General features: G+C 33.5%; 1 protein-coding gene, 1 long non-coding RNA gene and 1 pseudogene across 2 annotated transcripts; all 3 read left to right on the forward strand.

Annotated features, from left to right (window-relative positions):
• Positions 1–23,000: 23,000 nt before the first annotated feature.
• On the forward strand, positions 23,001–65,681 carry LOC149567248 (short-chain dehydrogenase/reductase 1-like; annotated as a pseudogene).
• Positions 65,682–102,014: 36,333 nt separating this feature from the next.
• LOC149567249 (uncharacterized) lies at positions 102,015–104,639 on the forward strand. The gene is made up of 2 exons (XR_016361625.1): positions 102,015–102,086; positions 104,210–104,639. It is a non-coding gene; the product is annotated as an uncharacterized LOC149567249 (long non-coding RNA).
• A 35,070-nt stretch (positions 104,640–139,709) lies between these two features.
• LOC149567250 (uncharacterized) lies at positions 139,710–141,268 on the forward strand. Its single transcript, XM_089820422.1, has one exon. It carries the CDS (start codon positions 139,923–139,925, stop codon positions 141,015–141,017), a length of 1,095 nt encoding a protein of 364 aa, XP_089676548.1. The 5' UTR covers positions 139,710–139,922; the 3' UTR covers positions 141,018–141,268.
• The last annotated feature ends 2,911 nt before the right edge of the window (positions 141,269–144,179 follow it).

Genomic DNA, 144,179 nt, shown 5'->3' on the forward strand with positions numbered 1-144,179 from the left:
GATAGGAGATGAAACTATAGCTAGCTATTCAATTAATTAAGATGAAACTATATCAAGATTGTTAACCCATGCATGGACTAATTTTATTTCTCTTTGCACATTGGGTGGTATAGATGCCATATATGTAACTTATGCTCAATTGTATTACCTTCACATATCTATATGAGTGGGCAAAGAAAATGACATCATTTGCATAGGAATCAAATTCCATGTGCATTGTCTTTAACTTATTAAAAATATTCTCATTAGAATTTTGTGACAAGTCACTGAGAGAAGCTTCATCAATTCTAGCATCTGCATAAAAGAGATCATGTTCTACTTTGCACTTCAATGATTTGTACACATGATCCCTATTTACAATAAAGTTATAACAGGTGCCACATTTATGCCTTCTATGAACAATAATTATTGGAAACTTCTCAATTGTATATGGAAAAAAATTGAACACTTCTTCTATATACTTGGGAAAAGATATAGTGTGTCCCTTATACTTGTAGTGATCACCAGTTGTATGTATAACTTGGAGTATAGGGTTAACACATGAAATCAACATCTATTCAACCTAGGTCAAATTTTGAAGCTCTTCTAGTTGAGACCCAATATTCATAACATTTATAGAAGAAAACCTATGAATACCCCTCTCTTGTCAACACCTATTGCATATAGGACCTTTAGAAGTGTGATTTAATTTTGTTACAAGATATGATTCTTGACACACATGACACATATCCAGAGTCTTCAAACTATCTATTTGATGCCTAAACTACATCTGAAATCTCCTACATTTAGTCTCAAGAATACCATTTGGGTTTGGCATATTTTCCATAGTTCCTTCAATATCAATTTCAACTCCACAATAGTTGCATGTTGTGGTGTTTTAGAAACTCGTTGTATTAAGATATAATTTTCATTAAAAAAAATCCAATTGAATATTTACATTAGATGATTGGTTGTACCTTTCAGTTGGTTGGGAATCATCTACATGATGTTCACGTCTTTCTTGATTTGAAGAAGACAAAGTTCTTGAATATTTTGACCTTGTCTATTTTTTTCTTCATTTCTGCCATTTGCATGTTGAATTTATAGTTCTTCCATATTTTTTGCAACCCTTCTTCTAGCATGCCTTTCTCTATTAACTTCATTCTGTCTTGTCCTTTGTTCTTGTCTCAAACTTTATTTCATATGTTCTTGTTGACATCTACGATAGTCTCTTTGATATTGTGTCATGAACCTTATTGATGTATGTACAAATATATTATAAATAAATAAATAAATAAATATATAAATATATGTATATAACATATAATATATTTTAATACATGATATATTTAAAAATTTCAAATAACTAATTACAAAAAATAGATAGAAGTAATAAATTATATATATTAACAGATTTATGTAAATACTAATTATATAATCAATAATATAAATAATCTAATATAAATTATGATATCATATATAAACTGAACACATATCCTTATCAAAACAAAATATAAATTATTATAACAAAAAAAGTGAGTTTAAAACTAATATTGAATAAATATTCAATTACTAAACATTCTTAACTAAGTGACCAACAATTGCATCTATGAGTCATATAACAAGAGCAAGGACATATATAAATGGGTTGTTTTTGTACTCAAGTAACTATTGAATGGGGAAAAGCAAGAAACCCGGGCTTTGATATGATGTGATAAAACCAAGATTAAAAATAAGAACAAAGGAATATTTCAGCATTTAAAATTTGGACAATTAAACTTCATATATGGGAAAGCTATAAATATTAATAAGATAGAAAAAAGGATATAAAGAAATAATCTTATATAAAGAGTATAAAAAGTTAGAACATATTTTCTTGTTAAAGAAATTTATGGAACCCTTCTTACAAAAGGTAAGACTTCTAAGATTTGCAATGACATATTTATTTTTTATTTTTAATAATAATATTCATTTTAGTTATTACATTTATTTTTAATGAATTATGAATTTTATTAAAATTATAAAATTAATTTATAACATTAAATTAAATTAAAGTAATTTAAATACTTTTTATTTAAATTTAATATATAGTTACATATATATAAAGATTATAAAAGAAATGAATTTAGCATGGACAATTAAGATTACGATTATATACATAGATATTCAAAAGTATCTATTGATTTTTTCATGTCTACAACTATATTGGTAATACAAGAGTATTAACATACATGTCTAGTCTCTAATCTCTTTCTATAGTCTTCGGAGTTGATAGATGGTGTTGTATAGGGAGAGGCAAAGTAAATCCAAAGAGCGTACTAGTGTCAAGCGCCCTATGACAAGTAAATCTATGCTCTCTCTAAGATTGAGTTTAGGAGAAAAATAAGAGATTACAACATAAATATGTCACTCACTTAATGTATTACAAACTTGGGTAGATTGTTTCTTCCTTTGAGCAACAATAATTTTACCATTTGTTTTAGGGTTGATGGTTAATAGAGGAATGAATATTTAAAACATTAGTATGTATTTTGAGAAAATTGGTATTTCTAATTATGATTGTGATAGTAATTTAGGGTTCTCTTAGTATTAAACAAATGTAATCTAAACCTAAATTAAGAATTTTAGAGAAAATCAAGTAAGAACCTATTAGGGGTCATTACAAGTGGTATCAGAGCATGATGTTTCCGTCCTATAGGGTAAGAGACAAAAAATGAATCTATTGCAATGAAGTAAAATGAATTTATAAATATTTTTATAATGTGTATACTTCATGTATAGTTTGTGTCTTCACGCATCAATGTGTATTCATCGTGTTTTCCTACATCAATATGTATATACTTTGTGTCTTCATACATCAATGTATATACTCTATGTCTTCATGCATTAATGTATTTGATCTTTGTTTACTTTGTGCGATCACATATTCATGCACATATTTTCAAGTGCATAATCTATTTTGTGTTAGCTAGAATAATTGAATATCTAGATAGAGAATTATCATGTCAAGTTCAGTTACCAATATGCCATCATAAATAAAAATATATTATTGCTTAAGGAAAAACAAATTTGGGAGGGATGGACTATCATGAACTATCAAGATGTTTGCATGGATGCATTATAAATATCTATAACATATAATAAATTTTAATACATGATATATTTCAATTCTTCAAATAAATAATTATGAAAAAATAGATAATAGTTATTGGAATTCTAATAGGGAAAGTGAGATACTGAGAGGGGAGTTGAATCTGGATCTATACAAATTATTTCACTTCAATCATGAAACATATTTGATATCACCATATAAACCCTCATTTGAACATTAATCAACATAACCATTCATATCAACATAATATATTCAGATCTACCTTCTAACTACATGAATGTAAACTCATAAACATATGACACATTAACACAGATTTGGTAACGTAGAAACCCTCTAAGATGAAGGTAAAATGGTGGTGGGGATGACACCCACAAAATCTTTACTACTATAGCTATAAAGTGTGCCTGTTAAGGCTACAATGTTTCATCACTTCTGATGATCTACCCTGTGAGGGCTCTACCCTGTTAAAGGCTAAAAGAACCACTAGGTTTTACTTTGGTTAAAGGATTTTTACATCACATCTAAGTGAGAAATCAATCAAAAAATTTATAAATTCCTACTAAAGCTACCCAATTAAGAGATTTAAACCTTGAAACAACTGCTAGAATGGTCAGTCCTCGATCCTTTAGTTAGCACTTCGATGCTTGATATAAGATCTGCTCTATGCAATGTAATATCACCTTACTATGATTTATCTTCTCTATCTATGCTTGAAATTGTTTAGTGGAATGCTCAGTCTCTTATTCTCATACCACTCTGATTCATCTCCAAAACTTTGCATGCAACCAAAATATTCATCCATACACTCACAAACGTGAACTAGGTCATAAACCCTCCTTAAATAGCTATTTAGGTGAATCATCTAGATCCAAATCAACAATCTAGATTCATTTCTTTTGACATTTAGTCCTTGCAATTTTCTGAATGGTGGATTTCCTTACATAGGGATTAATTGTAAGAATTTTCCTTAGGGAAAAATTCACCCAAGAACTAAGAACCCAAACACAAGCACAACTGCAGACTAGAAAGGAGTATGATCAAAATAACAATGTATTCAATTCAATATGCATTAAGAATACACTAGGAGTGCTTGTATATAAAGTCCTTTGAGATGCATCTAGAATACCTAAGAATCAACATCATGATAAGTTATACAACTAGGCATATGTCCACCAGATATGAGTTATCCTCCATTAAGCATGGAAGTAAGTGTGATGATGAGAGGATAAGCCTACAATGGTGTAACATGCAAATCAGTGTTGTAGACACCATGTGCTGAAATAGAGTTGCGTACTTCTGTGTTGTCAACATGACAACTCAAAAAGGTACACAAACTCCTAAGTGTCTCACAAAATAAAATAATAAAATAATGCAATATAATAAAATAATGCATTGATCTAAGTAAACTTAAGTAAATATAAATAGTAAATACATATTTACACCAACACCCCCACTTAAGTGCAACTTAGGGGAATGTCCTTAAGCTTATGAAAACTAGGATGAAATGGATGATGGGTCCTAACTACTAGGCCATGTTAGGTACCCATGTACATAATGAAATGCAATCTCTCATAAAGCAAAGAAAGAGGGAAAACCTCATGGGAAACACCCCCCCCCCCCCCCACCGCCCAAAAAAAAAAAGAGAGATGAAAAGAAAGATGCATGGATGGATGGAGTAATCAAGACCCCCCCATTATGACATACATCAAGTATATATAAAAGTGAAGATGTAGAAGAACAAGACCTCATAAGAGGAAAAACTCCCCCTCACCCATAAGAAAGAAGAGGAAGAGAGACAAGGTAGTCCCCCCCCCCCCCCCAAAATGAAGAATGTCGACCAATGATTGTTGTTCCAAGGAAGAAGCTAGTCCATAAGTACATAATGATGTTACTCCCCTTTGGAAGAAACAAAGGCAAAGGTACAATCCTGAAGATGTATGGTGGCCCTAAAACCTACTCAAGTATCCCTGTGCTGGTACTAATGGTCGACCCTTCCATTTTTTTTGAAAAGAATGAATGTAGATCTGGCAAGGATGTTTGTTGAACCTATCCCATGGAACCACCTATCTCCTCAACTAATAAAGAAACCTCCAACAACTATTGTTCATAAGGATCCATGATCATGCTAACCTGTGAAGATCGATCATGTAGAGAATGGACATGAGGGTCAGAGTAAGCCCTCACAACAACTGTAGAAGGACCATCTTCATCAAAGAGAAGATGTAAATCATCAAGGCTATGTCCCAAATCTCTGGTGTGTGACTCCATGAACAAACTTGCAATTTCTGCCATGTAGTTATCAACTGAAGTTGGAGCTAGAAGACAACATGTACCATGTTGTGTTGTACCTTTCACTGTGGCAATATAAGCATGTGGACTATACTGATGATGTGACCGCTCACTACAACTATAGATAGAACCCCATGTGTCTAAATCTGTTGAAGCACTATCACTAGTGTCACTATCAGTTTCCACAATGTATGATGTGTGAAGAAGATTAGAGGATAAGTTGGGTGAACTTTCCTCAAAGTGAACATCCTTCTCCAAAAAAATTCTCATGTGTCTCTAGATCCATAAGTCTATAAGACTTCACATTGTCTTCATAACCAATGAAAGTACAAGGCTGAGGTGATGGTGCATTGCATTCCTTGGAAGATAGGTTTGCCCATGTTGGACAACTAAAGACTATGAGGTGACACACAACTAGTTTTCTACCACACAATGCCTCAAAAGGAGTCTTACCGGCTAAGACATTATGAGGAGACCTGTTAAGTATGTGAGTAGCACTACTAATGGCTTCAACTTCAAGTGTAGGATCAAGAAACTTGGCTTTAATCATGCAACTTTCCATGGTCTTAAGATTTCTAATCCTCAGTGCTGTAACATCTGTCTTGTGTAGATTGAATGCTGGTGCATTATGAAGATCAATCCCCTCAAGTTTGCAAAAGTCTTTGAGTCTTCTATCCATATATTTTTCCTCATTGTCCATCCATAGAACCTTGATGGCTTTCCTTGATTTGTCTTAAACATGAGACTTTAAGGCTTGAAGCTATAAACCACTTCATTCTTGTGATGAAGGAAGTAGACCCATGTGAAGTGTGAAAAATCATCAACAAAGGTAAGGATGTAGTGGCCTTGGCTAACTGAAGTCACTGCAAAATATCTTGCTAAAACCACGTGAACCAATTGAAGAATAACTAGTGCTCTAGAAGACTTCTCTTTATCATACTTCTCCTTGAGATGCATATGCATTGAACATGATGAACACTCACCCTTAGAAAAGTTGATGTTAGGTAGACCTTTGACCATGTGTGTTGAGCAATGTTTTTGAAGATTGTGGAAGTCAAGATGACCAAACCACTCATGCCACAATGTGGTTTGTGAATGTGAGTGAGTCAACAAGGCTTGAGAAGGAGACTTAGGCACAAAGTGGGAGAAGGAATAATGACACAGGCAAGGGATGAATAACTAGGGCCAAGGGCTCACCCAGCTATCCAAACCACCTTGCAAGAGTTAACACAACAAAAGCAAACACAAGTGGATAGAAAAAAAAGGAGGAAGAAGAGTGAAACAATTTTATTGATTCATTAAAATATCTTCATACATGCCCAGCTATAAGGGGTTAGGACCAATTGCAAATAAATTCACATTCAAAGATCCAAATGCAAATTTGAACTTTCAGTTCTGCTCTGCTCTCTTTGAATTTTTCCTTCTAAAAACTTACTTAGCTCTAAGCCTAAACTCTCTATTTATACTTGCCAAAATGGCTTATAGAACATTCTAGAACATTACATAAGAGGAAGGCTGACCCAACAACGGTCTAGACTCATCCCAAGAAAAGATCTTACCATAAATGTCACGAATGAAATAAATCCTGCAAGTTGGCTCGCAAAATCAAGTCCAAATATTGACACTCGGCATACACTGGGTAACTTGACACATGAAGAATCACTCGACATCCACTGGGTAACTCGACACATGAAGAATCACTCGGCATCCATTGGGTAACTCGACACATGAAGAATCACTTGGCATCCACTGGGTAACTCGGCACATGAAGAATCACTCGGCATCCACTGGGTAACTCGGCACATGAAGGAATGCTACAGTAACTTGACACATGAAGGAATTGCTACAGTAACTCGGCACATGAAGGAATTGCTATAGTAACTTGACACATGAAGAAAATAGGGTTACAGGTGAACAAAATGAGCACTATAACAAGGCAACCCAAGATGCTCCTACATCAGACAACCGAGGTTGAAAGAAATGATTCTCCTGAATCACTGAGATGTCCCAACCTGAGTTGAATCCAACTCAAATTGAGAAATCCATGAAGCATATTCAATAGGTCTATTCTTCCACTTCACAAAATATTCATAGTAATCTTTTCCTCTTGTACTCTTGCCAACTCTCTGATCCAATATTTGTTCAACTTCCTCAATCTGTTTCTTAGGATAATCATTTGGTATAACAACTTGATCCTCTGACTCATGATACTTATACAAATTAGCAATATTAAATATAGGAGATATATCCATGTCATCAGGTAACTCAACTTCATAAGCATTACCACTATCAAACTTCTTCAGAATCATCACCTCATTACCAACTTGAAAATCATGGTGTCTTCTAGACTGATCAGCATTCTCCTTATACTTTTGATTGCTTTGTTCCAACCTCAACTTCACTTCTTTACGCAAGGACTCCATAAAATCAGCAAATTCTTCTCCTGCAACGCTTTTCTTTTCTTCACCAACAACATCTCTCAAATCTAATAAACCTCTAGGATGCATTTTGGTAACAATCTCAAAAGGTGTCTTCCCTGTACTCCTATTCACAGAATTATTATATGAAAATTCAGCTTGTGTCAATACCATCTCCCAATTACTTGGCTTATTCCCAACTAAACATCTCAGCAAATTACCCAAGCTTCTATTCACAACCTCTATCTGTCCATCTGTTTGTGGACAGAATGTAGAACTAAACTTCAATTCAGTACCCATCTTCTTTCACAAAGTCTTTTAGAAATAACCAACAAACTTATTGTCTCTATCCGAAATAATGCTTCTTGGTAATCCATGCAATCTCACAATCTCTTTAAAGAAAAGTTCAGCAACATGCTCAGCATCTGATGTCTTCTTACATGGTATAAAATGAGCCATCTTAAAAAATTTGTCCACTACAACAAATATAGGATCATACCCCTTCACTATTTTAGGCAATCCAAGAACAAAATCCATACTGATATCAGTCCAAGGTTTCTTAGGAACAGTAATAGGTGTATACAAACTAGTATTTTGACTCACTACCTTTGCAACTTGACAAAATCCACAACTCTTTACAAATTTATGAACATCCTTATACATTTGTGGCCAATAATACTTCTCTTTTAGCAAACTCAATGTCTTATCAATTCCAAAATGTCCAACTAATCCACCACTATGCTTTTCCTTAATCAAATTCAACCTCATAGGACTTCTAGAAATAGACAACTGAATACCTTTGAACAACATACCTTATTGAATGAAATACTCATCATACTTACTTATGTGATCTATCAGATTTGGTGCTCTACACTCTCTTCACGCCTTAGAAAAATTAGGATCAGCATCATATAACTCTTTCATCTCATCAAAACCAAGAACTTCAACCTTCATTTCAGTCAACAAAGAATGTCTTCTACTCAATGCATCAGCAATTTTGTTAGTAACTCCACTCTTATGCCTGATCAAAAATGTAAAACTCTGAAAATACTCAACCCACTTCATATGTCTTTGATTCAATTTATGTTGACTTCTCAAGTATTGTAAAGCTTTATGATCAGTATACAACACAAACTCCTTAGGCATCAAATAATGTCTCCACTTCTTCAATGCTTGAACAATAGCATAAAACTCTTGATCATACACAAAATATTTCCTTTTAGCATCATTCAACTGTTCACTAAAGAAAGCAACAGGCTTACCTTCTTGACTTAATAAAGCTCCTATTGCATTACCACTTGCATCACATTCAACTTGAAATACTTTGTTGAAATTAGGTAAAGCCAATACAAGTAATTCAACAACCTTTTGTTTGAAAGTCTCAAAACTCTTATCAGCTCCATGTGTCCACTTGAATTCCTTTTTATCTCCCCTCAATGTTTCAGTCATAGCATTACAAACAACACTGAAATTCTTTATAAACTTTCTGTAAAAACTAGCCAAACCATGAAATGATCTTACCTCGCCCACATTCTTAGGTGTAGGCCATTCCAAAATTGCTTTAACCTTCTTAGGATCCATCCTCAATCCATAAGCTGAAATCATAAATCCCAAATACACAATCTCCTCTTGCATAAAAGAACACTTTTTCAGATTAATCAGCAACTTTTCCTCTTTCAACCTCTGCAATACTTGTCTAATATGCTCAAGATGTTCTTCATTAGTCTTGCTGAATATCAAAATATCATCCAAATAAATAATCACAAACTTACCCAAGAATCTTTTCAGAACTTCATTCATCAACCTCATGAAAGTACTAGGTGCATTAGTCAAACCAAAAGGCATAACCAACCATTCATACAAACCATCTTTTGTCTTGAAAGAAGTCTTCCATTCATCACCTTCTCTGATTCTGATATGATGATAGCCACTCTTCAAATCAATCTTGGTAAAATACTTTGCTCCACTCAAACAATCCATTATGTCATCCATCCTTGGCATAAGAAACCTATATTTCACTGTTATCTTGTTAAGGGCTTTGGAATCAATACACATTCTCCATTCTCCATTCTTTTTAGGTGCTAATACAATAGGTACAACACATGGACTCAAGCTTTCTTTGATCAAACCTTTCTACAACAACTCATGCACTTGTCTATTAAGTTCTTCATTCTCTACAGGTGTCAATCTATATGGTGCTTTGTTTGGAAAACTAGCTCTAGGAATCAGATCCGTACAATGAATTATAGTTCTTATTGGAGGTAAACCATTAGGAATATCATCGGCAATTATTTCTTTATAGTCATTCAACAACTCTGCAATTTCTCTTGGCACTTGGTCAATACTACCATCTGTCACTTGGTCACCACTGACTGGCACTCAGTTAACATTGTTTTCTGGCACTCGGTCTCCATTGAGAAAACTCAATTTTCTTGGAATTATAGCAAAAAAAAACTTGATTCTTCTTCACTTCCTTTTCAAATTTTTTCCCCATTAACCATGCAAATTTTTATAGCAGTACAATTAACCTCATCTGAAACTTCAATCAAAGGAAACAATATTTTTTTCTTCCCATTTACCCAAAGAGTATATTGATTCAATCTTCCATCATGTACAACATATCTATCATATTGCCAAGGTCTACTCAAAAAAATATGACAACAATCCATGGGCATAATATCACACAAAACTTCATCAAAGTAATGTCCAATTTTGAACTTCACAAGGCATTGCTCACTTACCAATATCTTATGATCATATTTGATCCATGAAACATGATAGGGTTTGGGATGTTTCAGCCTCTACAATTGCAACTTTTTAACTAGCTCTTTTGATGCCAAATTTGTAGAACTTCCACTGTCAATGATCACTTTGCAGCATTTTCCAGCGATCTTACATCTTGTCTTGAAAAGATTTCTCCTTAAAATAGGTTCCTCATCACCTCCCTTATTACATAAGGTTCTTCTCACCATCAAATTTTTTCCAACCTCAGGTCCACTTGGTGAACCCTCATCATCTTCTTGAATCACAACATTTCTGTTACCTTTTCTACTTTCAGAGGATCTACATTCAAAAGATCTATGTCCCTCTTTACCACATCTAAAACAATTACCATGAAATCTACCTCTAGAATAAGAATTGCCTCTTCCTTGGTAAGAATTATTGCCTCCTCGGTAAGAATTACCACTTTTCCATTTAGTCTTTCCTTTGTCATCATTCTTCCATTTAGATTTGCCTTTATCCTGCATAGAACTATTAGATCTGCCACTTTCTCCATAATATCTACCTCTACCTCTCTGTCTTTGTTCATGCTTCTTTGTCAAGATATCCTTAGCCTTCAAGACATACTGGTATGCTTCTTCTACACTTTCCAACTTCACAAAACTTATTTCATTTTGTATTCCAGATCTCAATCCATTAATGTACCTTGAAATTTTCTCAACATCATCATCCACATGTCTAGATCTAATGTCCAGTCTATAGAATTCCTCAGTATACTCTTTCACAGTCATGTCTTTTTGCTTCAAATATCGCATCTTTCTCAACAAGCTAACTTGGTAATCAACAAGAAGGAATTTTTTCTTTACCTTATTCACCATCTTTGGCCAAGTTATGATATTCTCCTTTCCTCTCCTTTGTCTATCAGTTTGCAACTGCTCCCACCATAGTGATGCATGACCCTTTAGCCTAGTGACTACAATCTTCACCTTTCTATTATCAGGAGTGTTTTCATACTCAAAGAACTTCTCCATATCAAAGATCCAATCTAGAAAAACATTGGTATCCAATTTTCCATCATAAGGAACAACTTCTACAACATGCTTTGAATTTTCTCTAGACAATACTCTCAACAATCTTTCGTCATCTTGATCTTCTTCAAGTTCTGGATTATGGTTTGGTGCTACTGCTTCATCATGACTTACATCATCAAGATGTGCTCCTCTCCTCTGGGCTATCTCCACAACATCTAATTTGGCTACAATTTGTCTTAACAGATCCAATATAGCATTATCAACATTATTTCCTCTATCATGAACCATCTTTACAAATTAGGTTCCTACAAGATCGTAACCCTCTGCAAGTTATAGGTCAAATCCGTCGATCTTCCACCCTACAACCAAATCCAAATTAGGGTTCTACATGATCCAATCTCCACAAGGATGAACCTCAGCTTTGATACCAATTGACACAGGCAAGGGATGAATAACTAGGGCCAAGGGCTCACCCAGCTATCCAAACCACCCTTCAAGAGTTAACACAACAGAAGCAAACACAAGTGGATAGAAACCAAAGGAGGAAGAAGAGTGAAACACTTTTATTGATTCATCAAAATATCTTCATACATGCCCAACTGTAAGGCCTTCTAGGTTATGGCCAATTACAAATACATTCACATTCAAAGATCCAACAACAAATTTTCACTTTCAGTTCTACTCTCTATTCTGCTCTCTCCAAATTTTTCCTTCTAAAAACTTACTTAGCTCTAACCCTAAACTCTCTATTTATACTTGCCAAAATGGCTTACAGAACATTCTAGAACATTACATAAGAGGAAGGCTGACCCAACAATGGTCTGGACTCATCCCAAGAAATGATCTTAACATAAATGTCGCGAATGAAATAAATCCTGCAAGTTGGTTCACAAAATCACGTCCAAATATTGACACTCAGCATACACTAGGTAACTTGGCACATGAAGAATCACTCGACATCCACTGGGTAACTTGACACATGAAGGAATGCTATAGTAACTTGACACATGAAGGAATCACTACAATAACTCGGTACATAAAGAAATTGCTACAGTAACTCAAAACATGAAGAAAAAAGGGTTATGGGTGAACAAAATGAGTAGGATAACAAGGCAACCCAAGATGCTCCTGCATCAAATAAAGCCTCTTGTCATGATTGAATTTCCTTGCTACAACTAATGAATCATCTCCAAGATTATGTACCATCACTGAATCTAGAAGGAACTCAACTTTGTGACCATCTCCAGGGTGAGTGATTTGGTAAACTAAGAGGAGATTGGAGCTAAGGTTTGAAACATAGAGAACATCTTTCATTTTCCATTTCCACATGTCCTTTCTCTTTAACTTCAATTTTGGTATCTACTCCCATGAAGATGTGTGGTACTTGTGACTACTTCAATGAAGAAAAGTCATCATTTAAAGAACCTATGTGGTAGGAGGCACCTAAGTCAAGTATCCATTTCTTAGAAGAACTTAAGTTTTCTATAAGTGCTTTCCCTTTTCCCTTTGAAGAGGTTGGAGTTGAATCCTTAGAAGTACTTAGCACTTGAATTTTGTTCTTCTTGAGTAGGTTTTCCAACTCATCGATTCTTTTAGCCTTGCAATGATGCTCATCATGATTTTTCTTTTTGCAATATGCACAAAAATTTATTCTTCTTTTCATTACTTCCCTTCTTTTTAAAAGAAGAATTGCCTTGCTGTGAGGAGGATTGGTGTGTCTCAAATTGTGATTTCTGCTTCCACTACTTCTTTTTGTTGTTGCTAGAACTTTTCCCTTCTTGACTTGATTGATGCTCATCACTAGCCACCAAGGCTTTGGTCTTTGATGTCATGAGAAGTCCTAAATCCATCAAGTGAGATTGTTCAACAATCAATATCTCTTAAAATGCATCAAATGAAGGCTTTTGGTAAGTAGTCCCCATGGTTAACTTGTGAATATTGAAACTCGAAACAAAGGAAGCATAATCTAAAGGTGGCTTCTTCAGGATGTGGTGAATCAACTTGTCATCCTTCATGGGATTTCCACAATCTTTAAGTAGTACACTATACTCATTGGCTTTGTTGATGTAATCTTGAATTGTGTCAAAGTTCTTTGGATCCAAGAGAAGTAGATCATCCTCAATCTGAAATCCCTTTTCCTCATCCACCTTACCATACAATGATACAAGTTTATCCCAGGTTGGTTTGGATTCTATACAACTGAAAATGTGAAAGAAGAGATCTCTATGTACACAACTCCTAATAATTCCTAAAGCTTGTTGGTCTTGTTTTTTCCAACCAATGAGTTCTTTAGCATCAGTGAGTTTAGGTATTGTACCACCAACATAAAGACTGCAATCTTTTTCTATTAATCACTTCCATGCAATATCTTTTCAAGTAGAATAATTAATTGAAGTTAGAAATGGACATTTAGGTGAACCCATGATGTAGAAAATGAAAAGAGCACACAAAGAGACACAAGACACAGTACACACCACCCCTTTTCACTCAATCAAAAGACCCCCCCACCAAAAAGAAAGATGCTTTTGACACTTTATAAGTAGTGCGTGTACAATAGGCCACTTGTCAAAATGAACAAAATGGACTTCTAATTTTTCTTTTTACAACTGCCTTTTAAGGTCCAAATCTGTCACTAAGCACTATACCTCAGATGTATAATGATTTTGAAAAGTAATCAAAGCATTACAATATAGAAAAAGTCCTAATTCTAAAAGTGATATTTTTGTCCACACAACCCTTGAATCTAACTATAAATATGGAAAGTAGATGAAAAATAATGCACTTTAAAAAAAAATGGAACCTATTTTCATGTCCAGATGAGCCTGTACGAAGCATTTGAAGTTGGAAAATGTAGGATTAAATAGGTACAATTGCAAAAAAATGCAATTTCTAAAAAATCCTTTCAAGAAAACTAGAAAATAACACGACCACTAGAGAGTTCAGGAAATTCTACCCAATTTTTTTAAAAATTGTACTTGAGTTGGAGTTTGAATGTCCAAGTTATGGGCTCACAAAGTCAGGTTGCCAAATTAAAAAGCAATTTGAAGAGGGGTCTGGTAGGAAAACTACTAGCTTAGCTTTAATGGTCAAATGGATTTCATAGTAGTTATAAAGTCCTTGGTTTTGACAGTTAGATGACTGTCAAATTTAACCTAGCAAAATGATGATGTCAGTGAAAAAATCTACCTAAGTGACATGGTAGTTAACTGGATGTACAAATGTGACACATGTCACCATATGGATGCTAGCATGTTATGGTATGAAGATGACATGGCAGGCTGAGTCATGTGATGATTTGTACAACCTACTAGCACTGGCTATGTAGCTGAGTGACCTGGTACGTGGCTGGGTCGGTAGACAACTAGACAACCTACTGAAATGTTAAGATAAGACATGGCATATGTGTGATGAGACTCTGAGCTAGCATGGCCTTTTGTGGAGGATTGGGCTACCATGTGTCTTATTTAGGCTATCTGATGTGGCTCTATGCAATGAGTCCACTGCAGTGACAACTGTTATTGGTTTATGTCTTCGCGGGTGTCAGAAAGACAGTCGATGCCAGAAAATATCATTCACAACATCAAGAATATTGATGTCCATATTGGAGGGTGAGAAGAGGTTAGAGAATTGAATACAACTTGATAAGATTTTTAAAATTTTAGGGGGTTTGTGGGCAGGTATGGGATTGACTGTTGCTAGAAACTGTATTATATATCCCACATTCATGGGGTGGGTGCAGTCTATATTTTTTAAAAATGCCAAATCATAGATATTAAAAACAAGAATGGTCACTGGGATGTTTGGCAATGCTAGATGGTCTTGCTCACTAGATTGTTTGTTCTTTGGTCACTAGAATATGTTGGGGTGATGTCGAGGGAAATTTGTGGTATGACCTACCAAATTAGTATAGTTCGATGCCAAAAATAAAATAGAATATTCCAAAGGAATATATGTTGCAGGGCTTGGGCAAAAACCAATTTCAAAAAAAAGCTATCCAAAAAAATGCAGAGAATTAAAATAATCTAGATATGAATATAAAATTGTAGAACTAAAATATCATACCTGTGTTGCAAATCGAGGCCTCCAGCTGCCAATTTGCAATTTTTTTGCCTCATGATAAAGTTTAGCTCAACATAGGAAAATTTATAGTCTATCTTCATCGAATCAGCATTTTGGACGCAATGGTGAGGTCAAATCTGGCTCTAGATGCTCTCAATTTTTTTAGTACTTCAGATTTAGGCCGAGGTGATGAAGCAACAATGGTCTTAGACGACTATGTGAAGAGAAAATCTCCAAGCTCTGATATTATGTAAGAATTTTCCTTAGGGAAAAATTCACCCAAGAACTAAGAACTCAAACACAAGCACGACTGTAGACTAGAAAGGAGTATGATCAGAATAAAAATGTATTTAATTCAATATGCATTAAGAGTACACTAGGAGTGCCTGTATATAAAGGCCTCAAAGATACATTTAGAATGCCTAAGAATCAACATCATGATAAGTCATATAACTAGGCACATGTCCACCAGATATTGGTTATCCTTCATTAAGCATGAAAGTAAGTGCGATGATGAGAGGATAGGCCTACAATGGTGTAACATACAAATCAATGTTGTAGACACCATGTGCTGAAATAGAGTTGCATACTTTTGTGTTGTCAACATGAAAACTCAAAAAGGTACACAAACTCCTAAGAGTCTCACAAAATAAAATAAAATAATAAAATAATGCATTAACCTAAGTAAAATTAAGTGTAAATAGTAAATATGTATTTGCACCAACATTAATGATCTTCTATTTGATGTGTAATCACCTCCTTGATTATCTCTTCAATCTTTAAAACATGCTCCTAACTCGATAAAAAATAGTTAACATTGGATTTAGTGCCATTCCAGACAAATATATAAAATTGTGTTACTTGACACTTACACCATATTGATGCTTGACATAAATTATTTCATCATAGGGCCTTAATCGTGCTCGACATGAATTGAATTACTTGACCTCTGTTTCACTCAACATCAATTATTGTCCCTAATAAACTTGACAATCAATAGAATACTCAACAACCATTAGCTTTCTTGATAGTAACTATTTCTTGACAGATGACTTGGAATATGTACAAGTCTTCAATACTTATTTCTACCTATATAGGATGACTCGGTCATAGTGATGACCAAATAACCCTACCTTGTGGTGTAAGAGCACCCTGACCATCTCCTTGGGATTTTGAGTCAGTATTAGTATGTTTTTGAGTTATGTTAGATTAGGGTAATAGTTATTTCAATTCTTGTGTTACATGTTCAATTAAGGTCATGTTGACCAAAGTAATGTTTTAAATCAATATGGGTTAAAGCAAGTCAAAATATGGAAAATGCCATGTAAGGCCATAGATGGAGTGTTAAAAGTTCATAATAAGCTTTTGGACCTATTTAGGGTACCAAGAAAGCATATAAGAGCATGAAATGTAAAAAAAACATAAAAAGTTGCAATGTTATCAAAAATTTTACTGACAACATTTTGCGACATGGAAAATTATGAAAAATGGAAGGTCATCCATCTTGGATGAGCCTTTGGGGATGTGAAAGGTTTTCCATTACTTAAGAAATGTAATCTCATGAAGAAAAACATGGAGAAGAGATGTGGAGAAGAGAAAGGAAGGGTATGGTATATGGTTTTTGAATAAGAAATCAATATTTTGTTTGTGAAATCTACTGGTATACTAGTACTTAAATACAATCTTAATATCTTCTCATTTAATTTGTGGGTGTGGTGATTCTCAAGTATCCTATGTGGTGGAATTAATCTTAGAACTAATTCTTATGTGCCTAATATCATTAATTTGTTACCAAGATCTTATTACTTTGTATTTTGATAATAAATACTGCATAGTTTCAGATAGCAGTGAATATATTGTCGCATGTTTCATTATGTGAAGTCAAGGAAGTTGCAAAGGTTTCCATTATTATTTTGTATTTGGGTTTTCATTATTATTTTGTATTGCCATTTTTTGGGTCCACACCATAACCCTATTATATAGCATGGAGTTGGTTGAAAATCAACATGTTAACTACTATTGCAAGAAAAAATAGTGAATCAACATTCTGGAAAAATGCGACAAAGGTTTTTCTGGAGTTTGAATGGTGCTTGAAAGTTTGTAATCTCTCATGGGATGATAGAGGATCTATTTGAAGTTTTGGAAGTAAAGATGAAGGAGAGTTGAGGCTAGTTTCTTAAAATAGCCATGAAACCCTCACTAAAGCTAGGGTTTAAAGGATCTATTATCTCCTCAAGAACTAGGAGTTCAAAAGTCAAAAATTTGAAAGATATTAGTAAGGTAATGATGAATTAAAATTCATTTTGTGGTGTTATTTGGGAGTTTAGTGAGTTTTTAGTTTGAGGGAGTGTTTTAGGCCTATTAGCCTAGATTAGGGCCTACAAGTTGAATTCCATAATGAACAATTAAAACACTAAGATTTTGGAATTTAATCAATCTTAGTATTGGGTGTCTAAATCTGCCTTTATTTTTGGTAGATTTTTGAAAGATTGAGTTTTCTTTCTTTAAACTCAAAGATAAGGCTACAAGGAAAAACCCTCATTAAGTCAATTTTCTAAGATTGGTGTATGGAACCCACTAAAGGGTATCAAACCTTATGAATGTTGAAAATCACTTTATTGGTAGTGAGTTGAGCCTTTGGAAGTAATTTGGGGTATGGTGTTGTGAAAGATCCTAGAGGATGTAAGGTAGTGGAGGTGTTGTGTGGTGTGAGAGATAGTTGTTCAGGATATTGTGGAGATTGGGGTAGAGATATTTGGAAGAGGTGAGTGTGGCATGAGGAAAAGGCCAACCACCTAGTCTCTAGCCTTGGAAGACTCTTGAGGGACTTATTGCAATATGTTGGTAGGCTTGGAAGAAGCCTAATGATGAGAGTTTGGCATTAAGAATAAGATTAACACCTCCTTCTTACATCATATTTGGTATTAGAGAAGGATTGCATCTTATTGAAGAGCATAGTTGTGCTAGTTGCATAAGTGTGATTGATTTTTTCTTGGGTATAAAGATAATTTGTAATTGTTGTTGGGGATTAAACCAGGGTAGAGAAGTTGTGACAGTTTGTAGTTGAAGCGGGAATTGTTTTTCTATTTGAGAAACATGTCATGCCCATAATTTAGGGCAAAACACAACTACAATTTTTTTTTAAAGGTAATATTTAGGACATAACATAGGGAACCGAGTATTGTTATACCAAGTTAGACACACAAATGGATTTGATAACATTACAATACATTTTCTAAGAGGGTGGTGGGGGCAAAATTTTCTTGATGAAAGTCCACATTCTAGGTTAAGGGTCATTGAATAGGATGGTGAGTCCTTAAGCTTCTATTGGTTTATTTCCTAATTACATTATTTGTGTAATTAAATTAGTTATGAATTTTTTGCTTCCACTAGGGATTTCTTTTCATGTAATTAGATTTAAGTTCATTTGTGTGACCATTGAGCAGATTCATATAAATAATAAATTACTTCACCTACTTAGAAATCTCTAAAAGTCCATGTATTCACATGCATATTTTGATGTATGATCAATGAGGAATTTCTATTAGTTGATGTGCTTACATTTGCATGGTTAAAACACTCTAGGTACTATTACAATCAAGGTATACAGGGGTTGAGTCTGGATTGGGTGAATACCCTTAGAAGAATTAACTGCATTTAAAATTGCAACACAGTTTATCACTTTGAAAATAGGTTTGTGTATCCAACTCAAGGTGAACAATGAAAACTATTCAATATATGTTTATATTTAATGTAAACTTTAATAACATTCTTTATACATTTTGTATGTTAACTCCATATAATGATATTGCACAAGATGTAAAGTATTATATGTTAATAACATACATCATTTGATTATGTCATTTAGACTAGGTAAAAATAACATTTAATATATACTTTTAATCTTATTTATTTATTATTTATTTACTATATATAACATTATGGAATAATATATTTATTATAAAAATCTTATGATAACAACACTGATATATTTCTAGTGTAAATATCCTTAATGCCAAATAACCAACTTTATTATTAAAACAAGAAACTAAAACAACTTACTCTAGCAAATATAATACTAAATACTACCCTTTATTTTTTCCAAAGGTTTGATCTCCACAATATATTTGTATCATGTACTTACTAGCTAACCTAACTTTCCTAACTAATTCATATACACCACATTATTATAATAATAATAGCAATTACCTATTTCAACAAAGTATACTAAATCCTAAAACCATATCATTATTTGGCTAACTTTATTACTCTTTATAGACTATCACATATTAATAACATTCACCTTCTAACTAATATATTGCTAATCACTAATTAAAAATACACACTTAACCTACCTTCTAACTCTATCACATGCCACACACACACACACACACACACACACACACACACACACACACACAATATATATATATATATATATATATATATATATATATAAAACACTAAAAAAAATACTTCTCTTAAAAAACCTTAAATCTAACTTATTTTAAGACCAATCCTTACTTTTCTTATGTTCCTCTAAGCCCCACGTCACTCAGATTAATCCTCACATATTCAACTGTCATGATTTGTACTTAACTAACAATATTATTTATTTTTACAATTTTTCCTAACTACCCTCTTTACTCTCCTAACTACTCTTTTCCCATCCCAAGTGTTTTATCCCAACCTTCTTCTAAGCACATGAGTTGGGTGTTTGGGAATGTAGGCACAATTTTGGGCAGACCTAGGAGGCATTTTGGGGAGGCAAAATAAGTGGGAATGATGGAAGAGATGGGTTGTCCCTTGTCCTTTGGCACCCCTTCCATGTGTTGGGTTTATGTGCCCCAAGGAGGTGGACATCATACTAGAAAAGAGGGCCTTTTTTTGTTAGTATAAACCTTATGCAAATTGTGAAGTACCTAAGGGAGACCAGTTCACCTGATCCTATGACATTGGGTCATCATAGTTGCATATTTTATTTGGGTGAGAGGTATATGGGTTTAAATGCAATATTTTGGAGGTTTTATATATCATTTTGTTTGTTTTTTTAGGAATTGAATATGGATTATATGTAAGTGAGAATAGGTCCATGTGAAAGGACAATGTTAGGGTCAATTATGAGGTAGCCTCATGATGCATAAAAATGAAAACTTCCTTAATCTTATTGCTCACTAATAGGAAGATACTTAGGAGTATTCTTTGGATTATTTTATTTTTTTGTATTAGCTGTGACTTATTTTTTCCCATCCTCATTTAAAATCTAGAGAGTTGAAATGTGCATCTACAACTTGTTTTCTTATGAAACTTATACTATGCTTTCCCTTTGAAATATCTTCTCCTTTCACTATAATGTTTGAATCTTTTGATTCTATTTCTAACATTTCAATGTAATTATCTAGGTCAACAAATCTATCTTGAATTCATTAGAATAGTATATTTAACACATAAAATGCATGGGACAAAATCAAGAACAATGAAACTAATGGATGAGTCTTTTCTATGATATTTCTTATTGATGAATGCAAAATAGAAATCCTTCATGATCAATCTTGTAAAAAAACCTTTTTTTTCTTGTATTGCTTCTTGCTTCAAAGGAATACATGCAAAGAAGAAATATACTCTAATTAAGTTTTAATAGAGATAACCATTGCAATGAATCTCTTTTATATTTCATATGTGTCTACTATGACAAGTTGATCCTTCCTTTTCAATGCAACTAGATGCATAAAAATAAATATTATAATGCAAATAGTTATGAGAATATCCCAATTACTTTTTTTCTTCCATGAACCATTATTCATAGTGATATACATAAAATGGAGAGCTTCTATTTGCAACACAATACACAAAACAATAAATGAAAACCTTGTCCATACAAATACCATGTTCAATGACATGGAGGAAGATTCCTCCTTTCAAATACATCACACAATACAACTATGTAGATTTTGACTTTGAAATACAATACTCAAGACATGGAGGAGGATTTCATCTTTCTAATTGCATTACATAATGACATATCCCTTCCTTTCTACTATGAAATCATTGATTGCAACCACATGAATAAGACAGAGAGAGATTCTCCAATACTTGTACAATGCAAAATGACAAATTTTAAGAAACATCTTCAAGATGATCATTTTGGGCCTTTTCTATTTCTCTCTTGAACACCAGATCTATAAATACATCACAACAAAGAAACAAGGACTATGGGTACTCTCCTCCCCACCATAGGCCTCCAAAGAGATCATCCATGAGTTGGGGGAAACAGGGCTCAAAATGAGTATCACTTACAATCCTACAAATGCATAATAATCACATTATTATACTTGAACAATTTCATCCCAATGGTATTTCAAAATGGTTCACCATTGGAACCATGAACATAGGGTGAAGGTTTGCTTTTCAAATAAGAGACTTGCCATATCAACCAATATCTACAATAACAATTTTCATGTCTTTTTGGGGCTTTCACAAATCTAAAAATTCCATGCCCTTTCAAGGCTTTCACAATCATCCTCCAAACACACTACCATTAGCTATAGCTTCCTTGGAGTCCATAATACATAAAATTCCTTTCCACACCATACTTCCTTTATCACCCCTGTTGGCGCTAAAAATTGCATGGCAAATTTTGAGCACCATTGAGAAATTTGAGCCCTATAAACGCTTTTTGATGCGTATGTACCTGGTTGTCAGTATGAGGCCTAAAAGGTGTTCAATGCTTCTAACACCTTCCATTCAGCCCATCTACCTATTCTGTGAAGTTAAATCATCAATCCGAGTCATTTGGCGAAGTCTTGTTTTGAGCTAGTGTCAAATCTGCATTTTCACATAAGTGTCAAACAATGACAAGAGGCCTTGTTTGCATCTGAATATCTTGCACCCAGAAGTGTTTTGTGATTCACCACTTTGGGAGTGTCTAGAGTCTATACCCGAGAACCTATGTTTTAGATTTCAAGTCGTTTCAAGTTCGTTTAACTAGGTTTTGAATCCCTCAAAGTTGGTTAGTTACTATTTTTATGATTGATGCACTTTGCACTTAATTCTGGGAGGCCATGTTTGACGTGCTATAACTTTGACCTAGTTGACCAAAATCTTGAATTTCTTTTTGTGTTGCATTGTACACGTCAGAGACTTATTAAGTTTCAAGTTTCAGCTCGTGACGAATCCGTTTGATATGTTTCCAAATGCGATTCCAAACAAAATTTCTAAAGTTTTACTGGTGTCAACATTTACAGATTTATCAGTACCCCTGTTCATGACGTTATAACTTGAAATTCGTGATTGGAAAGATCAAATGGTTTGTTCCCTTGTATTGTCGACTAAAAATACTACAAGTGTGCCAATTTTTAGAACTTGACGAATCCATATGCACGCTTTTCCAAAATGGAGGCACAGGATTTCGCCACGTGGCGAGATCTGACGGTCCGCGCATCCTCGCAATATGGAGTTGTAGGGATTAAAGTAATGAGGGAAGCGCATTCTCAACACGTGGCAATGGGGCCTTATGATGCTGACATGGCATCTGTGAACAGTGGTCGGCCAATCAGAGGCTGCCACGTGGCAGAAAAGTTGGTCAAACTCTGTTGACTCGAATTGGAAGGCAAGGGCAATTGAAGAATAAAAAATAATAATATTTTATTATTATTTTTATAACGGATGCACGTTAGATTTAAAAAATTTGCAAAAGGGGACATTTTATTCTAAAGTTTTAACTTTAGATAAATTTAAAATTTTCAAATTTTAAATTTAAAAAGGAATGGAGACCTGATAGTTATAACAGAGGGGCATTTTTTGAAATAAGATTCTAGGGGTTTTCTATAAGCTAAACATGGACTCCAATATACCACCAGAATCAGGAAAAGACGAACTATTTGATTTTGGAGTCAATTTTTGCACAAGTAGTATCTGGTTCAAGCTACAGGAGGTTTTCTATCAGGAACTTGAATTGCAACCGTTTTCAGACCAGGAAGTTCAGTTGTGTTATTTGGCAAGTTAATAGCTTGATTATGCGTAAAAGACAAGGAGAATTGAGATGGGGACATTTCTGAGTCAGTTAGATGAAGTTTTATCAGCATTTTGATGCAAATCATATATTTAGCAAATCAGGGATTTCATCATTCAGCTGGGGATATTTTGCAAATCAGTTACAATGTAATGATGAAACAGAAAATCAGATGGGATGAAAGAAGAAAGAGGTTACTCACTTGCATAGGATTGAATTTCAAGTGGACACTTGTCATCTTCAGAACAGATCCGAGAATTCTTTCTCTTCTATATCTTTCTTTCTTGCTTCCATTTGAAGGGTTCCGGTTTCTGGGAAGAAGAAGTTCATTGCTGTGATACCATTAGGGATTCCAATTTTTGCACTGTGAGACCATTAGTTCCAGTATTTTGACATGTTTCCATGACTGTGACACCATTTTTTTCTTCAGCAGAACTCTCATGTGAACAACATTGTAGAGATAATATAGATAGTTCTGAGATATTAGGTTGTTTCGTGTTTTAATTTTATGCATCTGAATGTATAGTTTCAAGGAAATGAATACATATGAGCAACAATTTCACTAGTTTTGTTCTGGTTCTTGTCTCCTGTCTCAGCAATCTGTAATTCTTAAGTGGTTTTGGAATAAAGATTTGAGACCCATTTGCATCCCTTTCAGGTTGTATGTTTGATGTATTTTTCTGTTGGACCAAAGGGCCAAGTAAATGCTCGATATGTTTAAACAAGGTTACTGGTTGTTTGAGAAGGATATTTCATGATAATGAGACCTGAATGAGCACTGATGTCTGAATCACAAGGTGGTTGGATAGATCTGATGTCTTGGTATATGAGATACGTCTTGATGTCACAGATGTATGTTTTGAATTCAAGGAATTGCCCAATGGATTAGGCACTGATCAATTATAGGATCACTGGTTATACTGTTGCATATTTGAGGTTTTGTTGAATCAACATCTTTAATCAAATGAATTTCCCTTTCATGTTGAAGAGCTATAAACCGAATGCCTTCACTCAGCTTATGAATTTCATTGTTTTGCATCTAGCTACTGCAGATATATGTTATTTCATAAGTTATTAGGAGAAATAAGGGTTTCTATCTGCTTTGTATTAGATTTAGTGTATGCTTTATAACTGGTACCATATAAGGAATCTATAGGTTCACCTGCCTAGGTTTTGTAGAGCCTGAAGTGCAGAAGGAGTATAGCCTTATAGTTGGCCTGGTGTTTGAATGGATGCGTTGATAATGGGAGTTAGCTGCCCCTAGATGCATTTTGTTCTCATCAGGGTAATTGGAAATGGGTAACATTTTCAAACACCAACAACCCCCAAAGCAAGATATGAGTGATTATGACATACAATGGAGCCCATACTCCAAGGTTCTCAAGTAAATTTTCAAGCCCAACTAACCCCTTCACCCAATACTTCTCTTCCCTTCCCAAAGGGTGAGTGAAGTCTTCACACTAGAACAACACTCATAATAAAATGGATAAATAAGATAAGATCAAATGAAACAACACATTTCATCTCAACACAACAATATCACAATCTTCCCACAACATGAATCACCATTCAAACATTTACATGAATACTACATCACAATACAACACCATGCAATTTACATGCAATATGAATCTGAAACTCCTTCATGCTCATGAATGAAACACCATTAAGAAAGTTTGAAGAAATATCCTACATGGGCAACAAGAAATGAACCTTGAATCCTTTTGCAAAAAATGGATATGAAAGGTTGTAGAAGAGCTCCCTCCAAGCTTCCAAACTATAAGAGTCTCTAAAGTTGGAGAGTGGGTAGACAACCCACTAATTTCCCACAAGCCCTCTAAAAAGCCTCAAACTTCTCACTCAGCTAAAAATGACCCAACAAGAAGCCTCCCTTTCTTACATCCTTGCCCCTTTCTAAAATTGTAATCTTGACCAAGTGGGAGAAACATGTGAACTCTTCAATTTCAAAATTCTAAGAAAGTGACTTGTTTGGAGGGTTTCCAAGGTCATGTAGGTCTACTTAAGGTTAAATTAGATCCCCAACCCATATTGCTATCATGAGAGCACTTATTTTTTACCAAAGTAACCCCCCAAGACCACTTTTTGATTCCTAAAGGTTATTGGGAAGTTGAAATTCGAATTTCCTTTGATGGAGACTTCTTCTAACATTCTATCATGAGGGGTTAACCTAGATATTACACTGAGTAAGGCTTAGGTTAGGTTACTCTTTCCCAAAACCCTAAATAACAATTCATCTCCACATGGAATACACAAGTGTCAAGTGACACACAAAAACAACACATTACATTTATATTAACTTGTCTCTAATCATACATGAATGTAAACTATTACACACATACAATTCACATTTACAAAACAAAATACATTACGATGAGGTTTGAATGTTTTCCACCTAGGGTAAACTTTAAGAAAGATGCCTCCAAAAAAAGATATAAACTATTGGCGAATCTTTCATTATTTTGAAAAAAAATTTATTTCTGTTGCGAATCTCTCAATTTTTTATTCTAAATGTGATTTATATTGGTGATTATTTTGAATCATAATTTTTTTGTATAAAATATTGATGAATTTCAATAATAATAGGAAGTTCATTAATCACCATGGAATATTATAAATCAAAATTGAACATTTTTTTACCTTCTCGAATATTATGAGGATCGTTACATATACTTTAAATTAATAGTGAAGACTAAGTATTGGTGATATATCCCTAAAGTAACTAATAATTATGATAGTTATTGGTCAATTCAAATCAATTTCTCCACTAATATATTATATTTAGGTGACTCAAATCTAATCATGTAATGAATATTGTGGAAAATATTTGAGTTTAAATTTTTCAATAAAATAAATTATTGAGTGATTTTAAATATTCTAGAACTAAAATTTTATAAAACTATGGAAATTTAGGTTGTATCAAATCTTAAATTATTAGCCAAAATACTAGCCAAAAAAATCTAAAATTAGCCAATTTACGAATATTAGTTGCTAAAAAATACCTTGTTTCCATTGATTCGACCTTGGCTATATCATGTTCACATGGGCTTGAGCCTTGGTTCCTTGTTAAATCCCATGTTTAAATTCTTGCACACTAATCTCAAGCATCAGCAGTCCAAGAAAATCATGTAAGTAACATGTAAATATGTGCAGTAAATCATTATCACATTCAACATTAGGGTTTAATACTTCATCATTTCCAATCAACCTATTTTTTTTTTCTCATCATTTTCACATAAAATATGCAAAACATTAAAATATCAAATTTTTATTATCAACATGAACTTTACTTAACATGATCAAATTAATATTTTGAATTACTTCATAATCTATTTTCTATCATAGTGACAAAATACTGAATCCATGACTATTGAGCCCCTAGACATGTGAATTAGGTCCTAGTGCATATCACAATCTATCCTTTAACTCTAATTTCCACTTAAACAGTACAATTTCAAATTACAAGCATTTCTACAAATTTAGTTTATATTAAAGCAATTGCAAAATACTAGAATATGAATGAAATCATTAAATATACCATTTAGGTCCAATATGCAAACACAATTGCAAATAATCAAAATGCAAATATTAAAATGACATAACCTTATAGTCTCAAAAATGTATCTAAACATTGAATTATAAATATGCAAATAAGTCATCTATGCTAGGGCAGATCAGGTGAGTCCTCACAAAACACCAAGGATGATACCATAGGGGGAAGACATATGGAAGGCATGGGTATGTTGCAGAGATACCTTGAGAAGAAAAAGGAAAGACAAAAAGAGCAAGAGAAGACAAAGAGAAGATGAGGAAAGAATGTTAGAGGAGATTCAAAATTTGAAGGAGGTGCTAGAAAAAGAATGAAGAAAGAGGAAGGAGAATAGAGATATTGCTAAGTTAGCAGATAGAGGATGAAGCTAAGAAAAAATTTAACAGTACACATGTTAAACATATTGTGGAGGAACCTGTTAAGACAGAGAATCAGGCAGATGGAAAAGAAATGGTCATCGAGTTAGACCAAAGGACAAAGCCAAAGAGAGAACAAGTGTCCAAAACAAAGGTGACAATGGTGAAGGGGAAATACAAGGGGAGTTGGAACATAATGTGGTAGTAAATTCCCTATAGCATGAAGGAAACATGGAGTAGATAGTCAACACTATGACTAAAAAATGTTGATGACAACAGTAAAGGTGAAATCCAGTTAAAGATTGGATCAGTGAAAGAGGTAGAGAAGACATCAATGCATGTAGAAAATAGGGGCATAACTCTTTCAGGGAATACATTTGTTTTTGTTATTGGCAAGCAAGATTGGAATCAGATAGGAGGCAATCAAAGGAATAAAGTTGTGAAAATAGCAAGGTTAAAGTTGTTGATGAAGCCATCATTTTTGACAAATGACATGTTGAATAGTTAGAGTATTGTAATTTTCACCAAGGCAAGGAAAACCTTGGGTGAAGATGAAAATGATTGGTTCATGTGGAGCCAAGATATCTCAGATAAAATAGCCACTAAATATTGGCACAATACTGATCATTCCTATAGTCAAAAATAATGTTGAAGAAATAAAGATCACAGTCTTGCAACAATGTGAAGATGCAAAAGAAAAAGGGCAATGCATGGACAAAGTTTCAAGAACTTCAACAAGGAAGCATCATCATCATTAGACAAAGTCCCTATAACAAACTCAAGGGAATTAAGTTTTTTCAACAAGGGGAGTATGGTGCAAGAGCACCCTGACCATCTCCTTGGAACTTTGAGTCATAATTAGTATATTTTTAAGTCATGTTAAATTAGGGTAATAGTTATTTCAATTCTTGTGTTAGGTGTTTAATTAAGTTCATGTTGACCAAAGTTATGTTTTAAATCAATGTGGGTCAAAGTGAGTCAAAATGTGGAAAATGCCATGTAAGGCCATAGAAGGAGTGTTAAAAGGTCATAATAAGATTTTGGACCTATTTAGGGTACCAAGAAAGTATGCAAGAGCATGAAATGCAAAATGTATACAAAGTATAAAAAGTTGCTATGTTGTCAAACATATTGTTGACATCATTTTGCAACATGAGAAATTGTGGAAGATGGAAGGTCATCCATCTTGGATGAGCCTTTGGGGAAGTGAAAGGTTTTCCATTATTTAAGAAATGTAATCTCATGAAGAAAACATAGAGAGGAGATGTGGAGAAGAGAAAGGAAGGGTATGGTATATGGTTTTTGAACAAGAAATTAGTATTTTATTTCTGAAATTTGCTAGTATATTGGTACTTAAAAATAGTCTTCTCATTTACTTCATGGGTGTGGTGATTATCAAGTCTCCTATACAGTGGAATGAATCTTAGAACTAATTCTGATGTGCCTAATATCATTAAGTTGTTACCAAGATATTATTACTCTATATTTTGATAGTAAATACTTCATAGTTTTAGATTATAGTGAACATGTTGTTGCATGTTTCATTGTGCAAAGTCAAGAAAGTTGTAAAGGTTTTCATCATTATTTTGTGTTTCCATTTTGTTTTTCTACACCATAACCCTATTCTATACCATGGAGTTGGCTGAGAATCAACATGTTAACTATTATTGCAAGCAAAAATTGTGAATTGACATTCTAGAAAAATGTGACAAAGGTTTGTCTGGAGTTTTCATGGGTGCTTGAAAGTTTGTATTCACTCATGGGATGATGGAGGATCTATTTGAAGTGTTGGCACTCGAGATGAAGGAGAGTTGAGGCTAGTTTCTTAAAATAGCCATGAAATCCTCACTAAAGCTAGGGTTTAAAGGATTTACTATCTCCGCAACAACTAGGAGTTCAAAAGTCAGAAGTTTGAAAGCTCCTAGTAAGGTAATGATGAATTCAAGTTTATTTGGTATTGTTATTTGAGAGTTTAGTGAGTTTGTAGTTTGATGGAGTATTTTAGGCCTATTAGCCTAGATTAGGGCCTGCAAGGTGAATGCCCTAATGAATAGTTGAAACACTAAGATTTTGCAATTTAGTCAATCTTAGTATTGGGTGTCTAAATTTGACTATAGTTTTGGTAGATGTTTGAAAGATTGAGTTTGCTTTCTTTAAACCAAAAGATAGGGCTACAAGGAAAAACACTCATTAAGTTAGTTTGCTAAGATTGGTGTATGGAGCCCACTAAAGGGTATAGAACCTTATGAATGTTTGAAAATCACTTTATTGATAGTGAGTTGAGCCTTTGGAAGTAATTTGGAGTATGGTGTTGTGAAAGATCCTAGAGGGTGTATGCTAGTGGAGGTGTTGTGTGGTGTGAGAGATAGTTGTTTGGGTTATTGTGGAGATTAGGGTAGAGATATTTGGAAGAGGTGAATGTGGCATGAGGAAAAGGCAAACCACCTAGTTTTTAGCCTTGGAAGTGTCCTGAGGGATTGATTGTAATACATTGGTAGGCTTGGAAGAAGCCTAGTGATGAGAGTTTGGAATTAAATACATGATTAACACCTTCATCCTTGCATCACCTTGTGAATGACTAAGTGTTTGACACTAATAATAACATGAATTAGGGACCAAAAATATCCCCCTTTGACATTAGTGGAAAAAAAACTTAGTTATGATAAAAGATTGTTCATTACAAAAATGAAACAGAAGTACTCCCCCTTAGAATATAATCCATACCTTAACTCAATCTACGCTATATATGATCTCACTCTGCACTTGGTATATACATGTTCAAAAATCCAAAACTTCAATATTGTGAAAACTTAAAAATTTATAAACTCTCCCTGATTATTCTTGTGCATTATTGGTGGTATCTTAAATCATGATCATTATCCACCCGTCCTATTTCTATCACTCAGAGCTGCTTGGGTGGAGAATTAAAACTAGACTTATCTAAAAGTGTTTTTTGAATTTGCAAATTTTTGCTTAATGTTGTGTTCTAATTAATCCTTATGAATTCAATGACATTAATCTCTATTTCCAATTTTTTTGCAAGATCCAACATACTATCAACAAATGATAAATTTGGATCTACTTGGACTAAATCCTTTGTATTCTTCAAATGCATCTAGATAACCTTAAGATGAGGTGTCATCTTGGCTTGAATTGAAATCAATTTGGATCTACTTCTACTGTACTTGCCAGTCAATTTTGTAAGTCTTGCCTATTAAAAATTGACCATGGATGAGTGCACAACACTAGAAATATCATATGTAGTTAGAACATTGGCACTATACTACAAATCAAATTCTAACTTATCCATTCTTTCTCTGATGTCCTTAGTTTATGTAGAGCTATCACACAACTTTTTAAACATTATATGTACATTATTTGAAATTTGTTCCAAATTAATTACAAGTTTTGATAGCTCAACCCGTCTTACAAAAATTTCTTCCACTACATGAACCTTTTCTCAAATTTCTTTTCTATCCTTTGCATCAACTTTTTATTTTCATCAATGTCTAGGTCATTTATCTTCTCTACAATCTAAACTAATTGAGCTATTATTGGATCTTTCTCATTAAGGTTTTCCACATCAAAAGTTTCTAGGAAAATATCCTTAATCTCATGTAACACATGTTTTTTTGTATTGTTCTCTTTTCATCTCTTCTTTCCTTGTCTTCCTTGCATATATATCTTGAATTTTTTTCATTTTCTCATATGTTAAGTTATTTGTATCCCAACTAAGAATCACAATAACCTCATCAAATGTAACTAGCTTCCCAGGTGACTTCACCTTCTTTTTTTGAATCATCTTCCTTTTAGAATCAAGGGTACTAGAGCTCAAAAATGTAATTGCAAAATTTGAGTTTTGAGCTCTAGGATCAATCTTTGAATTATTTCTTGTGTGACGTCAGAAACCTTTGACTCTTCTACTGATTGTTGCTCCTTGGGTGAATTGAGTTCAACAATGGAACTTGACTGAACTACCTCCTTTGTTCCTTCAATATGAGGTCTTGATACTTTTGACCTATCATTTCTAGTAGTATACTGCTCTACTTGTACATTATGACTCTCTTCCTTCTTGTTTTTATCTTGGTTTCCCTTGCTGGGAAGACCTATTTCATCAAGTTCTTGTGCATCTCCATTCATTTTATGATAGACTTTGCTACTTAGTAATATCAACATTATCTTTTGCCTCTCTTGACATTTGTATACTAGAATCAATAATAACTATGGATGTATCGATTATACTAATTGTTACCTATTGAGATTGTTGTTACACAAAAAACTTAGGATATTCTTTGATCTGCACAATTACTAGATTGGTGTTCATCAATGCTTCTTTTATTGAGTTAGGAGCTTGCTCCTTTTCTTTCTCAGTTAAGCTAGTTTTCTTTGACTCTTTTTCAGTAGAGTTCACATTTGACACTAAATTTTCTAGGTTCTCATTCTCTATGGTGACTACATCTAATTTCTTCTTACTTTCTTGTGCCATTTGATGTATGATCTCCACTAATTTCTTGACATCATCATAGATATCTTCTTTATTATCCAACTCTATTTATCCAACATCCTTCTCTTCCTTCTCTTTCTCCTCCTCATCAATAGGCATAAGACTAAAAATTTTCTTCCATGTCATCTTGATCTCCTGTACAACTTCTTGATTTATATTTTTCAAAACCATATAGGCTGTTCGTTTTGGCACATTTTTTTAGCAGAATCCTTTAATGCTATTGACATATGTTGTTTTCCTAAATTAGACATCACTTCAGTTGATTTAGCTTCCTTCATCTTTCTCTTTGTTATTAATGTCAATTTCCATTTAGCATCAACCTTATTATATAATTCTTTAGGTAATCCCTAGCCTAGTTCAATTGGAGTATACTTGAAGTTCACCATTATGCCAATAATAACCTGTTCTACCTTTTCTTTATCATTCTTGTCCAAGGTTTCTTATTTTAAGTAACTAAATCCTTACAACACTACTGAACTTCTCAAAATTTCACATACCTTATCAATATCTTGAGGCTCTTTTAGTGGAATAATTTGGAATTTACTCATGTCATCAAACTTGGTTTGTTCTACCTCATCCTCATCATCATTAGGCTTTACTATCAATTCTCTTTTTGGCTTCTTCTTCTGTTGGCTCTTCTTGGCCCCTATTGTATCATATGCCCTCTTCTTAAGAATTTTTCCTTTGATGGGCCTTGTTATTTTCATGACTCCTTTCTTTAATGGCTCAAAAGTTATAGGGCTAGCTACCTTGGATCTTTGTCTAGTGATCCTTTATGGTGTGGTTATTGGCTTGGCAACTATCTTCTTCAAACTTTCCTTCAACTTTGATTCAACCACAACAATCTCTTTGCCTTTAATTTCCTCGGGCTCAAGAACTACTAGTTCTTTACCTTTACATTCTTTTCCTTCTTCATCATCACCTTCATCTCCTTCTTCACTCCTAAGTTCTTCTTCTTTACCCTCTGCTATCTATAGTGGTGCATCATCAAGTTTACCTTCCAAGTCTTGAATCATTTTCTTCCTTTTCCTATCCATTTTAGGAACCTTTTTTTGCATCATCATTTTAATATTTGTTGTCTCATATGTGCCAAAAGGTTTGGAATTCTTGTCAATCTCCTTGGCCAACAATAGTGTGTTGACTACTAATACTTCATTAATATTTAGCTCATACTGAAGAGGTCTTAGCCATGCAACTCTAGGATTTACAACTTGAACATAAGTATAATCAAGGTCAACAAGAAAATATACATGATTATAATGTTGATCAAAATTTGACTTAGGGATTCTAAATCTTTTCTTCACCTTCTATTTGAAGTTCTCAAAATACTCATCCATAATTTTTTCAAAATTATCACCAATCTGATTGATACAATCATTGATTTTCTTGGTAACTAGACTCTTTTATCCCATACTACATCTCCTATAGTGGGGAACAATTTTTTTACACACAATGAGAGAACTAATATTACATAAGGTATTCTTTGCTTTCCTTATTTCTCCTAGGTTCTCTACCAATTGGATAAGCTATAGCTCAACCCGATCATAACTATGATCTTTCTTTACATATTTTTAACCCATATCAACAACTACACATGGCACACTGGGTAGTCAACTTGACCAATAAAGCTTGTGTGCAATAATTCAAATAGAAAAATTGATCACATGATCTTCAATGATGTTGATTAAAATGCCTCTACTATTCCATTTCACATTCATGTTTTTCTCAATTACATCCCTTCCTTGACATCAAATAGTCTTTACCCTATCTAGAATAGGGTATCTATCCAGATGATGAATGATTGACTTTATTGTCCTAATTAGTCTATTCTCTAGCCAAAATTTCATGTTGTGTATGTGACTCAACATAATGTTTATCCATTCTACCTTAAGTACCTTTGGAAACTCTAGGGAAAGAGTTAGCCCGTTCTCAGCCACAACTTTGTGCTCATCTCTCAATCTTTCATTATCACAATGCTTGACATATAGACTCCTCATCTCAAAATCAACAATCTCTCCAATCTTGTACATACAACATGACCTAACATCATGAACCATGATTACCCTTGGTGGAATCACTGATAATATCCCCGAAGAATATCCAGTCAATAGGATATCTAGGTATGCCTTAAACTGTGGTGGAGGACATGCCTCATTTTGAATAATTTATGCATTTCTATCCTTTAATGCTTCCTTCTTCTTGTTAGCAAAAATAGATGATACCATCTTTACAATCTAAGGTATAAAATCGAACAACTTCACAACTCAGTTCAAATACAACTGTGTGTAACTTACTTATGAAGTTGACAACACACACTTGAATCTTTAGAATCTTCACATAAATTCACTCTGTAATCACATAAATAATTGGCTTTGGAAATTCTCAAAAACCTTATGAGTTGAAATGAGCTTCAAAATCTACTATATAGGTTCAAATGATCAAATTGGATCTTAATAAATGCTCCATATATTTATTAGATGCATAACAACTATCTTGACTTACTCAAAAAAACTTCACATACACACACACACACACACACACACACACACACACACACACACACACACACACACACACACACACACACACACACACACACACACACACACACACACACACACACACACACACACACACACACACACACACACACACACACACACACACACACACACACACACACACACACACACACACACACACACACACACACACACACACACCCTTTAACTTTACTCAATCATTATCATGAATTAGTTTATATTGATATTCAAAACTAGCACTTGATCTCTACCGAAATTTCAACTCTGCACCAAAAGTCTTTTTTCTTTTCAAACTTTAGATTTTCCCTTGTGCATCTTTTATCATGCAATTTTGGAATTACATGCATATAGTATTAGGAACTAATATATGATCTATCAATTTAAAACATAGTTGCATACATACCTTATCATTTAGTTTGAGGTGGGGGAATCACCTAATCCATTAGATTTAGTGATTACAACTTCACCATTTGCACTATTTCCTCCATTTGACTTCTTCCTCCATGTTTGATTCATTTCATTCTTCTTTAGGAGTGAACTTTGTCTTTATATTGTTCACTTCAACATTGGATGCTAATGCTTGGTTCATACAATCCCTCCTTAGATGATTGACCTTCTAACAATTGAAACATAATGGTCCAAAATTTGTCTAGTTTCTAGATCTTCCTCTCAGATGTATCCTAGCATAGTGTTCTACAATGTCTCCATATTTTCCATAGAATTGATAATATACCCAAGTATTTTAATCTTAATTTATGGTATTATCTTTCTTAGGTTCTTTTCCTTGAATTTTACGTGTCCAATTGTTCTTTTCTTTAGATCTGCAATCTTGTGCCTTATGACCATACTTATGACACATATAACAATAACCTTCAAATATAGAAGTAGTAGGTGTCTTATTTCCTTTTGACCTATACTCATTTTCTTGATGATCTTGTTTGTTTCAAGTGGAATAATAACCATTGAATTTGGGTATAGGGTTTTACTTACCAACCTTGCTCCTGCAAACATTTTTTGTATGGCCCAATTTTCCACAATGATAGCATGTAGGTTTCTTGTTCTTTGGTTTTCCATTACATTCCTTTGTTCTCCTTGCTTCGATGATTCTCCTTGCTCAACACATTATAGGAACTCAACATAGCCTAGTCCAGATGTGTCATGAGGTGTCCTTGGTGCAGTCATTTGTTCATTAAGACATCTCATACCCTCTTTAGGTTTGTTCAACATTTCAACAAATTCCTTTTCAAATTTCAATTCATTTACCAATCTATCATTCCCAATTTTTAGATATGTGATCTACAACTCATTTCTTATAATCTCATGTTTTGCACTTAACAACTGATTGATCATGTCAAATTGGTTATGGGGCAGCTTTTGTACCTCATTGATCCGTTCATTAATTCTTGTAACCAACTAGCTTTTGTCTTCATTTGCCATTTCTTTTTCTTCTTCAACCTTTGCTTCATCTTCCTCAATCTTTTTCTTTTATTTGATCACTTCACATAGCCTTACTTCTTGTATCTCATGTTCTCTTTTCAATGCTTTGACTTCTTCATTTAGACTATTGTTTCTCTCCAACAAATATGCTATTGTCGCATCATATTCACTAGAACTTCCTTCATCAAATAGTTCTTCAACAATGTCTTCTTTGTATTAGGCATAATTTTTTTGAATTTCCATCTCCTTCCTTCTCTTCAAGGGTTTCTTTAATGTCTACTTTGCAACCTTGACTTGTGCATATGCAAGATGAACACCAATGTTATGATTTTCAACGATCTTTCCCAATTTACATCCTTCCATCTTCAAGATCTTTAACTCTCAACTGCTTAGATTTCTACCAAGAGTAAGGCTCTAATACCAATTTTTGAAAATCTAATAGGAAAAGTGAGATACTAAGAGGGGGGAGGGGTGTGAATCAAGATCTATAAAAATATTTCACTTTAAACATAAAACATATTTGATATCACCACATAAACCCTCATTTGAATATTAATCTCATATCAATTTAACTATTCAGATCAACATAATATAAGATCTACCTTCTAATTGCATGAATATAAACTCATCAACACATAACACATTAAAATATAGATTTGCTAATGTAGAAACCTTCCTAGGTGAAGGTAAAACTATGGTAGGGATGACACCCACAAAATCTTCATTACTTCAGTGATAAAGTGTATCTATTAAGGCTACAATGTTTGATCACTTTTGATGATCTACCCTATCAAAGGCTAAAATAACTTCTAGGTTCTACCTTGGTTAAAGGATTATTACATTTCAACTAGGTGAGTACTGTATTAGGAGATTTAAAAAGGTTTGTTAAAGCTACTCTGTTAAGAGATTTAAACTCTCAAACACCTATTAGAGTGTTCAGTACCTAATGTTAGAATGATTTAGGATAATTGAGAGGCTTCAATACTGATGTTAGAATGATTTAGAATAACAACTCACTTTACAAATACATATCACAATGTAGCTTATATGTTGATCCACTAACTAATATTCATTATCATCTCTACCTCTAATCTTCTTGGCAACCCTTCAGGCAATCCCACTTCACCTCTTCATAACTCTTCTTAGCCTCTCACTCAATTTCACCAAACAATAACTTAAACAAATGAATCCAACCTTTTTAGGTTACCCTAATTCCTCATTAAATAGGCATCTTTGATATTTTTCTACTTAAACATCATCATAGATCTTAGGGTTTGGTTAGATTCATTGACTCCTTCCATCATTTTTTTTCTCCTTCTCCCATTCTAGACACTTCTTAAAATTCTCTTTAAATCCATGCCTAGGAGAACACAAACATGGTTTATCATGCATCAAATGCTCTAGGTGATCCATTTTTATCTTCAACATGTTTTACCTATTCCAAGAATTCAATTGTGTTAGCTAGAAATCAATATTTCCTCACAAACTATCAAATGCTAACACTTAGTCATCATTGGATAACTTGGTCAATACTAACTATTATGTTTGATGCACTTTGTGATACCCATCCATTAGTGATGCTCGGTTGACACTGTATTCTTTTAAGCTTATACTATCACTTAGTCAACACTAGCATCACTCAAATTCTTTTACAAGTTCCTTAATCTTCTACTTTTTTATTTGGTCAAGCCTATGAATTTGGTCTTCCTTTGTTCATTCATTCTAGGCTTTAATATAACTATCTTCTTCACTTAGTGCTATGATTAAAAAATCACATTATCTTGTCAAAGTCTAACTAATCAAGTATCCATTGTAGTTTCACATAACTCAACCTTTCCTCTAGGTCTTCTTGTTATCTTCTCTTTTCAAATCCTCTTCATCAATCATGTAGATATAAACTCTGCTTAGGTAATAATCATCTCACCAGTAAGGTTTGACGTTAACAAAAACATAACAATTTTTTCAATTGTAACTTCTAACAATATCCCTCTTTGGCATTAATGGAAACAGCTAAAATCTATCTTTTTAAGTTACCATACAATCCAAAAAGTAAATTGTATCAACTCCATCTCTACTCAGTACAAAATCTTCACTAATATCCTTAGTTGCATTATGAATCTCATCTAGTACCAACTATCTCCCTAATTTCATCTTTTTCATTTCATTCTGATTCTCATCTTATACTTCATTCTAATTCACATCTTATGCTACTTTGATATGAAACACCATCTAGTGGAAACACCTCTAGATATCAATTGTAAGAACAACTATCAACAACTCTCTCTTACATATTAGAACACAAACTTCATGCACTTGTCTTAGATAGATATCTTTTTGCATGAAAATATCCCTCATGATTATTGCTCATGGTAATTGACCCTATATTCTCTCCTCTTTTATCTTCAATGATAACTGTATATCATCTCCTCTTTATGTCTCAAAATGGTAACTTACATTCTCTCCCTCTTTGAGAACAATGCCAAAGACACTTCATCTTTCTCATACATCTTCACCATGTAGATATCTTCATATCAATGCTCTAAATTAGATTCACCATCAATCATTTGGCTTCATGATTGATGAAACATCTTGTGCTTCTCTCTTCACTACTTTAGGAAGCTCCTAAAGTATGACTTTTGGCATCAACCTATAAGATATTCTAATAAACACATTTGATGCAAAGCACCATCTTAGCTTAAGTAGCCTCAACTAGGGGAATCACCCCTAGCTTACCTCTTAGATACTAATGTACATCCATAGGTAAATCCTTAGTGAAAATATCAACTATCTACTCCTTAGTATTCACATACTCCAATCTAACTTCTTTGTCTTGAACTAGCTCCCTGAAGTAATGATACTTGATAGAAATATGCTTGGTCTTTGTATGCATCACAAGGTTCTTTGATATATTTATAAAACTTGTGTTATCATAGTAGATAAAAATGGACCAGCGATCTCTTCCTTAATCCCTTTCAACAATTGCTTGATCCACATTTTGTTAGAACAATTAACTGCTACAACTACATATTCAACTTTTGCTATTGATTATAAAATGGGGTTTTGCTTCTATCTTGAAACCAATATCTTTCCTAGAAAGAAAGCTCCACCACTTGTACTCTTTTTGTCATAGAAATTTCCTTCCCAATAGACATCTATGTACACTTTTAGTTCAAAATTTTCAATCTTCTTGTAATATAGTCCATAATCCTTTGTTCCTTTTAGATATCTCAATATATTTTTTTCCATCATGTGATTCTTCTTAGGATTTTTTGAAAACATTGAAATAATCCCAACTACTAATGTAATATTTGGTTTGCTATGAAAAACATATTGTAGCTTCCCAATCATTGATCTATACAAGGGCTGATTCACATAAGTAGAATCATCATTTTTTTGAGAGCTTATGTCCAGTAGCTATTGGTGTATTGAATAGTTTTGAGTCTTCCATCCCAAAGGTTTTTAGTATCTCTTTGATATATTTAGATTAAGTAATATAGATACCTTTCTTCATCTGATATACTTGCAAATCAACAAAGAATTTGATTTACCCAAACATAGATATCTCAAATTTCTTCTACATCTCATTAGAAAATTATTTGCACAATGTATCTTGTCCTCCTAATATGATATCAACCAAAAATATTTCAGCTAAAAGTATCCCTTTTCCACCTTTAGTCTTCAAGTACATATTACTATTGTCATTAGTCCTTGTAAAACCAATCTTTACCAAATAGTTGTGCAACCTTTCATACCATACTCTAGTGGCTTGTTTCAGCCCATATAATGCTTTTTGTATACCATGTTCCTCTTGCTAGGATCAACAAATCCTTTAGGTTTTTGAATGTAAACTATTGGTCTTAGAATGATGTTGACATTCGAGTGTCAACAAACTTAACCAATTCCACCATATATGCTGAGTATACTATGTATGCTGAGTGAGTTATAGTAGTTGTTGAGTCAGAATCTTAATAGGTGTCAAGTCATAGTTCATGCAGAGCAAGACAGAGCATAGTATGTGTTGAGTGATTTAGGAATATTCATGTGTTGAGAAACATAGAGTGTAATAGGTGCTGAGCAATCCAAAAATGTAACATGTTGTCGAGCAATACAAGAACTTTCATGTGTTGAGCACCAGTAATATAATATGTGCCGAGTAACACATAATTAACATAATAGTTTGTGCCTTCACAAACTAAGATGTAAAACCATTTTTGCATGACTCACTAAGGGATAAGTAGATAAGATCAAGCCTTTACATTTACCTATGATATCAACATCCAACCAATTAGAAAATTGGAGACATCATGCAACCAATAGGTGAAATCCAAGGATTTGAGTGGGAATTTTAAGTTTGTGATTACATTGAAAACCCTAAGTCCAAAATATCTTTATAAGGAGCCTTGGACAACATAACGTCGAGGTTGTTGAAGTTATCAAGTTGCCAAGAGAATTTTGTAGAATAGAGCAATCAACAGGAGTTACAAGGACTTAGTGAAAAGAGCAACAATTACATATCTAGTTGATCATAATAGAACAAGGGGAAACATACAGAGATCAAATAAGGCAAGGATAAAAATAAAAAGAGAAAATCTAGAACCTGAACCCAACAATTGAATATTGCACTCTATCAAGTCAAATGTTCTAATACTTTCTTTCCATTGTATTACATGATGAAAATCCTATGTTGATAGGTTAGCTTAACGACTAGGTGATGAAAATCTAACTGAATTAGGTGGGTTTAACAACCTATTGGAAATCCTTTAACAGGGTGACACTTCTTGTACAGTGTTTGTAAATCCTCTAACCAAGTCACTACTAACATAGTGTAAAGCCTTTAATAGGGCAGGCCTTTAACAGGGCAGACCATCAGAAGTGGTTGAACATATTGCTACAGTAATTTTTGTGGGTGTCATCCCCACCCCAGTTTTACCTTCTTATTCCTGAAGGGTTTTTGGGTTGCCAAATCTCTTGTGTCATGTGTTGACGCACGCTTTCATTTCATGTTTGCTTATATGTTTACATGTATGTACTTTACTTTTAGTTATGTGTTAATGAGGGTTTAAAAGGATAAAAACTAGTTACTTCTAATTCACCCCCCCTCAAAAGTACTCTTCCCATTTGAATATTCCAAAAAATGGTATCAGAGCTATTGGTTCTCACAAGGAAGAAGCCTGACAACTTAGATAAAAGGTCTAAAGATGGAAGTCTTCGAACTTGGGAAGATTATTGACAATCAAGTGATTGATGTGCATCTTGCTCTACACAAGGTAGAGGAAGCCAAAGAGGAACTGAGAAAATCCTTGAAAAGAAGAAAGGACATAGCCATAGCTAAGAATGACAAAAATTACAAGGAGATTGACACCACACAAGTGTTTTCCAATGAAGATTCCAAGGAATTTGATGTAGCAATAGCAGAATTGATGGAGCAGAACAAAGCTTAAGTAGAAAAGATAAGATCTCTTAAAATGGAACATGAATCATAAGCCATGATGTTGTGTGAAATAATTGAACAAAAGAAGAGAGCAATTGAGGACAGAGCCATGCTTGAGAATGACAAAAGAAACCTTGCAAATAGACTTGAGGAGAAGTCCATAGAATTCACAAAGATCTCCAACATGCAATTGGATACACTTAGTCAAATGATGAATGCTCATCATGAGCTAAGCATGAAGGACATTGAGATCTCTACCCTAAAAATGCAGAATGAACAATTGCAAAATGAGTTGAAAAGAGAAAAAGAGATAACAGAGAGCTTCAACAAGTCAAGTGAAGCCATCAAGCACTTTGAGCAGTTGTTGAAATCACCAAGATCAAGCAATGACACTTCAAGACTAGGATTCACCAGTACTAAAGAAGGTGAAACATCAAAAAGTGTTGAGAAAAGGAGTGAAAAAAGTAAGAACTATAAACCCACTTATCATTTTGTAATAAAAAGGGGCACACTACTAATGTTTGTAGGAGTAGAAAGACCAATCAACAGAATACATCCAAAAACACAGGTTATTGTCACAAGTGTAGCATGCAAGGAAACTGAACACAAGACTATAGAACCAAGACCATGAGGACATCAAGATTTGATGGTCACTACTACAACTACAAAAAGTATGGACATAGAGCTTTTGAGTGTAGATCAAAGCCTATGTGGACACCTAATCAGCCTACAAGGAGAAACAACTATGCACACCACTACAATTGGGATTACAATACCAGGCAAAGTTGTCACTATTGTTAGGAATATGGTCATGTTCCTCAGAACTACATAAGAGCACACTTCAAGGGAAATTATAGTAGGTGGTTAAACCAAACCACATGTTTTAGTTGCTTGAAGATAGGACATGTGACTAGGTATTGCCCAAAAAATGCCAAGGCACCTAAGTCAGAAGTCAACAAGGGTAAAGAGAAAGTTGATGTGGAACACATCAGGGCAGAAATGAAAAAGACATGGCAAAATAGAGATGGATCAAGTACATCCAATAAAGAGATCACTTCACCCAAAAGATCAAGTGATCACACTTCATCCAATTAAGCACAAGAAAGTTACATGGGGCTGATATATATAAAGATGTATCATACATTAGCCCAAAAAAACAAAGAAGTGCTGCCGAGAAGAAATCTGCATGAGAAAAGATGTCAAGTTAATTTTTTTTTTGAAATTTTTTTAGAAGATGCCGAGCTACCTTGGATGCTGAGTGAAACTCCAGTATATGCCAAGCTGGAAAGTCTAGTTGATGCCTTATGAGATATGTTAGTGGCTGCCGAGTAAATAGAAAACAATGGATGCCGAGTGTACATCTGTAAGCACTATGCAATAAATGCTAGGTTTTGAGCCTAATAAAGTTTAAAATCACTCATTTTCAAGCCATTCAAACACAGAGCAAAAAAAAGAAGGGAAAAGAGGTGATCAAATAGTGATTTAGCAGTGATTTGCATCGATCTCAACAACAATTCAACCCAAACTCTTCGATTCAAAGGTATTTCATCAAGTGTTGAGTTATGCAATATTTGAAGGTTTATTTAAATATTAAACCCTAGTTCAATCAAGATGGCATTTGGGTCTGAAACCACAAAGGGAAAGGATAGTCATGATGTCCAACTTGTTAGTAAGGAGGTTAAGCAACCAAAATTTAAACCCATTCCTAAGGTTGCGTATAAAAATGACTCAGTTGGTGCTTTGTCAGTGATTCTAGACAAAGTAGTAATGGTCCAAGACATTAGGAAATGTTATAACTATAAGATTAGAGCCATAGGTGACCTAGAAATTTTCAATGCCTTTGAAAAGCTCTGTGACAAAGGTATATTAAAGGATGAGTTCTCAGTAGTCGAGAAGAAGGGTTTAACTAATGCTCTAGTTTTCCCCATTATATTTAAGACTGAATGGATTTGTATAGTGTTGAGTTGAATTCATGATGGATCATTTTGGTTAGAAATAGGGCCAGTGAAGATCACAAAGAAAAATATTCATAGGGTTACTAGATTCCCAACCCTAGATCAACCTAAGACCTTGAGAAGTGACAAAAGGTAGACCATAGAGAAAAACATTGGTGCCAAATGGAACAATAGGGGAATGATCACTGACACCATTACTAAACCCCTACTTGATTTTTCCCATTGTATTTAAGACTAAATGGATTCATATAGTGTTGAGTTGAATTCATGATGGATCATTTTGGTTAGAAATAGGGCCAGTGAAGATCACAAAGAAAATTTTTCATAGGGTTACTAGATTCCCAACCCTAGATCGGCCTAAGACCTTGAGAAGTGACAAAAGGTAGACCATAGAGAAAAAAAAATGGTGCCAAATGGAACAGTAGGGGAATGACCATTGACACCATCACTAAATCCCTACTTGATTTTGCTGTCAGAGTCATATCTCACAAATTATATCAATCAAGTAGATTGAACAGCGTGCTATGTATAGCAGTAGATGTTGCATAAAAACTTGTGAAGAAGGACCACACTTATGATCTAGCAGAGCTCATGCTACACCAAATCAATGAAAATTTGGGAGCCATAAGGACATCTAAAGGAGCTCAATGAAAATTTGGATTAGTGTTGGTTTGCATATTTCTCTATGTTATGAAAGAATTTCCATCAGTTGGAAAGGTAAAATGGGATCCTAACAAGACAATTGTCACAGAAGTCAATGAGTTTATTGAGCAAATGGGAGACGAATTTGATGCTTAGATGACAAGCTACTTTGAGCACTTCAAGAAGTCCATGAAACAAAGGAATACTAGTATCACTGGTTGAGCAACATGTAAATGACATTTGTTTCTTGGTTGACATAAGTTACATCTACATCCAAGTTGTGGTACCTAGAGTAAGATGGCTTAAGCCACTTGGATATGGACTTGATGTAGACCAAGCTTTAGCTAGAATCACTTCTTTTCTTTTAGAGGAAATAGACAAGGCTGCAAAACCCTTTGGAACTTACGATATTGTCAAATCCAAGGTGGTAACAGATGTAAAGAGAGCCTTTGTAGTGAAAAAGAACGATAAAATGATAATAAAGCTCAAGAAAAGATTTGGAGCTGATATAGAAGTAGCAGGCACTACAAAAGAAGAAGAAGTAGATGAAGATGAAGAAAAGAGTGAACAAGAAGAAGAAAAACCAAGACAAGGGCCATTGGAATTAACATAGGGCCTAGGAGAGGACAAAGAAGAAGGTGCTAAGGGAGAAGAAGTTGAGGAAGCACCCACTAAAGCTAAAGCCACCAAAAGGAAAGCCAAAACTCATCCTGCATCCCAGCCCAAGGAAAAGAAGGGGACAAAGCCCATTGCAGTCAAAAAAAAGAAACCTACTACAAGGGCTACCACCAGGGGTACAACTCAAAGGGCAAAAGATGAAGGAAAAGAGAAGAAGAAAGCCACAAAGTAGACTGGTGAAGAACCAAGGAAGAGAAGAAAATATGTTGCCCAGTCAGACTCAGATGAAGAAAGAATAGAGTTATATGACAACAACTAGTTTAGAGTGGTAAGTCATCCCTCCAAGTCTGCCATTGACAAGATATGTGTAAATATTAGAAAAGAAAACTTGAATGGTTTAAAGACTATAGACTTTAATAAGCTCAATAAAGAAGAGCAAAATAAAATAGAGGAATCAATGTATGCAATGATGGCCGAATATAAACACACACCTCTAGAGTTAGATAGTACAATGCCCAAGGAGCTATACAAGATAGTTGAAGATAAGTGACATTTTTGTTTACAAATGGAAAAGGAGATAAGAGAATCAACCCTAGCTAGAGTGCTTCTAGACTTGACTAAAGGTCAAATTGCTAAGGCAAATGAAAGTCATAATAGAAAATTTTCTCCTAAAAATAGAGCATTTTGTATCCTCCAAAATAAGATAGAGGATGTTGTAAATAAATCCACAAAATTGTGGAAGTCAATATACAAGAAAATTGATGATGTATTTGATGAGGAATATAAGGCAAAGGCTAGCTCAAAGAGAAAAGAAACAAAAGAGACAACATAGAAAGTGGAAGAGAAGAAAGGTGAGGAAGGAAGAGTAGAAGAGGAAGTAAATAAGGAGAAAGAAGAAGAGAATACAGCTAAAGGAAAGGAAAAGGCATTAGATGAACATGAAGAACAAAGTGTGCAAGACACACAAATGCCACCTCCTAGCCCTTCTCATGCCACCATCATACCTGTAGAGATCATAAAAATAAAGGATGTTATTGACACTTCATGTCAAAACATCAATCCTTTAATTGTAGAGGATCTCTCAAAGATCCTTCACCAATCTACTCTACAGGCATAGTTGTGTACAAGCCCTATATTGGTGAGTGTAGATGAACTACGAAGAGCAATACTAGCCCCACAAAAGGAAAAGGTGAAGCCAAAAGATACACCTTTCACATACACAACTACTAGAACTAAGGTTCTGATGCTTCCACAACCACCTCCACCAAATGCAACAAGTGATGCACTTCAAATGTCGAGTGCAACAATAGAGGAAGATATAGGAAAATAAGAACAATCAATAGGTTCACCCCCAACAATTGTCAGTGATAGAAAGGAAATCAAAAGAAAATAAGGAAGAAACAAGAGACAAGGAGCAAGCTGCAATATAAACATTGGTTGAATTACCAAAAAATGGTACTCCCACTTAGACTCTTTAGAAGATGAGCACTGATATGATATCAATACAAGCTCAACACTAGGCTCAAGCTCTAGAAAGGTAGCCAGGATACTTCACTATGGAGATCTTGAGCTTGATGAAGAGATCATCATTCCCTCCTATGAATCCAACACCCTCACCATAGAAAAGATAAATGAAATACAAGGTACATTGGATAGGAGAAAGAGACAAGAAGTATTGAGAAGAGAATACAAGTATAGGAAAGTATTGAACAAGATAAAGGATATCTTCATGCATGCCTTCAAATTGCAGTCACAAGATGAAATAAGGCCTATAATAGAACAACTATCAGATATAGTTGATTAGGTGACTAATGCAGACCATGATACAAATGTAAAATTAATGGAATGGTTATAAAGAAAATTCCAGGGCAAAGTAAATGAGAAAATATCAAATGATATAGCATTAGCACAAGTTGAGTTGGCTAAGAAACAAGAAAGAGTGAAAATTGTACTTGGGAACACTTTCTCATTGTACAACAAACTGTGTGATTTTTTTAACTTCACACAAGAGACTAGCCAAAGAATAATAAGCTTGGAAAGAAATCTCAAGATTTCTAGCATGCAACTTCCAAAAAATTCAGCCCAGAGTGAGAAGCATTTTGCACAGATGCTTCACACACAAAGAGAATTAGTTGTATTAACAATAGAGGAGGCAAACACAAAGGAAAAATTGATGCAAATCCAGTCCTCCATAACTTCACACTTAGAGGTCCTCCACAAGGAGCAATCATATGTAGAAATAGTCCTAAAGAAAGATCCAATCTTTCTACCCTAGATGGACATGTACACCTTGTTGCAGAGACTGCCATCCAGCACAAGTCACTGGACATTGCATTGGAGAATTGGGATGCAGCTTTGAAGATACTTCTAGAGGTAAATAGTACATTTTTGGCTAAGTATGGTATTACTCCTTAGAACCCTTTGACATCAGTGTCAAAAAGGGGGAGATATATACATTAGGGGGAGATATGTATATATGGGGAGATATATGGAGATATATGAAGATATATGGAGATTTCCAAATTTTGATAATTTTGATTACATTGTTTCATTCATTTTGAGAATAAAGAGAAAAGTCTGTAGATAACCAAAAAGGGGGGGACAAGAAATAAAAAAAAGTGAGGGGGAGATGCAAAAATTATGACAAGCATGTGGAAAATAGATCTAAAATAGGGAATAAGAACAAGACAAAGGATAGAGAGAATTAGGCACATCAACACAAAATTTCAATTTCAAGAATGGACTAGACATAATCAACTCAGGGGGAGTCATAAAGCATATTGTTGCTCACAAAATTTTGAACAATTTTTGAAATTTTGCATGTATGCTGAGCAATAATAAAGAATGTACTCAATCATATCAGTTCATTAATGCATAGTTAAGTGTTTTTGACACTCATGTCAAAGGGGAAGATTGTTGGTCTTAGAATGATCTTGATATTCGAGTGCCAACACACTTAACCAATTCCACCATATATTTTGAGTACACTATGTATGTTGAGTGAGTTATAGTAGTTGCCGAGTTAGAATCTTAACAGGTACTGAGTCACAATTCATGCCGAGCAAGACAAAGTGTAGTATGTGCTAAGTGATTTAGGAATATTCATGTGCCAAGCAACACAGAGTGTAATAGGTGCTGAGCAATCCAAAAATGTAATATGTGCTGAGCAACATAGGAACATTCATGTGCTGAGCACTAGTAATATAATATGTGTCGAGTAACACAAAATCAACATAATAGTTTGTGCCTTCACAAACTAAGATGTAAAACGATTTTTGCATGACTCATGAAGGGATAAGTAGATAAGATCAAGCCTTTGCATTTACCTATGATATTAACATGCAACCAATCAAAAAATTGGAGACAACATAAAACCAATAGGTGAAATCCAAGGATTTGAGCAGGCATTTTAAGTTCGTGATTACATTGCAAACCCTAAGTCCACAATGTCTTTATAAGGAGACTTTGAAACCATAATGTCAAGGTTGTTGAAGTTATCAAGTTGCCAAGAGATTTTTGCAGAATAGAGCAATCAGCAGGATTGTCAAGGACTTAGTGAAAAGAGTAACAATTACATATCTAGTTGATCAGAATAGAATAGAGGGACACATACAAAGATCAGATCAAGCAAGGATCAAAATAGGAAGAGTAGATCTAGTACCTGAACCTAACAATTAAAGATTTCACTCTATCAGGTCAAATGTTCTAATACTTTCTTTCCATTGTATTAGATGATGAAAATCCTGTGTTGATAGGTTAGCTTAACAGCTGGGTGGGAAAACCTTTGGGTGAGTTTAACAACCTATTGTAAATCCTTTAATAGGGTGACACTTCTTGTAAAGTGTTTATAAATCCTCTAACCAAGTCACTATTGACACAGTGTAAAGCCTTTAACAAGGTAGATCATCAGAAGTGGTTGAACATATTGCTGCAGTAATTTTTGTGGGTGTCATCCCCACCCTAGTTTTACCTTCTTATTCCTGGAGGGTTTCTAGGTTACCAAATGTCTTGTGTCATGTGTTGATACATGCTTTCATTTCATGTTTGTTTATATGTTTGCATGCATGTACTTTGCTTTTAGTTATGTGTTAATGAGGGTTTAAAAGGATAAAAACTAGTTACTTCTGATTCACCCCCCCTCTCAGAAGTACTCTTCCCATTTGAATATTTCAACATAAACTTCTTCTTCCAGTATTCCATTCATAAATGACATCCATTTAATACACTTTAAATCCTTTCTAAGGATAATGTTGGAGTTTTTCAACTATTAAGCAAAAAAATACTTAATACCAAGATAATGAAACTCACAAAATCTAAGGATTAGCTACTTCCCATTGACAATCTATATGCACTTGTTATCTAGATCCAACTTCAACAAAACCAAGTATAATTTTCTACTCTTTCGGATCTGTAGAACCAAGGTGGGTACACCTAAGGGATGGAAGATTCTTAGAATAACACCATACACAGATTTAGTTCATTCCATGATGCTCTGCAATAACACACATCCCTTAAAAGTAGATATGGTCACCATTCTTCTTAGGTTTACACATAATTCTAGCCACAATGGCTAACTGCAACTCAAAAGTTAACTATAAACAAGTGTTGACCAGCATTAATAACTCTTTGAATAGTAAAACAAAATTGATTTCAAATTTAACAAAATCAATTTCAAATTTAAGCTTTATGCTTACTTATGATCTTTCCATGTACAGACTGAAATAATCAGATTAGTGCCTTATATATTGGAATTTAGAGTCTATTCAATTCATAGATCTGACTGATTGCATTAAAATCAATGTTAAAACTCATCCTTATAAACATCCATCTCACTACTATGGAAATCTTGTTAGCTTCACTAAAACATTTATTTTATCCTTTGAATTAACAAAAGTAGTGAATTGACATACAACTTGATTTAATTGCATTCAATTGAATAAGCCTTGCTCATACAATCTCAAGATAACCGGATAATGAAAATGGAGACAAGATTCAGTTAGGAAAGATGTGGGGACAATTCATCTTTGTATTAATTCCATTTTGAAATAATTGTATATAATTGAATAAAAGACTGAGAATGACTCAAGACAAAACATCTAAATCCTGTCAAGTTGATGTATTCTCATAAAATTGCAGAGAAAATGTATCACAAAGTATACATCAAGTAAAGCTAGACCAAATAGACTTAGTAAAAAATTAGAAAAATAATAATTTGGACCCCGTTTTTCTAGCCCTAGAATCTCACTTATATAATGTGAGATGCAATAGGCTTTAGGCATAGAGAACTAACAACTATCCTTTTTGACAAAAGATATTTACATTTTATAGCTGTCACAAAAAGACAAAATTGTGTGTAACAGAAAAAATTTACATCAAAGTACTCTTTTGGTGGACCTCATTTTCTATTATATCTTCAAAGAATACAAATTCCATGATTGGTTCTTTTGCTATTCTAATTCCTTAGAATATGTGGCTATCAAGCTTGCTAATGACATCTCCTATTCTAATACTTTCAAGTTAACCTCAACTTAAGGATTTCCATTGTCTTCATCTTGAATTGTAGGGTAACAATTATCCTTGGATTCTCATCTACCTCACATCTTCTTCCATCTATTAAAATGACATAAGTTCTTCTTTCTATTTATTGAAAACAATGTCATTAGGCCAATTAAAATTCAAGATTTCTTGCTGCATTTTTATTACAGAATTTCCAATCTTTTCTATTTCAACAAAATTTTTTCTAATAACATTGAAGAATAATTGTACTTTGGCAAATTCTTCATCGGTCATTTTCCATAGTACATGTCCCTTTTCATTTATCACATTGTTCATCATGTGGTGCAACAACTCATCTAGTTCCTTTCCCCATTCTTCTTTTTCTTTTATTTTTTCAACCTTTTTAAGGGTACTGGGAAAAAGATCAAACTTCTCTGCTATATACTTGGAAAGACATATTGCTATTCTCTTCTAAACAAAAACTCATTTCTCATCAAAGTCTTTCAAATTACTAAGTATATCAAAATTTTTCTCTATTTGATGACATGATACTTTGATGATAGAAATTTACATAATAGTAATATCATCATTTCTTTCATTTCATTTCTACACAATGGGCTTCAATTTGTCTTCATCTTTCTTTATTTCATCCCATATATCTAGGATTTTTTCCAACTGATCATAAAAAGCTGGCCAATCAATTTTATCTACTAAGTACAAAATTGTTTGCTTGAGCTTCTCCTCATATTAATTATTTAGCTCAGCATGCATTTCCTACAATTTATTCTTTTCCTCTTCAAATTCCTCCACATTGTAGAACTCAAGACTCTGTGGGGTATCTGGTAACTCAATAATGGGGGTGGATTTAAATGGCTCAACTAGGAGGCAAGGATATGCAATTCTTGGCCTACTAGATTCTCTCATTTTCCTTTTTGTAAGTTGTTTGTCCATTTAAGATACTTTATTTTCCAATAATTGTATCCTCTTCCCTCTTTCCTAATATGACGTAAGTATTTCTTCAAGCTTGGCATTGAGTTCTAAGAATCTACTCTTTTGTTTCCCAGCTACCACATCCCCAAAATTTAACATCTCTTGAGCCATTCTTGTGACCTGCTGACTATCTACTTCATTAGCTCTGTATACTATTAGAGCACCAATATGTTCAGCAATTTAAATTTCTTGCACCATGGTCTTATTTCTTTTTTCAATAGACTATATGACCAAGGCTTGGTGATCATTATTGAATTTTATTCCCCTGTGTGCTTGTAATATTTCTTCTTCTGTTTTGTACTGCACATCTTTTTCCTTTCTGATGAAGTGAAAAATCATAGCATTAGCTATGTCCCACTTTGGCAAAACAAAGACTCCTAACTATCTAACTATTTTTCTTCTAGCCTCAAGTGTTAGTTGGGAAAAATCCTCCAAAAATTTGGCCTTCACCTCTTCTTCAATTTAAGAGTCTGATTTTCTTGGTTGCTCTGCCTTTAATATTGTTTTACATTTTTCTCAAAATTTCCTATATTTTTCCTCCACAAAAATTGTGCAAAGGCCCTAGATTTGAAAAAATATTCATCATCTATGAACTTTTGAGAAGCTTGAGCAATGATAGGATCTATCTCCTTACCTTTGTAATTAGCAATAGTAAGGTCAAAAGATGACATAGGAGGCTCTTCAGGCACTACACTCTCTATGTCAATTGTGGTAACAAAAATATATACTTCCCCACCCATTTTTCTTAGTTATTCTCTTAGGGATGCTTCATCTTCTATCCTAAGTGGGGTTTGAGATGGTGAGTATTCTTCTGCATGAGAAGAGGATCCCTATTCTAATTTTTGTCTCTTGGGTGCACTGGTGTCAGATGGACTCTCTGGTCTTGGACTTTTGTAGGGAGGATTGCCCTCCTCTATAATGTATACTTGCTTGGGGCAAGTATCAATTTGCTATTTATCCTTATCTCCACCTTTGCTACTTTATCAGGATATGTTTTGGCTAAGATGTTCTTTTTTTCATTCATAGTTTACATTATCACGGTAAAATTATTCATCAATGTATTCATTTTGGCCCCCAGTACTTCTTATCTTTCAACGGGTTATAATCAGGATCAAAAGTTCTAAAATTTTATTGAAAACTATCCACTTTTCTTTTCTAACTTCTTGCTCATGTAGTGAAAAAATATTTGTAATAACATCTTCCAGGAAGTACACCTTTTGTGTAATAACCTTAGCTTTGGTTCTTTCCCTTAAGAGATCATAGAATCCCTCTGAATCAATGTGTCTTGCATGGGATTGGGCCATGTGATATCTATCCAAAAATAAACTTAAATTCCTCCATCCTTTCTTAACAAAAAAAAAATCATGTGCCATAGTAACAACACGGAAGAATGTGCCTTTACCTTTGCCTTTCATACCCCTTTCCTCAATTGTTCCAATCTTCCATAGCAATTATGCAATTCCCATCTTCAAAGGCACATGGAAAGGCAAAACATGAAGTTTTCCCAAGAAACCAAAGACCCTAATCACAGTAGAAACATTATATGGGATTATGCCTCCCCAATTATCACTAACCAAAAGTCCCTTGGCATGGTCCTTGGGTCTAATTAGTTCTAGTAGAGGCTTTGCGATCCTTGGACTATCCCCTGTCAAGAGCAATCTGAGCCTTGATGAAAAGTATCTGTCAAATTTGATATAGCTAGCATCCCTGACTTCCCAAGTCATGTCAGCACTCCATAATTGAATAGGGAGCTTCTCTCCATCCGTTTCTACTTCTAGCTTCATTTCCTTAGAGAAGAAGGTAACTCCCTTGTAAAGACATATGTGCATCATCAAGGAATACCAACAAGAAGGCCTATTTACCTTACCCTGAGATATTCCAAATAAACCATTATGTATTTCCTCAGATAGAAAAGTAAAAAAATCAAGAATTGTGCTCATTCAAAAATGAAAAGTATGAGCCATAATGAGAACAATAGAGCCTTGGATAGAATCCTACTCATCCATCTCAAATATTTTGCAAAGAGTAAAATATAGGGCTTGGGCTCTAGGATTAAAATATTTTTTTGGCAATGGCTTTGGTGTGCTTGGTGTAACCAGGGGTAGCGATCCAATCTTAACAATATGTTGCTGTAGTGGCCCCACTCTCAAATATACCCTCTGTGCATTGTATCTTGCCTAAAGATCATCCATGTCAATTGTCACATGGGCTGCATGGTTAGGGTTGAGTTTAAACACCTCACTGATCAATGCAGGTGAAACTCTGAAAAGGTTGTCTCCAACATGATTCTTTGCAATCCTAGTGATGTGATCATATTTCTTAGCCATATTAGACAATAGATATCTGCCAAAGAAAACCTTAGGAACCACCAATTTACCGATATCAAACTCTCAAACATTACTCAAAGGGGTGTCTTGGTTGTGTTTGGAAAACCATTTTTTAAACAACTCTAAACCTCCTACAGAAACTTGAGCATCACTCACCCAATTGGTTTTATCATAAAAACCCTCATTTGCAACCAACCTAGGGCTTTTTGGGATAATCTCTCTACCTTTTGTTAATTCATTTATAAACAAAGGGAATTTTTCAAGGAAATCATCATGAAAAGACCTTTTAAGATAATCAGTGAAACCAGAGAATTCCTTTTGTGGAGGCATTTTAAAATTTCAACTTTACATAGTTATAATTCCTTATTTTTCAAAAGTCACAAACCACTTACCTGCTGAGTTATGCTTCCTTTTCTCTATAAACTTTTCTATAATTCACTAAAAACTTTTCAGAATTTCATGCCTTAGCTCTAGAAACCCTTACGCTCTAAGAATTTTTGCAATTATGTAGTTCAATAATGGAAAATTCTATAAATTATATCAGAATATTAAGGTCATACGAAGGAATTTTGAGCAATATTAATGTTCATTAGCCATTAATTTCATGTTGTACTTTAGTTTTGAATTTCATCCATCGATCTCACAGCATCAGACAACTTTATTAAAAACACAAAATTGCTTTAAAGCTTTTATTATCCTGGCCATGTGTCAAGCAGGTGCTTCCCTGCTTTACTTAAAGTTTGAGCATTTTGACAATGTGGGTAAGTGCTACACATCGATCTTCTAAAGAACGACGATCATGAAATTTCACTGCATTTTGCAAATAAACCTTTTAAAATTGTGGCCCAACTGGCATACTCGTCTCCATGCTGGCAAGCACTAAGTTATTCAGCCAATTAAATAACTCTATTTTAACATCTTTTCCAATTTGGCAGGAGTCAACAGTTTTTGTCATACTGGTCCCACCTTGCCACAGGGTAGATTGGCACTTGCTCACTTTATTTAAATATCAAGCACTTCCTCAAAGTGGTAAAGTGCCATCCGTTGATCTCATTAAGATCAATGGTGGACAAATTTGCATCTTTTGAGCAATATGAAACACTAGTTATGACATCATCATGGAAAGATGTCATGGAGGTGCTTACGTGCGTTATTTAAAAATTCTATATCTTTAGATAGCAGGAAAGTGCCATCCATTGATCTAACAAAGATCAACGGTGGAAAAAGAGTTACATCTGGTAGTGTTGAGTCAAACACTTCAGTCAATGGATGCATGACACTTGTCATAATAGTATCTAACACTTGTCAATAGTAGTAATACCTTTTAGATACTGGTGCACTGATATCACCATGTGCCACATGTCAACAAGGTGCTTGCCTACTTTATTTAAAAACCTTTCACTTTCATCTTGCGGTTAAGCACCAATCGTCAATCTCACTGAGATCAATGGTGTAAAAGAAGCATTTTTGAGAATTGCATGTGACATTTCTTCTATCATCATCTTAGACAGGTGTCACCACAATACTTCCTCACTTTAATTAATGCTCATGCAACTTTTTCAAGTGGTAAAGCACCCACTGTTGATCGTATCAAGATCAATAGTGCAACGATACTAAAAGAAAAACAACCCACAAAAAAGAGCAACCAATGAGATTGTAGGAATTTGGAATGTGTACTACCAAGTACTGACAACTTTTGAAAAGCATCTGATGAACTCCAAATTTATAGCTCAATGAAGACCTACTATCAACAGGTGCTACATGGCACAAGGACGCTTGCCCATTTTGTTTAAAAACTATGCAACTTTATCTTGTAGGTAAGCACCAATCATCAATCTTATTGAGATTGATGGTTGACCAAAATTACTGATCTAAGTTTAGATTTTTCATTTAATGCTTAGGAGACATGACCATGGTTAAGACAAGCTTGGAAATTTAAAAGGTTTAATTCACAGAAAATAAAATAAAGTAATCTTTTTAAAAATGAAACTTAAGGTAAGCCCATCCCACGCTAATGTAATTTGGAAATTTCATTTAATTACCCTTTTGAAAGCTAGGGCACACTATGAGGTTTATTATTATTTTTGAAGTAGGGTTTTGACAGAGAAAAACCAAATTTTGAAATATGACCCTAGGTTTTACTCTATGAGGTATAACATATGACAAAGGGTGAAAAACCAAGATAATAGAGAATATGCAAGTAGAATTCTAACTCCTTCCAATCTTGCAAGTAGGGAAAATATTTCTTCATAGTCAATGCCTTCTTCTTGTGCATATCCTTTGCATACTAGTCTAGCTTTGTTCCTTGTGACTTCTCCTTTCTCATTCAACTTGTTCCTGAATACCCACTGGGTTCTAATAAATTTCTCATCCTTTGGCCTAGGTATTAATGAACAGGTTTTGTTCTTCTCTATTTGTTTAATCTTTTCATTCATTGCTTGAATCCAATCTTCATTATCCAAAACATCCTTTACTGATTTAGGCTCAAACTCACATAGTAAACATGTGTCACTTCTTAGTCCTTTTCTTGTCATAACTCTAGAGTTTTTATTGTCAATAATTTGATTAGGTGCATGATATATTCTCACATATTTTTGCTAATGAAGGATCTTTTCTTCTTTCTTCTACTTTGGGTTCATCTTGCAAATTTAATTTAGGGAGCACTTCATGTATCTCTTCTTATTCTTTTAGCTAATCAATAATAGATTCCTGATGCTCAAAAACCTTTTCTTGTATCTTGACATCATTTTTTTGACATTTGACTTCCATAGTCTATTGCTCGAAAGCCTACTGCTATATCTCGACATTCATAGGTTGCTGCTGCTATGTAACTTTGTTCTCTTCCTTAGGTAAGGTGCAAGTCTCACCTTCATTGACACATAAAAATGTGTTGTAATATTTAGGTTCCTTCTTGCATTCAACTTTATTCTTTTCTACATATTTATCAACTCACACATTTGCACTTTCCACACCTTTGTTAGTGTTAGAATTCAAACACTTATAAGCTTTCCTTTTAGTGGAATATCTTAGGAATATGCCTACATCACTTTTAGCATCAAAATTTCCTTTCCTATTGTTATTTAGTATATAACATTTACTTCCAAAGACTTTAAAGTATTTCACATTAGGTGCATACCCATACCATAATTTAGAGGGTGTAAGATTTGTAGATTTCTTGACTTGCATTTGGTTCAAAGTATAGATTGTTGTACTTACAACTTATCTCTAGTATTTGTGTGATACATTATTCTCCATCATCAATGTTCTAGCAAAATCCATGATTGATCTATTCCTTCTTTCTACTATTCCATTTTGTGGAGGGGTCCTAAGTGCTAACATCTATTTTTTGATTCCCCTATCATTGTAGAATATGTTGAATTCATTAGAGATAAAATCACCTCCTTTGTAAGATCTCAAGAACTTCATACTTTTGCCCATTTCCTTTTAACCTCTTGCCAAATACCACTTAAATAATTGAAAAATATCAAAATTTTCTTTTAGAAACATCAAAAGCATCTTTCTAGAGTAGTCATCAACAAATAGAATGAAAAATTTATCACTACATTAGCTTTGCACTCCAATAGGTCCACAAAGGTTAGTATGAACTAATTTCAAAATATCATTAGATGAGTAGGTCTTTCTCTTGAAACTAGACTTTGTCATTTTACCCAATTGAAATTGCTTCAACATAACATTATTAGTTTTCCTCTGTCTTGGTAATCCTCTTACTCTTTTCATCTTACTAATGCTTACCAAAATATGAAAGTTCACATGACATAACCTCTTATGCCATAACCATATATCATCAAATTTTGAAAACAAGCATGTCTCATTAGATAAATCTAGATAGAACAAATTCCCTCTTATCTATTATCTACTTCCAATAAGTTCACCGGTAGCATCAAATATATTGGCCTTCTTGTGATGGAATTCAACTTAGTATCCTAAATTATTCAACTATGCAACACTTAAAAAATAATAGTTAAGTCCTTTGACCCAGTAAACATTTTCAAATATGATCTTATCAGCCAATCTTATTGATCCTTTATCTTTCACAATACATAGTGCATCATTACCAAAATTAACACAACTTCCATTATAGTGTTCTATGGTTCCAAACTTACTTTTATTACCAATCACGTGATGTGAACAACCACTATCAATTATCCATCTACCACTTTTACTCACATATGAAATTAATGCAGTTTTTTCATCTTCCTCAAAAAAATCTTTCATAGTAACATAGACAACTTATTCATCATGATCATTAGACTTATTTTTATTTTCTTCTTCAACAATATAACAAGATTTCTTACCTTTGTCTTTGTACTCCTTGTTTCTTCTACTGTCTCTATCATCTCTTCTGCTTTTATACTTACTTTTCCTTATTTCATCCTTGTCTTCTCTCATATGACATCTTGGAGCAATATTACCAACTTTGTTACATGAAAAATATATTATAGGAAGTTTACCTTTGAGTTTTCCTTTGCCTCTTGGTAGCCTTCTTGCCATTAGTGCTTCAAGTTCATCAAGATCATCATAAAAGATATCACTATCACTATTCACATACTTTCCTTTTCCTTTCTTATGAAGAACCATTGAGATTTGAAATCAGATTCAATAATAGGAGTGAAATTATCAAAATTTGAAAATTCAAAAGTAGGAAGTCTACCAACTAATCATTCCAAAGTTAGAATGTTGCCAGGATTACATCTTAGTTCTTGTATTGCACAAACTCTAATAGCATAAACAAGAAGTAGGGTTTTTAGTACCTTCCTAATCATAGTTTCATAATCAATATTTCCATTGGATCCTCTTATAGAATTCACCACCTCTTTGACTTGGCCATAGTATTGAGAAATATTTTCTCCTTCTGTCATTCTCATGTCATCAAACTTGCCTCTCAACCTTTCTGATTTAGCTCTTAGAACATTCTTGTCTACACCATATATAGTCTGCAATGTATCCCACATTTTCTTCGTAGTAGTACATTCCTTTCTATCATCAAACTTGGCACAATTTAAGGCTAATGTAATCTCCAACATTGCTTGATAGTGTTCTTTCTTTTCTTTCATATGCTAGACTATCATAGGTCTTGGTACCTCTATGTATGCATGTTCCACATAATATGTTGCACCATCTCCAATTTCTACTAGATGCAACTTCATTAGACTCTACCATGGAGGGAAGTTGGGTAAAAGCATGGATCTGTGTCACCGTTTATGATACCAAAACCTATTTTGGTCAAATCTCATTTCTCTATCAAAACTCAATTTTTTTCAAAAACTAAAAATACCCTTTTATAGATCTTAGATTCAATATCATCATTATATAATTTTTTTAGCGTTTTGATTAGTTATAATCTCAAAATATTATAATTTGATATTTCAACATTTTAGAAGATGCTCCCTCAAAAATGGAAAAAATGGTAAATCATATCAAATTTTTTTTAAAAAAAATATTTATCTCTAGAGGAGAGAATCCTCTTCATGAATATGTAATTTTTTTCCAAGAAGGTATAGATTTGATAGGAAAGTTTTGATGGGAGGAAAAAATTGTTGGATTCTGATAAGGTCAAACTTGAGTACTTATAACAAAGAAAATATACATAATATATATATATATATATATATATATATATATATATATATATATATATATATATATATATATATATATATATATATATATATTCACTAGCTATACATGTCATCTATAAGATATTTTCAAATTAGAACAAAAAAAAGATGATTTGAATATGCTTGTTTGATAGGAACTACACCCTATATTTTTTACAGTTAAAAAAGGCACTTCAAAATAAAGTAAAATGAATAAATTCTTACTCAAAAAAATTATAAAAAATATAGGCATAAAATTCATCCAATTCTACACATTTCATCAGTTTACATCATCTTCATATTTTAAACACAAATACCAATTTTTTTGTCATTAATGTTGAACTCTCACATTTTGATATCCCGTTTATTTATATACCTAGTTCTTCTTGTCCATCCTTGACACTTCCTTTTAGTTCATATTGATATTTAGCTTCAAGTACCTTCAAACTTGTCCTTACAAGAACCACAAGATTTGATACCAATTGTTAGAATTATTTAGAATAATTGAGAGAGGGGTGAATCAATTATCCTTAGGTCCAAATGTAACAACTAAACTTTTAACCACACCAAAAAACTTAGATATATTCATTAATTCACTCAATCTCTATATCAAATAATCAGTAAGATAAACTTATAGCCCACTGTCCCAATAACAAACTTGTAGAATATAAATAATTAACAACAAAAATCAACAAATAACATTCACACAAGTAAGATACTATGATTTAATTTGGAAACCCAATTTGAGAAAAATCACCAGTAACATGCTACCAAATTTTTACTCTTCTAAAGTGAGCTTTGTAAGGAGCCAACCCTATTAAAGGTTATGGTACACATTGGTAGAGGTGATTGTGTTAAAGGATTTAATCACCTTGGTAGGAGTGGCTTGGTTAGAGGGCTTAAGAACATTCTATTAGAATACCACCTTGATTAAAGGATTTAAAAATGATTGTTAGGTCAACCCTTATTATAGGATTTCAGTTGACACAATGGTTAGAAAGTAGAAATAGGTTGATTTGATAAATAAAACTCACTTTGCTAATGTAGATCACAATGTACCTCATATACTGATCCACTAATTGACTTCCATTATCATCTCTATCTCTGATATACTTGGAAACCCTTCAAGAAATCACACTTTACTTCTTCACAACTCTTCTCAGCCTCCTGCTCAAGTTCGCCAATAAATAACATCAAAAAATGATTCCAACCTTTTTAGGTTACCCTTATGCCTCCTTAAAAAGGTAGCTTTGATATTTTATACTTAAACATCACCGTAGACCTTAGGGTTTGGTTAGATTCATTGAATCCTTCCATCATTTTGTTCTCCTTCTCCCCTTCTAGATACTTCTTTTTGAATCCATGCCTAGAAGCACACAAACAAAATTTGTCATGCATTTAATGCTCTAGGTGATCCATCTTTATCTTCAACACATTTTACATATTCTAAGAATTCAATTATGGTAGCTAGAAATCAAGATTTCCTCACAAACTATCAAATGTTGACACTCAATCATCATTTTTTTCTTGGCTTGGTCATCATAGGATAACTCAGTTGATACTAACTATTCTGATTGACACACTTTGTGATACTTGGCCATTACTTATGCTCGATCAACACTATATTTTGCTTAGCTTATATTGTCACTCAGTCAACACTACCATTACTTGACTTCTTCTACAACTTCCTTAATCTTCTGCACTTTTGCTCGGTCAAGCCTATGCATTTGGTCTTCCTTTGTTCATTCCTTCTAGGCTCCAATAGAACTGTCTTCTCCATGTAGTGTATGATTAAACAATCACATTATCCTATCAAAGTCTAATTGATCAAGTACCCATTGTAGTTTCACATAACTCAACCTTTCCTCTTGGTCTTCTTGTTATCTTATCTTTTCAAATCCTCTTCTAGATATGGCTCTTTACTCAAGTATCAACTATCTCACCAATAAGGTTTAACATCAATGACAACATAACAATTGTTCTGCTTGTTTCTTCCAACACCTGATCCTTTGGTTAACACTTCAATGCTTGATATCAAATCTCCTATATGAAATGTAATATCACCTTATTATGATTGATCTTCTCTATCTTTTTTTAAAACTCTTCACTATACTGCTCAATGTCTTCTACCCTTACCACTTTGATTCACCTCCAAAACTTTGCATGTAACAAGACTCTTCATCCATACACTCACACACATGAACTAGGTCATAGACCCTCCTTAAATAACTATTTAGGAGAACCTTCTAGATCCAAATCAATGAACTAAATGCATTTCTTTTGCCACTTAGTCCTTGCAATTTTTTAAATGGTGGATTGCCCCACACAGGGATTAATGATATTCTATTTGACATGTAATCACCTCCTTGATTACCTCCTCAATACTTAAAATAGGCTTCTAGCTTGATAAAAATGGTTAACGTAGGTTTTACTATCATTCTAAACAAATATATGAAACTATGTTACTTAGCACTAACACCATACTAATGCTTGCTCACATAAATTGTTCCATTATGCTATCCCTCGACTGTAATTGTGCTCAACATGAACTAAATTACTTGGCCTCTATTTAACTCAACATTAGCTACTGTCCTTGATAAAATCAACAATCACTAGAGTTCTTGGTGACCATTAGCTTTTAGGAGTAACTACTACTTGACACCTGACATGGAATATGTACAAGTCTTCAATACTTAACTCGACCTATATAGAATGACTCGGTCACAGTGATGACCGAATAACTCTGCCTTGTGAATGACTAAGTGTTTGACACTAATAAACAATATGACTTAGGGACCAACAATAGTCATATATTATATTATATATATACATGTTTATGTAAATACTAATTATATAATTAAGATTTTAAATAATCTAATATAAATTATGATACCATACATAAACTAAATACATATCCTTATCAAAATAAAAATACACATTATTATAACAAAAAAATAAAAACTAATATTGAATAAATATACATTCTTAACTATGCAATCAATAGTCACGTTTCATGAGTCATATCATTGGAGCAAAGTCATATATAAATAGGCCATTTTTGTACTCAAGTAACCACCAAATGGGGAAAAGAAAGAAACCTGGGCTTTGATATGATGTGGTAAAGCTAAGATTGAAAATAAGAACAAAGGAATAATTTAACATTTAAAATTTGGGCAATGCAAATTCATAGGTGGGAAAGCTATAAATAATAATATAAGACAACCAAAAAAAGATATAAATAAATAATCCTATGTAAAGAGTATAAAAAGTTAGAACCTCCGTTCTTATTAAAGGAATTTATGGAACCCTTTTTACAAAAGGTAAGACTTCTAAGATTTGTAATGACATATTTATTTATATTTTTATAATAATAATTATTTTTAGTTATAACACTCATTTCTAATGAGTTATGAAATATATATAAATTATGAAATTAATTTATAATATTTAATTAAACTAAAGCAATTTAAATATGTTGTTAAATTTAAAAAAAAACACAAAATACAAACAAAAAAGCAAAAAAACAAACAAATAAATAGATAGATAAATAAATATATAAATAAATAAATATAAAGATCATAAAAGAAACAAATTCAACATGGGCAATCAAGATTACGATTATATATATAGATATTAAAAAAAAATCTATTGATTTGGCCATGCCTACAACTATATTGGTAAATACAGGATTATTAACATACAAGTCTAGTCTCTAATTTGTTGCTATAGTGTTGGGAGTTGATAGATGGTGTTGTGTACTGATTAAATTGAGAGTGTATTGGTGTCAAGCACCCTATGACAAGTAAATCCACACTCTCTCTAAGATTGAGTTTAGGAGAGAAATAAGAGATTATAACTTAAATATGTTAATTACTAAATGTATTAAAAACTTGGGTAGATTGTTTCTTCCTTCGAGCAACATTGATTCTACCATTTGTCTTAGGGTTGATGGTTAATAGAGAAATGACGATTTAAACCTTAAATATGTATTTTAAGATAATTCATGTTTCTAATTATGACCGTGATAGAGATTTAGGATTCTCTTAGTGTTAAACAAATGTAATCCAAATCCCAATTAAGAATTTTAGAGAAAATCAAGACCAACCCTATTAAGAGTCATGCTACATATTGTCTATTATATTCTCTTTGTTATTCTCTTCTTTGATCCTTCGATTGAAAGTTTAACCTTGGTCTCACCATAGCTAACTATATAAAAATAGGGCAAATTTAGGAAAAACGTAGTTTTATTTACTAATATATTATATTATTTAAAATAAAATATTTTAAATAATATATATGTACATAGGTAGTGTATTGATTTTAAAATACATATTTAAATAATATAAATGATTACATTTATTTGTTGAATATACCACATATTTATACAAAGAAATAAGTACAATGAAAGAAAAATATATTTAAAAGCTAACACAAATGTAGAAAGAAAATGTGATTCAAATATTACAACAACATGGAATAGAAATTTTATTTATATATAGAGAACAATTACGTATTGTGAAAGTACAAAAAGTGTTGTTCTCTCATTTACAATACAAAATCAATGATACCCCAAAAATGATATCCTCTTTTAAAAGGTTATGCATGCGAAAAAAATAGAGTAAAGAATTAGTCAATCCCATCATTTAATCATCTATTTCCCTTCTATCTAGTCCAACCCTAGATGCAAGTTGGAACATGCATGTTGCTTCAAAGTATTGGTATCCAAAAAATAGACTTCAAAAAATATTTCTAGATTCGTTGGTGATTTAAATTTATCTTCTATGATTCCTCACCACCAACAACTGCTATCTCTTACCTCAACTAAGTACCCCACAAGTACATAGTGTGGTAAAGGAATGATTAGAGGCATGGGTCTATACATTCCAAATACACCTTGTCTATGAGTGGTTATCTACTCCCCTTATTATTAATGAAATCATCATATTGAAAATAGTATTTTGGATTGTGATTGTTTGGTAGAATGCCAATGATTGTGCTTTCAAACTAGGTACCCTGATAACCATCTTTGTCTAAACACATCTCAACCTTTATACCAATGATATCCTCCATTCTATCTTCCTTAGTTATAATTACAACAAAAATAATATTTCAATCAATCATTAAAATATAATTGTAAAACATGTAGTACAATATATGATTACAAAAAATCATATGAAACTATTGAAATAATTAAAACTATTTAAAAACCAATGAAAATATGAAAATATCTATGTTAATTCTAAATAATAGAGTTATTAGTACTTGTTAGTAGGCATAGTACTTTCAATTTGTTTTCCATAATTAGAGATCAAAAGTTACAAATTTTACCAATTAAAAATTACTATTTTTAAATATGATTATATAATTAATATTTTCTACAATAAAGATGCACATTTTTTACGTTTATAAATTAAGGAAACTAATTTATGGCTATCTCATTGGCTAAAACAATTGGGGTCTTATACATGGATTTTTCGCAACCACCACATCCGTTCAAAATTTTAGCCAACTTTTAAGGACATGTTGCATGACATTTATACAAGCTATATAATAATGAAACTATATTTTCAATGTTTAAGTGGAGTTAATAAATTTATATATTTGAAATAATCATGCATAACAAATCTAAAATCACTCTTATCTCAATATAAATTGTGGAAACTAATACCGACCCTTTTCATTTCTCTTAAATTAATTTTAATTCTTTCTATTCATATCTATATCCTTATGATAAAATTTTAAGATACAATCATTAATTTATTATAATAATTTTAGTTATATATATTTTCCCACTTAAATTTATTTAGCTTTGCCCAAAATTATTACACATTTGCATGCATCCTACTTATTTCAATATTATAATATAATTTTTGATTATAATCAAATTTATTCAATACCTTTTAACATCATTTGTTATAATATCCAAGTCATATGAAAATGCAAAGGAGTGCATTGAGATTAACTATTATGATACTAAAAAAAGCTGGAAGCTTCTCAACCTCTTGTGAAAGTTTCTAGTGAAGGTGGTGGTAGAATTGTAAATGTGTGTTCTCGCGGGGTCTTAGAGGTAAGTCTATTAATTCTAAATAAAAGCATTGAATTTTAGTGTATAAACTCTAAATAAAAGTCTTAAAAGTATATGTCATATCTTATGCATTTCTATTTGTTCGATATTTATTAGAGTCAATTCAAAGTGAGCAACGAAGAAATCTCAATGATTTGAAATAAGATAAAATTGATGTATTCCTCCAAAAATATTTGAATGATTTTTTAGCATGGTCCCCTAAAAAGAAATGGATGGCCTATTTCACATTCAACTTATTTCATTTTGAAGGCTATTGTTAATGCTTATACTCTTATTCTTGCACTCCAACATCTTGATTTGTATATGAATTTTGTTAATCTAAGATTTGTGAGCACTATTATGAACTTAAATTTCAAAACACTTTCAATTGATAGAGAAGCAAAATACCTTGCCATGGTAGCTCTTCTTCCTTCAAGTTCACCTTCTGGCCAATATTATGATAAAACCAAAATAGCTAGCTTTGATGTCTTACCTAAGGTAGAGAGCCTGTAGTGTAGAAATTGTTAATACCTACAAATTTTCTTTAATATTTTATTACTTTAACCGAATCTTACTACTCTATACAACTATAATTTGTCTTTTCATTATTAATGAAATGGTTATATATTCAACTTTGTATAAATTGAATAGAACAAAAACAATATAAATCTATTTGAAAATTATATAGAATAAATGGATATAGAAAATACTTGAATATATTTTTTTCTAAGAAATATTTGTTTATTTTTTTCATCAAAGTTTCCAAGAAATTATCTTCTTATCATTAATTTTTTTAATAAATATCTAATTACATCTTCTAATTAATATAAATATTTTCAAATCACTTCAATGGTCTTTTTTATTTTAAGATTTAATTTTTAATATTAATCTAAAATTTATATTAGTAACATAAACTCTCTTTCATTACAAATGTTTTACCCCTTTCCTAAACTACATTAATACATAATAGAGAAGATAAGAATTTATTTTATTTTATTTTGGGAACACAGAGCTTCCACAATTGCCTACACAACTCCACCTACAAACAAAAAGTAATTAAGCTCATTCACTTCTTGTTTGTGTCCTTTTATTGGCTTCCATGAGGTTTTTATCACTGTAGATTTAAAATGGCATTTTGAAGATTCAAGTCTGCCTTTTCTTTTTATCATCTCTATACTAATCAAATAAATTATTTAAAATTATTATTATACCTATAACAAGATAAGTACTAGTCACTACGTGACACTTGTCATTTTTGGACATAATCTTGAATTTGGATTCATTAATATAAGAAACTATTGAAATCAATATAAATTATGAATAAAAAACATAAGATACTATAAATCAACATTAACATTAATCTTTGAAACTATTCATTCCTTAATCTAGGAAAGCACTTAGATAATGAATATATAGTAAATGATTTTTTTATTTCAAAAGAACTATAGTACATGAACATTTTGAAAAGCACTATAGTAAAGGAATTTAATCTTAAAAACTAATATTAGTCTAACAGTAATCTAGAAAGTTCTTGAAACTAGATGGTTCATGGATAAGGTGGATGTAGTTGCTTAGGTGGTGCTAAGAAATGCAAATGTGTGAGATGGTAATAATGTGATGGTGCCCATGAAGGATGACTTGGACACTATGGTGGAGCATCCTACAATTATCTCTAATAAGAGGGTAAGTTGTGAGTCAAGCCCACTATACTATGGTGTACCATGTGTTGGGTGCTCTTTGGGTGTTGTTGCCTTTAGTGAATATTATCTAACATTGATGGAAGAAGAATAACATTCTTGTGTGTTTGTCTTTTGCACAATTTTTTCACATTTACTATATAATAGACCTTAGCTTTCATAATAGTTGGTTTCCATATTTTGTTGTTTTATGATATTTGGTGGCAGTTGGTGTTGTGATGTGGAGATTAATTTCTCTCACTTTATTTGGTGCAATTTCCCCCTAGATTTTTACTATGGGGGTTTGTGGGTAGCACCCCAAAGACATGGTCAAGGGGGCAGTGCCCTAGGTGCACTCCTTATTGTACTACAAAGTGGCATCACAAAAAATTTTGAGGGTAGTGCCCCAAAGCCAAAAATGACTTTATTATTGTAAAAGGCATTGGATGCTATTTCTATATTGGACAACTTATTCTAGCCCTAATTTTGTAAGCAATAAAATCTTTTATAAAATGACTTAGGGTTAGGGATTTCATAATGTGTGATGCAATTGTAGCTTCTTGTGGCAGTATTCGGCTATAAGGGATTGCATATTGTAATCACTAGATAATAATAATATTAGACTTATTGTTGGTTGACATAGCCTAGGGACTGGGTGAACCACATTAAATCTTTGTGTCTTGTGTTCTCTTCTATGTGATTTATTATTTTCTAATATTGGTTATATTTGCATGTAATCATTATTTTCATCCATAATTATTCCTAATAATTGGGTTTATTAGTTTTTGCATACATGCATAGTGGATATTTGTTATTTGGGTTTTGTTAGTTATGTTGGTTGAGTCACTAGTAGTCTTGGTCTATAAGACCTTTTTGTGTATTTGAAGAAATGATATAATAATTTCAATATATAACATTAATATAGATAGACTAATGCCTTTTGTTTTAAAAAATAAAAACAAGACAAAAAATATTAATCTAGAAAGCTAACATTAATCTTGTAAATGAATTCTTAATATATGATAATGTAGGAATTAGATTAATATTAACATTAATCTTAGAAATTAATATAATTTAATCCAACATTTTTAAAAAAAAAAGAGGGGTAAACACTTTGACTTGGAGCTATGAACCAGTGAGGCCACAAATGGGGGACCTCATCCCCATTAGATTTTGAATCTTGATGGCAAGGATAACAAATCAACAACTTAACCATCACAACATGCCACTATTAACATAATTTAATCTAACATTAATCTAGTTATCTACTATTTATGTGATTAGTAGAGATATGATTCTATTCAAGTCCAAATATGATGATATTTGGAAAGCTACTTTTGATGTTTGGAACGAGTGTGCATTGAGCTATATAGATTGTAGATGTTATTTTTTTTAGATGTGGAGAATTTCTTTGTCCTCTGTAGGGGCATTGGAATCCATATATTGGTTTAAATAAGAGAGGACTTAAGGTCTTTTATGCACCATACTTGACAAATTAATATGGCATCAAACACATTATAAAACTAGCTTCTAACCAAAGTAAATTGTAATATATAATAACTAGGTCTTGCACCAGAAGGTGCAATGTGTAATCCGATAGTAGCATACACTATAAAATTTCTTCAATGTGATAGAAGAATGAAAATCCTAACAATCCTTTTTCTACAACTAATTTGAATAATTTGTAACAAATTCACATCATATATATGATTTTTTCATATAATGTACACAAAAAATATAAATTTTAGTTGCAAGTGAGGGGAAATTTACTTTTTGATTCTTTGGTACCATTAATTTTCATATCAACATGTCCCTCCTTAAAGTTTTCAAATAAAATGTTTGTACTTGAAGCTTGTTCTATTTTTGTTTTTTAACATCATTGAACTCTTGAGAAAGAAGTATTTTTCATTAAATGTACTTTAGGTTGATGACATACATATATGTAAAAGATAATTATGAAATAATAGTTTTGTGTACCTTGACTATTGATAGGGCAACTTCTTGTAAGTACGTTTCTTCTTTTGTCCTTATGGTTGTGTATGGATTGTTTTGCATTTTTGAGTAGCTTTCAAATGAGAAATGTGGTTGAATGTAGAGGCCCTTTAATGAGTTGAGTCTAGATATGACCTAGGATTCATGGATAGTTAAAGTCCATGCCATTGTTACTGGGATTTTCCTTCCTTCATGTTCCCAATTTCAAAGGAACTATTGGTATGAAGTTTGGACCATAGATGTTCCAAGATGGACCATTTTAATTATCAACCCTTGTGGCAACATACAGTTATATAGGTTATTTCACCTAGTTCTCCATTTACAAGGTCTGCTTCTATCTATATTTTTGTTGTCAACATGATGTGTTTCCCTTTGCATATGAGAATTTCCTTTTCCATTCATTCATCTAAAAATACATATTGTATATTATTTGCAGTGCTTGTTGCTATACTCATTGCAATTAGAACATTTAAATGTTTCAACATTTTCTTGTTGTGTATTTTGACGAAATTGTTTGTGGCAAAGAGATATATTTATTGGAAATATTCAAGACTATGCTAAGTTATTGAGAGGGGAGGGGTGAATCAATAACTTCTAAAAATTAACAATTTGAATTCTTAATCCAATAAATCAATTAGCAGTCAATTCATCACATCTAATCTAATTGCGTGCATGAGAAATTGAAAACATGAAAGCATCCACAACACTTGAACACAAAGTTTTGGTGACCTAGAAACCTTCTAAATAGAAAGTAAAATTGGGGTGGGGATGATACCCACAAACTTTAGTACTGCAGCATAAAGTTGGCCTATTAAGGCTTACATTGATCACTTTTGATGATTTGCTTTGCTAGGTGTAATGCCCCGCCAAGGGATCCAAAGAATTAACCTAGAATTTCACTAAGTTTAGTAGCATTTTTTTTTCTCAACATGAAAGTAAATACCACATATAACTTATGCACAATAACAGAAGCAATAGCAATGTCCATCTGAAATTAAACATAACATACATAATAGATTACATTCTTTTAGATCCCTTAACATTGAATAACATCTAAAAAAACATCTAACATACATGAATCCATCTATTACAACATCCACATGAAATAATAATGATAAGTCCAATGTTCATACATTACATATCAAATGCTTATTCATCCTTTGTACATGTCACAGGGTATGACAAGCTCAAAAGAATATACATACATGAATTATGGTACATCATCCTATTCTAATCCATGATACAACAAAGTAAAGATAATCACATGATACACATGATACGTCATCATAGAAGACATATACATCCATCATAAAGATCAAACATAATAAAATAAGTGCACGGTTCCTCCCAACGGTTAATAGCATCATTAGACCATCGTGGATCCTTGCCATCCCTCCATGTGTAACATTCCAAATCACCGAAGAGATCATCGGTACTAATATAGTAGGAATGTCACTCCTAACATATACACCATCATATGTAGTAAGTAATCTAACATAAGATAATATCATCTAACATATGCTAATCATCAATGAAAGGATATATATTCACCATCATGAAGGACGCATCAGCCACGATGTCTCAATATATCTCAAATGATAAGAGTGGAAAAACACTACCACCTGACCGCATGGTACCTAAGTGGTCCACTCCCACCGTGCTGAGGAGATAATCTCATGTCCCAAACAGGCTATCAAAAATCACATAGCATAAATCTCTATAAGTCCAGGAATCCTAAAAGTATACTAACTCAAAGGTTCCAAACACAAAATTGACATCTAATCCTAGAGGCACACAATGACATGCAGGAACCTACTATGCAAGCGGGAAAGTGTCATCGCATTTATCACGTACAAGTTACCTTGGTAGTTAGCTAAACTCCATGGGTCCATACTGATCTCATGCGGCCACTAGTATCCTCTCATACTGATGAGGCATACTACGAAATGCAAGGTTGCAACCATGCGTTCTCACTACTCCCATCCTAGCCTGTACAAGCACTCAAGGCATGGGCGAGAACAAAACACTTATCTTTTTAGGTTCATTCAGTTAGTATTAGGTGTGAATGTTATCACTTATTAATCCAACTTACAATGAGTTACCTTGACAGCCTCTTAGAGCCCCGACCCCCATTGCAAGCCACTTCCCATCACTACATGCAGATATCCTACCCTAAGCTCATGGAATCATAAATCTCAAAATCACAAAAGATAATCCATAATAAAATCATCAAATATGCATAAAAGCATAAAATCTCCATGAGCAAACATCCATAGAAAATCATGAACACAACAACTCTCTATTGGCAACTGAAGTATCACTGATAATCAAAGTATCCAATGGTTCTCAATAACCAAATATATATCTCAATCATACTGATCAAAGACTCCAAAAATGGTTGAGTCAAACATGTCACAATATGACATCATCAAGAATAAATCCACATTACAATCCCATCATGGCGACTAGAAAATAACTAAGGAGAACTGATCGATGACCAAAAATAATGGTTAAGTCACGTGTCTTATACATAAGAATCTCAACTATAATAATCAGTAATCACATCCAATACATAGAGCATTCCATCTCATAACCATGGTTGGTTTTATAAAAATTGAGATTAAAACATCATCATGACATCACAATCACATAACCCCCAAGCCTCTGTTAAATGTCCTATAAATGGTCAACACTAGTCAACCCAAAACCCAAAACAATAGCATAAAGAATACACAATGCAAACACATGTTTTGGTTTTGCTAAATTTACAACTTAAATTTAAATGCAAAAGTCTCAGTTTATGTTTCCAAGTTTAGAGAAAGAATTGGAGGAACATTTATACGTTTTGGATGAATACAAGTATTCTTTAATATCCATCGTTCAATTATAAACTATGATTCAAAACGTCCCCCGCCAACTAACAATTAAATTTCATATACTTAATAAAACAATTAATTTAAACCATTATAAAAGAAATGAATCATTTATCAATTATACAATTATAAACCAAATTATTATTAATCACATTTACATATTATATATATACTTATATATATATATATATATATATTTAATATATAAATTATTATTACATTAAACAAAATCGAATTAACAAATTTGATTAATACCGTTTAACACATAAAATTTTAATAACAATTAAAACGATTTCATATGGCAAATGTTATAAATGTTCATATAACATAATAGTCTGCTGGTACGCAGGTCCCTGCGATCGCAGGGCCTATGACGTCAGCGGGTATTGCGTACCCCTGCCATTGCAGTACCTGCGATAGCGGTACACTGCAACTGCAGTGGGGGTGTGGGTCTCATTCCCCCCTTACTTAATGCGTAATATATATTTTTTAAAAATCACATATGCGATTTCCATTTGGATTTTGTGATTTGATTTTAACGTTTCTTAAAACGTTTTTGCCTAAGGATATATTATTTGATTTTTTAACAAATATATATTATATATACATATGTTTGTATATATATATATATGAAGGTATATATATATATATATATACATGCAAAATTAAAAATATCACAGCATATGAACATGTATACATATATATATATATATATATATAATTGCATATATATATATATATGTGTATGTGTATGCAAATTGACAAAATATATATATAAATTTCAATCTTCAAAATTTTCCTATAAACCATTGATCTCAAAATTTTTCCAATAATTAATCTAATGGGTTTGACTATGAATCTAAACCCTAGCCTCGTGTTCTTTTCAGATCTATGTATATAAAATTCTCAAATAAATTAAACTACCCATATTGAGAATGCATACAATAAAAATATGAAATTCCTCAGAAGACATATGGAAGACACGAAGAAGACAGGGAATGCATGATGCGGAAATAGCATAAGTAAAATCACAAGAATCTACCTGGATTCTGATGCTAATTCATTCTTCCTCAGAAAACCCGCAGAGCAAGCTCCCTTCTTCAGAGTTCTCGAATCCTCCAATGCTCCAATTGCACTCCAAAAGCTGTGTCTAAGCCTCTATGAATGCTTGAATATAAAGAGCTTTCAGAAAACATCTAGAATGCTTCTAGAAACAGCTGGAAGGTGTCACCAACTAAGCATGGGTCTTTTCCAACCTTGAAGATGAGCCATAGGGTTGTAGACACCATGTGCTCAATTAATGCACTAACCCCCGTGTTGTTGACACTTGAGAAATAGAAATGTGCGTTAACTCCCATGCAAGCTTATAACTCCAATTCACTTTTTATATAATTTCTATTTAAATATTTATAACTTCCATTTTAATTTTTATAACTTTCATTTTTATTTTTATAACTTTTATTATTATTATTTATTTGTTACTTTATTATTATTTTATAATTATTATTAATTTTAATTTCTAATTTTCTTTTATTTAATTCTTTTTTCTCAATTAATTCCCATTCAATTAATTATAATCAAAATATCAAATAACATGATATTTTATATTAATTTTCTCAAATAATTAATTTATTAATTAAATCTATTTAATAAGACTTAATTAATAGAAAATTCACCGTAGACCTACAAAATAAAATATGAAAACCCATCGTAGAGAAATTCACACAAAATTAGTCTAAAGGGTTAAAAATCACGAATCATGTCATCTGACACATTCAGTGGGTAAAATATCCAGATACTTGTCCTACCTCACTAGGACAATTGGCTTAAAGGTTTGGGATTTGGACTTGAGAATTTATCTCCCTTCTCTTATCATTGAGATAGTATAATAGGGTACGCTCATCCTGGCAATTCAGAGAAGTCGATACCCAATACCTGCAACCTGCAGAAAAACCATGCATGTACATACAATATATATAATGCTAAGCTAAACAAACAATGGCAGGAAGTGGTGCATCGTGTAGATCCCTACTAAGTAGGTGACTACGATTCCCTTCCTTAACCACATCAGAAACACCATACAATAAGAAAACACACACACCATACACATGCAAGTATGGGGTAAGTATCCATAATAAAACACATGAGATAATAAACCATCTAGCTAATCATCAATAACTGAACACAATATAATGATCATCAAGTATGCATGAAATGTAAAGTCTAAATGATCTCATCACATAAAAACTGAATCCATAACATAATGTCTGATAGTGTCAAAACAATACCACTAATCCATCAACATAAAAATAGTCCATCATAGTCTGATAATAATAGCAACAATATGTCCAAAAAAAAAATGTGAACGAGGGTAGGCACTACATCCACCCCCCCTTGGGTTAGGCTTACTCCTAGAAGCCTACAAACAAGTAGGGATATAACTCCCTCAATCTAGCTGCATTCTCCCAAGTAGCTGAAGAATCATCAGTAGGGTCCCATTGGACCCTTACCTGCTCGATGGTTCAACCCCTGAGGGTCAACTCCTACTGCTCCAGAATACGAACCGGCTCCAAAGCCAACTACCTGTCCTCTACCTGCAACACATTCCAATCAAGAACATGTACAATATCAAGAATATACTACTGAAGCACTGAAACATGCAAAACATCATGAATGCAAGCTAGGCTGGGCGGTAGAGCAAGGCGGTAAGAAACCGAGCCAATCCTCTCTAGAATCTCAAATGGTCCGACAAAGAGAGGTGCTAGCTTAGAACCCTTTCCATATTGGATCAGACTCTTTCCTGATCGCACTCTCAAGAAAACCTTATCACCCACAGTAAACTGCTTATCAGTCCTATGAGCATCAGCATACTTCTTTTGCCTATCCTGTGCCGTAGTCAAGTGCTCACAGATACGCACTACCTGTTGCTCCATATCATGAAGCATCTCAGGACCCAACAGGATGCGATCCTTAAGACTGTCCCAACTCAATGGTGTACAACAAGGACATCCATATAGTGCCTGAAAAGGTGCCATGCCAATAGAACTATGATACTCGTTGTTGTAAGAAAACTCCACCAGGTAGAGATAGTCCTCCCAATGTGTCTGCCTATCCATCACATACATCTGTCTCTGGATGATATGCCGAACTGAAGTTTAACTACGCTCCAAGCTCATGTTGCAGCGATGTCCAGAATGCAGATGTGAATATAGGATCCCTGTCAGAATGATCTTTCTAGGAATACCATGTAATCTCACAATGTCACACATGAAGACATTAGCTACAGAAGCTGCTGTGTAGGAAGACCTAATCGATGAAAAATGTGCCACCTTAGTCAACCGATCAATGGTGACCATGATAGCATCATGACGTCAAACAGTCATAGGTAATCCTACTATGAAATCCATGGAGATGATATCTCATTTCCAAGAAGGAATGAGATTTGGCTACAAAAGTCCAGCTAGGTGCTGATGTTCTGCCTTAACTCTTTGACACTTAAGGCACCTAGCCACAAAATCAGCAATATATCGCTTCATCCTAGACCAAAAGAATTTTTTTTTCAAATTAGCATGCATCTTCTTGACACCTAGATGTGATGAGTAAGGTGTATGATGGGCTTCTGCCAGTATCAAGGTGCGAAGCTCATCTAAAAATGGCACATATATCCTCCCCAGATGTCTTAACAGACCATCTGATTCTCGAATGTAACGTGCAAACTTTCCTTCCAAAGATTTCCCTGAATCTACTTCCTTAATACGAAGCTGGTGGTATCCTGACTTAAGGTCAATCTTGGAGAATACTGTGGCTCCCTTGATCTAATTGAACAAGTCATCAATCCTTGGTAAAGGATACATGTTCTTAATAGTCACCTTATTCAACTATTTGTAGTCGATACAAAGGCGCAAAGAACCGTCTTTCTTCACAAAGAGCACTGGAGCTCCCCATGGTGATACACTAGGTCGAATGCTCCCTTTGGCCAGAAGTTCCTCTAGCTAAAGACGTAGCTCACCCAATTCCTATGTAGTCATACAATAAGGAGCTTTAGAGATAGGCTCCACTCCAGGAATCAGATCAATACTAAAGTCAATGTCCCTCTTTGGAGGCATGCCTGGAACCTCACTTGGAAAGACATCTGCGTACTCCTGTAAAATCGAGTGATCTAAAGTCTTCCTCTTGGGATCTTCCTCATCAAGATCATTTACCATAACAACAAATATCTGACATCCCTTACGAAAGCTTCGCTTCAATTGCATAGCAGAAATCATCCATAGAGATATAGGCCTCGACATCCCAACTATCTAAACAACATTCCCTTGGTCATCTTGGCACCTAATAATCTTCTTCCTACAATCTATGTTGGCTCTATGAGATCTAAGCCAGTCCATGCCTAACACCACATCATAGGAACCAAGGGGTATGAATCGAAGATCCACTGTAGTATCAAAGCTTCCTAAGCTAATCCCGCACTTATGAACTACAAAATCTGTAGAGACCTTAATTCTTGAGGCTAGTTCCACTTGCCAACCATGATCTTGCTTCACCAGATCTAGCTTACACTTAGAAACTATAGATGGTGAAATAAATGAATTTGTAGCTCTTGAATCAAATAATACTAAAAGATATATACCTCTAATAGCACCTATGGTCTCAACCACTATTCCCCGATGATTTGCCTGACACTGATCAACTGTTGTAAAAAATCTATGAGCTCTACCTGCATCACCAACTATAGGCTCTGAAACTGTAGGTCTAGGTCTAGAAAACTGAGGTGCTCACTGAGGACATTGAGCTGCATAATGTCCAATCTGTCCACATGAAAAACATTCTATATTTTTGCCAGATCCTCTTCCCATAAGTGGTACATTTGATTGTTGATGACTGTTCCTTCTCACAAAAGACTGGCTACTCTGAGCTGGTTGATTGGGCTGATTCTATTTATTGTGTTGAACATTGTGGTTGTTCTTAGTGTTAGAGCCTTTGCCACCACCTTGAGCTTGAGAATTTGAGCCCTTCTTTTTCTGTGTCTGCTGAGACTACTGCTGATACTATTTCCCCTTAGAGAAAGAAAACTTCTTGTTACCACATGAATTGTAGTTGCTTTTAGATCTTGATGTTGTTGGTGCTCCTACAAAACCACCTTGACCAAGGTTGACACTTTGCTCAACAAGGATAGCTCAAGGTACTGCATCCTTGAGGATTTTTGGCTCAAATACCTTAACTCCCCCAATTATACGATTATTCAAACCCCTAATAAAATGTTGTGTCAACTGAGCTGAATTTTCACTGAACCCTGAAAAAGACATGAGCTCATAAAACTTACGCTCATACTCAATCACTGACAAAGTGTACTGTCTAAGATTATGAAATTCATCAGCCCTTTTCTGTTTCCATTCCTCTGGTAGGAATCATTCACGAAAACTTTCCAAGAATAGTTCCCACATAACACTGCTCATATCAATTCCCAACTTCTTCTCCTCAATCGTCCACCGAGTGGCCCCAAAATTCTCTAAATTAGTGATCGCAAATCTTGCCTTAACATTGCTGTCGAACTCCTACATGGAAAAAATCGTATTGAGGGAAATAAGCCACTGCTCGACCACATAACCAGAACCTTGCCCATTGAAAGGCTTAACCTTGGATCTTGAAAGATCCTTCATCTGAGTGGACACAATGGACTTCTGACGATCCTTCTGAGGACTTCTAGATTTGGGTCTATGCTCTTGTTCTGTCTGGTGCACTTTGGGTTGTTCTTGAACAAGAGGTAGATGTTCTAGAATAGTCTACATCATCTATCTCAAACCAACCTCTTCAGACTCAGCTTGGTCCTCTCTATGGCTCTCTTCCTGTTGCCTACTAGAGTGCTCTTCCCTGCTCTCTACATGAGCTGATCCCTCATGGGCAGACTCATGGACACTGACAACTCTGCCATGACCACAGCCTCTACCACAGCCTCTAACAGAAGATCTAGTCCCAGATACCATCCTACAATAGTACAAAGTACAATTACAATCACATGTTGCAATAAACTAAGTTCAGTTCTATGTTTAGGTTTAAGTAAAATTTTCAGTTTTGAAACTAAGTGTTGAAGTATGAAAAATATGCGAGTAACAGTTCAAGTTCTATTTCAGTTCACCTAGTTTCAAGTTTGAAAAGATACACTTAATAGTTCAAAGTTCTAGTTGTTCCAAAATACCCAGAGCTCCCAATGTAGAAACTCGGGCTCTAATACTAGGAGCAAATGAGACTGCTAGGTCCACCTTCTGAGAGGATTTACAAACACAAAATGAAGTATGCACTCAGTAAAGAGATTTATAAAAGACTATTAGGTCTACCTTGTTAGAGGATTTTGGCTAGTTAGCTATTAGGATGAAGTAGTAGATCTCTAATTTGCAACTGAGTTTGCTGATAGAGATTCCTTAGTTTACTAATCACCTTTCTGTGATAGATTTTTCACTGTTTCCCCTTATACTATTATGGCCTTTATAATTCTTTATCTACTGCATTCATAACTTTGAACTTTTTGCATCCATATTCACATTATAATGCATATACTCATATTCACATTCTCATTCATATTTACAGACATAATTACATTGGATATGATACAATACATTACATATATATACCAATCCAAATTAAAAAATTACAAAGTTGGCCATGACACAAGTTAACACAAATATTACAAAGTCAGCCCACATGAAGATACTTAGGTTCTAAAGACTGACTTGGTGAGGTTTTGTGACTCGACATCCACTATCACTACTCAACATTTTCATGCTTGGTAGATATTGCAAACTCAGTAGATACTGCAATGCTCAGTAACCATTGATAAATTTGGTATACACTAAAATGCACGGTTTGAACTGGTAAACTTCACACTGACTGAATCTGATTGGTAACCACTGGGATTAGTCCAAGAGACTCGGTAGCAACTGTAGAACTCAGTGGCTACTGAATTACATGGAAAAAATTGTAGACTGTTTAATGAGCTTGATAGCTATACAAAATATAAATAAGTGTGTATCACTAAAAACAAACTCGACTGATGTGTCAAAAATCTCTCCCTTTGGCATTAATGAAAAAAACACTTATTAGCCCAAAACTGAATACCTTGTATTCATCACCACATGATACTAGCTCGGTATATTTTTGAGATTTTTAAAAAAAATTGATCTTTGTAAGTATATACAGAGTAGTTCTTCATCATAGCATATTTCTCCCCCATACTATGTCTTCCTCTATGTACATGTAATTTTTCTTCCATATCATAACATATCTCTCCCTCTAACATTTATCCCATATCTCATCTCCCCCTTTTTGATAGTAATGCCAAAGATTTATTCTAACATATTTACATGGAGACACCAAAATGAGATAAGAAGTTAGAATGTACCTTGAGGGTGATTGCCAAGGTTTTATCCCAATTCTCCTACAAGACCTTGCATGTATGAATTGCCATTTGTACTTTTGTTGAGAGTTCAATCATGTGATCCACAACAGAGTTGTTATCATGGATTAAAGTCTTTGAATATACAATGTGTTTTTGCATAGCATCTATGACTAGAAGGATCATATTTTTTATGTCAATCAATGTTGAGAAAATCCTTGCTTCTTCTCTTAACAATTCAACTTGCAAGTCTAACAAAATTCTAATCTTCTTGAAATATACAGAGCTTGAACTAGGGTCAAGTTGCAGTTTTTGAGCACTTTCTTTAAGATCTATATCAATTTTAGACAATTTGTCCTTTACTTTCTTTGTATACTTAGTGACATCACCATAGATTTGCAAAAAGTGATGACACATTTGAATAGCACGCCTCAAGATTGACCAAAATTGTTGAAAGCTCAACTTGATAAATGGCTATTTGCTAAGCAATGTGCTCCAACACTTTATTATTGAATTTATTTTCAATTTTCAACCAACTTTTCTTGACGTTTGGTGTCCTCATTGAACTTTTGGACTACATGTCCAAGCTGAAACAAGATAGGTTGAGAAGAATCAACCTCAATTCCAATTGCCTCGATCAAAATATTCTTGGCATCATCTATTATCTTATATTCTCCATCTCTTTCCTCTCTCAATCTTTGTTGTTTGGCCTTTTCTGGAGGAGTTCACCAAATATGTGCATTTGGTCTGTAGAAAGATTGTAGATATCCCATTTGGGAATTATTATTTCCTCATTCAAATATATATCTTCTTCTATCTCCTTTCTTTTTGCCAAAATTTTTGTACTCAATTGAGCCTTAGGCTCAACTATCCTTGCACTTATTGCCTTTGTACCCGAAATGGAAACAATAGTGGACATACTTGGACTTGCAGTAAAAACTAATATTGTACTGACTGATGGAATACTAATAGAGATGCTTGAAGAATCCAAAATTGAAGTATAAAAAATTGGAGAGCTTACCATAGATGTACTCAAAACTAATGAAGTCAAAATTGGAGAAGTGAAGACTAAAGAACTCAACTCGGTAGATGAAGGAGTTTGCAACTCAGTGGATGATGTGGAAGTCACTTTTGTCAATGATATGCTAAACTAAGTAGGTGCAAAGTGTGATTGGATATTTGATGTATCAGTAGTAGTCACAACCAAACTTGCTGAAGATGTCTCCATTCTTGATGTAGTCAATGGTTTACTCGAGGAGTGAGAAAGTGAGGCAATGACTGTAGCAAGCTATCTTGATTGGATCAGTCTCCTCATCATCTTTCTTATCTTCCTCAGTTCATGGATGTGATCATGGTGTCATGGATTTTGGAATGAAATGATTGGATATATAGTTACATCCTTGATGTTCATTGGTTTTAATTCTTGATTTGGTTATAGTGGTATATCTTCTTGGTTGAGGATCATGGTTATTTGGTTCCTTTTGAGGAGCCCATGATATGCACTTTGAGTTCTTTGATAGTTGATGCCTTGGTTGATTCTCATGGTTAGAGGATTATTTTTTTATCATGATGTCATGGATAGCTTGGATACACGATTTAGTAGGAGCTTGTGATTGTGATGAGGTGACATTGTAGGATTAGTTCTTGGATTGGTTTGTATCTTCTTAGTTTGGAGATCTTGGTTTCACTTGGTACAAAAACTTTGGTTGTGAGTGTAGACCTAGAGGATAATCATGTAGGAGATGGATTTTATGATGCCATAGGTGACTTCGTACCACGGTTGAGTGGGTTGACATTGATATACTTATTGTGTGTTTGCAGATGTTGGAGGTTTATCTTAGATCCTATTGTTGTAGAAGCTTCTTTGACATTTGCATGGTGCACTTGTTATCTTCATGGTGTGTGGAGATGCTTAGATCTTGAGGACTCACGGGGTTCTTGGTTAGCTTTATGGTGTGTGGAGATGGTTCTTCATGGTATGTGGAGTTGGTTTTCTTCATGGTGTGTGGGGATGGTTGCATCTTGAGGACTCACAAGGTTCTTGATAAAGGTATGGTTTATGCTTTCATTTGACATGTTATCCTTGGTGTTAGGATGGTTTCATTTTTATGTCATGGTATACTCTTGATACACATTTAGAGTTGTGACAAGTTATAGTATGTTCATATGGAGAATGTTATCTCTTTGGTTGAGATGGTAAGATCATGTTGTCATGTTTATGTTTCTGAGGCCATGGTTGGAACTTTGACATTGATCTTGGATTAGTTTCTTGGTATTGAGTACATTGATCATAAGTTGGATACTTCATGATATTGCTATGTTGCAGTTGGAGTTAGCATGGATTGGTTGGCTATAGGTGCTCATGGATACTTAGAGATGGTGGTGATGTTGATTTCTCTTGGATTAGAGAATTATTTGTTGGAATGGTAGATGGTTTCAGCAGGAAGACCGAGGGGCATTCACCTGATATGGACTTGAGAGGAGATTTTTCATAGATGAGTCTTGGTTGGAGACTTAGATATATTGATGAGCATTCTCATTTCCCACTCTTGGTCTACTCTGTAGTTTTTCAACTTGAGAGGTATAGCCCATAATTTTTTTCAAGTGCATTATGTTTATGCTTGTCTTTCATGAATATGGTTCTTGAGCTATGGTACATGAGTTAGTTCTAGAGGGTTCATTTGAGAGATGGTTTAGCATTGTTTATCTCCATTTTCATATGTTGTTATGTTGGTTGAGTTTGGGAGATGGTTTTATATTGGACATATTCCTTGGTTTAGGAATGGTTTTATGAATTTGGTCTTCTTTTGAGAGGCTTACATCCATGATTAGTTAGTTATATGGTATGGTTTGGGTGTTGCTAAGGCTTCTTGTTGGGATTTTATAGAGGAGATCATACTTACACAATTTATATCTAGATGTGTGTGTAGAAGGAAATGATATAGGTTATGATTTGCATGGTTTTTCTTTGGTCTTGGTTATCTTCCTAGATGTTTGGCTTTGCTTACATTGGATTTGAGATTGGTTGGAAATTGTGATCACTAGTTTGTTCTCATGTATGTCATGTGAGAGATGACATGGTTATTCCTTTATCTCTTTCCTTTTTTGGTTGTGGAGAGCTTGGGAGAGTTTTGGAGACTTGTTATGAGAGTTTTTCTTGCATGTTATTGGTTTATGTATTGTGGATGTCCTTGATACTACATGGATTCACTTCTTTGAGATGTTGTGAGTGGATTGGTTATAGATTTGACATTATCTTTTTTAGTGGGAGCTTCTTGGTATATATGTGGTAGGTATTTCTCTTGAGGCTTGTGATTGTAGGTTATAGATTGAATACGTTGATGATGTGAGATGCACTTGGTATACCTTTGTAGGTATGCATAGTTGGATGGGTTTGGCACTTATTATGCCTACTATTTCAGCTATGGATATTTTGACAACTATAAATACATGTGATTACCTTGGGATCAGGTTTTTGTGCTTGGAATTTTAGTTGGTATAGGATTTTATGATCTTCTAATGCAACAGGTTGGGTGGGTTTCTCTTTGGATGGCTTCAATGTATGTTCAGTGGCAATGGCATAATAGGAGGTGGCTTCATTCATGTTTAAGATGCTAGATACTTTGATTTTTTTGTGGGTACTAGGATGGACCACATGGTATACTTTGATCTATGATGGTGGATGTGCTAGGAGGGATTGTTCCCTTATTCATTTATGTGGCTACAAATTGACCCTATGCAATGCATACAACAAGTGGGAGATTGTTGAGATAATGGGTGTTGTACACATTGCATAATATTGTTATATTATTTTATTTTATTTTATTATGTAATGTTGTTTGTAGATGGACGTGTAACATGGAAAATTCCCATGGGATGTACTTGATGAGCTGTATTGTAACATTGTGATAATATTTTATGTAATTATTTAATATTGGGGAAAATAATTAAATTTTCAACATTAAATGTGGGGTCAATGAGTTAGGTAGCACATGGTTTATGTAATACCGCTTGGTGGTTCTATAGGACTTGCTACTATATAAGCAACCACATGGGTAGTTGTTGTGTGAAGAAGAGTGAAGACAAAAGGCAAAAAAGGGAAAGAGTTGAGTGTGACAAGGCTTGATAGATTAGCCAAGGGAGCATTTGTAAAGGTTGGAAGCATGGCATGGGATGTGTGGATTCATGCTTTTTCACATAGATTGTTTGGTGGTGGCTATGAGTTTGAAGGCTTCTATGTTTGTATTGTAATGGTATTTTTTGTTGAATAATACATGGTGATGGATGCTTTTGGAGGCTAGTTTTTTTCCCTCAATGAGGGTTTCCCAGGGTATATCTTGTGTCACATTTTTTTGTGGGAATGTTCTCTATTCTCTTGCATGTGGATTTTAATTGCATATTTATTTCAGATCTATTATGGGTTATGTGAAAACGGTTATATTCTTTGTTGCAAGTTTCCTTACGCAACTCACTGTCTCGGGTCTATTGTCACTAATTATATGATTAACCACCAACATTGACTTTCATATTTCTATGAAACCTTCTTGAGCAAGAGATTTAATATTAATATTTCTATTTCAATTTTGATGTTGGGTTTCCTCATAATAGAAGGATAAAATTAAATTGATCAATTTAGGGAATGTTGTTGAGTAGTAAAGATTTCGTGAATGCTCCAAAAATAGTGAGACTCATTAAAAAATTTCTATTTCTTAACAATGTTACATATGTACTTATGTGACAACTTTTAAATTTAATTCATTTATTTATTAAATTATAGTTTAGTATTCTTGTTTTAAATTTTTATTTTTATTTTTTAATTCTATTTATAGGTGACTATATTTATATTTGAGAACAACATTTTGAATTGTTTTGAATCAAAATGCTATTAATAAAAAAAATTCATTTGTGATTGTATCATCATTAGTTGAGTCTAATTAATATGATTGATATCTACATATCTTACTATCATATTTATATGTTTCCTGTTTTATCTTTTGTATATTTACTATCTAAAGGTTTAGTGTTTTACATAGTCATGGTTGTGAACTTTCTCTGTTATACCTAAGTCTTCAATATTTGTATCATATTGAATTGGAATATTATTCAATTGAGGAAGATACATTGCGATCATTTAGCTCATGCCATTAAGGCTAATTGAGCATGTCCTGTGGACGTTTGAAAAATAGTGACCTTCATGGCATGGTATAGTTAGAATAGATAATTAATGCATTTGGTTATGAATTTTGAAATTATTGGATTATCTTGGGATATTTACTCTTGGTGAATGCTTAATGTAATAAGCTTTGAGGATAACTTGTAAAATGACATTTCTCTCAATGGGTCTTTGTGCGTGAGATGCTTGCTTTGATATTCATTGTTATCTTGAGTATGTTTTCAATGAATATGATGGTCTTAGGTATGGTAGTAAAAGTGGGTATAAGTTCTTATAAAGGAATTGACACATCAGTGGCTGGTAGAAATAAGTTCAAGGAGCCATGGGTGACTAAAAACATAATGAGACAAAGGAATGAAAAAAGGTAGTGGAGACAAAGGAATCCACAAGCACACCTATTTAAAAATTTCACTATATATGCACATTTTTGTGATTTCTTATGCTTCTATGTTCTACTATGTAATTATAACAAAAAATAATAATTCAGAACTAAATTGAAAAGTGTTTCATTGATTTGAATTGAAAAAGAAAAGATAGCTAAAACACTGAAAGTATGAAAGAGTTTTGAATTCATTTCTTTGATTCAAAAAATACAATGTATAAAAGTTCATAGACAACAAAATATAATTGTACATTATTTCATTACATGAAAATCTTTTAGTTATTTTAAGAAGCCATACATACCTTGGAACAAAATAAAACATCTAAAAATTAGTTTTAAAAGAACAATTAATGTGTGCAAAATCAAGATCAATATATATACAATATCATAAAGCGATGCTTCAGGAGCATACCAGACTTTTCATATATTCAATATAAATTCATTGAACACATAGAACAAAAATTTGTAAATGAGGAAGGTGATTTACGCTTGGTATGGAGGAGTAGCTATTGCATATTTGATGAAGTCACTGGGGTTCTCCATCCATGTTACCACTTGCCAAGAAAATAAAGGAGATGCCATTCATAAGAAATGATTGATCTTAGGAAAATAAAATATACATTCACAAATATTTATCATGCATGATCAATCAATAGATATTAATCATGTGAGGGAAAAGAAAGAAAATCTAAAAAATAATTCATTTTTGTACTAATGCATTTGTGTTATATGCTGAAGATGGTTGGAGGTAAAGTAGGTTGTTGAAGAAACACATTCACAAAATATGAAACTTTCCAATTGAGTTACATAGAGGTGAATGTTTTAGGGAGACTATTGAGGGGACATACATAATTACACATATGAGACCTAGTCAAACCAAAGTAGCAGATTGAAAACCTAATAGTGAGGTCATTGAGGGGTCATGCACAATTTATGAGCATGGGACCTTCTGACTAAACTATGTACCTGGTTAAAGATAAGGGTCTTTGAAGGGACCTGCTCATGATAAGTATAAAACCATTTAGGTCTCATCATGTACCTCTTTGAAGACTCAAGTATAGCTATCAAAAGGACATAACATCACTATTATTCAAAACTTTCCAAGACATCCAACATTATTCATATTCATAAAATGAAAGAGTTAGAGGAATATTTTCATTCCAAGGCAAGTATAGAATCAATATACAAGGATGGGGTCATTTACTTCAGATTTATGGGAGGTTTCAACATCAGAGCATAAATGTTTCTATAGAAGGGGATGAGTTACAAAGAATGCTAAGGTCATGAATACAATAAAATAATCACGATATCCCATATCGTATATAATACATCATTGCTATGAAAATAAAGGGAGGTGAAAATAAGGCATAATACTGCCAAAAATTAAATCATGAGATAAGGTTTCTAGATGCCGCCCTAAGTACGAAAACTATTTCAAAACTAACAACGTCCATTTTGGTTGCTCCCAACACATTTGCATTCCACTTGAAACAATAAACATGGAGAGGATTCACTTTTGGATTGAACCAATGAATGTGGACAAGTGGATGGGACACATCAACCATTAAGACTATTGTGTGGAAAATGAATGAGTATTGAACAAAATCTAATTATTATTTGGTCGTGAAAGAAAAAACATAAAACAAAAAACACTACTAGCACTTGGCTAGGATTCTATAGTTTTATACAAAAGCATATCTTCATATAGCCAAGTAATTAATAAAACACCCATACATTGTCTTCCAGAAATCAATAGTCTCAGAAAGGTAAAATTGGTAAAAATAATAATTAAATTGTCTTTTCCAGGCATCGACGTTTGACAGTTTCAAGTGTAGGACAAAATTTAGGCCATTGTGTGCCACAATAAATAAGCCTATCGACTTATTAATGATAATATTATGACACCATTTCATTTCATGTTTTAATAATTATACATAATAATAATAGTAATAATAATAATAACTAATAGTTGTCTATTTTTGTACAACAATAAGTGGATAGGAGTGATATCCATAAGAGTGGTATGTCTAATATTGAAGAAAAAGTCAAAATAATAATAATGAAGTTTTGATTTAAAAAAAAAAGACATCTAGTCTTCAGAGAAGACCCACAAATTTATTTCGTGATCAAAAGCTTCCTTTCATAAAAGAAAATTGTACCTCACAATATTATAATATAATTGCATATTATTGAAATAATTATATAAATATTCATACACCAAACCTAATATAGTGATTAAGTACACATTTTATTAAATGGGATGTTGTATTTACGATATTTATTTCACTTTTATAATGCAAGAATCTAATCTTTAAAAATTTGATGTGAAATGAAATATACATTCAAAATCAATTTTGAAATATTATATTTATAATACATCTATAATTAATATTTAAAGTTATAACAAAATCTAATAATATTTTAATCATAGAAACAAATACATATATTTAATTCTACAATTCAACATTTCATTTGAACTATTGATATACAAATTGTTATTATTATTATTTGATCAGTAAAAGAGCTAAGCCTTGATTATATTAAAATAATAATAATAGAACAAAAGATTATCTTTGTTCAAATGAGCATTGGTAGGAAAGAACAAAGAAGAAAACCTCCAGTCTTGCTCAGGACCGTCGTCCTTTATTTTTACATTATTAAAAGGGGCATACCCTAGTTATCATTTACCAATTTTTTATTATCATTACAAGGAGGACACAAGTCCTTTTCTGAATTTATAGTCTTGATGATTCCTCTATTAATCAATCACAATCGTCTATCTGAGATGAATAGTTTGAGCAAAACTTTAAACTCATGGTAGATACCTCTTCTAAGTTATTTTTCCTTAGATGCTATCTCCTTACTACCTTGCTACTCAGAAAATATAACTTAAAGCAAACATTGGAGCTGTTAGCTAAAAATAGTTGAGGTCTTGAATTATTAGTAGGATAGTGCTGAAATACTTGGGATATCCATGAAGGACATTAATGATGGAATTAAACCCAATTAGTAGTTGTACTCTCTCAATTTGATATCAGACTTATTTATAATGTGAGTTTGATCCTAACTTTCCTTAATCAAAAAAAGAAACAAATTCAATTATTCCGAGTTATACTAAAACTAGTTCAAGTATATTAAACTAGGAATCACTATACTTTATTGATTAAAACTTTCCTATATAAAATAATATTCCTACCCTTACTTATTTAAGAAATTTCATTATAAACATCATATTGAGAAATTTTTTCAATTAGAATTTCCTTTGTGTATTTCTCTTTATGTCGTCCTAATTACCCTTCTAGGATGATTTAGATCATTCCAATCTGCTTAGTCTAACTATCAAGATTAGAGTGTTATCTTCTTGTATTCACCATAAATTTTTCATGTCTCGACTAAAAAAAACCCTAGTAATGTTGAGAAGATAATATACATCCTAAGTAATATTAGAACAAATACACTACTCCATTCAAAGGAAGTAGAAGGCAACATAAAACTAATCACTGTAATAATACTTCATTTATATTAATTTCATTATGAATTTACAAAGATAGGATTCAACGGTATCTGAGCTACTAAAATTTAAAACCTATCTTACAAATCTTTTTCTAAAATGGTTGCCAACATTCCTTGAGATAAGCTATGATTGATATTATCCTTAATACAATACAAAAACTTTAGACATATCCTGCTATCTTTACTACTATTTTGAAAGAAGAGACTTAAGATACAATCCTTGCTAACCCGATGTATGATTGTCTAAAAAACTTAAGACCATAGCTTATAGACCAAAAGGAAAGAGTAAAAAGGACCTAACAAAGATCGAACCAAAACATAGGGTCGAGGACAAAATAGGGGAACCCTCAACCCTACAGCTGGAGAACAAAACCTAGAATACCAAACATAGAGTGTGCGAGTCTCAAACTGATATTTCCAAAAAACCATAATGATTTCAGTGATATCCTTGAGGTTTTCAAATTGGAGATGTGGTATGAATTCGAAGGCACTCTTTTCCTTGCTTGACTTTTCAATTTTGGGGATGCAGAAATTCAATTCTTCTAGATTCTCTAGCTCCAAACCTGGGTGTATATAAGATTTAAAAATGCCAAGATAATTTTTGAGCCATGCCTTACCTCTATCCTCAATAATCCCTCTCCATCTAAGGAGAAAATGAATTCTTGCATCCATCTTTGACCATTCTAGGTTAAAATCTGCTTGCTTACGAATAACTAGTAAAGCGCTTCTTGGGACAATAGCTAGATCGAAACTCCCAGGTGGATGAGCCATATACATTTCTGGAAGGGGAGTTCTAATTTTCTCATCTAAGCTCATAATGGCTTCTTCCAAACCCACATACCGGACTGGATCAAACACATTTCAATAGAGTCTGGCCATTGCCCATTTATCTACTTTGGCTCTAGTCAAACACCCAATGAATGCCCCTATAAAATTGCTATTCGTTCTCCATGAGAAATCATAATTGAAAATTCCTTCTCATAGGGCATGTATCACCGCTATTCTTGTCATATCTTCCACTAGTTTTAACAATCAACTCCATCTCTCAGGTTTCACATTTCCATGAAACACCATGGTCTACACTTCTATTACATGAAAAATATAGATATTGGTGTCCATAGCAAGGTTAAAATGAGCTAAGAATGAAAGTGATGGGGAAAAATGGGTCTAAAAGGAAATGAATAAATAGAAGAAGGATTACATACCAACATCAATTGATGCCATCTATAGGACACCACTATGAAATGAAACATTATGGGGATAAGAGATATGCCATAAGGGGTAAGACATGGAAGAGATAACTAACTTTAGAAGTAAGTAGGGGATATAATGACCATGTTTATAGAGACATTAACTATCAAGGATGAGTATTCAACTAATAGTAAAATAAAAAATAATAATGATTAGCAAAACTACACTCCTAATGAGTAGGACGTCTAAATTAGTATACCTTTTTATATTCTAATGTAAAGTTTATTGCCGATTTGAATGATCCACACTTACTCTCTGTCAACCCCTGTATTTACTGTATAAATGTTATTGTATGAATATACATGGATATAATCTTAGGATACATGAATATAATCTTAGGATATTGATACAATATACCTGAGATGAGGAAACTATTAAAGTAGTAACCTAAAAACCCAAAAAGTTCTTCATGACTGGTCTAAATCATAATCTAGTTATAGTTAGAGCTGCTTGATATTGTCTATTAGATAATCTTATGTTTAAATATTGATAAATGTACTAAGAGCTAGGGAATCTCATTAAAACTACTAATTATTGAAGAATAAACTATTTTCACCATCAACACCCTTATTTTCCAACTCATGTGCCTATTTGTTGCCTTCCCAGAAAATATGAAAATTTTGAGTATCTACGAAACGGTCTAGAATATTGAGAACTTCTTCTAACTTCAAATTTAAGACCTAGTTTTGTGTCACTCTTTTCCTAATTGAATTTAATACAATCTAAGAGCCTCCTTCAATGATAATCTTGGATAAGCCTAGATTTAGGCTAATTTGGAGTCCTTCTTACAAGGCTTCTAGCTCAAAAATATTATTAGTTGTTGGTTCTATGGATTTAGCCCTTCTGGCAATCCACTTGCCTGACTCATTAGTAATGATACATTTGATTCCTATAAATCTAGGATTACCTCTTGAAGCTCTGTCAAAGTTTAGCTTGACCCACCTAGTTGGTGGAGGGGTCCAACTGTAATTCTCCCTCGCCTCTTTATTCTTATTTTTATAAAGAAGTGGAGGATTAATAAGGTTTGTCCACTTCTTTTTAATTGATCCATCCTAGCTCATGATTGATCCTTCTTATTTCAGGGAATTTATAAGGTGAGAGTTTAAAGTCTCAACTATACATGCTTCTATTTTTTTAATAATCTCATATGGTAGCATATCTCGATCACAAAATTTTCTTCTATTCCTTTCTTTCCACGCCTCCCACATGAGGATGGATAGGCTAATATTCCATATTCTACTATAGATACCTTTACTAATATCTATTGGTCAGCCTTTGAGAAGATCAATTAAGGATTTTGGCATGGGGGTGTTCTAGCCCAACATGTGTCAGAGTCATTCCCAACAATGTTGTGTATAAGAAAATCTATATAAGATGTGATTAGTGTCTTCGCTATCTTGTCTGCATAAAACACATCTTAATGGGCCCTTAATACCCAACTTGTAGAGTCTATTGGCTATAAGGATCCTATTATAAAGTGCTAGCCATAAAAAGAAACCTACCTTTTGCAAATAGGATGAATCCCAACAAAGTTTAAGTGGGATTTCCATTGCTTCCCATCTTTGGGAACGAATGAGAGCTCTATAACCATTTTTCATGTTGTACTTGCCATCTTTTGATGCTGCCCATATGAGTTTATCATTCCTTTCTAATTGCTTTATTTTTCTACTTTGTATAATCTCTTCATATGCTATTTTTGCTATCGGTTCCATATCTATGTTTTCCAAAGATTTCCATTCCTAGCTTGTGATTCGATTCATTGTTTTTTTGGTTTTATAATCACTGACATTGCTTCCCCAATTTTTAACTAATTTCTCTTTGATGCTTGTAGGTATCCCCATGTTCTCTACTAATGGGAGCCCATCCCATAAATCTTCCTGGAATAAGGCTTCATCACTCGTACTAATGTCCCAAGTGAGATATTTACTAATAAGGGCTCAACTTTTAACTATAAAATTCCAACTTTTAGATCCTTTGGGGAGGGTCCTCATCCTAAAGATGGAAAAGGGATCAGCTACATTTAGGTATTTGTTATACATAATTTTAGTCCACTTATCATCCCTTTCTTCAATAAGGCGCTATGTAAGTTTAGCCCCTAAAGCTTCATTTTTCCAATTTAAGTTTTTAATACCTAAACTTCCAAACTCCTACGGTTTACATATGTTTTTCCATCTGACGGGGGCCAATTTTTTGGAGTCATCATAGTCATTCCAAAGGAAGCTTCTAAGTTTTGCCTCAAGCTTATTATTTATATGTTTAGACAAAGGAAGGCAGGATAGCGGATATGTTGGGATAACAGACAACATTGATTTAGTCTTGGTGATTTTACTAGATTTTGTATGCTATTTATCTTTCCAACTGCCTATCCTAACATCCAATCTATCTAGAATACTTTGCCATGCCTGATTGGATTTAATTCCTTTTTCTAACTCAATACCTATGTATTTACATGGGAATGTACCCCTTTTTTAACCCATGATGTCATAGATCTACATTTCCAATTCAAGTTTGGTGTTAATGAAAAAGATTTCAGATTTTGTTGTGTTCACTTTTTGACCTGACGCTACCATATACTGTTGAATGATAGACCTAATGCTTAAGGCATCTTTTGTTGTACTCTCACTTAGCAGAATGGTATCATCTGCATATTGTTGGTGGGTAATGTTAAGAATATTTTCTGTTAAAGATATACCATTTATTTTCCCTTTATTATGAGCCTTGCTAGGTGCTCTCCCAAAGGCTTTTCCATGATAATATATAGAAACAAAGATAGGAGGTCTTCTTTTCTAATTCCTCTTGAAGTTTCGAAGAAATCCTCGAGGGTATCATCAATAAGGACTGAGACTTTTGTAGTAGAAATACACTGATATATGAAGTTGATCCATTGATGCGAGAAACCAAAGGCTTCTAAGGTTTTACAAACAAACCTCCAGTTAACCATGTCATATGATTTTTGTATATCTAATTTCATGAACATACTTGCCACTTTATTCTTATTAGAAGAATGTAGTATTTCTTGTATAATGAGTATTCCATCTAATATCTATCTACCTCGAACAAAATTGATTTGTTCTTCTGATATAATCTTTGGGAGAAGCACTTTTAGTCTATTTGCTAAAATTTTATATAGAATTTTATAGATAGTATTACATAAAGCTATAGGTTTGAAATCCTTAAGGGTTTCAAAGTCATCCTTTTTAGGGATTAGAGTGAGAAAGGTGTGATTGATTTCTGACAGTAATGATCCACCATTCCATGATGCTTCAATAGCTTTCCAAAGATCTACACCAATAATATCCCAACATTTTTGGTAGAAGAATGTATGGAATCTGTCTAGGTGTGGAGATTTGTTAGGGTTCATGTTGAATAACAACAATCTAATTTCTTCCAGGGTGATAGGTTTGTTTAAAGTTTTATTGTCTTCTACTATGACTACTTTAGGTATGGCTTGAAGCATTTTTGTTTGAGCTACCCTATTCAAGCTATCAAAGTTGTGTAATGTATTTTGAAAGTGACTAATAAAAGTCTCAGTTATTTTATTCAGGTTTTCAATGGTAGTACCCAGAGGATATTTGATTTTTACTATTTTAATTTTGGCTCTATTATGAAGGGTGGAGTTATGGAAATTTTTTGCATTTCGATCTCCTTCATCTAGCCATTTTTCTCTTATCTCCAAAAGACTTGTTCTTTTGCCAATACACTTTCCTACTTGGCAAGTAGTTCTTTTTCTAGATAAAAGCTTTTATTGTTCATCCCCTTCTTGATTACTTCTAAATTTAGTTCTTTTAATCTTTCCTCAATTTCTAATTTTTCTTTAAATATATTAGTAAAGTGTTCTTTGTTCCATTTAAGTATGTTTTCTTTAAGCATTTTCATTTTGGAGACAAAGATATAAATTTTAGAACCTTTAAAATTACCTTGATTCCACCATTCTTTAATATGTTCTAGAAACTTTAAGTCTAAAAACCACATTTTTTCGCACTTGAAAGAGTTTCTAATTGGTTTAAAAGATTTAGAGAATTCAATTCTAATAGGATAATGGTCAGATCCTACTATTGGTAAAATAGAGGATTGGATATTGGAGTTTAATTCACTCAGTTTTCCTTTGAGGAAAAATCTATCTAATTTCTCAGCTATATAAGAAAAATCCTTCCTTTTATTATTCCATGTATATATCCCATTATTAAGTAGAATGTCAATCAGGTTGTTAAAGTCACACCAATTTTTAAAATCTTTTGAGGTTTGGGAAGAATGTTGGGTGCCACCAAAATTTTCATTTATATTTAATATAGTGTTGAAATCACCACCTATGAATATGAGTTCATTTCTATGATTACTGATAAATATGGTAATTTTGTCCCATAAAAGTTATTTATTTGTGTTATAGATTGGGTCATATATGTTTACCAAAATGAGCTGTAGGTTAGTTTTAATGTTTTTCACTTTGCTACTCATCCATGAGTTATTCATTTTTAATATATTTAGAATAACTTTCTTGGGATTCCAAATAATGCCTAAACCTCTTGATGCTCCTCTAGATTCATGAAACTTAATGTTCCAACTACCTACCTTCTTTTCTAGCTTAGTTTCTTCTTCCTTATTTAATTTTGCTTTTTGTAGTATAATGATTCCAGATTCAATTTTTTTAAGGTTTCGTTTAAGTAATCATTTCTTGCTCGATGCATTTAAGCCCCTAGCATTCCAAGTAGTGATCTTCATGCTTCCTTGGGAAGGATATTTCCCTTCCCTAGGTTAAGTAATTGATTGATCTTTTGCTACTCTTTTGCCCACCCATTAGCTTCTCTGAGTTCCTTAAGAGATTTCCTCCCTCTTTTGGCTTTCACTTTGCCACACTTAGGAGAGTTTATCCCTTCTTAGTTCATCTAGATTCCCAACTACTCAATGTTCTCCTACACATTTAAAGTGATTTTAGATTGTTTACCTTCTTTTTCATCTTTGTCTTCAATTTCCAGTTCTTGTAATATTTGTTCTACATGGCTTAACTGATCTTTTATAAATCTATCATCTATTGAAGGTGGCTTCTTGAAGCCACTTCCCTCAGATTCATTACCTTATATTTTCATTGGTGCATCTTTAGTTTTTTGTAAGGCTTTCCTATTTATGTCTTCACCCTCTATACTCAACATATCTCTTTTTAAGTCTTCAATAGTATAGCTATCTCCTTCTAGTTTTAAAACTCACTATATGAGGTTCTCTTTCTTTGATTCACTACTTTAATCTATATTCTCAAAGCTAAATACTTGAATCAATTCCTTAGTTAATGTTTCCAAGTTATCTTTCTCAATCTTGTCTAGAGTTGCCCTTTCCAAAGCTTCATCCCATGCTAGATCCTTATTTAAAAATTCTTGAAATTCTAGTGTTAAGGATCTTTTCGTCTTGCTCTAGTCACTACTATTTTCCTTGTGCTCATTGTCGATAGGATTAGGAGATTCTGAACTAGTAGGTGGAGTCTGCCAAAATTTGGTAAACCTACTGATTGTCTCTTTATTAGTGATTCTAAATTCCCTCGTAGGATCTTCTATCTATTTTTTTGGTGTTTCCATTTCTTCTTCTATATACTTAAGCTTCCCATGCTTTGTTGCTTCACCTGCAAATAGGAGATTGTTTTCTAATTCTTCTATGCTATTGACCACATTATCCAATGACTTTGTGTCCTATTATTTTGCAAATTTTTCTGATGACTTTTCCTCTCCATTTATTATTCTTGCATTCTTGTTCTTTTTTACTTTTTTATCTTTTATCAAGTTTTTTGCTGCTGATGGCTAACCCTTGTTTCCTTATATCAGCCATATCTTGATTTCTTTTTCCTTTTTCTCTACTGAGATCTTTGGAGCTTTGATTTACACAAGAGGTCTGTGATTTTGAGATAGGACTAATTCCTTTACATTCCTTTGTATTTGGTACTTTAATATTTTCTTTGTTGAGTTCTGATATTGAATGATTCTCCTCTTCTATACTTTGGATTTTTTTTTTTAAATTTTAATCTTCTAGTGTTATCTCCACTACTTTCTTCTGTACTTCCTTGGGAATTAGACATGGGTTGTTTCTGATCTTTTTCAATGATCTTGTCCTTATTGTCTTATCTATTCTAATTGCCCCCCTCTCAGATATTGGCTCTATATTTCTTGCAGTATCATGATAAATATTTTGGAGATCTTTCTCATGTATAGAATCTCTTTTATGTTCTCTTTGAATCCTTATGTTCCTCATAAGGAATATATTCTTAAGATCCGCATTTAATTGTAACTTTTTGAATAAGATTTTGCAATCATTGTCTAGTCTAATTATCTCTGAGATTTTATCTTCACATTTGTGGAAGTTTAAATTATAGATAGCTTTGTTTGTTATTACTTTAATTAGTTTGAATTCCAAATTATTAACCTTACACTTGATCAAAAATTTGATATTATTGCAATAATTAAAAGATGCATCTATGCCAATCAAATCACCAATTGAGAGACATATTTTCCTAATAATTTCTACATGCAGAAGTTCTGGAGGGTGATCCAGGTTGGGATCAAGAAGTTAATCATTTCTTCCTTACAGTCTGGTATCCATTCAAATAATTTCACAGCATAACCTCTAAAATAACAGTCAGAGACATAAAGGAAATCTTTTTTAACATATTCATCACTACAATGTAAGTATACTAATCTATCAGAGTGGTGAGAGATACTTACCTGGTTATTGCAGAATTCCTATAACCAATTGATGAGATTAATCATTTTTTATTTTGGCCCATTCCAGAATGCAAATAATCCAACATTTTAGCACTCTTGCCATCGGTCTTTGCTATCATGATTTCTAATAATAAGGAAATTTTCTTCTTATTTGCTAGGATTGGATTTAGGGGTCGAGATGGGTTGAATATTAGGGTAAATTGGGAGATTAGAGATTGAATTTCTTTGATGGGAAGAATATATGAATTAGGTGGATCAAAGGAAGAGGTGGGATTTGAGGTCTCAATCTTCCTAGGTTGACTCATGTAAAGATCCTAGAGATCCATGAAGGGATTAGATAGAAAACCTATCTACTGATAAAATAACTTATTTTTATTATGTTCTGAATATATAGTGAGATTAAAAAACCTAATCTGATTATCCAGACTTTTTGTAGAAAAATGATAGGGTCAATACTATGCTAGCCTAGGGAGTTGGAAAGCTTGGAGGAGTCATAGTTAGGAGATTGGAGATTTGTCCAAGGATTTCTAATCTTCTCCTGGTAGGAATGGAATGAAGTTACCTGGTTTAGGATCACCGTGGCTTGGTTGCTGACATTCCCAACCACATTTGTCAAAGTTTTAACCCCTATCCTCTCTGCATTGATTGTCAAGATTTCTACTGAAGTGACTCCTAAATCTTTGAGGAATGTCTTTTCTACATCTAGATGTTCTAGTTCCTTTTGCACACTTAGGACCAAAAAAAGGTTCGATGTTTCCATAATATAATTTATTTTTGTAGGAAGATTGTTATAACTGGGGGGTATAGCATAGCAGATTCTCCCTATTTTTTTCCTCTCCTTGCTAGGGTTTCAAAATTTTGGCCATGGGTGTGGCACTAAACAATTATAAAATTTTGCATTCTTCTCAAAATTCCCTATCTTCTTCGCTTTCTGGCCTTGTTCGTATGAATGTTTGCTTTTTGTCTCATTATTCACATTAGTGAAGACTGCTCTGCTCACCATTTTTTTGGATTAATTTTTTATAAAAATTAAAATATATTATTTTAATCTACATTAATTTATTTTTATAATAATTAAATTATGTTTTCCAGGCATTGATGTCTGACAGTTTTTAGGTGTAGGACAAAATTTAGGCCATTGTGTGCCACAATAAATAAGCCTACTGACTTAATAATAATAATATTATGATGCCATTTTGTTTCATGTTTTAAAAATAATATAGAATAATAATAGTAATAATAATAATAACTAGTAGTTGTCTTTTTTGTACATACAACAATAAGCTGATAGGAGTGATATCCATAAGAGTAGTATGTTTGATATTGAAGAAAAAGTGAAGAAAATAATAATAAAGTTTTGATAATAAAAAAAAGACATCCAGTCTTCAAAGAAGACCCACAAATTTATTTCATGATCAAAAGCTTCCTTTCATAAAAGAAAATTGTACCTCACAATAGTATAATATAATTGCATATTATTAAAATAATTATACAAATATTCACACACCAACCCTAATATAGTGATTAAGTACACATTTTATTAAATGGGATGTTGTATTTACGATATTTATTTCACTTTTATAATGCAAGAATGTAATCTTTAAAAATTTGCTGTCAAATGAAATATACATTGAAAATAAATTTTGAAATATTATATTTATAATACATATATAATTAACATTTAAAATTGTAACAAAAACTAATAATATTTTAATCATAGAACTAAATACATATATTTAATTCTACAATTCAACATTTCATTTTGTAAACTATTGATATAAAAATTAGTATTTTTAATCTACATTAATTTATATTTATTAAATTAATTAAATTAAACTTAAAAAGGTTAGTGACAGGTAATAAGGTCCTAAGGGGAAATATCTCCCACATATAAGTCTATTGACTTAATAATAAAAAATACATCATATAAACCTATGGGCTTAATAATAGTAATAAATATATAAGCCATACATGTTTTGCCTATTATTTATCCTCACTTCAAACATCATGAGCTCCGACTATTCTATGTAGGAGAACCAGAAAGAAGACGATGTGCATTTGGATGCTTTTCTAGGCAAATGGAGTCTTCAGTGCATGTAATGCAAGTGAATGTGTGTCTCATGAGATATTTTCCCTCCTTTGTTGGTAAGATATTTGATGCCGATCTTAATATCTTCTTCAAAATGGATTGCGATAAATGTGTTCTTGGGTGATGAAGTGATTACTCTAGTCATGGGTCATAGGCTAATTTACTCTTGCCAATTGGTATCTACTTTTTTAATCTAATACCATGGATCCTATATAGTTTGATAATTTCATTCTTGGTTTAGCATGTAAGGTTATTAGGGAGGGAATTCTTTATGATAATGCTCTGGTATCTACTATGGAAAACTATTTTATGGCCTCTTCTAATATCTGGATTGGGGGAATTCTTCCATTAGATAAAATGGGTAAAATGCGTATGGAGGACAAAATTTGGCTACATGGTTAGTTTTGTTGTTTGGATTCTATGCTAATCTCTTCCAATCACTTTTATTTTACATAGTTTTCGATACTAGTTGTTTTTTAATTTTGAAAATAGTATAGTAGAAAATTCATAAATAATTATTTATTTAAAATAAAAATACCCAAAAATATGTGCCACATCCGTGCATGAGTCTACTTTTTATATCTGTAATTATATTATAAAAAATTATCATTTGATTTTGTTAGAAAGGTTAATCTTTCCTTGGATGTATTAATTGGGATGTTCCAAGGGTCCCTAAATGTAGTTTGTCCTCTTGTACACATGTGGAGGACATGTCATTGTTTGTCCTTTATTCCAAGGATTGTGACACTTTGCACACACCTATTATGAATGTGGCATTCATAGAAATGGGAGTTACAAATGCAACTCCTTTCTCATCTCTATATAAGAGATGCTCCTCCTTCTTTCTTCTTCACTCTTATCACTTTGATGTTATTGTATTGAGCTATTTTGCTCCAACACACTCTCTCTCTCTTCTCTAGGCATTTTCCTTCATTCATAATACTCACAAGGGGTTTTCTTTGCTTTCCCCTTATAAATCCTTGTCTCCATTGTTGAACCATCTTGGTGTATGCTCTTGGATTTTTCTTATCTTATGGTAACATTGTTTCACACTTAACTTACTTGGATTGTTTCTCATTCCTTGCTCAATATTATCATTTCTTACATGGTATCAGAGCTTGGCTATTTAATCCTTGTTTTAAGTTTTGTGTTGAAGGTTGCCATTCATTGGAGCACACCTTATTTGGAGACATCATTGAGAGAAGAAGTTTGTGTTGCAATTTTCTGCTCATTCTAACATCTTTTGTGTGCAGGTTTTTTAGAGTATCATTTTTTTATCATTGTTTACTAACCCTCTTTGGAAGGCTTGCCGCCAAAGGGTTTTCTTATAAAATTTTAATTTTTTTTTCTTGTTTTGGAAGGCGTGCCACCAAAACAAGAAGTATTACTTCAGTCCACTTATTTATATTAAATTGTGCAATTTTTTTTAAAAATATTGTATATATTTATTAATACTCTTAGAACTTGCATGGGTTAAGTTTTCAATAAGTCTATAATTTTCCTACTCTTTAAAAAAAATTCTAATATATTATTTTTATATACTATAATCTATATCTATTTGGTGTTTTTAAATTTTTTTATCCATATACATTGCATTTAATTGTTTTTAATCGCGCGTAGCGCGAGTCTATAATTCAAATTTGTTTGGGTGGACGCTCCACCCGCGCGCCACCAGCACCACCCGCGCGCCACCTTCGCCCAGACCGTACGCCACCTGCGCGACCTTTGTGCTCAGCCTGTGTACCACCCGCGCCACCTGCACACCATCTGCGCCCAGCCCGCGCGACTCGCCGCTGCCTGTGCAAAAAAACAACCTGGAACCTACCACCGCACAGACCCACCGCTCCCGACGCTACATACCACCCGTCATCTGCTGCGGTCTGCACTTCGGACCACGGGTCACCAGCAGCCTGCACGGCCCAACCTTACACCTCCGGCACGGCTTGCGCTCAGGCCACGCGTCACCTGCCGCCTGCGCAGCCACGCCATCCAATTCTCCCTTATCTTCTTTCGCAAGAGACAACGCATTTTTTTTAAAACCCTCCGCTCGCTCATCCTGCCTTTTCACCGACACCCTCTTCATAAATTTGAACATTAGTATTTTACTTTTTTTTTTTTAGAAGTTTATTTTAAAAAGAAACTTTGTTAACCTTACAACATTTATTATATCACATAGAATTTTTATATTCATTTAAAAAAAAAAAAAAAAAAAAGTCAAGATATTTTTTCAATTAATTTAATTTTCAAATCAAGGAGTTTTTTTTTCATCAATCTTGTAATCATGTCAACCTTAATTCCAGAAATAAAACTTAGTTATTCTAATTATCATTCTTGGAAAACTCATATCTCATTCATTTTTCGTTTTAAACACCTCTTCGAAATAGCCACTGATCCCTCTCTTGAACCTCGTTCAGCAGCTACCCAAGACGAGAAAGATACTTGAAAATCTAAAAATGAAGAAGCTTTAGGGTTAATTGGTATTTCCATTATTCCAGATTTATATGTGTTAATTGCTCACTGTTCTAAAGCTCATGATGCATGGTCCATCTTGCAAACCAAGTATGACAGTGGAGATGAATACCGCAAAATACAGTTGCAGGATCAACTTGAAGATCTCAGGTATGCAGATTTTAAAAGTATGGATGAATTTCTGTTAAAATTTGACTCTCTTAAAAGCCAAATTATTGCCTTAGGTGTTCAATTAGAGGACATTCATTTAATTCATCTTATTCTTAAAAAGTGTCTTCCTAGACAGTTTCAACAGTTTATAACTAATATTCATGCACAGCTTGCTATTCCTACTTTAACTTCTCAGTTAACTTATGTTATTTTTCAAACTTTATTAAGACATGAAGAAGCTAAGCTAATTCAGTTTGGTACCCTCAAATCAACTGAACATGCATTTGTGTCTAGAAATTCAAATAATAATTTTCGTTCCAATAATAATAATAATAACAAAAAACAATATAATACTAATTCAAATAATTCCAACAATAAATTTCATGCGAAATATAACAATAATAACAATCATCATAATAACAATCATAATACTAATAATCAAAGGAATCATTCCAATTCCAAACCTCATTGTTCTTATTGTGGCAAAGATGGTCATATTGTCAATAACTGTTTTAAAAAGAAAAATGATAAAAAACCTATGAATAATAGTAACAATAATCAAAACTCAAATCATAAAAAAGGTAACTCTACTGGTTTTAATTCTTGTCATGCTTTTACTTGCAGCTTTAATCTTTGTAGACCTTTAGAATGGATTGTTGACAATGGTGCATCACAACATGTAACTTCTCATAAAGAAATTTTTGATTCTTTACAACCTGATATTGCTAACATTCCTATTCAGTTAGCTAACAATCAGACTTGTAAAGTTGAAGGATTAGGTGATGTTACTATTCCTAATGGTAAATTGCATGATGTATTATATGTACCTGACTTGAAAACTAATCTTCTTTCTGTTTCACAGTTATGTCAGGACTATAAAGTTGAATTCTACAAAGATACATGTTATGTCATAGATCGTCAAACTCAAAAAGAGATTGCTCATGCTAAAATGGATAATGACAATTTGTTTAAATTCCATGAATTTTCTAGTTCACGATATTCGTTACATACTTCTATTGATTTCAATATATGGCATGAAAGACTTGGCCATTTAAATTCTGATTATATTACTTTCATGCAAAAACATAATATGGTTGATGACTTGCCTCACATTATTCCTTCCAAGATTGCCTGTACAGGTTGTATGAGTGGTAAAATGCATAGGGAACCCTTTCCAAGTGGAAAATCATGGCGGGCAACTCATAAGTTGCATCTTGTCCATGGTGACCTATTGGGCCCCATGGAGAATAACTCCATCCAAGGTTCTCGGTATGCACTTACCTTTGTTGATGATTTTTCTAGACGAACTTGGATCTATTTTTTGCATAGCAAGGATCAAGTTCTTGATATATTCATTGAATTTTAGTTATATGTTGAGAGGCAATCTGGTTTTAAACTTAAAATTCTTAGAACTGATAATGGAAAGGAATATGTGAATAATGCCTTTCATTCTTATTTGAAATCATGTGGAATTAAACACGAGCTTACTATTCCTTATACACCACAAAAAAATGGTGTGGCAGAAAGAAAGCATCAGACCATTGTTGAAATGGCTAGAAGCATGTTGCATGCTAAGAATCTACATTATAAATTTTGGGCTGAAGCCATGTTTTGTGCAACTTATACTCTTAATCGGAATCCTACCAAAGCTCTCAAGGTTATTACTCTAGAAGAGGCTTGGTTTGGTAGGAAACCTAATTTACATCATTTATGGATTTTTGGCTCTATTGCTTATGTTCATACTCCTAAACAGAAAAGGCATAAATTAGATGCTAAGTCATCTCCTTATATGTTTTTTGGTTATGATGAAAACAGTAAAGGTTATCGTGTTTATGATTCCACTACTAACAAAGTTCAAGTTGCTAGAGATGTTTGTATTGCAGAAAATGGAGTCCATGATTGCTCTACTACACATGATGCAGAATTCAGTGGCACTAAAATTGTGCTGGTGGAGGACCAACCTCCTTCTCTTAACCCTACTCCTCCTCTTAACCCTTCAAATCAAGTACCACTTATTATTTTTTCTCCTACAAGTAATGATATTCAAGCAACTACTAATGATGCTTTTATTGCTAATGATTCTTCCTCTAGTGATAATTCCATTACAACTAAACGTAAACTAAATGGGCTCAAAACTTAATCAATGAAGGTGATGATTACATTTCTAGATTTGGTGGAATTAAACATAGAAGGATTAATTATTGTAATTATGCTTTGATGACTGCTATTATGAATTCTAACAATCCTAAGTCTTTTGATCAAGCTAACTCTCAACCTCATTGGCAGAAAGCCATGCAAGAGGAATATGATTCTTTAATAGCTAATCAAACTTGGGACTTAGTCAAATTACCTCATGGCAAGAATATCGTTTCATGTAAATGGTTATACAAAACAAAATTGAATACTAATAATGAAATTAGTAAATTTAAGGCTAGACTAGTTACTAGAGGTTTTTCACAAATTGAAGGATTAGACTATAATGAAACTCTTGCTCCTGTTGCTAAAATGCCTACTATCAAATTAGTTCTTGCTTTAGCATCTAAAATGAATTGGCCCATTCATCAAATGGATGTTAAAAGTGCCTTCTTAAATGGTGATTTACATGAAGAAATCTATATGGCTCAACCTCCCAGATTTGTTAAGAAAGGTAGTGAAAATCTGGTTTGCAAATTGAACAAATCTATTTATGGTCTTAAACAATCACCTAGAGAATGGTATTCTAAAATTAATTCTTTCTTTATTTCTCAAGGTTTTGCTAGAAGTAAGAATGATCCTAATTTTTATATTAAACATACTAACGATGATATTATCATTGTTATTGTTTATGTAGATGATCTAATACTCACTTCTAGTTCAAACGCTTTGATTTCTGATATCAAGTTTCAACTTAAATAGAAATTTCAGATGACTGATTTAGGTATCTTACATTACTTCTTAGGTATGCAAATTTGCCAAACTCCTAAGGGTATCTTTCTTTCTCAAAGCAAGTATGCTTATGATCTTTTAGAAAAATTTGAGATGAATGACTCTAACCATGTTTCAATTCCATGTGAATTAGGTACTAAATTAATGAATGATATGAATACTCCTTTTGTTGATGAAACTTTGTATAGACAGTTGGTAGGAAGTTTAAATTATTTAACTCTTACTAGACCTGATATTGCTTATAGTGTTGGTTTAGTTTCTCGATTTATGTCTAAACCTCAACAAACTCATTTTAAAGTTGCTAAATGCATCTTAAGGTACATTAAAGGAACTATTAATATGGGATTATTTTATGATGCAAATTTTGAATTTATTTTACATGGCTATACTGATTCCGATCTAGGTGGAGATCCCAATGATGGGAAATCCACTTGTGGTTATTGTTTCTTTGTTGGTTCAGGTGCAATTTCTTGGAAAAGCAAAAAAAGAACACTCTATTTCCCTTTGCTCAACTGAAGCTGAATACAAAGGTTGTACCAATGCAGCTAAGGAAGCTTTATGGATTAGAAGACTTCTTGATGATTTGGGTCTACCTCAACAATCACCTACACCTATACATTGTGACAATCAAAGTGCTATTGCCTTGGCAAAGAATCCAATTTTTCATGCACGAACCAAACATATTTCACTTCAACATCACTTCATTCAAGAACAAGTTGAAGACAAGAAAATTACTCTTCTTTATTGTAAAGGTGAAGATCAAGTGGCTAATATTTTAACCAAACCACTTTCTAAAGAGAGATTTCAGTTCCATTGTAAAAATTTGGGCTTACAACCCGTTGATGTAAACTCCCCAAGTAAAGATTAAGGGGGGGTGTTAGAAAGGTTAATCTTTCCTTGGATATATTAATTGGGATATTCCAAGGGTCCCTAAATGTAGTTTGTCCTCTTGTACACATGTGGAGAACATGTCATTGTTTTTCCTTTATTCCACATGTAAGGACAACTCTTGTTTATTTCTTTATTTAGTTTATCCTCCTTAAGAGGATTGTGACACTTTGCACACACCTATTATGAATGTGGCATTCATAGAAATGGGAGTTACAAATGCAACTCCTTTCTCATCTCTATATAAGAGATGCTCCTCCTTCTTTCTTCTTCACTCTTATCACTTTGATGTTATTGTATTGAGCTATTTTGCTCCAACACTCTCTCTCTCTCTCTTCTCTAGGCATTTGCCTTCATTCATAATACTCACAAGGGGTTTTCTTTGCTTTCCCCTTATAAATCCTTGTCTCCATTGTTGAACCATCTTGGTGTATGCTCTTGGATTTTGCTTATCTTATGGTAACATTGTTTTTGATAAGGCAAACAGGTTTTAAGGGGTCCTGAAACCCATAAGTTTAACAACAAGAAAGGCTGAAAATAAGCGAAAAAATGCCCAGCCAAAACATAAGCCTTACGGCTGAAAATAAGCCCAAAGGCCCAGCCCGAAACAACTGCCCACTAAAAAGGCTAGAGAACCAACCAGAAAAACAGAGACCAGACAAAAAGCCAAAGCCAGGAGAAACAAAAACCAAAGGACAGAGACCCAACCTAGCAGACTACTTCTCCATCTCGAGCATGGTCTGGGCAGCTTCGGCGCACTCTTGTTGCTCTTCTACCTTATGATCCTGGGCGTTCGTCAAATCCTGCTCCATAGTGCTGTCCTTGGCTTTATCCTCATCCAGCCTATCTTTGTCTCTGTTCTGTTTATCATCTTCCTCCATCTGGTTCCTGTCTTTGAGATTTTCCAAGAGAGAGAGGATGTTGTCGTTGATCGAAGCGAGGAGGGAGATCATTTGACTTGTTAGGTTGTGATTGTAGTTCTCAATATTTTTTACTCTCCTCTCCATCAGAGTCTCCCAGCTGTTCCGGTAACATTGTTTCACACTTAACTTACTTGGATTGTTTCTCATTCCTTGCTCAATATTATCATTTCTTACAGATTTTGATTAAGATGGTCAAGCATACAACTACTTTTTATTTTCGCTCTAAAATTTTTGTAGTACTGCATTAAAATCCAAACTTTTGACCAATCAAATAATTTTTCCTCTAGATAAGGCCTAGTAGTTTAGAAACTACATTCAATTTATTATAGATTATTTTCTTACAACTTTTTGATACAAAGTCCAAAACAACTTTAAAATTATGTGTCAAGTTGACATAAGCCTGATTTGTTGGTTTTTCACTATCACTTAAGGCCATAGTTTGGTTGACCATGATCCTGCACATACCCATATGTTGGAAACTACAATTGGAACAATTGTTATGTTGTCATTGATCTCAAACCATACTAGTAAGACATTTTCTAACAACGTAGAGTTCCATATAAGATGATTGATGAAGAGGATTTGAAAAGAAAAGACAATAAGGTGAACTAGTGAATTTTTTGAGTAAAGAGGATTAACTATGGGGCAAGTGCACCAAGTTGTGGTGCCAAAAGATGACACCTTTTTTCTTTTTTCAAAATATCCAATAGTGTGCACACACTATGGCCTAGGCTTAGGCTCATGAAGCCCAGGCCATAGTGTGTGCACGCTATATCATGTATGCGTTATGTGATTCTCCATAGTGTGTGCATGCTATAGTGCATATGCACTATTGGAAATCACATAAAATAAATAATACCTACTCTCTGTTTGTCTGTCTATCTCTCCCTCCCTCTCTCTTTATCCCATCCTCTCTCTCTCTCTCTCTCTCTCTCTCTCTCTCTCTCTCTCTCTCTCTCTCTCTCTCTCTCTCTCTCTCTCTCCCTCCTTCCCTCTCTCTCCCCCTCCCTCCTTCCCTCTCCATCCCCCTCTCTCTCTCATCCTATACTCTTTCCCCACCCCCCTCTGATGCAGGAGCATCTAGAGGTATAAGGGCAATCTTGTGTCACCCAAAAAATGTACTTAGAATTAGTTTCTGTTTCATGTGTTTTTATTTTTGGACACCCATTTAGGTCAAATAAAGGTTCCAACTGTCACAGTTCCACTATCAGTGTGCTAGAAAATCCCAAAAAAATAGGAGCATGTAATTGGGCCATCATTTTGGTAAACTAGAAGGTGTGAATTGGCCAGATGAATGTAATTGTGATTTAGAACATTCCAAAAAAAGAATCAGGTCAAAAGGCCCCACGGTTTGAAAGTTATTGCAGTTTTTCGAGTTTTGGAGACCTCCTAAGAATGCTTCAAAGTTAGGTTAGGGGCATTAAATGACCTTGAAAAGGGTTGAAAAATGGTGGATGAGTGAAGCTGGTCCATAGGGCTATAGAGCGCTTCGAGAGCTTTCTAAAAATGTAAACGGTTCGTCAATCGGAGCTACGGTTCAAAAGTTATGCCTCCCGAAAGTTTGATTACCGTTTTTGGATTCTTCTAGATTTGTGCCGACTTCTAATGCAGCTTCTAGAGCCTTCTGTTTGGTCGGTGGATGCCTACTAGCACTTTCTAGAATGTATTCCTAGCCCTTAACCCTTTGGGATCTATTTAAGGAGATTCCTGGAATTGTAGAAGGTAGTTCGGAGTGGAGTTTGAGAGGAGGTACTGATAGGAGAAATTATCTCCACATTTATGCTATTGTAAGCCCTTAGGGCATATTTTGAAGTTTATTTTCTCTGTACTGAATGTACTAGCTTATTTTTCAATTAATACAATTTCCCTTCTTCTGTTGTGTCCCCATCACCCTCTCTCTCATCTCCTACTCTGTGTCCTCTTTTTTTCTATGAATCCAATCTAATGTACTCTTTGAACCTCCATCCTCTACTTCCTATCAATATTTTCCCCCCTCTCTCTCTCTTTCCCTCTCCCTCCCTCCCTCCCTCCCTCTCTCTATCCCTCTCTCCCTCTCTCTCTCATCCCCCACTGTGTATCCCTTTCTCTCTTTCTATGCATCCCATCTAATGTACTCTTTGAACCCCCATCCTCTACTCCCTATCAATCTCTCCCTCTTTCTCTCTCTCTCTCCATCCTATTCCCTCTCTCTCTACATCTTATCCCATACTCTTTCCCCCATCCCATACTCTCTCTCTCTCTCCCATCCCCTACTCTGTGTCCCTCTCTTTCTATTGATCCCATCCAATTTACTCTTTAAACTCCCATCCCTACTCCCTATCAATCTCAACCTCTCTCCTATCCCCCCTCTCTCTTCTTCCCTCCCTTCCTATCCCATCCTCTCTCTCTCTCTCTCTCTCTCCCCCCCACCCAACCCATCCCTTACTCTGTGCACCTCTCTCTATTTCTATGGATCCCATCCAATGTACTCTTTGAATCCCCATCCCCTACTTCCTATCAATCTCTCCTCTCTCTCTCTCTCTCTCTCTCTCTCTCTCTCTCTCATCCCCTTCTCACTCTCTCTCCCTATCCCTCCCTCCCTCCCTCTCTCTCCCCCTCCCATCCCCTAGTCTATGTCCCTATCTCTCTTTCTATGGATACCATCCATTATACTCTTTGAACCCCCATCCCCTTCTCTCTCTCTCTCTCTCTCTCTCTCTCTCTCTCTCTCTCTCTCTCTCTCCCTCTCCCTCTCCCTCTCTCCCCCTCCCTCTCTCTCTTCCTCCCTCCCTCCCTCTCCCCCTCATTCTCCCTCCCTCTCTATCTCTCTCTTTCCCTCCCTCTCTCCCTACTCCATCCCCCCCCTCTCCCCCACTCTGTTCCTCCCTCCCTCCCTCCTCTCTCTCTCTCTCTCTCTCTCTCTCTCTCTCTCTCTTCCATCATCTACTCTATGTCCCTCTCTCTCTCTTCCCCTCCCTCCCCTACTCTCTTAAGCTCTATATATATTTATCTCACTCTCCTCCCTTTCTCCCTCTCCATTCTCTACTCTCTCTTACTCTCTCACTCAACCTTAATTCCTCTCTCTGCATCCTATCCTATGCTCTTTCTCTATTCCCTTCTCTCTCCATCCTCTAGTCTCTCTCACTCTTTACCCTCTCTGACTCTCTACCTCTCTCCTTCCCTCTCTCCCTATCAATCTCATCTTTGAAATAAAAGGCTTACAAAGCATGTGTGCACTATAGCATGCACATGCTATTTAAGACTTGAATTTAAAAAAGCTTTAAATAGTGCTTACACACTATAGTGTGTACACGCTATTGCATGCACACACTATATAAAGCATTGAATACCACTGAGCCTAAGGCTTGGATTTTCCTTGGGGATCCAACCCAAAGGTTTGGAGGCTCTAAACTGGTCTAAGACATGTTTTGTTACAAGCATACAATAAATGATTGATTTTTCTTTTGTGCTCTCCTTCAAGTTTCCTTATGGTTGAGCATCAATAAAATCAAGCTACATGATATTGTACATCTCTATTTTAGCTATATAACCATATAATTTATTTTGAATTCATACTATTTCAAGCCTTTCAACTATAATTTGTTTTGAATGTATGTCCATTTTCTCTCAAAAACCAACATGTACTAATTAGGGTGTAGATTTTAGCCCTTTCATTAAATTTTGAAACAAGATAGTTTTTTAGAAACTAGACTCCATTCTACATACTTTGAAAAAAAAAGTTTTGATTTTGGATTAGTTTTCAATAATTTCTAGGGGAAATACATGACATTTCACATTTCTTGTGATGTATCCCCTTTTAAAATTCATTAAAAAAAACTTATAAAATTACCCAAAAAATCTGGGATAAACTACACAGTGTTAGGAAAATTTTAACCTTAGTAATTAAAAAATTTCAATTTTTTATTTACAATTTTAGGGGTACCACACTTTGTACTATGTTATGTTTTTTTTGAAAAAGTAGTACCACTTTCTGTGACCGACTTTTTTGAGGGCCTAAAACTAAACCATTTTGAAAAAAAAATGAGTAGTTTAGAAACTATATTCAAAGGACTACTAATTTTTTTTGGTCATATCCTAAAATTTTGCATGTAATTGTCTTCAAATTCTTGTCAAAGTTTAGAAATTGCTGATTTCAAAAAAAAGTGACCACTTATACCCCCCCTTTGGCACCACAACTTTCTACACTTAACCTATGATAGAATTACAATGGGAACTTGATCACTTAGTCTTTGACAAGATAATGCATTTTTTGATCATTGCATGTAGTTAAGAAGACAAGAACTTGAGTAAAACACTAAGCTTGATTGAGTGACAATTCACTAGGTCAATGAAGAAGTTGAGGAAGAAGATTAAGGAAATTAAGAGATAGTCAAGAAAGATAGAATTAGCTAAGTGATAGTTATGGATGAGAAAGATGAAAAAGAAAACTAAAGTAGTGACCGAGCGCAGAAAAGGTCAAGCAAGACAAGACAGTAGAGACCAAGCTACCTAGTGATGACCATGCTAAAGAACATAATGATGAACAAGTATTAAGAAAATAATATTTCATTAAAGAATCAAGTTTTGAGGCTGACACAATTGAATTTACAAATTTTTCAAAATGAGTAAATGATATTGATTGATAAGATAGTGTATTTAATGCATGAATTGAGTTTGTTAAGTTCTCTAAGGAAAGGATTTAGAGAAATTTTTCTAGAAGTTTCAAGAATGAAGGAGAAGGACTAAATGATGGAAAAATTCAATGAATCGGATCAAACCCTAAGATCTACGATGATGTTTAAGAAATGAAAGATCAAACCCATCTATTTAAGGAGGCACATAAGATGATTTATGGTTGTTGGATTAGAAAAATTATGGAGAACTTGTGAATAATAGAGTTACACAAGAAAAGTGAGAAGATTATGAAGAGTGATTGCTTGAAGGGTTTCCAAGAAGATCAGTGATGAATAATATGATGAAGTCTAGTTAATGAACCAAGAAAAACATATGATGAAGAGCATGCAGAGTGGTGCAAAGGAGGTTATTGAGAAGAACATAGGTGTCATATGGAATTAGCAAGGGATGTGGATTGACACTATTTTAGATCTCAATGTTTCCTTTGCAGTTAGAGTCATTGCCCATAAATTCTTTCAGTCAAGCCAATTGAACAATTTTTTTTGTATAGTAGTCAATTTAGGTTACAAAATTGTGAAGAGAGGTCATTCCTATGACCTTTCTGAGTTACAACAACAATAGTTATTGGAAAACTTGGAAGCCATTAGGAAGCCCAAAAGTGCATCTTGTAAATTTGGTTCTTTCATTGTTTGCATATTTTTCTATGTACAAAAAACATTCCCCACTTCTCATAAAGTTGCTTGAAGACCAACAATTCAATTACACAATAGATTATAGAATTCATTGAGCAACTTGGAGACAATTTTGAGTCAGTGATGACTAGCTATTTTGAGGATTTCAAGAAATCCATGAAGCACAAATTGAGGATTCGTATATCATTAGCAAAACAACATTACAATGATGTGTGTTTCCTAGTTGATGCAACTTATACATATGGGCAAGAAACAATACCCAGGGTTAGATGGTTAAAACCCTTGCCATATAAAATTAATGTGGATGAAGCTTCTACAACCATCATAACTCTACTGGCTAAGAAAATTGACAAGGATGCTACATCCTTTGAAAACTATGATGAGGCAAAATCTAGAATAACAATAAATTTATAGATTGCCTCTCTTATAAGAAAGAAAGAAAAAATAGTAAAGAAACTAAAAGAGAAGTTTGGTGAAGGTGATGAGGACGTAGAAGAAGAAGATGATTATGAAGAAGAAGAAAAAGCAAAAGGCCAAGCACCAATTGAATTTACACAAGTCCTAGGAGAAAATGAAGATGTTGATGCAGGAGAAGAAGATAAGGAAGCACCTAAGATTTCCAAGAAAGAGAGGAAGGAAAAGAAAAAGGTAGTGGAGAAATCTAAGAATATTGTGAAGTAGTCAAAACAAAATCCTATTGTACCTTTAACTAGGTCAAGTACTAGGGCAACCAGTACACAAAAAAAATAAGCTGCAAAGCCTAAAGGCAAAAGAGAAAATGTCACAACAGAGATGAGTTAGCCTTCTCAAAAGACTTTCAAGAGATTATGGAAGAAGTAAAAGCCATATGAGAATTCAGATGAGGAGAAGATAGAGTTTGATAACTTGAGTCAATTCAAAATGGTAAGCCACAAACCCTCTTTTGACATTGATCACTTGTATGAAAACATTAAAACCAATGCAAATTTATCAGGTTTTACACATGTTGATTTTGATAAGCTAGGGAGTGTTGATAAAAATAAGGTTGAAAAGGCCATATATGATATGATAGCTATTTTCAAAACTACTCCACTAGAGATTGCTAACTCTTTACCTAAGAGTCTTTACAACAAATTTGAGCAAAAGTGACAATTCAATTTGACTACTGAGAGACAAATGAGGGAGGCTACATTAGCCCAAGTTATGCTTTCTTTGGATAAGTAGATGATTGCTAAAGCCATGGACAAATATAAAGGAAAATTTTTTCCCAAGTATCAAGCATTTAATATATTGAAGAAACAAGTTGAGGATGTGGTAACTGAGAGAACATTGCTATGAAAATTTATTTATGGGCTATCCACTAAAGCAATAATTGAGAAAGGTGAACAAGAAGAGTAAGAACTTGATATGAATGAGGAAGAGTAAGATAAAGAGGTGAACCCAGTCAAGGAAGGTAATCTAGAGGGAACTAAAGGAAAAATAGATGAGGCAATAGCTAAAGAAGAGAAGCAATATGTATAGGATACACAAGTATTGAGTGCCAGTCCCCCACATGATGACTAAGTGAGTCAATAGGACTCAGTGAGCATCAAGGATGTTCCTAATATAACATCACCTAATGTTAATCCTTTGACTAAAGGTGATTTGAAGAAAATTTTGCAAGACTCTACCAATGCAACATTTTTATGTAGTAATCCAATATTGGTGAGAGTGGATGAAATTGGAAAGGTAGAAGTTGCATCTACAGGGGAGAAACAACAAGACACATCAAATGTGCCCCCACAAACCATATAGGTAAAGGAAAAGGAGACACAAGATCTTCAAATAGATCAACGTGTCAACCTAGAATAGAGGGATGTTACAACTAAGACACCATCTGCAATGCCAACAATTTTCATTCAGATGAAAGAGGTAGAAGCACAACCTATAGATACATCAGTGCCAAGCCTAAATAGTTCAAGTTTACTAGTTGTAGTGATTGTTGATAAGGATGGACCATAAGTGCATAAGGGTTAGGAAGAAAGTCATGTACCTTTTCCACCATCACAGGGTGGAGTCTAGAAGGAAGGAGACACGACTAAAGAGTTAAAGCTAACTATTGAACCTAAGGAGAAAATTGTAATACAAACTTTGGTTACATTTCTAGTTTCTACATCTCCTCTTAGCAGTTACACTCTTTAGAGGCTGAGTACATATGCCACACCATTAAAGATATCAAGGCCAAGTTCAAGCACACCAAAGGGTACTGAAGTTACATCATTTGAGGATGTGAGCTTAGATGAGGTGGTTGAGCTACCAAAATTTGATTTGAACACAATCATAATTGAAGAATGGGAATTCTTCAAGATGCTCTACAAAGGAAGAAGAGGCAAGAAATTTTAAGGAGGGAGCATAAGAAAAAGAAACTTTTGCATGAAATCAAAGATATATTTACTGATGCTTTTAGCCTCCTAGAAATGAATGCATATAAAACCATTATAGAAAAACTTGTCACCATTGTGGACAAGATAAAGGATGAAGAAGTAGATAGATTCTAATGTCAAATTATTAGAATGGTCAGAAAGAAAGTTTCATACAAAGGTTTTAGAGAAGATATCTAGTGCTATTTCACTAAGATAGGTTGAACTTGCAACCAAAATGGAAGGTGTGAGAGAACATTCTCTCTCTATAAAAATCTATGCAATGTTGATCTATTCACTAAGGAAAATCAATAGGCTATTGACCAGCTGCAAAGGGACATTAAAACTATCTCCTAGTAACAGTGAGATACCTTTTTTAGATGTTAGTGACGACTTAGAGTAGGCTTTCTGATTTGCAAGAAAAAGATGGCAATATCATATCTACTCTGATCAATATCCAATCCATGTTAACACCTCACATGGATGTGTTACACAAGGAACTAGCCTTTGCAGACACTTTGATGAAGAAAGCTTCCCAATTTTCTACTCATGAAGCCTTAGTTGACTTAGCTGCTAATCTTGAAATATAGATTCATTCATTAGATGTAGCATGTGATAGCTAGGATATGGCATTAAAGATTATAATGGAGCTACACTAGCCATTCATGGACAAACACACTATAAGTGTACCACCCAAATGTCATAAGTGTTAAAAAGGGGGATATGAAGTTTTGGATAAGTATTTTTGTGAAAATTTGAAGGAAATTTATTAAGGCGGAATAACTACTTAGAAGGAATAATGAATGAATAAATAGAAATGAAGTATTTACTCAAGCAGAGTAATAAGGTATGGAAGATAGACAACCAATTTTGCAAATTTTGAAGTTTTTTTTATTGAAGTCAAGCAATTAAGAAACATTATCTAACTTATGCATTAGATAAAAATGTATATGCCATGACAAAGTGTTTTTTCCACTCATGTCAAAGGGGAAGATTGTTAATCTTAGATTGGTTTTGAAAAAGTAGTGACAAAACACTTAGTCATTATTCAACAAAGAATAGTACAAATCGAGTGCAGAGTGCATGTCGAGTGATTGGAGTGAGTTGAGAAATTAGTGAGAGTCAAGTGGTCAAAGCATGTCAAGAATAATTGTCTAGATAGTAGGTGTCGAGTAGTCAGTGTGTGTTGCGTCATGTAGGTGCCAAGACAACAGAGGGATTCAAGTAAATAGTATGTGCCGACTGATTTTGGTGCTAAGAAAATAGAGTGTATCAAGCTATTCAGGAGTCAAGTATCAATATTAAGAGCATAGTGAAGGCTAAACATCAGAGCTTTTGGATGTTGAGTGAAAAATTTATGTCATAGATGTTTGTAATGACACAAAATTCTATGTAAACCATTTTTGAGCTAACATAATCATAATTTAGATTATAAGATATAAGAATGGAGTCATATTATGAATCTCTATGCAATACATGCAACCAATCAGATTATGGGAAGCATTAGGCAGTAATAAGGATCAACCATGACCATTGATTCTTACCTAATCCATCACCACCAATGTCTATTTAAGAAAGGAAAACCCTAAAAGGTTTATGAATGTGCAAGGAGATGAATAATAAGATTTTAGAGGGCATTCATGGTGGTTTAGATGTCTATAACATAGTTATACATTATAGAATCAGTTTAAGAATAATAGAGTAAATAAGTGAAAGGACAGAGGAGACATATCTAATCAAAAGCATCAAGGTTCAAATAGTAAGGAGGAGATCTGACATCAAGAAGCAAGGTGCTAACCAAAGGATCATGGTGTGGAATCATTTTAATAGGGGATACAAAAAACATGTCTTAAATGAGTAGTCCTAACAAGCTGTTGTAAATCTCTTAACTGAGTTCTTACTTTATTGTAAGTTTAATTCCTCTAACAAGGTGAGACTTGACAATCTTTGTAAGCCTTGAACAAGGTAGACCTTTCATAGGGTAGATCATAGCTTATGATCAAACACATTGTAGCCATAATTGGCCACACTTTACAACTGCAGTAGCAAAGATTTGTGGGTGTCATCCCCACCCCAATTTTACCTTCTCATTGGAGTGTTTTGGGTAACCAAATTTATTGTATTATGTGCTATTTACTTTATGCTATGGATGTGATGCATGTTAAGTTAATTTAATTTATATGTTAAGTTATGAGATGGATGTTGGTGATATTTTTGAAGAGGAAAAAGTTTCAAGTATTGATTCACCCCCCTCTCAGAACTTACTTTCCCATTGCTATTTCCAACATGTTTCCCTTTTATATAGACAGGTTTGGGGTTAGAGGTTATTTGGCTATGAAGTGTACAAATCATCTTGTTGAACCATTTATATATCCTCATTGGTTAGCTACACATCACAAGTGGACGTAGAAGGATGAGTTTCTTCTCTATTTCTTCAAAAAATTATTTGCATCATTTCATTTATTTCATGATGTAGATTATATAGATTTTCCAGGTCATGTTGGATAGGGCCTCGGTAGACCATCAGAGAGATTTGGACCTGCAAATGTTCTTGTTTCTGTTGATTAATGGGCAATGGTGGTCTAAACCTTCTGGTCATGTCGAGATCTCCACAAATGGTTGTTGCGAGTATGACTATTCCAAATGATACAATCAAGACTTAGATCTATTCTAGCATTGCCACAGTTGCTGCACAGTTACATGAGATGTCTTTAGATTGATGTGGTAGATAAATGTTATGATCTCATGGTACCATTCTGATAGTTTCATCCTCTAGCATAGGAGTTGATGATGTGTATGGGATAGTAGATATGCCATCTCCAATAGAGGTTTCTACTATATCAGATGTGGATGTTGTTGGGGAGCTTCTTAAACCAAGAGCTTCTAGCTCTTCCTAGGATACTCATATCCCTCTGTAGGGTCTACTATCATAACCATAACTTAGAGGATCCCTCTACAATCCCCTTTCCACAAGAAACTCATCCACCAATTCAAACTCTAATGCCATTTTCCCAATTCACCCCAAATGCCTTCTTTGGCGTCAAATGCCAATATTTCCCCAAGAACACCAAGTGCCTCAAGAATAAGGTAGAACACTCTTATTGAGGTCCTAAATGCATTCCTCATCATTCTGTACCATTCTTTTAGGGTTCTCTCACCTAAATCACCATATTGGCTAGTTAGGGCTTGTAGCCCTAAGAGCCCATATTAGCCCTCCTAGAATCAAGGAAAGACATATAACTCAGAAAAAACCTTAATAAGGCCCCTTGATGTATATTAAAATTTATTTCCTTATGACCATCCCTTGAATATTTTTTAGGTCTAGGGTTCCAACAATGTCCGTACTATATGGATTTAGAAAACCCTACTTTTAAGGGTTTTGGAAGCAATGTTAGTGTTCTCCCTCTTGCAAGCATCAAAATCCATACCTAGACTCCTCTTTTGAGTTTATATTTCCTTACACATTTCTCCTGCTTTATTGATTCAAGATTGATCCATGCCAATCATTTGTTCTTCATAAGAACTCTTTACAAGCATCTCCTTGCACCTTGCTAAGCTTATTAGCTTGACTAAGGATTTCTTGTAGAAATAGAAAATGTCCTTCCAAAACCTCCACAAACCATATTTAAAATATTTATAGAGGCTATTTCTTGATCTCCAAGAGAGATGGTGATTAGACCAAGGACATTCAAGCTATAGGCCATTGTATGATTGTTAATCAAAATTGGACAACAAGATTAACAAAAAATAATAATTTTATAAACCTTATTGAATGCTTAATTCAAACCAAAAAAATTGCACATATATTTAAGAAATTTACACAAGATTCTACTTCATCAAAAAAATTCTTCCATTCAATCCAAAACTCTAAAACTATGCTCAAATGCTCACAAATTGTCTTGTTGATGAATGATGTTCGTACATTGAACTATCCAACCCTTAGAACTAAGTTGGAATAGTCTTAAATAGACTTCAAATTTCCTCCTAATCTGTAGTTCAAACCATAACTTCCCCAAATCATTGGTTTTCAAAACTGCCTGAAGAGTCATCAAGCAATTTGCAAAATTGCAAAGCTATCAATGCAACTTTTTGACAACTTTTGCAATTTTGCTCCTAGACTCTCCAAACTTGCAAAGAATATTTTCAAACCTCCTAGGATGATCTTAGAACAACTAAAATCCATCTTTCCATAACTCTTTGCCCCTTTTCATGGTAATTTACCTCATTTTTCCTCCTAGAGCAATTTTTGCAATTCCTTCCTATCAAGACCTAATTGACAAAAATAGACTCCTAAATCATAACCTATGAACTCAAACCCCCTAGGAACAAATTGGGACTTTATTTATAGTCCTTAATAACCCCATGGTTGGTTAGACCATCCAAAAAATAAAAAATATAGTTAGGTTTTGATCTTACCCTAGGTGCTCCTGCATTAGATGCATTGCATCATATGGTATCCTATTTAGCATATGATCTTATTGGTTAATATTAGGCATTATTAATAGTCACGAGGATTCCTCTTAGTGAAATTTGTGGATAGATCAGCCATATTCTCTCATTCACAACAATATCAGAGAACCTCCTACAACACCCCCCTCCATAGTATGCAAACATCTATTTGCTACTATGCTTTTAGATGAGACGGTCAACTTAGACCAAGTTTTTTTTTATCAATACACGATTTAGATATCAGTCACATTGGTAGAGAATTACATGATGCTATGGTAAATATATTTATATGCCTAAATTTATTTGTTACTATAATTTACACTGATAAGTTTAACTTACCTGACCTTAAATTCATGTACCTAGAGACATACATCTATTCTTGATTAAATCAAACTTGTGTACATACATGTGTTCTATAAGGTCTTAGTGACAATATGTTGCATTTTGGAATTCTCCAGACCCCAATAGATCTACCATGGCATGAGTCATAGGTATGTTACAATTTATATATATCTGATATATATATGTGATATAATGTGTGTACATAATTTTATAACAAATTTCTTTCATTTGAAATAGGGATCAGACCCAGATTATAGAGCCTTTTGGGGTCATGGATCAGGAGGGGAGATGTGGTTGATCTACATGTATATGTAGTGAGATTGTCTTATTTTAGATGTGTATTTCATTGATGTCGAGACATTTTGTGTGTGTGTGTGTGTGTGTGTGTGTGTTATTTGCATACATTTGATATGGAGACCTCGATGTTCTTTTATGTTGTCTAGATAGATTTGATATGTGGACCTCGATGTCGTTTACATGTTTGTGTGTGTGTTATTTTCATACATTTGATATGGAGACCTCGATGTTCTTTTATGTTGTCTGGATAGATTTGATATGCATACCTTAATGTTGTTTATGTTATTTGGATACATTTGATGTGGTGTTTTGGAGATATATTATATGGTATTTTGGGTACATTTACATGGGTACATTATTTCATAGATGTGTTATTTTGTAGATGTACATGTTATGTTTATTTAATATGTTCATTTCTTATGTTCCTGTTTATGCTCACATGTTACACATGTTCATGTTGAATGAATGTATGTTTTCAATATTCATATTTTTATTTCTTAGATATGTTATTTTGTAGATGTCATTAGTCTCAGATAGGTTTTGACAATTGAGTGTCAACACACTTAACCAATTCTCAAGATGATGTTGAGTATAATATAGAAGCTGAGCTATAGTGTGTGTCGAGCTAGAGAACTCAATAGGTGTTGAGTGATCTTCAAGTTTTGGGTCACTATAGATGCCGAGTCACTATAGGTGTCGAGCAAAGTATACATGCTGAGTGAAACATAATTGCTCTAGAAGCTGAGTGAGCCAATTTTCCTATATGTGTCGAGCATTAAAAACTAGTAAGTTTCGAGTAACATAGAAAAAAACATATGAGTTTGTGCCTTCACAAACTCAGATGTAAACCATTTTTGAAGCCGACAAAGGATGAATCTCAAAGGATCTTGAAGATAAGAAAAAATATTTTGCATTACTTATGTAATCAACATGCAACCAATAAGAAAAATGGAGAAAGCATGCAACCAATAGGAAAAGTGCAAGAAATGAGTAGGAAATGAAGATCTAATATTGATCATAGATTCATACCTAACCCTAAGTCTTCGAAATCCTTAAAAGAAGGATGAAACCCCATTATGCATGAGAGAGAAGTGTATGGGTGAATTATAGTGAAGTGCAGAAGGGTGAATAGAGTAGTATTGTAGAATCCAGTTGATCAAGAATAGAGTATTAGAACCTTGAAGAGTGACATATCAGATCAAGCAAGGATCAGAGAAGACAAAGTAGAACAAGGATCTGTAATCAGAAATATAGGATTGCAAGTTATCTGGTCAAGACTTTCTAATACTTTCTAGCAATTTTATTAGATATGGAAATCCTATGGACTTAGGTTGGCCTAGCAACCATTTGTAAATCCTTTAACAGGGTGGCATTCCAAGTGAAGGTACTAAAGTCCTTTTACTAGGCCTATTTTTAGTAGGGCAGTTAAATCCTTTAACCATGTCACTTTTAACAAGGTGTAAAGTCTTTAACAGAACATGCCTTTCATAGGGCAGACCATTGGAAGTGGTCAAACATTGCAACCTTGAATAGTTACACATTGTTACAGTGATATTTTGTGGGTGTCATCCCCACCCTAGTTTTACCTTCTCATTTTGGAGGGTTTCTGGGTTACCAAATTTTGGTGTTATCTATTTTCATGCATGTCTTTTACTTTTATGCTTATTAGATGAATTGGATTTGAAAAGGTTAAAGTTAGTTACTTCTGATTCACCCCCCTCTCAGAAATAAATCTTCCCACTTGTTAATTCCAATAGATGTACATGTTATGTTCATGTTTATGTTCACATGTGTTACAACATGTAATCAATAAATTTAATAAATATTTAAGAACATAAAGAGTACAATAAGAATATATGTGTTACAATATTTAATCACTAAATTTAATACATACAAGAATGCAAAGAATACATTAAAGAATACATATGAACATAAAGAATGTAATGCATGATATAGAATAGATAAGAGTGCATTTAATGAGTAAAGAATACATGTGAACATACAAAATATACACTAAAGAATAGACACCAGCATTTAATCACTAAATAGTCCTAAGATATTGTCTTAAGGGAGGTCCTAATGGGAGGTCTTAAGGGGTTGTCTTAAGGGGAGGTCCTAAGGGGAAGTCCTAATGGGATGTCTTAAGTGGTTGTCTTAAGGAGAGTTCCTAATGGGATTTCTTAAGTAGTTGTCTTAAGGGGAGGTCCTAAGGGGATGTCTTAAGTGGTTGTCTTAAGGAGAGGTCCTAATGGGATGTCTTAAGTGGTTTTCTTAAGAGCAGGTCCTAATGGTATTTCTTAAGGGGAGGTCCTAAGGGGAAGTCCTAATGGGAGTGGTTGTCTTAAGGGTAGGTCTTAAGTGGTTTTCTTAAGGGGAGGTCATAATGGTATTTCTTAAGTGGTTTTCTTAAGGGGAGGTCCTAAGGGAAAGTCCTAATGGGAATGGTTGTCTTAATGGGAGGTGCTAAGGGGATATCTTAAGGGGAGGTCTTAAGGGGAGGTCCTAAGGGGATTTCTTAAGGGGTCATCTTAAGGGAAGACCCTAAGAGGTTTTCCTAGCAGAGCATACATAAAAACATTAAATATTAAAGCATAAATAACATCTTCCAAAATACATATGTACATCAAACAATACACAAAATATAAATAACAATACACGTTCATAATTTCTAGCATATATCTAAGATCCATGATCCAATGTATACAAATTTATAAAACATATATCCAAAATCATGTGTATGTGGTAAATATGGAAGTATGAGAGAGAGTTGTATGGAAAATAAGTGCAAATAGTTGAACTAGAGCTCCACAAACATTGTATTGTTAGGATCCTCTCTATTTTTTATTATCTCTAGATTCTTTTCATGTTCTTCAATAAACAGTTTCCACTTTTGATTTCTACAACATCCTCTTCTTTGTATTGCATCAAATTACAACTTTGTTGCTATAACATGGTTAATTTAATATACATTTTTTTCTCCAAGCATGTATTCAATAAATTCAATAATACTATTGGTTATCCTATTTTGTTGATAACATATTCCTTCAATGACTGATCCAATTAGATATGACTATCCATCAGCATCTTTAGTTCCTTCTAGCAACTTGTGTTTTTCTTTTGTGTATCTTAGAAGATAATAGTCTACATTTTCTGCATTATCTGCTAAGGATTGGACAACAAAAACATCTCATGCATGTACATAAAAATAGATGTGTTTATAAAGTGAAAAATTAAATATATATGTTTATTTTAATGAACATACATCTACATATATGCATATGCCACAAACTTGCCATAACTAAATAAAAAATATGCTCGCAATCAATTGAATATATAGGATCGTGAATGTCAATGTCAATGTCAACATCTTCAAAAGGAGGCTTTCTAACTATGTCCTTCAAATCTCAATGTGAAACATATCCATTCACAATATTTTCACATACATTAATTGGTTGTCCTTAATGCAGTCATCACAAAAACATGATTTCTCTCTTACTTTAATCACTGAAGATTTGTGGTGTCATGTAGTTACCATTTGATGTAAATTTCTAATACTAGAAATTGTTTGACAATTGTAAGGATTAGATTGATCTATATCTATTACAAATACGAAAAAATAATGATCACATTTCACAATAAATATATAATTAAAAACTTGAATTATAAGAATATATATTAAATAAATATATAATATTTACCTTTCACTTCTCAAAAATAATGCTTATTGTATTCAATATCTCAAGCACCAAAATGATCTTTTCACCATTCAATAATTTCATTTGCACTCTCTATAATATTACCTGAATATGTAACATGCATGTATATAATTTTAATAGCTTAATTTTTCCCTGGATTCAAGTACTTCATATGTGTGTTTTGATTCTTGCATATTATGTAATGGATTTCATATCTTTTGTCACAAAATCATCATTGCATGTGTCAGTTTTTATTGTGCCAAGAATAGGAGTCTTTTTGGCTTTCTGGGTTTGAGAATTAGTCTTTGCATTTTAAGGGAGTTGTTTTTTGTTGTCAGTGGCAACATTATGTTAGGTCATCCCAGCTCTTTGGTTGGAGTTAGATACCCATTTGACATTTTCTTGACTTTTTCTTCAATACATATGGATTATTATCCAAGAAATAATCTTGGAAATTAAAGATTGGGAAGTGCTTTTCTAGGTTGTATTAAAGATGATATGTTGGCAACTATCTTTTACTATGAGCATCCACAGATTCAAAGAGGAATTAAGAGGATTATTGGACATGATATATTCTTTCCTCCTAGGAAAATATTGATATATCCCTCTCAGATTCTGTCGATTTTCTTGTCAAGTGCTCTTGATTTGTTGTAGTCTCTATTTCATTTGGAGTTGATAGTTTCTAGATTTATCAGACCTGGGTTCTTGTAGGGTGGCAAGCGTGCTAAAGCCTACTAGAAATATGATCTTTGGAGTGGTGCTTCCCTCATTTGGATTTTATTTCATCATCATGCACTTCTTAGTAATCATGGTGTTTATGTGGTTTTTGAGAGAATCAAAAAGGCCCTAGAGAGGTAGTCTTTTCACCTAGTTAAGGCTGCATTGCAACAATATGGTGACTATTTGCCTAAAAGTTCTGTTAATAATGTGCATCAAATTGTCTTTTCCATTTTGGATCTTTTGGAGCACGACTCTTCTCAAACACTTGTTCCCCCATTAATTTCTCCTCCCAATTTCATTCTTGATCTTACTCTTAATCTTAGTAATTCTGCTCCTACAACAAGAGTCATGGAGGAATAAGATGAGTTACTATGGTGCTATTTTTGTGTATGTGGCTTTTTCTTTTTGAATTGTGCAAGTTGTTACATGGAGCTTTTTTAGTAGATTGGTCAATGTTGGGACTGGTATAAAGGTTTTTGATTCTTGTAGCATCTTTCTGGTGCTCTTCAGTTGCATTTTGGATATACTATGTCTTCCTACCAAAGTAATATCAAAGCTAATTATGTGAATATTTGTATATATTAGTCAGATGGTTGGTTATGTTAGGTTCTCTTCCTTCTTCATAAATCTATTGTAAATTGGAGGTATCATTCCTAGGATATTATAACCTGGTTTGATTACCTACCATTTTCTTCTTGTTTCCTATATTTTTTTCTTATTGATGGGGTTATGAATGGAGTTTTTCTTCATGGTTCTTTTCTCCAAGAGCTCCTTACATTAGAATTAGAGTATATGTAATAAAAATATAACAAAAAATATTTTATAAATATATAGCTTTGTCACTATTTTTTGAAATATGTATGTATGTGTGTGTGTGTGTGTGTGTGTGTGTGTGTGTATCTCTAGAGAGAATATATATGTGTTATAAGTAGATCAAGAACACACTAAATGTATATGTATCTACAAGTTCATGTTGTCTAAAATCATGATCTATGTACATGCTCCTACTCCATCATGCTCCCCTTTTCCATGTCCACTTTCAAAGAAGTTTCGCAAAAACCTAACATTGCTTGTAGCATGTTGCACAACTAACCAATTAAATGCTTTTGCATATTTAAATTGTCCTGTGAGTTCATGAAATGAGATTAAAAATAATTATATACATCAAATTGGAATACATGTATGAATCAATATAGGTTTTAAAATAAAGTTAAATAAAAATGTACACATGTACACTAACCTGCACAACCATCAGACAATATCCATTTCTCTGAAACATTTTTTCCATAATTTCTAAGATCATCAGAGAACATTGCAAAACAATGAGCGACATAACACCTATCATGAAATCTATCATCACTAATATAGAAATGAACCTCCATGATGGTAATGCGTTCATTTTCATCTAAACTTTCTATCTCATCCACCTCAAATTGTGCATGTCTATAGGCCACTTGCACAATTATTGCAACTTGTTCAAAATGAAAATATTGCCCTTAAAGATCTATTTGAGGTGAAAGTGTATAATTCTTAGAGAAATCTACAACTAAAAGAATACAACCAGGTGGAAAATAATTTTTTGAATCAAATTGCTTAGCTTGCCATCATGCACCATGACAATGTAGGATATGTGGATATATCAATGGATGAAACATGGTCATAAACTCATCATACCACAATTCACTCTCCTTCAATACAATTTGTTTTTATTCAACTACTGTCTTATTTTGGTATATCTCATATTCATATCTCATCCATGAAACTGGTGTTGATTCATTAATATTCTCAATTTTTAGTGGAAATTTATGTAAATCTCCACAATCTGCACTATAGTTTTTGATGCATTGTACTTTGAATACATCTGAATCTTCTACTTTATCACATAATATAGACTTCACAAATTGTGTTGTACTACTAGGAATGACCAAATTTGGATCAAGTATTGTCATAATTTTTTTTATATGATTGCAAGTGTAGACCAAATTCAACATGGTTTCAACAACAAGTTTCACGTATCTTATTTATGTGTACAAAGGAAGGACACATGCTCTCAAACATTCTCTGACATATTTTTACATTTGAAATTTTTTGATTGAATATTTGAAATAATTCACTTTGTGTTATATCTATAAAATGTTTTGGATGTTCAATTTTTGCTCCTATCTCTTGTTCTTCAATTTGTATAGTATCATGTCTATTGGAAGAAACATGAGAGGATGTGGTCCAAAATTCAATAACCTATTGTTTTACATCTTCAAAAATTCTATCTTTTCAAGGAACTCTGTAAATATTCACCCAATTATTCTCAATGTTTTCATCTAGCATATTTATCCTCCTAATGTATCTTTGAACATTTTATTCTAGATATATGTAGTAAACCAAAAATTGCATGTACTTCTTTTCTATGTGTCAACTTTCTACTAGATATAGCAGTCATTAGCGCTCTACATGCAATGCTCAAATCACCTACTTGAGTTGTGTTGTCAATTTTGTTATAAGCAATTTGCAAATTTTCAACTATTGTTTTATGAACATTATGTGCTTGGTTTTTCTTGTTATCAACACCTAACAACTCCAAAAAAGGCTCATATCTTTTCTTCTAAATAACTTTACAAGTAGTTGTGCCTTTCTAAATATACTTTTATTTTTAAAATATTCATCCCACATGTTTTGGCAATATTTTTTAACAGTGTTCTCTTTTACCATATGTTTAGATGGAATTTGACTAAAAACCAAGTCATCATCCAAATCCATCAAATTTCCTACACCTAATAATTTGTTTCTATCATTAGAACTACCAATTTGTTCATCTTCTTGAATTGCATCCTCTTCATGAATCTTGTCCTCTTCATGAATCTCATCTTATTCATGAACTTTACTAGGTTGGTTTTGATTACATTTTGTATGACTTTTCATTTTGTCATCTCTTATTATATCATATTTCCTTGATCTAGCCTTTTTATTACCCATTCAATACTTTGATCTATAGGAAAATATTTTAATTTAGGTTCCACTAGAAATATAATTCAATATAGAGTACATAAAAATAACTAGGTGAAAAAAAACATACCTTATGATGATCCTTTGTAATTATCGTTAAACTCCACAAAACAATTGATAAATACAACTTCAAAAAATACTTATTTCTGAGAATGCTTCTTTATATTTCAATATTTACTATACTTATTATAAAATGAAATAAAAAATTATTTATTGTATATGAAACCACCAATGTGACTACTAGCGGTTTTTTGTGCCGACAAGGGTTACGACTGAAACTATTATATTCGAAATTGTTATGAATGAAAGGGTTTTAGCTGTAACTGTCCATGTGGCATCCTAAATGGTAGCCACACAAGCAAAAAATATAATTTCTCCAAACTTTTCACTTTCAAGGATGATTTCTCCATACAAAATAAAGTTTATTCAAAAACTAAGAATACCTTTTTGTAGATCTCAGAGTCAAGATTATGGCCACATAATTTTTTTAGTATTTTGAGTATTTATAATATGTCATAATTTTAAAATATTACAAGTAGGTATTTTAAGATTCAAGAAGATATCCATTAAAAAAAAAAAAATAGTAAATCATGTTCAAAATTTTTTTAAAAATGTGTACCTCTATAGGAGAGAGTCATCTTCAATAATATGTAATTTATTTTTAAAAATATGTAGATTTGATAGAAAAAGTTTGGTGAGAAATTAAAAAACTATCAATTTTTTATAAGTTTGACTTTGAACACATATAACTTGAAACATATAAGTCCAAAATCTTTTTTTTTTGTCCACTGGGTATACGTGTCAAAAATAACATATTACAAAATTAGACCAAAATATGATCATTTGCATATATTTGTTTGGCAAGAATGAAACTCTATAATTTTACATTTTTGGAAAGTTAGAAAATAGACTTAAATTTTTTTAAAAATGATAAAATTTTCACTCAATTTCTTTTTAAAAAAATTACATGCATAAACTTCATCCAATTTTATACATCTCATTAGTTTAAATCATCTTCAAATTCTAAACACGAATGTCCCTTTTCTATCATTAAAGTTGAACAATTTAAGTTTTGATATCCTTTTCCTTTATAAAAGGTGACACAAGTTTGTTCTTTTACCTATATATTATTCCAAAAGAATAATGAAGTTATGATGATGTCATGTCATTGTATATTCCCTTGTATACAAATGAATGTATTATGAATAAAAGAATCATGTACTCTTCATAATGTTATCAAGTTAGCAGTTGCATGTTTATGTACATGCATTGATTAGCTGATAGAAGTGAAATTCTTGTGAAAGGTTTTTGCATTTTATAAATTTTCATTGTGAGAAAAATAAATAAATCAAAAGAATAAAAAAATTCTTGTAGTGAATTATTTTTTAGAATAGAAATATCAATTGAATTACAATACTATAACTTATAATAAATTAATGTTATGTGATTTTTTATATATTAATAGTAGTATAATTTTTTTTATAAATATTTAATTTTGATTTTAAAAAATAGTTTTAAAAAATAAAATAAAAATTATACCAGATTTCTTACTTTGTATTATTAATGATCTTAGATGAGTTTAATTGCACGAATAATAAATTTTAAAGAGAATTCAATGCTAATGGATTTTAATTATATAATTTGATCAAATTTAATTTTACAAAATAAAATTATTCTCTTATATTCCTATCAAAGATTCTAATATTCTAATATTCCAATTAATAAAATAGAACAAAGGCAAAACTACATCACAATAGAATGTAAAGGTGGAATGAACTTAGCTATCTACAATATATGTTTTATATATTTGTATTTGGCCTGAGAGATGAACCCTAATTTAGAGATCAAATAAAAGCCTAGATTTTACTCATTGATCCCACTCATAAATCAACTGATTTTTTTCTGTAATTTGGACATAAACTCGGGCTTGGATTGCATACATTCCCCAACATAGATACAAATTATTCAAAAGATGGCAATATCAAAAATAAAAAATAATTTTAGGAAACTAAAAGTTTGAAGTAAAATAAAACTAAACTTTTTGCGGTTCTTGTAATAAAAAACAAGAAATCTATAAAGAAGTAGAAGATAAAACTATGGAACTTTGATTTAAAACAATGAAATTTGTAAACAAGTAAAAGATAAACTTATTGAAATCTGGTTAACCGATTTCAATGATCTGATTTATGTACAATGTGACATTCGTTGGTTTGAATTTCTAAACCTGTACATCATAATTCTTGCCCTGCATTTAAAGGTGTCTTAATATGAAGGACCAATAAACATATTGTAATTCATTCAACAACTCAATCACATTGTTTGCTTCAAAAATAATCGTATGATTGCAAGGAAATCTTCAAGAAAAAATACAATAATGTTAATATTTCTAAGAAAATAACAAAACCATAATTTTAATATTTTTATGCTTAAAAAGTATTAACTACATACAATGTACATCATGACTTCAAGAACATCTTGGATTGTGTCAAATAGAAATCCATCATAAATCTCTAAAATGTGCTATTTTCTAAAGAAATTGCTATGTTTGCAAAGAAACTTTTAATAACAAAAAAATTCAAAAAATGGGGATTCGATATACAAAGTAAACGTGGGTGAAACCAAATTATGTTGTTAGAAACATAAAAAACTTAAGAATATTGTCTCAATATAGACCTTGAGTAAATATCTCCAATGAATATCCAAAAATCAATAGAAAATAAAAACTAATAAAGAATGACAACATAATTAATTTTTGTACTTAGTAAAAGATTTAATAAAAAATTGAATATATATTATATTCATTCATATAATATTTTAAAAGTAGGTATATTTATAAAATATAAATCTCCAAATTGACAAAAAGATATAAAAGAAAAAGTTAGAAATTTTTCATGAAAAGACTAAAGATTGATTTTAATAAAAAATTTAAAATAGTTTTATTAAGTGTATCCCAACTTCAATAGAAAATAAAAACTAATAAAGAATAACAACATAATTTTTGTAATTAATAAAAAATTGAATAAATATTATGTTCATATATATAATCTTTTATTAAAATATAATTTCAAAAATTGAATATTAAATTCATATAATATTTTAAAAATAGAACACAAATTAGACAAAATGACCATAAAAGTAAACATAAGTGAAACCAAATTGTGTTGTTAGAAACATAAAAAACTTAGGAATCTCGTCTCAATATAGAGTTAGACCTTGAGTAAATATCTCTAATTAATATTGAAAAATCAATATAAAATAAAAACTAATAAAGACTAAGAGCATATTTAATTTGTGTACTTAATAAAAGATTTAATAAAAAATTGAATATATATTATATTCATTCATATAATCTTTTATTTAAATATAATTTTAATTTTAATTTTTTTTTTGATGGAGGGTTCATACCTATGAGGCAGCCCAATGAGACACAAAGCCTGTGAGCTACCAACTAGTGAATATTAAATTCATATAATATTTTAAAAGTGAGTATACTGAAAAAGAGTGATTGAATGGCTCACGGGCGAACGATCTGCAACTCAAGCTAGGGCATCTGTGCCCTAGCTCTGTCTAATTTTCTATATGTTGCATAGGTTGGAGTTTGGTGTCTACAGGGTTAGGATTTGGATTAGCTCTTCCTCTTGTGCCTTGGTCTTGGCTAAGTCTTTGGAGGGTGAGTTTCTAGGTCACACATGGGTTTTGGCCCGTTCTTTCTACATTATCCTTTGTTGTGTATTGACTGGATGATTTATCTGCTGCCAGTGGTTCTACATGCCCGCAACCATAGTTTCTTCTGTACTATGTGGGGCAGGAGGACTGAAGGTGTGGGATTTGGTGTTGGGAGTGGTTTCGAATTAGGGTGGAGGGAGGATTTCCTCTCCCTCTTTTTGGAGTTTGTATTTTCCTTGGCATAATGGCCAACTCTAAGGGTGAGACGTCAGTGAGGAGTCCTCACTTGGATTTTCAGGCATCGATAGGCACAAAATTTTCAAATCAAGGGATGAAGACCTTCGATAGAAATTTGTTTTCTCTAAACTCTAGGATTGTTGATTTGGGTTTATCTAATGGCTCAAGGATTACTAAGACTAACAACTATCTTGAGAGGTTCAAGGTGAGGCCAAAACTGGTTATTTTGGTTGAGATGATTGCTGAAGATGTTGACTATTATTCACATCACTCCTTATATTGTAAGTTTTTGGGGATGAGGGTTTCCTTGCAATTTTTGGAGGTTTGGGCCTAGAGGAATTGGGAGGTGGAGGGGGAAATGGAGATTATGTTGCTGGCAAAGAATTATTTCATGGTTTCTTTTAACTGCATTGTTGATCGCAATTGAGTATTTGAGGGAGGTCCTTATTTTCATAATAAGGTAGTGTTGTTTATCAAGCCATGTCATGTTGGCTTCAACCCTATAGAGGAGCTTCTAACTTGTGTCCCAGTGTGGGTTCACTTATCGAGGTTCCCAATGGAATGCTTTCAAGAGGATGTGTTGCACCTTTTGGCCTCTGTGCTTGGTAACCCTGTAGGGACTTCATTGCATACTTTGGGTAAAAAGGTAATGACTTTTGCATGCATTTATGTTGAAATTGATCTAAATAGGCCTTTGCCTCATGCAATAGAGATGTGTGTGGGTTCTTATTCTTGGGTGCAACATTTGGACTATGAAACTCTTCCTTTTCATTGTCGGCTTTGTTGAGAATATGGCCATTTGTAGCAAAGATGCCCAAGGTACAACTCTAGGGAGACCCAACCTTCACAGCCTATGAGCAATCTTCCTAAAAGAAATAAACGGAAGAGTATTTCTCCTGATGAGGTAGGTGCTTCTGATGGTTTTGCCTTGTTCAAGGCTCAAAATCAGAATAGGGGTCAAAAGGGGCCTTTTAAAGAAAGGCATGATGATGGTACCTTCAATAGATTTGAGGTTTTGGATGAGCTTAGCCAATAGGAGGTGAACCCAAGTTTGATCAACTTGGATCAAGGGCTTGTGGGCTTAGCTCAAGAGGATCCTATTCTTTCAAATTCTTTTATGGAACAACAAGGGGATGATTGTCGACACTTGGAAGCAAATCAACAAAGGGGGATTTTTGAGATGTAGGAGCCCTTGGCCATTGTTACTACAACAAGAGTGATTCTTCGTCTATTGAGTAGAACATAGGTTCAGACTCAGCAGTGAAGATTAAGCCTCCTCCCAAATTGGGCATTTTACATAAAGATATTAAAAGGGTGGGGTAGAGAAATTTGTTAAACCTAGCAGAATAAAGGATATGGAAAAGATTAAACTAGCTGGTGAGAATTTGGTGGAGTCAGGGGCAATTAAGCCTTTGGATTCTATTTTTTCATGCCCCTTGAAATGATTGTTCTATCATGGAATGTATGGGGCTTGAAGAATGGCCCTAGACAAAAAGCGATTCATGAGCTAGTCAGAAGGAAAGGTCATGATGTCATATTTTTGCAGGAAACTAAGTTATTTGTTGAGAGTATGCAAGGTTTGATGCCTAAGTCATGGAGAAATGGGGAGCACCAGTGCTTTGGATCTCATGGAGCCTCTAGGGGTCTAGCATGCTTATGGAATCCTCGAAGAATCCAACCTCTTTGGTGGATTTCCTCTAAATCCTCTATGTTTATGATTTCTACTAGCCTTGAGATAGGGGACATCATATTATTTTCCAATATTTATGCTCCTATTGATTTTTAGGGTAAACAAGGTTTGTGATCCCACATCAAATTGATCCGTAGCATGATGCCCTTCCATCCTTGGATTTTGGCTGGAGATGTCAATGCTATTTGTGAGTTGGCTGAGAAGCATGGTGGTACTGAAAGGTTGGAGCCCTCTGCACTGCTGCTTCAAGACAATATCAATATCTTGAATCTTGTTGATATCAAACCTAACAATAGCTAGTTCACCTGGAACAATTATCGAGTTGGTGAATTTTGCATTGCAAAAAGGTTAGATTGGTTTCTGGTTTCTTGTTACTAGGTTGGAGGGATGTGGTCATCTTGCTTCGAGATCTTGGATTGGAGAGGATCGAACATTGACCTATTAAACTAGCTATAGAGTCAACTCAGGTGCTTTGTAAGCCTTATTTTAGGTTCTAACTCATGTGGTTATAGGACTCATCTTTGAATGATTTGGTTTCTAATTGGTGGAAGAAGGGTAGCCCAGCCTATGGTACATCAATGTATGTCTTTGCTAAGCTTCTTCAATATGTTAAATTTGAGCTCAAATGGTGGAATCATCTATATTTTGGGAATGTCTTCCATTCAAAGGCATTGGCCTAGGCAGATTTGGATGGCATCACAAGAAGGATAAGGGAGGATGGGATCATAGCTGAATTGCTTCAAGATGAGGCTTGGGCTATGAAAATGTTGGAAGAATGGGAGCTGAGAGAGGAAATGTATTGAAAACGAAAGGCTCAAATTGAGTGGCTTTAGGAAGGGGACAAAAAAATTGCTTTTTTCTTCAATTTTGTGAAAGCCAGGTGCCATGGCAATTCCATCTCTAGTCTGGTGAATGATAGGGGAGACCATCTTTCTTCCTTCCCAAAAATTTCTAGGGAACCAATGTAGTACTTTGAATCTCTCTTTCGAGAGGACTCACAATGGGGGTCTCCTAAGGAAGCGCACATTCTTTCTTGTATCTGGAGATATGAGTCAGTAGCTCATGAGAGATATCTTAATTAAAGAGCTTGAAGGGATTGTTCTTATATGAAGAAAGGGAAGGCATTGGGTCCTGATGGTTTCCCAATTGAGTTTTTTCAAGAATTTTGGGATATCGTCAAATTTGATCTCCTAGTTGTGGTTCATGAGGCTCAACACAATAAGCAGATGTTAAGGGTGCTAAATGCTACTTTTCTTGTTCTTATCCCCAAGAATGAGGGGGTTGATAGGTTAAGCCAATTTTGGCCCATCTCTTTATGCAATGTAATCTATAAAATTATTTCTAAACTTATTGTTGACAGGTTGAAGAAGGGGCTTGTAGATTTGATCTTTGAAGAACAAAGTGGTTTTGTAGCTAGTAGGAAAATTCTGAATGGGATTGTCATTGCAACTAAAAACATCCATTCTATGGCCAGCTCAAAAGAAAAAAAATGATGTTTATCAAATTGGATATGGCTAAGGCTTATGAAAAAGTTGGGTGGTCCTTCCTTCAGTGGGTTCTTAGTGTGCAGAAGAATGGATTCAATGGGTTTGGAGTTGTGTTACTTCAATTTCTTTCTCGGTGCTTATCAATGGGAGTCATTTTGAGCTTTTTGGGGATTCAAGGGGAGATCCTCTCTCCCCTTATTTTTTTATTCTTTTGGCTAAACGCTTGAGGAGATGGATTAAATGGAATATGGAGTTTGGTCTTATTCAAGGTTGGAGGTGGGGTGGCATCTTACCTCCACAAACTCACTTGCAATTTGTGGATGATATTGCTTTGATGGCGATGGCTACAATGAGGGAGGCCTCTAATCTATGAAGGGTCTTGGATGGTTACCTAGTTGCCTCCAATCAAAAAATTAATGAGGGAAAATTTTCCATCTTCTTCTTCAATACTTTGGGCCCTATTCAGCAAAGGATTGCTCACACTTTGAGATTTCAGATCGGGAATCTCCCATTGACATATCTTGGCATTCCCATCTTAGTGAGTAGACTACCTATGGAGTCTTGGCAGATTATTTTCGAATTTTTTTGGGTGAAAGTTAATCACTGGACTCATCGTTGGTTATCCTTTTCCGGTCATGTCCAGTTGATTAAGTCAATAGTGCAGGCTCTACCAATTTATAGATGCATGCTCCAGGTTGCCCCTATGGGCTTTCTAAAGGATCTTGATTCTTTGGTACACCAATTTTTATGGGCTAGTTTCTTGGAGTCCTCCAAATGGATTTTGGTTAGATGGAAAGTGGTTTGTAGTCTGAAACAATATGGTGGATTAGGATTGAGGTGATTAGCTTTGACTGGGGAGGCTTTGGCTACTAAACTTTACTGGCGGTGGTGTAATGAGCAAGAAAAGAGTTGGGCCAAGGTTCTTTCTCAAAAGTACCTCCCGGGGATTCCTCATCTTGATATTTCTAGGTACCCCCTTATGGGGAAGGGATCTGTGATTTGGGACACCCTTAAGAAAGGGGCTATGCCTATTAAGGATGGATTATTTTGGATCTGCAAGAGGGGGACAGAGGCCCAATTTTGGTTTGATTCTTGGGATGGTTTTCCTCCTAGATTTCTAGAGGCTGGTTGGTCATGGGTGAGTGACTTTAAGTCCTTTTTCCCTTATGGTCAGATGGAGATGGCTAAATTGAAGTCCCTAGATGAGTCGCCGATTGCTGGTTTGTAGGAGGAATGTGTTGTACTGCAAAATATCCTCTCCAGTAGAAGATATTTCTCTCTCTGGGAAGATGACGTGCTTGCCTGGTCTCCCAATCTTATGGGGACCTATACTGTAGCCTCTAGCTATAGTAGGTTATTGTCTCATAAGTTGGTTGGGCCTAAAATTCAGTGGTGGAAAAAGGTCTGGAACAAGCTTTCTTGGCCAAAATGTAATTGTTTTGTTTGGATGTTGGCTTGGAATAAGTGTTTGAATTGGGATAATATTCGAAAGAGAGGTTTCCTTGGTCCTTCTATTTGTGTTATGTGTGGGGCTAATGAGGAGGATTCTACCCACTTGTTCTTTCGTTGCTCTTTTGTCCTACAACTTTGGCATTTTTGGTGGGGTGTTTGGTCAACTCCTTGTGTTCATGCTTCCTCCTTGATTGGGTTTTGGTAGGGGATGGGTCGGCCCCCTTCTGTGGCACACTTTCTGAAGGAGGTGTGGTTTGTGGGGCCTATCTTCTTATTGTGGTAGATTTGACTAGAGCGCAATGGAATGATTTTTCATGGAGAACAAAGACTAGTGCAAAAAATTTGGCAGAGGTTATTAGGCATGGTTCAAGAGATAGTGGAGGCTAGATGTGAAGTGGAATTCCCTTTGGGGAAAAGGGATATAGAGTTGGTGGAGAGATTGGGAACTCTAGGGTCTTCTTTGGCCTTGAATAGGGCTAAGAGAAGGCGTCATGAGAAGCAAAAAATTGATAGGGTTGGCAAATGGCAACTTCCCCCTTATGGCGTCTTAAAGATCAATACTGATGGATCTTCAAGGGGCAATCTAGGTCTGGCTGGTATTGGCGGGATCGGTAGAGATTCCTTGGGCTCAATGATCTTTCTCTTTTTGATCTATGAAGGGATACAGACCATTAACCTGGTGGAATGGCTAGCTATTCTTACTATTCTTTAGAGAGCTTATGCTTTAGGGTGGAGAATGATAGTTTGTGAATCTGATTCCTAGGTTTTGATCAATTTTCTTATTGAACAGAAAGTGGCTGATGTTAGCTAGCAGTTGGCTAGGATTGTGCAACAAATTTTGTGGGTTAGTTCTTTGATGGAAATGGTGACTTTTGTCCATATTCCAAGGGAAGTGGAATAGGGTAGCTGATTGTTTGGCAAAATGTGCTTCTGAGCATGCTGAGGGATGAAGAATTGAGGAGTGGGAGTTGGTTCCTCAGGAGCTCCGTCTTGATTTAATGAATATTCTTGATGAGGACAAGGTTGAGAATGGTGACAGATGATGGTGTTGGTTGTTTTATCTTTTTTTGGGGCGGTGATTTTGTTTTTCCTTGGGACCTCAGTCCCTTGCTTTCTTTGTAATGTTGCTTTGTGATCTTCAATAAAGTTTTTACCCCTTTTTCAAAAAAAAAAAAAAAGTGAGTATATTTTAAAAATATAAGCCTCCAAAAAAAAAGATAAAAAAGAAAAAGTTAGAAACATTTTATGAAAAGACTAAAGATTGATTTTTAGAAATTTTCTAAAACAATTTTGTTAAGTGTATCCCAACTTCAATAAAAAATGAAAACTAATAAAGAATGACAACAAAATTTTTGTAATTAATAAAATATTTAATAAAAAATTGAATGAATATTATGTTCATTTATATAATCTTTTATTAAAATATAATTTCAAATTTTGAATATTAAATTCATATAATATTCTAAAAGTGAAATAATTTAAAAAATAGAACGCAAATTAGGCAAAATGATCATAAAATTTTATTTTGATAGAGTTTCTATTTTCACAATGTTTTTAGAAAAATATATAAAAATACATATTGCAAAATTTGGAAAGTTTTTTAAATGAGGTAAATTACAATGCTAAAAGGGAAGTATGTGAAAAGAATATATCATTTTTATAAAATTTAAAAAGTAAGTTTCTAAGTACACAAACATAAAGTTTTAAAACTGAAATTATATAAAAATAGATATTGGAAAATTTGGAACGTTTTTTAGATGAGACAAATTACAATGTTAAAAGTAAAGTATGAGAAAATTATATTTCATTTTTATAATATAAGAAAATCAATCAGAAAATTTAAAAATATATATGATCTTACAAAAATATTGGCAAAAAACTAAAACTTGGGAGCAAAGCTCCCACCATAAGCCTATCACCTTAATAAACAATCTAAGTAATTAGTGAATAGAAATGATTTTGATCTTCATGTATGGTTGATGCTTTAATTTTATTTGATGTATCTTTATTATGCATTGAGTAGATGCATTTGATTTTATAGATTAGGACATTAGTTCCTAATTTTGAAATGGATATTAGGATGGATAATGCATCAATCATGAGTAGAAATAACACTAATAGATGGATTAACTTAAGTAGCAATGATGAAATGTTATGAAAAATAATTAAGTAATGTTGTTTAAATGTGACATCAAGGAACTTGCTAGAACTTTACATCTATGATTAAGTCAACTTAGCTAGAAAAAAGGTGTTTAAAAATTAATTACTTACTAAACTTAGTCACAGTTAGACTTATCATTTCAAGTTCCATGGCGGGTCATTACATTTGCCTTTAGGAGAAAATAAAATTACTCTTAAGGGAGGAATTTTCTAGGGAAAAAATATTGAGAGTTCAATGAGTGATTGAAGGAGATCAAAAGACTAGATTTTCATTGTTTTACTCAAACATAAAAGAAGAAATATTAAATGACTAAAATTAAGTTCAAGGATGGAACAATGAATACTTTAGAAGAAGAAACTCGTAAAATTCTTATTACATTTTTTTCTTTGGAAGCACCATCAAAGAGTCTCATCAAGTTCTATTTTAAACCTTAAAATATTAGAAGCTATTGCTTCAATTTTGATCAAAAAAGATAATGTAAGCATGAAAAGGAAGTTAATGAAGATTTTCTTTAAAAAAAACTGTTTTGGGGGCCTTTAAGGCTTCAAGACCCCACATTTTTCAATAGTTTTGGGATATTATGGGAGGAGATATTATAGTGTATGCTAAAGAATTATTTAAATTAGTTAAGTTATTAAACATATCACAAACATATTTATTTTCCTCACTCTAAAGAAAAGAGAAGTGCATATATATCTAAAATATATATGTCCTTTAGCATTTGTCGACAATATATTCATCTCGATGCTATCACTTCTTAACCTCTTACATCACTATCATTAAGTTGTACACCTAATTGTCCTTTGTCTAAGTTTACATAGACATGCATATATATGTTCACATGTGTGTACCTAAATCTAATGTGCAATTTGATTGTAGCTCATATACCTAATTTTAAAAAGTTTATTGCGTGAAACTTGTTTTACTTGGTATATGTGTACTATGAGTATGGCAAGACCATAGTTTCACATTTAGAAACACCTTTGAGTAATATGTTGAATTGTGAGGCTCGTGCTCTCCTCAATCAAGTTTGTTGTGTGGAACTTGTTGCGCACGCATGCGCGCGCGCGCACACACACACACACATGCACATGCACACAATGCATATGATAAGGAATAGCTTGTATATAGAGTTTTGTGAAACTTGTTTCACACATGCTTCCACACGCACATCCACACACACACGCACATGCATGCACGCGAACACACACACAATGCATATGATAAGGAATAGGTTGTATATAGAGCTACATTTAAGGAATATATTGAATTGCAAGGGTCAAGTCCTCAATCAAAATGGGTTAGTGAAATAAAATGAACCAAATTTAATTCCTAGTATGCTAAAATAGTACACATAATTTGTTTTAGCCACTTCCAAATTAGATTTAGTTGTGAATAATCCATAAATACGCCATCATAAAATAAGGTTGATAGTGATTGGACTCCTTCTGGCAATGATAATGGATGGTGCAAACTAACGTAAATGGTTGCCCTACCTAGCTTTGACAATTTCTCATTTCTCGTAAGGACAAGGAGAAAGAGGCTAGGACAAGGAGAGACAGAAGCTAGGGGGGTCCATCCTAAATACCACCCAAATGCCATTGATCTATGGGGTCGAAAGGACGATAGAGATCCTTCACTGCCACCCTATGCTAGTGCTTCATTTGTGTTTTTGTGTGACCATAATTTCACATTTAGAAACACCGTTGAGTAATATATTGAATTGTGAGGCTCGTGCTCTCCTCAATCAAGTTTGTTGTGTGGAACTTGTTGCCCACGTGTGTGCACGCGCGCACACACACATATATATGCACACAATGCATATGATAAGGAATAGGTTGTATATAGAGTTCTGTGGAACTTGTTTCACACACGCTTTCACATGCACATGTAGATGCACATGCATGCAAGCACACGCACACACAATGCATATGATAAGGAATAGGTTGTATATAGAGCTACATTTAAGGAATATATTGAATTGCAAGGATCAAGTTCTCAATCAAAATGGGTTAATGAAATAAAAGGAACCAAATTTAATTCCTAGTATGCTAAAATAGTACACACAATTTGTTTTATCCACTTCCAAATTAGATTTAGTTGAGAATAATCCATAAATACACCATCATAAAATAAGGTTGATAGTGGTTGGACCCCTTCTGGCAATGATAGTGGATGGTGCAAACTAACTTAAATGGTTGCCCCACCTAGCTTTGACAATTTCTCATTTCTCGTAAGGACAAGAAGAAAGAGGCTAGGACAATGAGAGACAAAAGTTAGGGGGGTCCATCCTAAATGCCACCCAAATGCCATTGATGTATGGGGTGGAAAGGACAATAGAGATCCTTTACTGCCACCCTATGCTAGTGCTTCATTTGTTTTTTTGTGTTTTGTTCTATGGGCTCTGTATCTATATTTTTATGATCTGAACTATATATATGCATAATTTGATCTCCAGGGCCTACCTTTTTTACTTTGGTGTTGGTTAAGCTCCAGATAAAATGCACAAAAGACCAAAAAAAAATTAGTGAAACTTTTTTTTGCAGATTTATGGAAAATAGTGATTCTTCCTCAATTTTTTGTTGTTTTCGATCACAAAATAAACAGATCATAAAGAACAAATGTTGAAAATTTTAGAAACATCCATTATGTTTTTAATTTTTTGAATTTTGATAGTTTTTAATTTATTTTTTTGGAAGAACTTAGCAGTAGCATCCAACTTAGCAGTAGCAGCATCCTTTGAAACTCTATTCACATTGTAATTGGCTCAAACTTTATTTCAGTTACTTTTTAAATGAAATAAAAATGAGAGGCACAGTTATGGGTGGTACGCCTTGGAAAATTATGGGTGGAGAAACAAGAAGTGCGTGATCCGGAGCAACTTATTTGGCTCCTGTGAAGGGTGTCATCTCCAATGGGACCTTATTTCATGGTGTCATTGCAATGATTAACTGGTGTACAACCACTCAAATTAGTTGCCTTGCTTTATGATTGGACTGTAGTCTCTTTTGGCTTTCTGTCATCATCTAGATCCCGCCTTGGAGTTGAAGAAACTTGCATGTGCATCAGAATATTTGGTTAAATCCTTCCTCCATATGACTTTGACATCTTTACGCCGTGTCTCTTTCTATGGCCCAGTCTCTGTGTTTTTTTCCATTGAAGTCAAGATCATCTTCACTGCTACTTGTTGCACAAACTGTGGCTGACGACATTTGTTTTAGTTCTTAAAGTAGATTAAAACTCAAACGATGTATCTGACAAAACAAGTCAAGCTCATATTTACTGCTACTTCCTGTATGACAACATTGTTTTAGCTTTTAGAATCGGTTAAGGATGAATGGAAGGAGTTTCGAGACGTTGTGCTGTGGGATTTGACAGACAAATGGAGAAAGAAGATCTTGTGTAGCTATTGAATCTTAAAGCCCAAGTTATTACATTAGGTAGAATGTCAATGGGGAGCTAAAGAAATCGATTTTACAACAATGGGGAACTCACGGTTCAGATTGTCCCATGTAATGCCCAATGTGTGGTTCTACAAGCTCAGAGACATGGGAAGGCTAAGAGAGTCTCAGAGAAGATTTCATCGCAGCACAAGTAGCAGAGATGAATCCGCCATTAATCTTTCCAGAAGCAGCTACCACTTCAGCAGAACTCAAAGAGTTAATGTGTTTCAGGCTGCCTCTCGCGAACAAGCAATGCAGAAAGCCCAAATGGGGGACAATGAGCCGGTGAAAAGCAAGGCGGCAAGCAAAGGGAAGAAAAGCAAAAGTGGGTTCTCTGTAGACTCCCGAATATCTGCAAGTTGCAGTTGCAGAGCAACTGTGGAATCTGTGTGGAAAAATGGGGAAAAAAATGAGGAATTTTGTAGCTCAGATGAACAAGAGGCTGTAGAGGATTTTCTTCCCAAAAAATCTCAATCTATGAAAAAGAGCTGTTGTACCCAATTCATGGAGAGATTTGAGCAAAACCAATTTGCTCTTGAATTGGAATCTAAAAGTGGAAATTGGAAGCTGCCAAGGCATCGATTCAATGTTGATATAAATTCTCCAGATCTGTACAGCATTTGGGCAACTGACATTGAAGAAAAACACAGATTTCTTCAGTATTTGGAGGAATGCAAGCCTTCCATAACAAGACCAAGGCACGGGCAGAGTTCTGAATATGGAATCCAAGAACAAAAGGGGGACGCTCAGAAAAAGTTTGTCCCTGATTGCAAAATGTCCGCATCAGGAAAAATGCAATTTTCCAATGATGTGGGTACTCGTGCATTCAAAAAGCAGGGCAAATCGAGGGGCAATTTGGGCAAAAACAACAGCAGAGCTTGTTCGCCAAATCCCAATGGAATGGATTGGAGAAGCAACAGTTTTGCAGTTGTGAAGTCCTCATCTGACCCGCAGAGGGATTTCATAGAATCAATGGTGGAAATGATAATCGAGAAAGATATTCATTGCTATGGAGACCTTCAGCGCCTCCTTGAATGTTATCTCTCCTTGAACTCGGCTGAAAATCATGAGATGATTGTCAAGGCATTTGAACGAGTTAGGTCAGAATTCATGCAAATGTCTTCTTCCCACTAAGTTTCTCCGCATAGGTGTATATAGCGAACAAGCATAGTTCTGTATTTGATGAGTAGATCTAGATGAGCTCTGCAATTCTCCTTCTTTGGTTCAGGAAGACACAGTGTACTGCGAAGCTGATATTAATGGTGATCTGTGCATATTTACTTTATGCTTGTACCATAATTGGTTGTTTCCCTTGGTAAATTAGATCGCTTGTACCATTTTCATAAATGCTTTTGTAAAAGAATATGGACAACATGTTTTCGTTATTTGTGGTACCTCTGAATGTACAATTATAGCGGGATTGATATAATTGAGAGAAATATAATTTAAGTTAGATAGCTTGTTTCGAAGACATATAATCTTGTTTGTTAAATTGATACTATTTTAAGATAAATAATATTATTGGTTGAATTAATTTTAGTCTTATTAATTAAATTGATACTATCTTTTGTCTAAAATTTGAAAGTAATTAATTTATGTAAAATTATAACATTTATCTTTAGTGTTTGCGGTAGTTGGTTTCTAGCTTTGGTCTTGGTCCTTTTGTTGTTTTTAGATGGGTTTGTCTTTTGTTGTTGGATTCTGGTGGGTGGCTTTTGTTTGGCATCCAGCGTGTTCTTTTGTTGTTGATCTGTTTTATGAAGCTCAAATGGTGTATCTTTAAGTCTTTGCTACTCCAAAGGGTTTCAGGAACCCTTCAAAACATGTTTTCTCTTAATAAAAAATATGCCTTAATTGTTATTATATACACGACAAATTATTAAATAGAAAATTGAATAATAAGAAAGATGTCCATGAATAATGCACAATATAGTTTTTTAGAATCTCGAAATTGTTGTTTTACTATTATAAATGTAAAATCAGATTTATATTTTTCCTTTTAAAAATGAGTAAACTAATAAATAATGATAATACAAAATTTTTGAAGCCAAACTTCATTTGTCATAGACCTACTTTATATATCAAAAGTTGTACCATAAAGCAAAAATACTCATACCTTCAAATTAGAGATTGTGTGACATTTGTAAGTTAGGTAACATCAGCTATCATTAAAAATATATTTGTATCACTACAATTCATTGTTTTATTAAACATGATAAAATCACTTTTTTCTAAAAATAATGTTTGGTATTATATTACAACTTTGAATTATATAGAGCTATAAGGAAATAGAAGAACCCAATAGATACCTAATAGAAAAATTAACTATTATTTATATAATTATACATATTGTATTGAACTAAGCATATAGGTTAATTAGTACTTGATAATAAAATTAATAATTTAATTATTAAATTGAAATGAGAATGGGTTAGAATTTTGTATGTCTTAGTAAATAATATATCTAATTGTATATCATAACGAAAGACTATAACAAAATTCTAAAATTGAATTATTGTTTAGAAGATTAAGACAACAACATATTGAAAAACAAATATTTGGAAAGAAATAAAGCTATGGCACTCTCCTCTAAACATCTCATAGTGCCCTTTGCAAAACTAGTTCTTCAACACCTAGGTGAAGATTGTTCTATGTTATTTAATATAAGAAAACAAGGAGTTGTGCAAGGATCAATGCATAACTAATTGGCAAGACTTTGCATGATGGCTTCCTAAAATCAACAAATTATACACAATTCATATCAGACCTTCTACCCAAACTTAATCAAGGCTTCTTTTACATATATTTATGCCAAAAAACTATACTAATTATTTGTAAAACAATTTGACCTCCATGATATTTAATCTAGTCATGGGTCATTATAATATGATAAAAGATAAAATGGAATATGAGTCATTTTCTTAGCAATTGGGCATTGGTTTCTAAACTTTGTGGTACATTTGACCACCATTTTACATTGATTTTAGCATGTAAGGGCAATGAATTTGAAAGGTGAAGGACTTGAGCAATACAAATCCACAAAACCCTTAGATCACCTAAATGCAAGAACTTGTCACAGAGAAGAAAAGACAAAGAAGAGTAAGGGTTTTGCTCTAAAAATATGGAAAATTATATTATCAGACTGAAAAGATGCTATGAAATTTACAATTGATCAATCCTTATAGAAAGAGATCGTAAAACCTAAAAGGGAAACCCTAAGAGGTAAATGACATTTAATAATTACTATTTAATTATTAAATGTAAATGCAAGTGCATAAAGAGAAATATTAAGAAGGGAGTAAAAGTAATTTAATAAATTAAATTAAATTAACCCTTTACTTCCCCCCCCCCCCCCCCCCCTTAAAATGAGCAACAATGCAGCTACAAACAATGCATGAAAAAAAAAAGAAAACTATAATGCCGAAAGAAAACTTAGGTCTTGACAACAAGGCTCGATGAGGTACCCAATCACAACCAAATCTCTATGAAACAAAGAAATAGGGAAAATCATGTGGGAAAAACACTACTCCAAAAAGAGATAGAAAGAAAGAAAAAATTACAAATGATATGTCTTGAGAGACTCTCTAAAAACTATAGGTACAATGAAACCCCCCATGATAGAGGCTTGAGAATCCATAGCCCCCACTAGAATGGCATAATTCCTTTTGTTGGGGAACAAACCAATGTGGCTCCAACCTAAAAGAAAAAAAAGACAATGGACAACAAGGATGAAACCCATGAATGTAAGGTAAATTGGAAGTCCTAGCTGATGCTCAAAGGAGAATGCATGAGAATCCTTAAATAGAATCTCCAATGGAGGTGGGATAAAAGGTTTGTTGAATCTATCATTTGAGAGGAGATGTGTGTCCTCTGATATATCCTCAACAGCTGTAGTAGGTGGCTCAATGAATGGAGCTACAATTGTAAGAAATGTTGAAGAGTAATCTTGTGCAATGGATGGAATTTGAATAGGAGGTGGAGGTGTAGAACTCACAATACTGGTCTCAGGAAAAAAACATATGTTCAAGTGACCCAACTTCACCTCAGTAGTCTCTCATGAAGAAGGAGAGTGAGTCTCTGATAGTGTAGATGCTGGCCCAAAATAAGAGAAAGAGTATAGGAGGGAAGAATGGTCAACAATCCTTGTAGCAATAATATTTCCTATCTCACTATCTCTAATGTGCACTAAATCTTGTGCAAACTCAACTATCTTTCATGTCCCACTATGTACAATCTAATAAACAAAGAGAAGGTCAGAGGAAAAAGATGGAACACATAGTACATCATGAAATGTAC

This window comes from Cupressus sempervirens, chromosome 3, assembly GCF_028749045.1.
Source record: "Cupressus sempervirens isolate cs-2001-9-10 chromosome 3, ASM2874904v1, whole genome shotgun sequence".
NCBI classification, from domain to species: Eukaryota; Viridiplantae; Streptophyta; class Pinopsida; order Cupressales; family Cupressaceae; genus Cupressus; species Cupressus sempervirens.

What these genes read in the sequence shown, in the direction of transcription:
- LOC149567250 (XM_089820422.1), top strand. Translation starts at nt 139,923, where the DNA reads ATGGGGAACTCACGGTTCAGATTGTCCCATGTAATGCCCAATGTGTGG.